General features: G+C 37.9%; 1 protein-coding gene across 1 annotated transcript; it reads left to right on the top strand.

Annotated features, from left to right (window-relative positions):
- The first annotated feature begins 73,202 nt into the window (after nt 1-73,202).
- SPIN4 (spindlin family member 4) lies at nt 73,203-77,554 on the top strand. The gene has a single exon (XM_025453382.3). It carries the CDS (start codon nt 73,882-73,884, stop codon nt 74,629-74,631), a length of 750 nt encoding a protein of 249 aa, XP_025309167.1. The 5' UTR covers nt 73,203-73,881; the 3' UTR covers nt 74,632-77,554.
- Nucleotides 77,555-144,179: the final 66,625 nt, after the last annotated feature.

Here is a 144,179-nt window from a genome sequence, read left to right as displayed (position 1 = left end):
ACACAAGAGTCCAGGGCCAGATGGCTTCCCAGGGGAATTCTATCAAACGTTTAAAGAAGAAACCATACCTATTCTCCTAAAGCTGTTTGGAAAGATAGAAAGAGATGGAGTACTTCCAAATTCGTTCTATGAGGCCAGCATCACCTTAATTCCAAAACGAGACAAAGACCCCACCAAAAAAGAGAATTACAGTCCAATATCCCTGATGAACATGGATGCAAAAATTCTCAACAAGATACTGGCCAATAGGATCCAACGGTACATTAAGAAAATTATTCACCATAACCAAGTAGGATTTATCCCCGTGACACAAGGCTGGTTCAACACTCATAAAACAATCAATGTGATTCATCATATCAGCAAGAGAAAAACCAAGAACCATATGATCCTTTCAATAGATGCAGAGAAAGCATTTGACAAAATACAGCACCCATTCCTGATCAAAACTCTTCAGAGTGTAGGGATAGAGGAAACATTCCTCAACATCTTAAAAGCCATCTACGAAAAGCCCACATCAAATATCATTCTCAATGGGGAAGCACTGGGAGCCTTTCCCTAAGATCAGGAACAAGACAGGGATGTCTACTCTCACCACTGCTATTCAACATAGTACTGGAAGTCCTAGCCTCAGCAATCAGACAACAAAAAGACATTAAAGGCATTCAGATTGGCAAAGAAGAAGTCAAACTCTCCCTCTTCACTGAGGACATGATACTCTACTTAGAAAACGCAAAAGCCTCCACCCCAGGATTGCTAGAACTCATACAGCCATTTGGCAGTGTGGCAGGATACAAAATCAATGCCCAGAAATCAATGGCATTTCTATACACTAACAATGAGTCTGAAGAAAGAGAAATTCAGGAGTCAATCCCATTTACAATTGCACCCAAAGGCATAAGATACCTAAGAATAAACCTAACCAAAGAGGTAAAGCATCTATACCCTCAAAACTATAGAACACTTCTGAAAGAAATTGAGGAAGACACAAAGTGATGGAAAAGTATTCCATACTCATGGATTGGCAGAATTAATGTTGTGAAAATGTCAGTGTTACCCAGGGCAATTTACACGTTTAATGCAATCCCTATCAAAATACCATGGACTTTCTTCAGAGAGTTAGAACAAATTATTTTAAGATTTGTGTGGAATCAGTAAAGACCCCGAATAGCCAGGGGAATTTTAAAAAAGAAAACCATATCTGGGGGCATCACAATGCCAGATTTCAGGTTGTACTACAAAGCCGTGTTCATCAAGACAGTGTGGTACTGGCACTAAAACAGACAGATAGATCAATGGAACAGAATAGAGAATCCTGAAGTGGACCCTTAACTTTATGGCCAACTAATATTCGACAAGGGAGGAAAGACTATCCACTGGAAAAAAGACAGTCTCTTCAAGAAAAGGTGCTGGGAAAATTGGACATCCACATGCAGAGGAATGAAACTACACCACTCTCTTGCACCATACATGAAGAAAAACTCAAAATGGTTGAAGGATCTAAGTGTGAGACAAGATTCCATCAAAATCCTAGAGAAGAACACAGGCAACACCCTTTTTGAACTTGGCCACAGTAACTTCTTGCAAGATACATCCACGAAGGCAAAGGAAACAAAAGCAAAAATGAACTATTGGGACTTTATCAATGAAGCCTCCGCACAGCAAAGGATGCAGTCAACAAAACTGCAGGACAAACTACAGAATGGGATAAGATATTTGTAAATGACGTATCACATAAAGGGCTAATATCCAAGATTTGTAAAGAGCTTATTAAACTCAACAGCAAAGAATCAAACAATCCAATCATGAAATGAGCAAAAGATATGAACATACATCTCACAGAGGAAGGCACAGACATGGCCAACAAGCACAGGAGAAAATGCTCTGCATCACTTGCCATCAGGGAAATACAAATCAAAACCACAATGAGATCCCACCTTACACCAGTGAGAATGGGAAAAATTAACAAGGCAGGAAACCACAAATGTTGGAGAGGATGTGGAGAAAAGGGACCCCTCTTGCACTGTTGGTGGGAATGTGAACTGGTGCAGCCACTCTGGAAAACTGTGGAGGTTTGTCAAAGAGTTAAAAATAGATCTGCCTTACGACCCAGCAATTGCACTATTGGGGATTTACCCGAAAGATACAGATGCAATGAAACGCCGGGACACCTGCACCCCGATGTTTATAGCAGCAATGTCCACAATATCCAAACTGTGGAAGGAGCCTCAGTGTCCATTGAAAGATGAATGGATAAAGAAGCTGTGGTTTATGTATACAATGGAATATTACTCAGCCATTAGAAACAAGATATACCCACCATTTGCTTCGACGTGGATGGAACTGGAGGGTATTATGCTGAGTGAAATAAGTCAATTGGAGAAGGACAAACATTATATGGTCTCATTTCTTTGGGGAATATAAAAAATAGTGAAAGAGAATAAAGGGGACAGGAGAAAAAATGAGTGGGAAACATCAGAAAGGGAGACAGAACATGAGAGACTCCTAACTCTGGGATGCGAACGAGGGATGGTGGAAGGCGAGGGCGGTGGGGGTGGGGTGACTGGGTGCCGGGCACTGAGGTGGGCACTTGATGGGATGAGCACGGGGTGTTATTCTGTATGTTGACAAATTTAGCAGGAATAAAAAATAAATTTAATTTTTGAAAAAGAATTTACTAAACTCAACATCAAAGAAACAAACAATGTAATCCTGAAATGGGCAAAAGACATTTACAGAAATCTTACAGAGGAAGACATAGACATGGCCAACAAGCACATGAGAAAATGTTCCACATCACAGGCCATCAGAGAAATACAAATCAAAACCCCAATGAGATACCACCTCACACCAGTGAGAATGGGGAAAATTAACAAGGCAGGAAACAACAAATGTTGGAGAGGATGTGGAGAAAGGGGAACCCTCTTGCACTGTTTTTGGGAATCTGAACTGGTGCAGCCACTCTGGAAAACTGTGTGGAGGTTCCTCAAACAGCTAAAAAGAGCTCTGCCCTAGACCCAGCAATTGTACTGCTGGGTATTTACCCCAAAGATACAGATGCAGTGAAACCCCGGGAGACCTGCACTCCGATGTTTATAGCAGCAATGTTCACAATAGCCAAACTGTGGAAGGAGCCTCGGTATGCATTGAAAGATGAATGGATAAAGAAGATTGGTTTATGTATACAATGGAATATTACTCAGCCATTAGAAATGACAAATACCCACCATTTGCTTTGACATGGATGGAACTGGAGGGTATTATGCTGAGTGAAATAAGTCAATCAGAGAAGGTCAGAAATTATATGGTCTCATTCCTGTGGGGAATATAAAAAATAGTGAAAGGGAATAAAGGGGAAAGGATAGAAAATGAGTGGGAAATATCAGAAAGGGAGACAGAATAGGAGAGACTCCTAACTCTGGGAAACGAACAAGGGGTGGTGGAAAGGGAAGTTGGCAGGGGGTGTCGGTGACTGGGTGATGGGCACTGAAGGGGGCACTTGATTGGATGAGCACTGGGTGTTATGCTGTAGGTTGGCAAATTGAACTCCAGGAAAAAATAAATAAATAAATAAATAAATTAATTAATTAATAAAAAATATAATAAAGAAAAAATAATATTTATTGTATTAAAGCTGTTTTTAAAGGTAGAAACTGTTGGAATACTTCCAAACTCGTTTTATCAAGCCAGCATTACCTTGATCCCAAAACCCAACAAAGAGTCTACCAAAAAGGAGAATTATAGACCGACATCCCTGATGAATATGGATGCAAAATCTCTGAAGAAGATACTCTCCAATAGGATAGGATCCAACAGTACATTCAGAGAATTATTTACTAAGACCAAATGGGATTTATCCCAGGAATGCAAGAGTGGTTTAATATTTGCAAAACAATCAACATGATAGACCACATCAATAATAGAAAAGACAAGAACCACATGATTCTCTCTATAGATGCAGAGAAATCATTTGACAAAATTCATCATCCATTCTTCAACGTGTAGGGATAATGGGAAAATTCCTCAATATCTTGAAATCCATTTACGAAAACCCCACATTGAATACCATTCTCAATGGGGAAAAACTGAGATCCTTTCCCCTAAGATCAGGAACACGACAGGAATGTCCTCTTTCACCACTGCTATTCAACATAATGCTAGAAGTCCTAACCTCAGTAATCTGACAACAAAAATAAAAGGCTTTCAAATTTGCAAAGAAGACGTCAAACTCTCCCTCTTCTCAGATGACATGATAATGTGTATGACAATCTAAAAGACTCCACCCGAAGATTGTTAGAACTCATACAGCAATTTGGCAATGCGGTAGGATAGAAAATCAATGCCCTGAAATCAGTGGCATTTCTGTACACTAACAATGAGACTGAAGGAGCATAATTTAAGGAGTCAATCCATTACAATTGCAAACAAAAGCTTAAGATACCTAGAAATAAACCTATCCAAAGAGGTAAAAAATCTATACCCTAAAACTTACAGAATAGTTTTGAAAGAAATTGAAGATGTAAAGAGATGGAAAAACATTCCATGCTCATGGATTGAAAGAATAGAGTGTGAAACTGTTTATGCGCTTCAAGGCGATTTACACGTACAATGCAATTCCTATCAAAATACCATAGAATTTTTTTCAAAGAGTTGTAACAAATAATCTTAAGATGTGTATGGAATCAGAAAAGACCCTGAATAGCCAGAGGAATACTGAACAAGAAACCAGTGCTGGGGGCATCAGAATGTCGTATTTCAAGCTGTATTATAAAGCTGTGATCATCATGATAGTACAGTACTGGCACAAAACAGACACATAGATCAATGGAACAGAATAGGGAATCCAGAAATGGACTCTTAACTCTGGTCAACTAATTTTTGACAAAACTGGAAAGACTATCCACTGGAAAAAGGACAGTCTCTTCAATAAATTGTGTTGGGAAAATTGGACATCCACATGCAGAAGAATGAAACTGGACCATTCTCTCACACCATACATAAACATAAACTCAAAATGGATGAAAGATTTAAATGTGAGACAAGAATCCATCAAAATCCTAAAGGAGAAAACAGGCAACACCCTTTTGAACTTGGCCACAGCAACCTCTTGCAAGAAACATCTACGAAGGCAAGGGAAACAAAAGCAAAAATGAACTATTGGGACTTATTCAAAATGAAAAGTTTCTTTACAGCAAGAGACACAGTCAACAAAACTAAAAGACAACCTACACAATGGGAGAAGACAGTTGCAATTCACATATCAGGTAAAGGATTAGTATTCAAGATCAGTGAAGAACTTACCAACTCAACACCAAAGAAACAGTCCAATCATGAAATGGGATGAAGATAGGAATAGAAGTTTCTCCAATGAAGACATACACACAGCCAACAGGCACATGAAAAAATGTTCCATGTCCACTTGCCATCAGGGAAACACAATTCAAAACCACAGTGAGATACTACCTCATTCCAGTTAGAATGTTGAATATTAACAAGACAGGAAACAACAAATATTGGAGAGGATGTGGAGAAAGGGGAACCCTCTTTCACTGTTGGTGGGAATGTGAACTGGCACACCCACTCTGGAAGACAGTGTGCAGATTCCTCAGGAAGTTCAAAATAGAGCTACCCTACAACCCAGCAGTTGCACTACTTGGTATTTTCCCAAAAAATACTTATATAGTGATATACCAGGACCTCTGCACCCCAATATTCATAGCAGCGATATTCACAATATCCAAACTGTTGAACAAGCCATGTTGTCCTTCGACAGATGAATGGAGAAAGAAGATGTGGTATGTATGTATATGTGTGTATATGGCAGTCCTGGTGGCTCAGTGGTTTAGCGCCGCCTTCAGCCCGGGTTGTGATCCTGGAGTCCTGGGATCGAGTCCCATGTCGGGCTCCCTGCGTGGAGCCTGCTTCTCCCTCTGCCTGTGTCTCTGCCTCTCTCTCTTTGTGTCTCGTGAATAAATAAATAAAATCTTAATATATACATATATATATATATATAATGCAATATTACTCAGCCATCAGAAGAGACTAATATGCACTGTTTGCTTCAATATGGATGGAACTGGAGGATATTATGCTGAGTGAAATAAGTCAATTAGAGAAGGACAATCATCATATGGTTTTACTCGTATGTGGAATATAAGAAATAGTGAAAGGGATTATAAGGGAAAGAAGGGGAACTGAGTGTGAAAAATTATAGAGGAAGGCAAACCATAAGAGTCTCCTTGCTACTTTAAATTAGACTTTTTAAGAGATTACATATATAGAAGTGAGATCATATATATATATATATATATATATATATATATATATATATATGATCCTTTCTTAATTGGTCTAGCTAAGGAATTATTTATGTCACTCTTCATAAAACCAACTCTTAGGTTTGTTGATTTTCTTTTATAGTTTTTGTTGTCTATTATATTTATTTTTGCTCCAATCATAATTATATCCTTTCTTCTGATAACTTGGGGCTTATTTTATTGTTCTTCTACATCTTTGTAGTATACATAAAGTTAGGTTATTTGAGAACTTTCTACAGAATAGGAGAAGATATTTTTTAATGTAGCCATTTTTTTTTGCTATGAACTTCTGTTCTATTACTGCCTCTAGTGCACTACATATATTTTGGATTGTTGTATTTATAAATTCAATAGTCTGAAATAGTTTTTTAAAAGAGATTTATCTATTTACTTATTTATGAGAGACAGAGACTGAGACAAAGGCAGAAGGAGAAGCAGGCTTCCTGCAGGGAGCCCAATGTGGGACTCGATCCTGGATCCCAGGATCATGACCCAAGCCGAAGGCAGTCGCCCAGCCTCTGAGCCACCCAGGCATCCCATCTGAGATACTTTTTAATTTCCCTTCAGATTTCTTGTTTGACCCACTGATTGTTCAAGCATGTGTTGTTTAATTTCCACCTACTTGTGAATCTCCCTCTCTTTTGATGTTATTGATTTCCATTTTCATTCCTTTGTGGCTGCAAAAGACTTGGAATTATCTCAATTTTCCTAGATTTGTTGAAACTTTTATTGTGACTTAACATATGATATATTTTGTAATATGTTCCATATGCATTCGATAAGAATGTCTTGTATGTTATTGGGTCTTAACATTTGTATTTTCAGATTCTTATTTTTTTCTGTAATGTTAATATATGCTGTTATTTATACATTTATTAATTCATTCATTTTTAAATTCAGTATAATTAACTAACAGTGTTGTATTAGTTTCAAGTGTACAGTATAGTGATTCAATAATTCTATACATCACTCACTGTTCATTAAGGTAAGATTAAGTACTCTTTATCTTCATCACCTATTTCACACACACCCGCAACAACCTCCCCTCTTGTAGTCGTTACTTTGTTCTCTCTATTTAAGAGGCTGTGTGGGGTTTTCTTGTTTGTGTCTTTTTTTCCCTTTCCTCATTTATTTTGTTTTTTAAATTCCACATACGAACAAAATTATATGCTATTTGTCTTTTTCTTACTGACTTATTGCACTTAGCATTATACCTACTAGACCACCAACATGTTGCAAATGGCAAGATTTCATTTATCCTTATGGCCAGGTAATATCCCATTGTATATATATATATATAACCACATCTTCTTTTTCCATTCATCTATTGATGAAAAGTTGGATTTTTTCAATATCTTGGCTATTGTAAATAATGCTCCAATAAACATAAGGGTCTGTATATCTTTTTAAATTAGTGTTTTCATTTTCTTTCTACAAATACCTTGTAGTAGAATTACTAGATCATATAACTCTTTTTTTATTTTGTGCTGTAAATGCTTGTGTTAAGAAAAATAAGTTCAAATAAACAACTTAACATTAAAACACAAGGAACTAGAAAAAGAAGGAACTTACCTGAAATTTTACAGAGGAAAAAAATAACAAAGAAAAAATTGAAATAAATAAGACATCAGAAGAAACAACATAATATTGAAAATAATGAACAGTTTTTCAAAATTATAAACAAAATTGGAGATACTTTTAACTACCTTAACTAGTTAAAAAAAAGAGAGAAGATTCAAAAATTAAAACAAGAAATTGAAAATAATAGAGCAGAGAAAATTTCCAGAAACAATTACAAAACATTTAATAAAATTGCAAAAAAATATATTATTTACCAATAATTACTCTGATTGTAAATGGACAAAGTGTTCCAATCAAAAGACATATAGTGTCAAAATGGATTTAAAACAAACAAAAAAAAACCACAAGAGCCATATATATGCTAACTACAAGAGGCTTATTGATTGATTGATTGATTAATCTTGTGCACTCAAATTAGTTTTCCATAATTTTCCTGGAATAGTACCTAATAAGACATTGTTTGGGGACATTCTTCATATATTTTTTCAAAATTTTTATTTTATTATTTTTTTAAAGATTTTATTTATGCATGAGAGACACAGAAAGACAGAGAGAGGCAGAGACACAGGCAGAGGGAGAAGCAGGCTCCATGCAGGGAGCCCGATGTGGGACTCCATCCCGGGATTCCAGGATCACTCCCTGAGCCGAAGGCAGGCACTAAACCGCTGAGCCACCCAGGGATCCCCCAAAATTTTAATTTTAATTAAATTAGTTAATATACAATTTAATATTAGTTTCAGATGTCGAATTTAGTGATGCAACTCTTACATACAACAACCTGTGCTCATTACAAGTGCCCTTCAAATCCCTATCACCTATTTAATCTAACACCTCCACTTACCACCAACCGTCTGGTAACCTTCAGTTTTTACTTTATAGTTAAGAGTCTGTTTCTTGGTTTTCCTTTTTTCTCCAACAACTCTGTGTTGTTTTTTTCTGTTTCTTAAATTCCACATATGAGTCAAATCATACTGTATTTGTTTTTCTCTGTCTTATATCACTTAGCATAATATTCTTTAGTTCTATCCACTTTTTTTGCAAATGGCAAGATTTCATTTTTTAAGGCTGTTTTAAAATTCCTAGGTTGCATTGTGTGTATATGTGTGTATAGATATATTCATATATATCTATAGATATAGGTAATACTTCTTTATCCATTCATCGCTTGATGGGCAGTTGGGCTCTTTCTGTAGTTTGGCTTTTGTTGATTATGCTGCTGTAAACATTGCAGTGCATGTATCACTTCAAATATTTATTTTTGCTTCCTTTGAATAAAATACCTAGTAGTGCAATAGCTGGATTGTAGAGTAGTTCTATTTTTATCTTTTGAGGAAACTACATTCTGTTTTTCAGAGCTACTGCTTCAGTTAGCGCTCCTACCAACAGTGTAAGAGGGCTCCCCCTATCTCCAAATTGTCACTAACTCCTGTTGTTGCCTGTGTTCTTAATTCTAGCCATTTTGACTGGTGTGAGGGGATAGTTCATTGTAGTTCTGATTTGTATTTCCCTGAGTGATGTGGAGCATCTTTTCATGTGTCTGTTGCCCATCTGTATGTGTTCCTTGGGAAAAACGATATTCATGTCTTCTGCTCATTTTTAAACTGGATTATTCATTTTATTGGTGTTGAGTTTTAGAAATACTTTATATTTTTTGGATATTAACCCTTTATCAGATATGCCATTTATAAATATCTTCTCCCTTTCTGTAACTTGCCTTTTTAGTTTTGTTGATGGTTTCCTTCATTCTGCAGAAGCTTTTCATTATGATGAAGCCCCAATAGATGCTTTCATTTCCCTTGCCTCAGGAGACATTCCTAGTGAGAATTTGCTATGGCTGATGTCAGAGCAGTTACTGTCCTAGGATTTTGATGGTTTCCTGACTCACATTGAGGTCTTTTACCAATTTTAAGTTTATTTTTGTGTATGGTATAAGAAATTGGTCAAATTTCATTCTTTTGCATGTTGTCCAGTTTTCCCAACAACATTTGTTGGAGAGACATTTTTTTTTTTCCGTTGGATATCCATTCCTGCTTTGTTGAAGATTAATGGTCTACACATTGTGGGTTTATTTCTGGGTTTTCCATTCTATTCCATTGATCTATGTGTCTCTTTTTGTGTCAGTATCATACTGTCCTGATCACTACAACTTTTTAATATAGCTTGAATTCTGAAATTGTGATACCTCCAGCTTTGGTTTTCTTTTTCAGGATTGCTTTGGTTATTCAGAGGCTTTTTGTGGTTCCATACAAAGTTTAGTACTGTTTCTTCCAGCTCTGTGAAGGAAAGGTATTGGAATTGTGATAAGGAATGCATTAAAGGCATAGATTGCTTTGGGCAATAGAGACATTTTAACACTATTTTTTTCTTCTAATCCATGAGCATGGAATAGGTTTCCATGTCTTTGTGTCATATTCATATTCCATGTCTTTGTGTCATAATAAAACAGTTCATCACTGTTTTATAGTTCTCAGAGTACAGGTCTTTCACCACTTTGGTTAGGTTTCTTCCTAATTATCTTATTAGGTTTGGTACAATTATAAATGAGATTGTTTTCTTAATTTCTCTCTCTGCTGTTTCATTTCTCTCGTACAGAAATGCAACAGATGTCTGTATATTGCTTTGTAGACTGCAAGTTTACTGAATATAACTTTTCATAATCTAATTATTTCTATTTCTTTGGTGTTGGTTATTATTTCTCCTCTTTCATTTTTTATTTATTGCAATCTTTTCTATTTTCTTTATGATCAGTCTGGTGAGGGGTTTATCAAGTTTCTTAAATTTTTCAGAGATTCAGTTCTTGGTTTCTTTTATTTGTTGTATTGTTTTTTTTATCACTTCTATATCATTTATTTGTGCTCTAATCGTGATTATTTCCTGTCTTCCACTAGCTTTAGGCTTCACTTGTTGTTCTTTTTATTGCCCCTTTAGGTGTAAGTTGAGGCTTTTTATTTAAGATTTTAATTTTTTTTAATTTTTTTTTTTAATTTTTTTTTTTATTTATTTATGATAGTCACAGAGAGAGAGAGAGGCAGAGACATAGGCAGAGGGAGAAGCAGGCTCCATGCACCGGGAGCCCGATGTGGGATTCGATCCCGGGTCTCCAGGATCGCGCCCTGGGCCAAAGGCAGGCGCCAAACCGCTGCGCCACCCAGGGATCCCTATTTAAGATTTTAAAATACTTGCTTCATAAGGTGGGCATGTATTGCTATATATTTCCCTCTTAGGATAGCTTTTGCTGCACCTCAAGATTCCGCAGATTAGGGAAGTTTTCAGTTATTATTTACTCAAATAAACCTTCTGACCCCTTTACTCTCTCTTCTTCTTTTGGGACTCAAAAAATATGAATGTTATTATGTTTGATGGACTCACTGAGTTCCTTAAGTCTATTCTCATTTTCCATAATTCTTTCTTTTATTCAGCTTCATTATTTTCCATTAATTTGTCTTCTATCTCACTTATTCCTTCCTCTGCTTATTCCATACTTTTGTTCATGGCATCCACACATTTCTAATCTCAGTTATTGCATTTTTCATTCTAACTCACTTTTTTTAACAGAGGGGAGGGGGAAAAAGGAGAGGGAGAAATAGAGTCTTAAGCAGGTTCTATGCTCAGCACAGATCCCAATGCAGAGCTCAGCACAGACCCCAGTGCAGGGCTGGATGCTTCACTGACTGAGCCACCCAGGCACCTCTCTGACTGACACTTTTTAAAATTGCTTTATCCCAGTGATAAGGGCCTCTTTGAAGTCTTCCATTCTTGTCTCAAACCCGATGAGTATCCATATGATTGTTGCTTTAAATTCTCCATCAGGCATGTTACAAATATGTTTTTCATATAGATGTCTAACCATGGTCTTATCCTGTGCTTTCATTTTTGATAAATTCCTCTGTGTTGGCATAAGTTAGCATAAGTCTCTCCCTTCTTCTCTGTGTTAGGAAAGCCCATTGTGTCTCCTGTCCTTAACATAATGACCTTATGAATGTGAGGTCATGTAATGCCTGGGCCCTAGCACTTCAGGGAGTCTGTGCTGCCTGCACTCTGCTGTGGTGTTTTGGCTGCTCTATACTTCAGGGCAGTCGTCCATAGAGGCTCTCCTTGCCTGCAGTTGGCAGTGTTTTGTCCTTGGCCAGAATGTCACAAGTTAACTAGGTGTGCTGTGGTATGCTTTTGAGGTGAGACTTGATGATACTCCTACTAGAACTGGAGATTTGCAGAGACATCTGGGTGGCTCAGTGGTTGCGCATCTACCTTTGGCTCAGGTCGTGATTTGGGGGGTCCTGGAATCTAGTCCTGCATCAGGTTCCCTATAGGAACCTGCTTCTTCCTCTGCCTATGTCTCTGCCTCTCTCTGTGTGTATCTCATGAATAAATAAAATATTTAAAAAATGAACTAGAGATTTGCAGAACCATGGTCAGGAACTGTGGTGTGGGCATGGGTTTTTACTTGTCTTCTGGGAGAAGCCCGCCACACTAGGACTAAGAACATCTGGATGGGCAGAGCACGTAGATGTGGGACCTGTTAGCTGATAGGAAGCCATTGTTGGCACTGTGCTGATGATTACTGAAGGCAGTTTTCTGTTTATGCTAAGAGGTGGGGGAGTGAAATGGTGTTAGCCAGCTCATTTGTCTTCTCAGAGGGGTCTCTTTGCTTGCTGCTTTCAGGAAAGAACTCCAAGAAGAGTAAATAATCTTTCCCCTGTGTATTCCTGTTGTTTTTCAGATCCCTAATTTCATATTGTCTACTTCTGTGTTGTTTGCTTGCCTTCTTACAGAAACACTACCCTCTCATCTCTACCCTTGCCAAGCCTGTTGACTGAAAACTCAAAACTTTAGGGATCTCATGTGAGCAGTGGCCTTTGATGCTTTTCTGAGGGAGGGTCTGGCAGTGCTGGGACTGAGGAAGGTTCAATTAAGAAGGATAGTCATGCCAGTGTCAGGGACAGAAGAAGCAGTCTAGGCAGCCAGTGTCAAGGTTGGCAAATGGCTCTGCTTTTATGCTGAGGAGCGGGGAGGGAAAGGGTGTCTGCTGTCTCCTTTATCCTCATAACAGCATCTTCATGAATGTTATCTCTCATGGACATGCTCCAAGAAGAGCAAACAATCTCCCCACTGCGTTCCCTAGTCATTTCTCATGTCACTCCATCTGCTCCCTTGTTGTTTGCCTGCCTTCTCTCCTTGAGATGTGGGCGATACCGACCATTCTACATGAAACATTGAAGCATACTATTATTTTTCCTGCCAATTTCTTCCTGATATAGATAGATATAGATATAGATATAAAGATAGAGAGACGGACCACATCTTCTTTACCCATTCATCAGTCGAAGGACATCGAGGCTGCTTCCACAGTTTGGCTACTGTGGACATTACTGCTATAAACATTGGGGTGTAGGTGTCCTGACATTTAACTACATCAGCATTTCACTGGATCTGGATCTTTGGGGTAAATCCCCAGTAGCGAAATTGCTGGGTCCTAGGGTAGCTCTATTTTTAACTCTTTCAGGAACCTCCATGCTGAATTCCAGAGTGTCTGTACCAGTTTGCATTCCCACCAACAGCACAAGAGGGTTCCCCTTTCTCCACATCCTCTTCAGAATTTGTCTCATGTCTTGTGAATTTTCACCATTCTGACTGCTGTGAGGTGGTTTCTAATTGTGGTTTTGATTTTCCTTTCCCTGATGGCAAGTGATGCAGGCATTTTCTCATGTGCATGTTGGCCATGTCTATGTCTTCCTCTGTGAGATGTCTGTTCATGTCTTTTGCCCATTTCATAATTGGATTGTTTGTTTCATTGCTGTTGAGTTTAATAAGTTCTTTATAGATCTTGGAAACTAGCCTTTTATCTGATACGTCATTTGCAAATATCTTCTCCCATTCTCTAGGTTGGCTTTGAGTTTTGTTGACGGTATCTTTTACTGTGCAGAAGCTTCTTATCTCGATGAAGTGCCAATAGTTCATTTTTACTTTTGTTTCCCTTGCCTTCATGGATGAATCTTGCAAGAAGTTACTGTGGCCAAGTTCAAAAAGGGTGGTGCCTGTGTTCTCCTTTGATGGAATCTTGTCTCACAGTTGTTTTCTTTTTAAATTTATTTATGATAGACACAGAGAGAGAGAGAGAAAGAGGTAGAGACATAGGCAGAGGGAGAAGCAGGCTCCATGCACTGGGAGCCCGACGTGGGATTCGATCCTGGGTCTCCAGGATTGCACCTTGGGCCAAAGGCAGGCACCAAACCGCTGCGCCACCCAGGGATCCCTTGTCTCATATTTAGATCTTTCATCCATTTTGAGTTTATCTTTGTGTATGGTGCAAGAGAGTGGTCTAGTTTCCTTCTTCTGCATGTGGATGTCCAATTTTCCCAGCACTATTTATTTTTTCCAGTGGTTAGTCTTTCCTCCTTTGTCGAATATTAGTTGGCCATAAAGTTGAGGGTCCACTTCTGGATTCTCTATTCTGTTCCATTGATCTATGTGTCTGTTTCTGTGCCAGTACCCCACTGTCTTGATGACTACAGCTTTGTAGTACAACCTGAAATCTGGCATTGTGATGCCCCCAGATATGGTTTTCTTTTTTAAAGTTCCCCTCGCTATTCGGGGTCTTATCTGATTCCACACAAATCTTAAAATAATTTGTTCTAACTCTCCGAAGACAGTCCATTGTATTTTGATAGGGATTGCATTAAACGTGTAAATTGCCCTGGGTAACATGGACATTTTCACAATATTAATTCTTCCAATCCATGAGCATGGAATATTTTTCCATCACTTTGTGTCTTCCTCAATTTCTTTCAGAAGTGTTCTATAGTTTTGAGGGTATAGATCCTTTACCTCTTTGGTTAGGTTTATTCCTAGGTATCTTATGCTTTTGTAAATAGGATTGACTCCTTAATTTCTCTTTCTTCAGTGTCATTGTTAGTGTATAGAAATGCCACTGACTTCTGGGCATGGATTTTCTATTCTGTCACCCTGCCAAATTGCTGTATGAGTTCTAGCAATCTTAGGGTGAAGTTTTTTGGGTTTTCTATGTAGAGTATCATGTCATCAGTGAAGAGGGAGAGTTTGACTTCTTCTTTGCCAATCTGAATGCCTTTTATGTGTTTTTGTTGTCTGATTGCTGAGGCTAGGACTCCTAGTACTATGTTGAATAGCAGTGGTGAGAGTGGACATCCATGTCTTCTTCTTGATCATAGGGGAAAGGCTCCCAGTGCTTCCCCATTGAGAATGATATTTGCTGTGGGCTTTTCGTAGATGGCTTTTAAGATGGTGAGGAATGTTCCCTCTATCCCTACACTCTGAAGAGTTTTGGTCAGGAATCGATGCTATATTTTGTCAAATGATTTCTCTGCATCTATTGACAGGATCATATGGTTCTTGTTTTTTCTCTTGCTGATATGATGTAGCACATTGATTGTTTTATAAGTGTTGAACCAGCCTTGCATCCCAGGGATAAATCCAACTTGGACATGGTGAATAATCTTCTTAATGTATTGTTATATCCTATTGGCTAGTATGTTGTTGAGAACTTTTGCATCCATGTTCATCAGTCTATAATTCTCCTTTTTGGTGGGGTTTTGTCTGGTTTTGGAATTAAGGTGATGCTGGCCTCACAGAATGAGTTTGCAAGTACTCCATCTCTTTTAATCTTTCTGAACAGCTTTAGTAGAATAGGTATGGTTTCTTCTTCAAACGTTTGATAGAATTCCCCAGGGAAGCCATCTGGTCCTGGACTTTTGTGTCTTGGGAGGTTTTTGATGACTGCTTCAATTTCCTCCTGGTTATTGGCCTCTTCAGGTTTTCTAATTCTTCCAGATCCAGTTTTGGTAGTTTGTGGCTTTCCAGAAATGCATCCATTTCTTCTAGATTGCCTAATTTACTGACGTATAGCTGTTCATAATATGTTTTTAAAATCGTTTGTATTTCCTTGGTGTTGGTAGTGATCTCTCCTTTCTCATTCATGATTTTATTAATTTGAGTCTTCTCTCTCTTCTTTTTAATAAGGCTGGCTAAGGGATAATCTATCTTATTAATTCTTTCAAAGAACCAACTCCTGGATTTGTTGATCTGTTCCACAGTTCTTCTGGTCTCTATTTCATTGAGTTCTGCTCAAATCTTTATTAACTCTCTTCTTCTGCTGGGTGTAGGATCTATTTGCTTTTTTTTCTCTAGATCTTTTAGGTGTAAGGTTAGCTTTTGTATTTGAGTTCTTTCCAGTTTTGGATGGATGCTTGTATTGCGATGTATTTCCCCCTCAGGACTGCTTTTGCTGTATCCCAAAGATTTTGAACGGTTGTATCTTCATTCTCATTAGTTTCCATGAATCTTTTTAATTCTTCCTTAATTTCTTGGTTGACCCTTTCATCTTTTAGCAAGATGGTCGTTAACCTCCATGTGTTTGAGGTCCTTCCAAACTTCTTCTTGTGATTTAATTCTAATTTCAAGGCATTATGGTCTGAGAGTACGCAGACAATCCAATCTTTTGGTATCGGTCCAGACCTGACTTGTGACCCAGTATGTGGTCTATTCTGGAGAAAGTTCTATGTGCACTTGAGAAGAATGTGTATTCAGTTGCGTTTGGATGTAAAGTTTTATAAATATCTGTGAAATCCATCTGGTCCAGTGTATCATTTAAAGCTATTGTTTCTTTGGAGATGTTGTGCTTAGAAGACCTATCAAGTGTAGAAAGCGCTAGCTTGATGTCACCAAGTATAAGTGTATTATTATCTAGGTATGTCTTAACTTTGGTTATTAATTGATATATTTGGCAGCTCCCACATTCGGGGCATACATATTGAGGATTGTTAAGTCCTCTTCTTGGATAGATCCTTTAGTATGATATAATGTCCCTCTTTTCTCTCAGTAAAGTCTTCGGGATAAATTTTAGTTCATCTGATGTAAGGATGGCTACCCCTGCTTTCTTTTGAGGACCATTGGAATGGTACATGGTTCTCCAACCTTTTATTTTCAGGTGGTCAGTTTCCTTATGTCTAAAATGAGTCTCTTGTAGACAGAAAATAAATGTTTCCTGCTTTTTTATCCAGTCTGAAACCCTGTGCCTTTTGATGGGGTCATTAAGCCCATTCACGTTCAGAGTTACCATTGAAAGATATGAGTTTAGTGTCATCATGATACCTATTCAGTCCCTGTTTTGTGGATTGTTCCATTGGAGTTCTTCTTAAAGAGGAATTTTAAGAGTCCCTCTTAAAATTTCTTGCAGAGCTGGTTTGGTGGTCACATATTCTTTCACTTACTGCCTATCTTGGAAGCTCTTTATCTCTCCTTCTATTTTGAATGAGAGCCTTGCTCCATAAAGTATTCTTGGCTGCATGTTCTTCTCATTTAGGACTCTGAATATATCCTGCAGCCCTTTCTGGCCTGCCAGGTCTCTGTGGAGAGGTCTGCTGTTAATCTAATATTTCTCCCCATTAAAGTTAGAGATTTCTTGTCTCTTGCTGCTTTAAGGATTTTCTCTTTATCTTTGGAATTTGCAAGCTTCACTATTAAATGTCGAGGTGTTGAACAGTTTTTATTGATTTTAGGGGGGGATCTCTCTATTTCCTCGATCTGAATGCCTGTTTCCCTTCCCAGGTTAGCAAAGTTTTCAGCTATGATTTGTTCAAATACATAATCTGGCCCTCTGTCCCTTTCTGTGCCCTCGGGAACCCCAATTAAACGTAGATTTTTCTTCCTCAGGCTGTCATTTATTTCTCTTAATCTATCTTCATGATCTTTTAATTGTTTATCTCTTTTTTCCTCATTTTCCCTCTTTGAAATCAACTTGTCTTCTATGTCACTCACTCGTTCTTCCACCTCGTTAACCCTCGTCGTTAGGACCTCTAGTTTGGATTGCATCTCATTTAATTGATTTTTAATTTCTGCCTGATTACATCTAAATTCTGCAGTCATGAAGTCTCTTGAGTCCTTTATGCTTTTTTCTAGAGCCACCAGTAGCTTTATCATTGTGCTTCTGAATTGGCTTTCTGACACTGAATTGTAATCCAAATTTAGTAACTCTGTGGGAGAGAGGACTGTTTCTGATTCTTTCTTTGAGGTGAGGTTTTCCTTCTAGTCATTTTGCTCAGTGCAGAGTGGCCAAAAAGAAGTTGTATTGGGAAAAGGAGAAAAAGAGAGAAGAGAAAGAAGAAAAGAAAAAGAAAAAAAGAAAAAAGGAAGAAAAAAAGGGAAAAAAGAGAAAAGGGGGGAAGCAAAGAGAAATCAAAAAACAAAAAACAAGGGGGAGTATCCTCTGATCTGTATACTGTAACTCCCTCGACTTCCCCTGGAACTTTCCAGTATGCTTGGTCAATAATTTGTTTTTCCCCTGTCGGTTTAGGTGGTCTTCTTGGGGAGGGGCTTGTTGTGTTGATTTTCAGGTGTTAGCACTTCCGGGAGCTGCTCACCCCCTGCCTGGTGCAGGGCTCAGTGAGTGATGTTTAAGCTGCTTATCTGGTGAGGCCTGTTGTGCTGGTTTTCAGGTGTTAGCACTTGGGGGAGCTGCTCTGCCCCCTGCCTGGTGCAGGGCTCAGTGAGTGATGTTTAAGCTGCTTATCCAGTGAGGCCACCGTGAGGCTCAGTGGGGGTTGTTTACCCAGTGAGGCCCCAGGAGGAACAACCACAGTGGTGGCGGCCAGCTCTGGAGCCCTGGATTCAGCTCCCGCAGTATCTATGGAGCTCTCAGTCTGTAGGGGCCTGGATGCTCCGGAGGTGGAGGCCTCTGCTCAGGTTGGGGCCGCCCGGAGGCTGGAGCGTCCTTGCTGTCCTGTGCCCTCTTGGCTTCTGCCTGTCTCAGGGGGGAGCACTGGATCTTGGGCTGTGTCCCGGCGTCCTGTGCTTCCGGGCCTGTGCTGTTGGAATGGAGCTCCCCCCGCGCAGCCCCTTGTGTGGAGCCTCTGACAGAGCAGCTTAGGAGCTGCTCCCGGGACCTCATAGCTCCCTTCCCACAGAGCCTCTGCCAGTGCCACCTCCGAACTGCTCCTGGGCCCGCGGGGTGCACACTGGTTGTCTGTTAGTGCCCCTGGGAGCCTGAGGGCATCCCCACCCCTCTTGGTATCCTGCTCTAACTCCCTGCCAGCACCTTTCTGTCTGGGAAGATTCCCCTGCTTCTCCATGGCGGGCCTTTCCTGTCCTGAGGTCACTCGCCCGGCCTTAGCCGGGCTCCTCGCGGGGCCCCTCCCCCTTGGATGCCTTTTGTTTCTTTATTTCTTTTTTCCCCTGTCTTCCTACCTGATACAAGCCTGAACTCTTCTCACTCTAGCAATCTCTTTAAATCTCAGGCCAAATTCCTAGGTTTTCAAGATGATTTGAAGGTTATCTAGGTAATTTGGTGGGGACAGGTGACTTGGGGACCCTACTCTTCCGCCATCTTGTTCTGCCTCCTATTAATCTACTCTTACAACCCAGGAGTAAATCTCATATGATCATGGTGAATTATTTTTGTTGTATTTTGTTATATTTAGTTTGGTAATGTTTTATTGAACATTTTTGCATCCATGTTCATCAGAGTTATTGGCTTGTATGTAGTTCTCTTTTTTAGTGAACACAATATTATTTTTTTGCATACTCTTTTTTTTTGATGGTCAATTTGCCAACATATAGTATGTAACACCTGGGGCTGATCCTGTCAAATGCACCCCTCAGTGCCCATCAACCAGTCACCCCATCATCCCACCTTCCTCCCCTTCCACTACCCCTTGTTCATTTCCAAGAGTTCAGAGTCTGTCATGTTTTGTCAACTCTCAAATTTTTTCCTACTCATTTTCCATCCTTTTCCTTATAATCCCTTTCACTATTTATATATTCCCCATATGAGTGAAATCATGATTGTCCTTCTCCGAATGACTTAATTCACTCAGCATAATACCCTCCAGTTCCATCCACATTGAAGCAAATGGGGGGTATTTGTCATTTCTAATGGCTGAGTAATATTCCATTGTATACATAAACCACATCTTTATCCATTCATCTTTCGATGGACACCAAGGCTCCTTCCACAGTTTGGCTGTTGTGGACATTGCTGCTATAAACATTGGGTGTAGGTGTTCCGGTGTTTCACTGCATCTGTATCTTTGGGGTAAATCCCCAGCAGTGCAATTGCTGGGTCGTAGGGCAGTTCTATTTTTAACTCTCTGAGGAACCTCCACACGGTTTTCCATAGTGGCTGTCCCAGTTCACATTCCCACCAACAGTGCAAGAGGCTTCCCCTTTCTCCACATCCTCTCCAACATTTGTGGTTTCCTCTCTTGTTAATTTTCCCCATTCTCACTGGTGTGAGGTAGTATCTCATTGTGGTTTTGATTTGTATTTCCTTGATGGCCAGTGATGCGAAACATTTTCTCATGTGCTTGTTGACCATGTCTATGTCTTCTTCTGTGAAATTTTTGTTCGTGTCTTTTGCCCATTTCAGGATTGGATTGTTTCTTTTTTGCTGTTGAGTTTAATAAGTTCTTTATAGATCTTGGATATTAGGCCTTTATCTGATAGGTCATTTGCAAATATCTTCTCCCATTCTGTAGGTTGTCTTTTAGTTTTCTAGACTGCTTCTTTTGCTGTGCAGAAGCATTTAATCTGGATTAAGTCCCAATAATTCATTTTTGCTTTTGTTTTCTTTGCCTCCATGGATGTATCTTGCAAGAAGTTGCTGTGGCCAAGTTCAAAAAGGGTGTTTCCTGTGCTCTCCTCTAGGATTTTGATGGATTCTTGTCTCACATTTAAATCTTTCATCCATTTTGAGTTTCTCTTTGTGTATAGTGTAAGAGAATGATCTAGTTTCATTCTTCTGCATGTGGATGTCCAATTTTCCCAGCACCATCTATTGAAGAGACTCTTTTTCCCAGTGGGTAGTCTTTCCTGCTTTGTCGAATATTAGTTGACCATAGAGTTGAGGGTCCACTTCTGGAATCTATTCTGTTCCATTGATCTATGTGTCTTTTTTTGTGCCAGTACCACACTGTCTTGATGATCACAGCTTTGTAGTACAACCTGAAATCTGGCATTGTGATGCCCCCAGATATGGCTTTCTTTTTTAATATTCCCCTGATGATTCGGGGTCTTTTCTGATTCCACACAAATCTTAAGATGATTTATTCCAACTCTCCTTAGGAAGTCCATGGTATTTTGATAGGGATTGGATTAAATGTGTATATTGCCCTGGGTTGCATTGACATTTTCACAATATTAATTCTTCCAATCCATGAGCATGGAATATTTTTACATCTCTTTGTGTCTTCCTCAATTTCTTTCAGAAGTGTTCTGTATTTTTTAGGGTATAGATCCTTTACCTCTTTTGGTTAGTTTTACTCCTAGTTATCTTATGCTTTTGGGTGCAATTATAAATGGTATTGACTCTTTAATTTCTCTTTTCTCAGTCTCATTGTTAATGCATAGAAATGCCATTGATTCCTGGGCATTGATTTTGTATCCTACCACACTGTCGAATTGCTGTCATATTGCTGAATTGCTGTATAAAGAACTCTTTAAACTCAACACCCAACGAACAAATAATCTGGTCAAGAAATGGGCAGAAGACATGAACAGATATTTCTCCAAAGAAGACATACAAACGTCTAATAGACATGTGAAAGAAAATGCTCAATATCACTTGTCATTCGGGAAATCTGTATCAAAACCATAATGAGATACGACCTCACATCCGTGAGAATGGCTAAAATTAACACGTCAGGAAACAACAAATGTTGGAGAGGATGTGGAGAAAGGGGAACCCTTTGGCCAAAATTTTTGCTGGAATAGCCACTCTGGAAAATAGTGTGGAGATTCCTCAAATAGTTAAAAAATAGAGTTACCCTATGGCCCAGCAATTGCCCTACTGGGTCTTTACCCCAAAGATACAAATGTTGTGATGTGAAGGGGCATCTGCTCCCCAATGTTTATAGTAGCAATGTCCCCAAAGGCCAAACTATATCAAGATCCCAGAGTTCCATCAATCATGAATAGATAAAGAAGAGGTGGTATATATAAAATAGAATATTACTCAGCCACAATACAAATGAAATCTTGCCATTTGCCATGACATGATTGGAACTAGAGGGTATTATGTAAAGCAAAATGAGTCAATTAGAGAAAGACAATATAGGATTTTACTCATATGTGGAATTTAAGAAACCAAACAGAGAGTATAGAGGAAGGTAAGGAAAAATAAATCAAGATGAAATCAGAGAGGGAGACAAACCATAATAGAGTCTTAACCAAAGAAAAGAAACTAAGGGCTGCCAGAAGAGAGGAGGGCTGGGGGATCAAGTATTAAGAAGGTCACTTGATTTGATTAGAAATGGGTGTTATTTTTTATATACAACTGATGAATTACTCAACTCGACCCCTGAAACTAGCAATACATTGTATGTTAATTAATTGAATGTAAATAAAATAAAATTAAATTTTAAAAATATATCTCATTTTTCTTCCCTTCAGTCTTTGTGTTCTAGTAGTCACAGTGTGATTTTTCAGTTTGTATTTATTTAGTAAATTTTAAAATTAATTTTTATTCAGGGTAAAGGGTAATTTTCTTAACACCTTTACCATATTGCTTTAATGTGTGTATGCCTATATATTTATTTGTGATTTGTGTGATTTCACATATTTTCATATTTTTGTTTAGCACATTTTATTTCAACTTTAAATTTCTTTCAGTTATTTCCTCTAGGTCAAGGTCTGGTATTGAAAAAATCTGTCAATTTTATCTGGAAAGACATTATTTCATTTTATTTTCTGATTTAATACAAGTTTTAGAATTTTACTTATAGGATAATACACAGTACAGAAAATTTACCATCAGCTATTTTTAAGTGTACAGATTAGTGATGTTGAGTACATTTATATTTTTGTATAACATACACTACCATTTACCACAAAACCTCATAACTTCTTTTTCCATTTTGTAAAACTGCCAAGTTTCATTAGCAATAACTGTATTCTCCCTTCTAACCAGCTCCTTACAACCACCATTTTGCTTTTTCTCTGCATGATTTTGACTGCTCTAAGTACCTTAATTATATGAGATTGTATATACTTGTTTTTCTGTGACTGGCTTATTTCACTTAGCATAATGTCCTCAAGTTCCATAAATGTTTTAGCTAATTGCAGTATTTCATTTCTTTTTAAGTCTGACAAAAGGAGGTTTTGTCAGACATTTTGCTTATCCATATTTCTGTTGATTAACATTTGATTTGCTTACATGTTTAATCTATTGTGAATAATAACGCTATGAACATGGATGTGCACATACCTTTTCAAAATCCAGATTTTGCTTCTTTTGTGTATATACACAGCAATGGACTTTCAGTATCATGTGTCAATTGCATTTTTAAATTTTTGAGAAACCACCATTCCGTTTTCCATTGTGGCTGTACATCTTACATTCCCCCTAAGTATACATAGGTGCTCAAAGATCTTAATATCCTTGCTGATACTTATTTTCTGTTTTTTTTTCCTTTTATCTTTTTCTCTTATTGTAGCCACCCTAGTGGGTGTGAAGTAGTATCTCATAGTAATTTTGATTTGCATTTTTCTAATGGTTAGTAATATCGAGCATCTTTTTTTGTAATTTTGGCCATTCATTCATATATCTTATTTGGAAAATTTCTATTCAAGTTCCTTGTCCATTTTTTAATCAGGTTGTTTTTGTTGTCAAGTGTTAGGTTTTCTCTTAATGATCTGGATTTTAATGATATATATATATAGATGGATGTAGATATAGATAGATATAGATATATCTATAGATATAGATAGATATAGATAGATATAGATATATAAATATATTTTCTCCCATTCTGTGTGTTGTGTTTTTAGTGTCTATAGTGTTTTTTATTGCATATTTTTCCCATTTTTTTTTGTTCTCTATGCCTTAGGTGTCATATCCAAAAAGATATTCCTAAATCCAAAGTCATGAAGTTTTTATCCTAGTTTTTTTTCTAAGAATTTTGATGAAATAATTCTTCCACTTAAGTACTTTATCCATTTGGAGTTGTTTTTATTAGGCAAATAATGAGGTGTTGGATAAGCGTCCAGCATCATTCTTTTGCTTGTGGAAATAGCTTTTTCCAGCAACAGTAGTTGAAAATACTATCTTGTCTTTACTTAATTTTTTGGAATCTTTGACAAAAATCATTTTATAATATATGCAATGGTTTATATCTGGGATCTTTATTCTGTTCCATTGGTACATATGTCTGCCTTTATGCCAGTGCCACACTATTGATTACTGTAACTCTGTAGTAAATTTTGAAAGTAGTGAGTCCTCCAGGTTTTCTCCTTTTAAAGATTGTTTCTGCTATGCAGAGTTACATGAGATTATATATGAAACTTAGGATGGGTTTTCTTATTTCTATGAAAAAAATCTGATTTTGATAAGGATTATAGTTTAATTTGCATTTCCCTGATGATTAGTGACATTGAGTATATTTTAGTGAATGTTTTGGCCCTTTGTGTGTCTGTGAAACTTCTTTGTAACTAGTATGAATTTATTAGTTTACTCACGGTCAGTTCAAATATAACTGCATATCTTTTAGCCTGCAAGGCATTTTCAATGGATTGATAAACCTAAGAATGACAAAGAACCACTACAATAGGTTAGTATTTGGGAATGAACAGAAACCAGTTTATTTATTGATTTATTTTTTATTTTTAGAAACCAGTTTATATGGGCATTCTGTCCAGGATTCACAAAGATGAAAGTACATGATGTTAAAGCCCCAAAGTCCCAAAGTACAGCCTGATATTTCTGATAATTTACATCAATAGCTGAGGCACATTATTCATTTGAAGGTGTATGATACATGGATCTAATGTATCTCAAAATTGCAATAAGTTCTCTTGTAGGATTTGGCATCTGTAGAATGTTAGAGACTCTGTTATGTGGCTAGTGTGTTTATTTGAGAGGTAACCTTCTGAGAGAATTTCTTGTTTTACTATAATACTTTAATCAATGTGTCTGTAGGATAAAGAAAAGCCAATTATTCCTTTGTCTGAAACATAAATTGGTCATTTTATCAACTCATAGTTCATTGGCAGTTTACTCACTGGATGCTTTTGGACCTAGTGCTCAAACCTGATATAATCCTATGGAGAGAGGGAAGCAAGGAGGAAACACAAGTGCAGTATATAGGCAACTTTGCCCCAGAAACAGCTCCATGTCACTTTTTTCAGTTGAGCTAAGAACAAGGAATTCCTTTCAAAAAGGGCAGTAGCTATGGAAAGCAAAAGTAAATGGGTTGCTTGTTATACCTAGTAAAAATCAACTTCTCCAGTACAGACCACAAAATATGCTAATTAGCCTCGACAGACATATAAAGAAATGTGTTCAAGACTATATATAAAACATATAAAATAAATATTGATCATTAAGTATAGTGTATGGAATTTTATGCAAATATTTACTGCTAACTGTGCAAAGGACACCAATTCAATACTGTGCAGTAAAACAGTTACATAAATCCAGTATCAAACAATAGCATATGGGATAAATCTAAAGCAGAGCACCATGTGCCTTTGAAACTGATTATCACAGAACATAACTTAGTTCAGACAATTCTTAAGAACCCGAAGAGCTCTCTCATTTAATATTTAGTTATCCAGAAGCAACTGCTCTTGGTTTTGTTTTTTATTTTCCAGAAAAAAGTGAAAGTTATTTCAGTTCTGCACGGTTTAGTATGTGTGACATCTGAACCAAAGAAATAGTTTGTATGATTTATTCCTTTTATCAACTGGAACCATCAGGTAATACAAAGTTGACAAGCTGGCTGACAGGAAAATAGCTGAATACAATGAAATTATGCTCAATATGGGGCTAGCTGTACATCCATCTCAATTTCCTTATCCACAACCAAAAGACCAAAGAGATGAAGGAACACTTCATTTCATAAGGTTAAAAAAAACCAGAAAGACATAAAAGAATCAGTCAACCAATTATGAAGTCTCATACTGTGATTAAAGACAATACAGGAAACTGGAGAGAACAGTCTCATTGAAAAACTTATTAGGATTTATTTATTTACTTATTTAAATTTGTGTATTTTTTTATTGGAGTTCCATTTGCCAACATACACTATAAAACGCAGTGCTCATCATATCAAGTGCCGCAGTCAGTGTGCTTCATCCAATCAAGCCATCCCCCTGCCCACATCCTCTACCACGACCTCTTGTTCCTTTCCAGAGTTAGGAGTCTCTCATGTTCTGTCACCCTCTCTGATATTTCCCACTCATTTTCTTTCCTTTCCCCTATGATCCTTTTCACTATTTTATTATATTTCCCATATGAGTGAAACCATATAATAATTGTCCTTCTCCAATTGACTTACTTCACTCAGCCTACTACCCTCCAATTCATCCACGTCAAAGCAAATGGTGGGTATTAGTCAATTCTAATGGCTGAGTAATGTTCCATTGTATACACATACCACATGTTCTTTATCCATTCATCATTCGATGGACACTGAGGTTCCATCCACAGTTTGGCTAATATGGATGCTGCTGCTATAAACATTGGGGTGCAGGTGTCTCAGCTTTTCACTGCATCTGTATCTTTGGGATAAATCCCCAGCAGTGCAATTGCTAGGTCATAGGGTAACTCTATTTTTAACTCTTTGAGGAACCTACACACAGTTTTCCAGAGTGGCTGTGCCAGTTCACATTCCCAAAAACAGTGCAGGAGGATTACCCTTTCTCCACATCCTCTCCAACGTTTGTTGTTTCCTGTCTTGTTAATTTTCACCATTCTCACTGGTGTGGGGTGGTGTCTTATGGTTTTGATTTGTATTTCCCTGATTCAGGGAAACAGTCAACAAAACTCAAAGACAACCTACAGAATGGGAGAAGATATTTGCCATGGACATATCAGATAAAGGGTTAGTATCCAACATCTATAAAACTATTAGCTCAACATGCAAAAAACAAATAAGCCTGTCAAGAAATGGGCAGAAGATATGAAGAGACATTTCACCAAAAAAGACATACACATGGCCAACAAATAGATGAAAAAATTCTCAACATCACTTGGCATCAGGGAAATACAAATCAAAACTGCAATTAGATACCACCTCACACCAATTAGAATGGCTAAAATTAACATGTCAGGAAACAACAAATGTTGGCAAGGGTGTGGATAAAGGGGAATCCTCTTACACCCTTGGTGGGAATGTAAACTGGTGCAGCCACTCTGGAAAACTGTATGGGAGTTCCTCAAAAAGTTAAATATATAGCTACCCTATGACCCAGCAATTTCACTATAGGTATTTAACCCTAAGGATACAATTGTAGTGATTCAAAAGCGTACATGTACCCCAATGTTCATAGCAGCAATGTCCACAATAGCCAAACTATGGAAAGAGCCAAGATATCCATTAACAGATGGTTGATGGTTGGATAAAGAAAAGGTGATATATATATATATATATTATATATATATAATGGAATATTACTCAGCCATCAAAAGGAATGCAATTTTGCCATTTGCAATGACCTGGATAGAGCTAGAGGGTAACATGCTAAGCAAAATCTGTCAGATAGAGGAAGATGAACACCATGTAATTTCAGTTATATATGGAATTTAAGAAACAAATAGATTAACATAGGGGAATGGAAGGAAAAACAAAAGATAGAAACAGAGAGAGAGGTAAACCAGAAAGATCTCTTTAGGAAACTCCCTGAGGTTTACTGGAGGGTAGATGGATAGGAAATGGGGTAATTGGGTGATGGGCATTAAGGAGGGCACTTGATATAATGACCACTAGGTGTTATATGCAACTGATGAATCACTAAGTTATATCCCTGTAACTAGTAAATAACAAAATTTAATTTAAAAATGAATCAGAGAAATGTACATTTGTTTCCTTAATTTATTCAAATATTTCTATTTGAAACTATAAGACATATATGTTTCAAATATAGGCCTCTTACATTTTCTTCCTGCTCTAATTTGTCTCTCCAGGGTAGCTGGAGTAGATGCTAAAGGTGTCCTGAGTTTAAGAAGCCAATTGGATCTTCCCATGATTAGCATACTCTACTATCTGAGGCTTCATCTGTCCCCTTAGAATTTTATTGGCACAGTCTTTAATTACTCATATCTCAGGCTCTAATGATTTAATAAACTTACCATTTTATTGGTTGATTTATGGGAATAGGCATGTCTTCAACTATTTATGATATATCCAGGGAAGTCATAAAATACTCTCCTGATATCTTACAAGAAGCATATTGTTTACTGTCTTAATCTTTTAAAGGAGTAATCTGTTCCTGTCAAAACTTTGTTCTGTTTCTCCAGATGAATAATTTCTTGAGGTCATTTTAGAAGGCTTGACTATCATAATTGTTAATAAAATATTCTAAAGTTGCATGTAACTGTGTATTGGTAAGTATTAAATTTTATTTATGGAATGCCAATTGATTAGAAAAAAATGATGATTAGAAAAAATTTGAGATTATACAGTAACTGCAGGTGTTAGAAATGCTTGGTTACCTGTTAACAAAACATTGCAAGATTTTTGAATTTATTAACATAAACACTTAGGTAAAAATAATTGGCTCACTGCTGCCCTGGCCCCACATCTTTCCTGAAGTGATACAATATAAGTTTTGACTGTGTCGGGATCCCTGGGTGGCGTAGCGGTTTGGCGCCTGCCTTTGGCCCAGGGCGCGATCCTGGAGACCCGGGATCGAATCCCACGTCGGGCTCCCGGTGCATGGAGCCTGTGTCTCTGCCTCTCTCTCTCTCTCTCTGTGACTATCGTAAATAAATAAATAAAAAAAAAATTAAAAAAAAAAAGTTTTGACTGTGTCAATTAAAATAGGGCAATCACTTTAACAGAGCCTTGTGTCCTGAATGCAGTGGTGCGTGACTTACTTATGAATTCCAGCTGTTGGAGCCTTGTTCTCTCTGGCTGGGAAACAGATGGTCCAGAGATTAGAAGCATTCCCCTTATTCTCCACTTACTGTGCCAAATTTGTGTCTCTTTATCCTGCTAAAATTCCCAACCTCTTTTTTTTTGCGGGGGGGAATCTGGAAATTAGGGGTGGTGATTACTGGAAGAAAATAGTGTATTTGTCTAAGTGCCCATTCAGAATTTAATACAGAGAAAATTTACTCTTCACATATTTCTTTTGTGCATATCTCTAATTATCTTCCTTTTAGTTGACACTGGCATTTATTTACTGACAAGAAGTGGACACATATGCAACTTAAAAAGGATTTAGTAAGGAATCAAATGACACAGGAAAGCTTCAGGGGAACATAGTATAAAGTAAAATTTGAACTTCCATTATGGGTAGCATCTCCTATTATAGAAAGAAAATATTGGGTTTTTTTAAATTATTTACTTACAATAGTCAGAGACACAGGCAGAGGGAGAAGCAGGCTCCATGCACCGGGAGCCCAATGTGGGATTCGATCCCGGGACTCCAGGATCGCGCCCTGAGCCAAAGGCAGGCGCCAAACTGCTGCGCCACCCAGGGATCCCAGAAACAAGGTATTGTTGAGAGGGTACTGATACGGTAGCATAACATCATTTATGAAATAAACTTTTTAGATTAACCGTGATCCTGAATGCTCTAAGTAAAAGTAATGCAGTCTTAAAGGAGAATGTTTCTTAACTGTTCTTGGGTAAAAGCTGCTGACATTAAGGCCAAGAATAGACAAAACAATAATACCTAAGTGTAGTGACGTATGTTACCCTATCCCTTCCTAGTCTGGCTTCATGATTGTGAGATACATGGATCTTTTGAAAGTAACATGATGAAGTAAATAAAGAATTGTTATGAGAGCATATATTTATTGCCTAAAACAGTTGCCAGTCTTGCCGATATCGATATCTAAAATGATCTTTACGGTGCCTGGGTGGCTCAGTGGTTGAGCATCTGCCTTTGGCGCAGGTCATGATCCCGATGTTGTGGGATCGAGTTCTACATCAGGCTCTCTGCAGGGAGCCTGCTTCTCCCACTGCCTAAGTCTCTGTGTCTCTCGTGAATAAATATATACAATCTTTTAAAAAAATGATCTTTACTTAATTCAAGTATGGGAAAGAACTCAACTGGAATTTGCTAGAAATTGAGCAGTGTTGGAGAGAGACTAGGGAGATGGGATTAAAAGGGAGAGAAAAGGTTCTGTGCAATTCCAATACTAGCTGAAAAAGTTTTAGCATGGATGAAAGCTTCTACATGATGTGATTATGCCATCATTTGCTCCCAGTGAAGTTGCCTTTGGAAAGGTTCTTTTCTTACTCTTGTTTTGCATACATAGAAAAACAAAACAAACAAAACAAATCAGGGCTCCATTTTCTTTTTACCTTGACTGCCCAGGATAGTTTACGCTGCATTTTAAAGTTCTCTTGTTGAAGTTGCTTGTAATTAGATTTCGTCTTCTGAAGTATTGGCAACTATACCCAATTTCCTGTCACCTATAATTTAATTAATAGTTCTGTAATGCACTTTGTTACAAAAACAAAGAAACTTGATCTTCTTGGAATTGAGTCACTGTTTTTGTACAGATTTATGATCTAGACATCTAAAAGTAATAGATTAAAAACCACTCATCATTAAGTAAATCTGGATTAAATCTTTGCTTTGTTCTAAACTTGGAGTTAATATTAATGAAGCTGTTAATCCTTTCAATATTCTTATGATCAATTCCAACTACATTTATTTTTGCTTTACTCACTTTCTAATTAGAGGCTAGCCTTCAAATGAGCATGTACTTAAGTGAGTATAACCATGGTTATAAATAATGAGGGAAATTACTTTTTTTCTTAACTTTTATAGTAATAAGATCTACTTTCTTAACAGTATAGAAATCTATACTTGGTCTAGAAAACATTGTCAAACACATTGTTGGCTTAAATTAAGCTCTAATGAGTTCTACTTTGTTTCATATCTCTTTTCCTATATTTAACAAAACATAGTATCCCATTTACATTTTAGCTTGCATTTCTTTGACTACCATACAAGTTAAATATTTTCTGGCAACTACCTTCCTTCAGGAAATCATAACTTGTGTTGCAGTCAAGCTGACCTTCTTTTTCACCCCTTCACTAGCAGCCCTATTGTTTAACTCTGCTCCCTGATATTTAGGAGTTCTGTTATCCTAGTCCTTTTTAAGGAGCATCCCATGGTATGATATAATTAGTGAAAATGTTTCCTCAAAGTTATAATTGTCACTTTAAAAAAATAAACTGAGGGGACACCTAGGTGGCTCAATGGCTGAGTGTCTGCCTTCCGCTCAGGGTGTGATCCCAGAGTCCTGGGGTTGAGTTCTGCATCCGGCTCCTTGCATGGAGCCTGCTTGTCCTCCCTCTGCCTATGTCTCTGCCTCTCTCTCTTTCTATCATGAATAAATGAATAAAATCTTTAAAAAGATAAAAATAAAAAAATAAAATAAACCGAAGCTCCAGTTTATAAAACAGCTTTGAGACTGAAGTTTGCATAAATAATTCATTAAGACTTAATCAGAATAGTTTAAACTGAAACAAAAAAATATTTTTAACTGCAAATCTGAGGACAAAATTCAGGGGTTAAAGCAGCAGTGAAGTCACATTTTCAGTTACTCAGTTAAATTTTACTTATCTTGAGCCACTGTATTCTGTACCCACTATATGTTTAATATTGCTAAGTACTGAGGGTGCTCTAGAAATGCAGATCTTCTGCTTCAGAAAATTTATATTTTAATTAAGGAGTTTAAGCAGTTTGAGATGGCATATAATTAAATGTTAAATTGTGTAATAAGTAAGGGTTGTAGAAATTTAGAGAAAGGGTAACATTCCACTTGGACTTAAAAAATAATATGTGCTCACTTTATGTTTATAAAAATTGAAGCCTAGAACTGGTAAAAAAAAAAAAAAAAAAAAAAAAAAGACTTGGCCAGAGTCACATAGTATTTAGCTTCACAACTGGTACTATAATCCCTATCTTTAGAATCATTCTAAGCTTCTTTCCACTAAAGGACATTCTCAGTTTGGGTCCCAGTTAATTCTTGGATAATGATTTCAAGAGAAAACTTGGGCCAGATTCTTTAAAAACAATACAAAACTTATTTATTTCTTTATTAGAGGGGGGGATCATGGGGGGAGCAGAGGAAGAAGGAGTGAGAATCGGAAACAGACTCCCTGCTGAACACAGAGGTGGGAAGCTTCAATCCCATGACCTTGAGATCACGACTTGAGCTGAAATCAAGAGTTGGACGCTGAACCATCCAGGTGCCCCTAGGCCAGATTATTATTTCCCAGAGATTTACATAATATTTTGGCATCACATTAATAGATACATATTGAATATTATAAATTAACAAAATCAATAATAAAAATAAATGAAAAGTAAATAAAATAATTATATCCATTTATAAATTATGTTAACTATATAAGATTAATTAAGATAGAATAGCTGAATATAAATGTTCTTTTTAAGGAAATGTACTGAAAAGCTGGATTCACTTAGATTCTTAAATAATAGTCCAAAGAAATTGGGATAAAATATGCCCTCTTTCTTTTTTCTTTTTTTGGTCTGGTAAATACCTCTGAAACAATTCATCATTGTTCCAAGAATGATTGAACTAAATTCAAAATTAGGGTTTTCTGTTTTGAAAATTTTTCATGTCATTTTATATGCATTCATATTTCTGAAGAAGTTTTAGTGTCATGTATTTGGAAAGAGGCAGTTTCAAAGCAATGTCTTCTTTTCTGATCTATTGCTCTTTCATTTCAACAAAAACAGCTGAGTCATTTCAGTTATAGACAGGCTTATCAGTGATGGTAATTGATATAATGAGGAGGGATTTGGGCTTTAGTGTTGGCATCAAAACAGTTCTTAGGCAGTCTAATAGAAATTTTGGCCACAAGTGAGGGAACACAAGTCAAGATATTTTACATCAGGAATTTTCTATATACTTTACTGAATATGAGGGTTGAAGAAGAGGCTAAAAAAAGGGAAGTACTGTGTGTTGGGCAGAAATGGGCAAGTGAAAAGGAAATTCTGCTGCTGATGATAAAAATAAACATGCATGTTTGTATTGATGCCTGCAGGGATAGTAAAGATCCTTGAATGACGATCTGGTGCCCTTTGGTTGATGTTATTCCTTATTACACCCTATCATGAGCCCACATATGTCACTCATCCCATCTCATCATATATTGTTTTGTGCTCTCTAGAGAAAGCTTTGTTTTGTTTTATTCTGTTTTTTTTTGAAAATGAAACTTGCAATTATTTCTTATGAAAACTATTCCTGAAAAGTTCACTGCAAGGGAGAATTGAAAAACCAAACAATCCTTGGTACCTGTGAGATTCTAGGAGACAGTGTTTCTGAGACACAATGTTTCTGAAACACCTATGTAGGCAGGAGCAAATTGAAAAGTAGCTAGTGGGCAGGGGTCATGCAAAGAGTATTTACATTTATTGTTATTGTGTGTGATTTTTTTTCCTCTCAATTTCTATTTTCATGCCAACTTTCTCTACTGTGAGTATGGAGCTTGAACATATTTTCCCAACTGGAGCACACATATTCCAGAGTATCACAATACAGCTTGCTAAAAGCTTTCACTCCATCTGCCTTACTCCCTTTCTGCGATAATATGAGCTCTTTGAAGGATGTTTATTTCTTACTGTGTCCTAAGGAGTCCCTAAGATTGACTCTTAGATAAAGTCTGGGCATCAATCAGCCTTTGTTGAAATTATTTACATGTTTTCCTTCCATACACATAAAGCAGAGTATGAGGAAATTAAGGGAGGAAGTATGATATAGAGAAAGAAAGAGGACAAACACCAAAGAAAAAAGGGCATGTGAATGAGGTCTTTCTTGAGAGAGTTTAAATGGTAAAAGATTAGAGAAAATATCCAAAGGGAAGAAAGATAGTGGGAACTAAAGTGACATCAGGTTGGAGAAGGGCTGTGAGAGTAAGAATTCATTTTTTTGTATGTGCTATCTAATTTCTGCTTTTCTTATTTTATTTTTAAAAATTGTAATCAAAATGCAATATTAAATATTCATGGGATACTTAACTATATATTTTAACACATTTGAAAGCATTTTTCAAATCCAGATTGTAGGAGAAAATAAATATTTTTCTCCACAAAAAGAATAGGCAGATTGCAGTTATCAGCTTTTAAAAATTTGAAAGACTATTCAAAATTCACTTATGTTCAGAGGTAGAGTGTGTCCTTAAATTTTTTTGTATGAGGTTCAGAAATCATTTCATAGCTTGAGGTATGCTGAATAATGTCCTCCAATGATACCAAGTCCGAATCCCTGGAAATTAGGAACGATGACATTTAAGATGGAGCAAATGTCAGTAAATAAAAGAACTTGAGATATTGCATTATATGCAATTACAAGTGTTATAAGAGAGAAGTAAAGGGAGATTTGACCCAGAGAAAACAGTGTGACCTCTGAAGCAAGATGCTATGCTACTGGTTTTGAAGACAGAAGAGATCACAAGCCAAAAAAAAAAAAAAATGTAAGGGATGCAGCTCTAGAACTGGGAAAGAAAATTAAATTGATTCTTCCCTAAAGCCTCCAGAGGGTTTGTAGCCAAGTCCATATTTTGATTTCATATCAGTGAAGCTTATTTCAGTATTCTGACATACAGAACTGTAAGAGAATAAATGTGTGCCGTTTTAAGCCACTGAATTTTGGTGATTTCTTAGAGTAACCATAGAAAACTAATACATAACTCTTTTTGTTACTAATGAAATTATCTTAGAATCTAAGATATTCTTTGGGCATGACTGTACTACAGGAATATAGTATTTACTTAAAATATGCTGTTAAAATCCTTGAGAAATCAAAATACAATCTTCAAAAATGCTGCAGCCTTCCTTTTTTATAGTTAGTTGTATAATCACTTTAGAAACAAAGATTATTTTTCTGAATATTTTCACATCTTAAATGTGTAATAATTTTTATTAGTGAATTTATTACATTTTCACCACATTTTGAAATGCTTCAGAAAAATCCAAATATAAAAGATTTTGTATAATAAAATGTATGTAAACCTAAATTATGTAAATACCATTATCTAACCTGAAATTCCTACTCATTATCTCTGATTTGTCTTACAGAATGGAACCAAGTTAAAGGAAAAGGAAAAAAAATAAAGTGCTATCATTGTGTTAACTATTGATTTTTTTATGTAAGATACTGTGGTAGAGAAAAAGAAAATATAATGGGGATAAATAGGAAAGATGTTAAAATTGATGTAGATTTTCTAAAAGAATTTTTATCTTTTTTATTAAAGTATAATTAATATACAGTGTTTTATTAGTTTCAGTTGTATAACATAATGGTTCAACAATTTTTACATACTACTCAGTGCTCATCACAATAACTATAGTCACCAGCTATCACCAAACAACATTATTACCGTATTATTGATTATATTCCCTATGCTATACTTACCATCTCTCTGACTTATTTATTTCATAACTGGAAGTTTGTACCTCTTAATCCCCTTTATATCACCAATTCTCCTACCTACCTCTCCTCTGATAATCACCACTCTGTTCTCTGTATTTGTGAGTCTGTTTTTGTTTTGTGTTGTCTTTTCCCTTCTGTTTCTTAAATTACACATTTGAATGAAATAATGTGGTATTTATCCTTCTCTGCCTAAATTATGTCACTTAGCATTATACCTTCTAGGTCCATCCATATTGTCACAGGTGGCATGATCTCATTCTTTTTTGTTTTATTTTTTTTTAAGATTTTATTTATTCATTCATGAGAGACAGAGAGAGACAGACAGACAGACAGAGAGACATAGGCAGAGGGAAAAGCAGGTTCCCTGTGGGGAGCCTGGTGTAGGACTTGATCCCACAACCCCAGGATCATGACCTGAGCCAAAGGCAGACGCTCAACCATTGAGCCATCCAGGCTCCCCTATTTGGATTCTTTTTTCCCCTTTTGATAAACCTGGCTAGGAATTTATCAATTTAATTAATATTTTTCAAAGATCCACCTCCCCCAGTACCCCACAATCATGACGTGAGCCAAACGCAGAAACTCAACCACGGAGCCACTCAGGTGCCCCCTTTCTTGTTTGTTTTAATATAGATATTTGCAGCTTTAAATCTAGTGTCATCTTAGTGTTGCTTAGGCTACATCTTCTGTTTTGGTGTCATAATTTTTATTTATACCAAAGTATTTTTTTAGTTTCCACATAATTTCTTTTTTGATCAATTATTCATAGAATGTGTTTAATATATACACATTTGTGATCCAAATTTTCTTCTGTTATTAATTTCTAATGTCATTGCATTATGTGTGTACTGTTTGTGCTTATTATGATTTCATTAAAAAATAATTGTGGGAATTCGGCCTGAGAATTAAAGAGAGAACACCTGGAATGCTACAGTGAGAAGAGTTTGCGCTTCTATCAAGGTAGGAAGATGGGGAAAAAAGAAATAAAGAAACAAAGGCCTCCAAGGGGGAGGGGCCCCGCGAGGAGCCAGGCTGAGGCCGCGGCGAGTGTCCCCAGGACAGGAGAGCCCCGTCCCGGAGAAGCAGGAGCTGCACCAACCTTCCCGGGCGGAAAGGGGCTCGCAGGGAGTTGGAGCAGGACCCAGAAGGGCGAGGATGCCCTCGGGCTCCCCGGGACAGTAACAGAGCAACTGCGCGCCCAGGAGAGTGCGCCGAGCTCCCTAAGGGCTGCAGCGCGCACCGCGGGACCCGGCGGGACCCGGAGCAGCTCGGAGTGGCTCGGGCGGCGGCTCCGCAGAGGGGGCTGCGCGGCCCCGGGAGCAGCTCGGAGGCTTGGGCAGAGGAAGAGGCTCCATGCGGAGGGGGCTGTGGGGCGGGAGCAGCTCGGAGGGGCTCGGGCGGCGGCTCCGCGGAGGAAGCTGTGGCCCGGTAGCGCGAATCCAACAGCACAGGCTCCGGAGCACAGGGCGCCGGGACACAGCCCAGGATCCCGCCTCCCCCGGGACAGGCAGAGGCCGGGAGGGCCCAGGACAGCAAGGACGCTCCTGCCCCAGCTGAGCAGATCAGCGGCCCCGCCCCGGAGCGTCCAGGCCCTGCAGACGGAGACCTCCGGAGTTCCTGCGGGGGCTGAATCCAGGTTTCCAGAGCTGGCCCCGCCACTAGGGCTGTTGCTCCTGGGGCCTCACGGGGTGAACAACCCCCACTGAGCCCTGCACCAGGCAGGGGCAGAGCAGCTCCCCCAACTGCTAACACCTGAAAATCAGCACAGCAGGCCCCTCCCCCAGAAGACCAGCTAGACTGACTGACAACTTCCAGGGGAAGCCAAGGGACTTAAAGTACACAGAATCAGAAGATACTCCCCCGTGGTTCTTTTTTTTTTTTTTTCTTTTCGATTTGTTTCCTTCCCCCACCCCCCTTTTTCTCCTTTCTTTCTTTTTCTTTCTCTTTTTCTTCTCTTTTTTCTTTTTTTTCTTCCTTTTTTTTCTCTTTTCTTTCCTTCTTTCTCTCCTCTCTTTTTCTCCTTTTCCCAAAACAACTTGCTTTTGGCCACTCTGCACTGAGCAAAATGACTAGAAGGAAAACCTCACCTCAAAAGAAAGAATCAGAAACAATCTTCTCTCCCACAGAGTTACAAAATCTGGATTACAATTAAATGTCAGAAAGCCAATTCAGAAGCACTATTATACAGCTACTGGTGGCTCTAGAAAAAAGCATAAAGGACTCAAGAGACTTCATGACTGCAGAATTTAGATCTACTCAGGCAGAAATTAAAAATCAATTGTATGAGATGCAATCCAAACTAGAAGTCCTAACGACGAGGGTTAACGAGGTGGAAGAACGAGTGAGTGACATAGAAGACAAGTTGATAGCAAAGAGGGAAACTGAGGGAAAAAAAAACAAACAATTAAAAGACCATGAAGATAGATTAAGGGAAATAAACGACAGCCTGAGGAAGAAAAACCTACGTTTAATTGGTGTTCCCGAGGGTGCCCAAAGGGACAGAGGGCCAGAATATGTATTTGAACAAATTCTAGCTGAAAACTGTCCTAATCTGGGAAGGGAAAGAGGCATTTAGATCCAGGAAATAGAGAGATCCCCCCCTAAAATCAATAAAAACCATTCAACACCTCGACATTTAATAGTGAAGCTTGCAAATTCCAAAGATAAAGAGAAGATCCTTAAAGCAGCAAGAGACAAGAAATCCCTGACTTTTATGGGGAGGAGTATTAGGGTAACAGCAGACCTCTCCACAGAGACCTGGCAGGCCAGAAAGGGCTGGCAGGATATATTCAGGGTCCTAAATGAGAAGAACATGCAACCAAGAATCCTTTATCCAGCAAGGCTCTCATTCAAAATGGAAGGAGAGATAAAGAGCTTCCAAGACAGGCAGCAACTAAAAGAATATGTGACCTCCAAACCAGCTCTGCAAGAAATTTTAAGGGGGACTCTTAAAATTCCCCTTTAAGAAGAAGTTCAGTGGAACATTCCACAAAAACAAGGACTGAATAGTTATCATGATGACACTAAATTCATATCTCTCAATAGTAACTCTGAATGTGAACGGGCTTAATGACCCCATCAAAAGGCGCAGGGTTTCAGACTGGATAAAAAAGCAGGACCCATCTATTTGCTGTCTACAAGAGACTCATTTTAGACAGAAGGACACCTACAGCCTGAAAATAAAAGGTTGGAGAACCATTTACCATTCGAATGGTCCTCAAAAGAAAGCAGGGGTAGCCATCCTTATATCAGATAAACTAAAATTTACCCCAAAGACTGTAGTGAGAGATGAAGAGGGACACTATATCATACTTAAAGGATCTATTCAACAAAAGGACTTAACAATCCTCAATATATATGCCCCGAATGTGGGAGCTGCCAAATATATAAATCAATTATTAACCAAAGTGAAGAAATACTTAGATAATAATACACTTATACTTGGTGACTTCAATCTAGCTCTTTCTATACTCGATAGGTCTTCTAAGCACAACATCTCCAAAGAAACGAAAGCTTTAAATGATACACTGGACCAGATGGATTTCACAGATATCTACAGAACTTTACATGCAAACTCAACTGAATACACATTCTTCTCAAGGGCACACGGAACTTTCTCCAGAATAGACCACATATTGGGTCACAAATCGGGTCTGAACCGATACCAAAAGATTGGGATTGTCCCCTGCATATTCTCGGACCATAATGCCTTGAAATTAGAACTAAATCACGACAAGAAGTTTGGAAGGACCTCAAACACATGGAGGTTAAGGACCATCCTGCTAAAAGATAAAAGGGTCAACCAGGAAATTAAGGAAGAATTAAAAAGATTCATGGAAACTAATGAGAATGAAGATACAACCGTTCAAAATCTTTGGGATGCAGCAAAAGCAGTCCTAAGGGGGAAATACATCGCAATACAAGCATCCATTCAAAAACTGGAAAGAACTCAAATACAAAAGCTAACCTTACACATAAAGGAGCTAGAGAAAAAACAGCAAATAGATCCTACACCCAAGAGAAGAAGGGAGTTAATAAAGATTCGAGCAGAACTCAACGAAATCGAGACCAGAAGAACTGTGGAACAGATCAACAGAACCAGGAGTTGGTTCTTTGAAAGAATTAATAAGATAGATAAACCATTAGCCAGCCTTATTAAAAAGAAGAGAGAGAAGACTCAAATTAATAAAATCATGAATGAGAAAGGAGAGATCACTACCAACACCAAGGAAATACAAACGATTTTAAAAACATATTATGAACAGCTATACGCCAATAAATTAGGCAATCTAGAAGAAATGGACGCATTCCTGGAAAGCCACAAACTACCAAAACTGGAACAGGAAGAAATAGAAAACCTGAACAGGCCAATAACCAGGGAGGAAATTGAAGCAGTCATCAAAAACCTCCCAAGACACAAGAGTCCAGGGCCAGATGGCTTCCCAGGAGAATTTTATCAAACGTTTAAAGAAGAAATCATACCTATTCTCCTAAAGCTGTTTGGAAAGATAGAAAGAGATGGAGTACTTCCAAATTCGTTCTATGAAGCCAGCATCACCTTAATTCCAAAAGCCAGACAAAGACCCCGCCAAAAAGGAGAATTACAGACCAATATCCCTGATGAACATGGATGCAAAAATTCTCAACAAGATACTGGCCAATAGGATCCAACAGTACATTAAGAAAATTATTCACCATGACCAAGTAGGATTTATCCCTGGGACACAAGGCTGGTTCAACACCCGTAAAACAATCAATGTGATTCATCATATCAGCAAGAGAAAAACCAAGAACCATATGATCCTCTCATTGGATGCAGAGAAAGCATTTGACAAAATACAGCATCCATTCCTGATTAAAACTCTTCAGAGTGTAGGGATAGAGGGAATATTCCTCGACATCTTAAAAGCCATCTATGAAAAGCCCACAGCAAATATCATTCTCAATGGGGAAGCACTGGGAGCCTTTCCCCTAAGATCAGGAACAAGACAGGGATGTCCACTCTCACCACTGCTATTCAACATAGTACTGGAAGTCCTAGCCTCAGCAATCAGACAACAAAAAGACATTAAAGGCATTCAAATTGGCAAAGAAGAAGTCAAACTCTCTCTCTTCGCCGATGACATGATACTCTACATAGAAAACCCAAAAGTCTCCACCCCAAGATTGCTAGAACTCATACAGCAATTCGGTAGCGTGGCAGGATACAAAATCAATGCCCAGAAGTCAGTGGCATTTCTATACACTAACAATGAGACTGAAGAAAGAGAAATTAAGGAGTCAATCCCATTTACAATTGCACCCAAAAGCATAAGATACCTAGGAATAAACCTCACCAAAGATGTAAAGGATCTATACCCTCAAAACTATAGAACACTTCTGAAAGAAATTGAGGAAGACACAAAGAGATGGAAAAATATTCCATGCTCATGGATTGGCAGAATTAATATTGTGAAAATGTCAATGTTACCCAGGGCAATATACACGTTTAATGCAATCCCTATCAAAATACCATGGACTTTCTTCAGAGAGTTAGAACAAATTATTTTAAGATTTGTGTGGAATCAGAAAAGACCCCGAATAGCCAGGGGAATTTTAAAAAAGAAAACCATATCTGGGGGCATCACAATGCCAGATTTCAGGTTGTACTACAAAGCTGTGGTCATCAAGACAGTGTGGTACTGGCACAAAAACAGACACATAGATCAGTGGAACAGAATAGAGAATCCAGAAGTGGACCTTGAACTTTATGGGCAACTAATATTCGATAAAGGAGGAAAGACTATCCATTGGAAGAAAGACAGTCTCTGTAATAAATGGTGCTGGGAAAATTGGACATCCACATGCAGAAGAATGAAACTAGACCACTCTCTTTCACCATACACAAAGATAAACTCAAAATGGATGAAAGATCTAAATGTGAGACAAGATTCCATCAAAATCCTAGAGAAGAACACAGGCAACACCCTTTTTGAACTCGGCCATAGTAACTTCTTGCAAGATACATCCACAAAGGCAAAAGAAACAAAAGCAAAAATGAACTATTGGGACTTCATCAAGATAAGAAGCTTTTGTACAGCAAAGGATACAGTCAACAAAACTCAAAGACAACCTACAGAATGGGAGAAGATATTTGCAAATGACATATCAGATAAAGGGCTAGTTTCCAAGATCTATAAAGAACTTATTAAACTCAACACCAAAGAAACAAACAATCCAATCATGAAATGGGCAAAAGACATGAACAGAAATCTCACAGAGGAAGACATAGACATGGCCAACATGCATATGAGAAAATGCTCTGCATCACTTGCCATCAGGGAAATACAAATCAAAACTACAATGAGATACCACCTCACACCAGGGAGAATGGGGAAAATTAACAAGGCAGGAAACAACAAATGTTGGAGAGGATGCGGAGAAAAGGGAACCCTCTTACACTGTTGGTGGGAATGTGAACTGGTGCAGCCACTCTGGAAAAGTGTGTGGAGGTTCCTCAAACAGTTAAAAATATACCTGCCCTACGACCCAGCAATTGCACTGTTGGGGATTTACCCCAAACATACAAATGCAATGAAACGCCGGGACACCTGCACCCCGATGTTTCTAGCAGCAATGGCCACTATAGCCAAACTGTGGAAGGAGCCTCGGTGTCCAACGAAAGATGAATGGATAAAGAAGATGTGGTTTATGTATACAATGGAATATTACTCAGCTATTAGAAATGACAAATACCCACCATTTGCTTCAACGTGGATGGAACTGGAGGGTATTATGCTGAGTGAAGTAAGTCAGTCGGAGAAGGACAAACATTATATGTTCTCATTCATTTGGGGAATATAAATAATAGTGAAAGGGAAAATAAGGGAAGGGAGAAGAAATGTGTGGGAAATATCAGAAAGGGAGACAGAACGTAAAGACTGCTAACTCTGGGAAACGAACTAGGGGTGGTAGAAGGGGAGGAGGGCGGGGGGTGGGAGTGAACGGGTGACGGGCACTGGGTATTATTCTGTATGTTAGTAAATTGAACACCAATAAAAAAAAATAAAAAAAAAAAGGTACAAACCACCATTATAAAATAAAGAAGTCGGAGAGATCTACTGTAAAAAAAAAAAAAAAAAAAAAAAGACTGTAGTGAGAGATGAAGAGGGACACTATATCATACTTAAAGGATCTATTCAACAAAAGGACTTAACAATCCTCAATATATATGCCCCTAATGTGGGAGCTGCCAAATATATAAATCAATTATTAACCAAAGTGAAGAAATACTTAGATAATAATACACTTATACTTGGTGACTTCAATCTAGCTCTTTCTATACTCGATAGGTCTTCTAAGCACAACATCTCCAAAGAAACGAAAGCTTTAAATGATACACTAGACCAGATGGATTTCACAGATATCTACAGAACTTTACATGCAAACTCAACTGAATACACATTCTTCTCAAGGGCACATGGAACTTTCTCCAGAATAGACCACATATTGGGTCACAAATCGGGTATGAACCGATACCAAAAGATTGGGATCGTCCCTGCATATTCTCAGACCATAATGCCTTGAAATTAGAACTAAATCACAACAAGAAATTTGGAAGGACCTCAAACACGTGGAGGTTAAGGACCATTCTGCTAAAAGATGAAAGAGTCAACCAGGAAATTAAGGAAGAATTAAAAAGATTCATGGAAACTAATGAGAATGAAGATACAACCATCCAAAATCTTTGGGATGCAGCAAAAGCAGTCCTAAGGGGGAAATACATCGCAATACAAGCATCCATTCAAAAACTGGAAAGAACTCAAATACAAAAGCTAACCTTAAACCTAAAGGAGCTACAGAAAAAACAGCAAATAGATCCTACACCCAAGAGAAGAAGGGAGTTAATAAAGATTCGAGCAGAACTCAACGAAATCGAGACCAGAAGAACTGTGGAACAGATCAACAGAACCAGGAGTTGGTTCTTTGAAAGAATTAATAAGATAGATAAACCATTAGCCAGCCTTATTAAAAAGAAGAGAGAGAAGACTCAAATTAATAAAATCATGAATGAGAAAGGAGAGATCACTACCAACACCAAGGAAATACAAACGATTTTAAAAACATATTATGAACAGCTATACGCCAATAAATTAGGCAATCTAGGAGAAATGGACGCATTCCTGGAAAGCCACAAACTACCAAAACTGGAACAGGAAGAAATAGAAAACCTGAACAGGCCAATAACCAGGGAGGAAATTGAAGCAGTCATCAAAAACCTCCCAAGACACAAGAGTCCAGGGCCAGATGGCTTCCCAGGGGAATTTTATCAAACGTTTAAAGAAGAAACCATACCTATTCTCCTAAAGCTGTTTGGAAAGATAGAAAGAGATGGAGTACTTCCAAATTTGTTCTATGAGGCCAGCATCACCTTAATTCCAAAACCAGACAAAGACCCCACCCAAAAGGAGAATTACAGACCAATATCGCTGATGAACATGGATGCAAAAATTCTCAACAAGATACTGGCCAATAGGATCCAACGGTACATTAAGAAAGTTATTCACCATGACCAAGTAGGATTTATCCCTGGGACACAAGGCTGGTTCAACACCCGTAAAACAATCAATGTGATTCATCATATCAGCAAGAGAAAAACCAAGAAACACATGATCCTCTCATTAGATGCAGAGAAAGCATTTGACAAAATACAGCATCCATTTCTGATCAAAACTCTTCAGAGTGTAGGGATAGAGGGAATATTCCTCGACATCTTAAAAGCCATCTATGAAAAGCCCACAGCAAATATCATTCTCAATGGGGAAGCACTGGGAGCCTTTCCCCTAAGATCAGGAACAAGACAGGGATGTCCACTCTCACCACTGCTGTTCAACATAGTACTGGAAGTCCTAGCCTCAGCAATCAGACAACAAAAAGACATTAAAGGCATTCAAATTGGCAAAGAAGAAGTCAAACTCTCCCTCTTCGCCGATGACATGATACTCTACATAGAAAACCCAAAAGCCTCCACCCCAAGATTGCTAGAACTCATACAGCAATTTGGTAGCGTGGCAGGATACAAAATCAATCCCCAGAAATCAGTGGCATTTCTATACACTAACAATGAGACTGAAGAAAGAGAAATTAAGGAGTCAATCCCATTTACAATTGCACCCAAAAGCATAAGATACCTAGGAATAAACCTCACCAAAGATGTAAAGGATCTATACCCTCAAAACTATAGAACACTTCTGAAAGAAATTGAGGAAGACACAAAGAGATGGAAAAATATTCCATGCTCATGGATTGGCAGAATTAATATTGTGAAAATGTCAATGTTACCCAAGGCAATATACACGTTTAATGCAATCCCTATCAAAATACCATGGACTTTCTTCAGAGAGTTAGAACAAATTATTTTAAGATTTGTGTGGAATCAGAAAAGACCCCGAATAGCCAGGGGAATTTTAAAAAAGAAAACCATATCTGGGGGCATCACAATGCAAGATTTCAGGTTCTACTACAAAGCTGTGGTCATCAGGACAGCGTGATACTGGCACAAAAACAGACACATAGATCAGTGGAACAGAATAGAGAATCCAGAAGTGGACCCTGAACTTTATGGTCAACTAATATTCGATAAAGGAGGAAAGACTATCCATTGGAAGAAAGACAGTCTCTTCAATAAATGGTGCTGGGAAAATTGGACATCCACATGCAGAAGAATGAAACTAGACCACTCTCTTTCACCATACACAAAGATAAACTCAAAATGGATGAAAATCTAAATGTGAGACAAGATTCCATCAAAATCCTAGAGAAGAACACAGGCAACACCCTTTTTGAACTTGGCCATAGTAACTTCTTGCAAAATACATCCACGAAGGCAAAAGAAACAAAAGCAAAAATGAACTATTGGGACTTCATCAAGATAAGAAGCTTTTGCACAGCAAAGGATACAGTCAACAAAACTCAAAGACAACCTACAGAATGGGAGAAGATATTTGCAAATGACATATCAGATAAAGGGCTAGTATCCAAGATCTATAAAGAACTTATTAAACTCAACACCAAAGAAACAAACAATCCAATCATGAAATGGGCAAAAGACATGAACAGAAATCTCACAGAGGAAGACATAGACATGGCCAACATGCATATGAGAAAATGCTCTGCATCACTTGCCATCAGGGAAATACAAATCAAAACCACAATGAGATACCACCTCACACCAGGGAGAATGGGGAAAATTAACAAGGCAAGAAACAACAAATGTTGGAGAGGATGCGGAGAAAAGGGAACCCTCTTACACTGTTGGTGGGAATGTGAACTGGTGCAGCCACTCTGGAAAACTGTGTGGAGGTTCCTCAAACAGTTAAAAATATACCTGCCCTACGACCCAGCAATTGCACTGTTGGGGATTTACCCCAAAGGTACAAATGCAATGAAACGCCGGGACACCTGCACCCCGATGTTTATAGCAGCAATGGCCACGATAGCCAAACTGTGGAAGGAGCCTCGGTGTCCAACGAAAGATGAATGGATAAAGAAGATGTGGTTTATGTATACAATGGAATATTACTCAGCCATTAGAAATGACAAATACCCACCATTTGCTTCAACGTGGATGGAACTGGAGGGTATTATGCTGAGTGAAGTAAGTCAGTCGGAGAAGGACAAACATTATATGTTCTCATTCATTTGGGGAATATAAATAGTAGTGAAAGGGAATATAAGGGAAGGGAGAAGAAATGTGTGGGAAATATCAGAAAGGGAGACAGAACGTAAAGACTACTAACTCTGGGAAACGAACTAGGGGTGGTAGAAGGGGAGGAGGGCGGGGGGTGGGAGTGAATGGGTGACTGGCACTGGGGTTTATTCTGTATGTTAGTAAATTGAACACCAATAAAAAATAAATTTAAAAAAATTAAAAATTATTTATTTATATATATTTATATATATTTATAATAATAATTATAATTATTATTAAAAAATAAGAAATGACAAATACCCACCGTTTGCTTCAACGTGGATGGAACTGGAGGTTATTATGCTGAGTGAAATGAGTGCTAACTCTGGGAAACGAACTAGGGGTGGTAGAAGGGGAGAATGGCGAGGGGTGGGAGTGAATGGGTGACGGGCACTGGGGGTTATTTTGTATGTTAGTAAATTGAACACCAATAAAAAATAAATTAAAAAAATAATTGTGGCTTATTTTATATTCTAGCATGTTATATCCCCCCAAAATCATATCCTAAATTCTTAACCTTCAGAAACTTAGAATGTGACTATGTTTGAAGATAAAGCATTAAAAAGGTAATTAAAATTAAATGAGGGCATATGGATGGGCCCTAATCCAATATGGCTGGTGTCCTAATAAGGAGAAGAAAGGACACCAGGGTTCTACATGCACAGAGGAAAGGAAATGAGGACATAGTGTAAAAAATGCTCATATGCAAACCACCAAGAGAGGCCTCAAAGAAAATAAACCTGTTAAAACAACAACTTTAATTTCTAGACTGCAAAACTGTGCAAAAAATGAAGTTTTGGTATTTAAGCCCCCCAACTTATGGTATTTTGCTGTGGCAGCTCTAGCAAATTAATAATACTCTTGATCTATCACGAAGAACATTTCATACACACAAAAAATAATGTACATTGTACTGTTGTTGGCTCGATTGATCTAAGGTTAGGTCTAATTTGCTTATTTAATTATTCAAATCTTCTGTTTCTTCTTTGATCTTCTACCTAGTTCTAATCATTCTTTTATTTTTTAACTTCAAGTTTTTATTTAAATTCTAGTCAGTTAACATATAGTGTAATATTTGTTTCAGGAATAGAATTTAGTGATCCATCACTTACATATAACACCCAGTGCTCATCACAATAAGCGCTCTCCTTAACACCCATCATCCGTTTAGCCCATCCCTGCCCGCCTCCCCTCCAGCAACCTTCAGTTTGTTCTCTATAGTTAATAGTCTCTTATGGTTTGCCTCCCTCTCTCTCTTTTTTCTCCCTTCTCTTAATCTTTAATTAATGTTTTGTCTTAAATGCCTCATGAGTTAAATCATATAAAAATTGTCTTTCTTTGACTTATTTTGCTTAACATGATACATTCCAGGTCCATTTACATCAATACAAATGGCATAATTTCATTCTTTTGTTTGACTAATATTCCATTGAATATATACACCATATCTCTATCAATTCATCAGCTGATGGATATTTGGTCTCTAACCAAAAATTGGTTATTGTTGATAATGCTACTATAAACATTGGGGTGTGTGCATCCCTTTGAATTAGTATTTTTGTATTCTTTGGGTAGATACCTAGCAGTGCAATTACTGGATCATAGGGTAGTTGCATTTTTAACTTTTTGAGGAACCTCCATACTGCTTTCCAGAGTGACTGCACCACATCACATTCCCACCAAAATTGTAAGATATTTCCCCCTTTTCCGCTTTCTCACCAACACCTGTAGTTTTGATTTGTATTTTAATTATGATGAGTGACTTTGAACATATTTTCATGTATCTGTTGGCCATCTGTAAGTCTTCTTTGGAGAAATTGCTATTCATTTATTTTAAGCAATTTTGAACTGGATTATTCATTTTTTCAGTGTTGGGTTTTATAAGTTTTTTGTATATTTTGTGCACTAACACCTTATCAGATATGTTATTTGCCGATATATTCTCCTATTCCATAAGTTGTCTTTGGTTTTGTTGACTTCACTATGCAGAAACATTTTTTTAAAAATAAACTCCCAATAATTTATTTTTGTTTTTGTTTCCCTTAACTCAGGAAGTATATCTATGGCTGAGGTCAAAGAAGTTTCTACCTTTGTTTTCCTCCAGGATTTTGATAGATTCCTATCTTGCATTTAGGTCTTTCATCCTCTTTGAATTTATCTTTGTGTATGGTGTAAGGAAGTGGTCCACTTTCATTCTTTCAAATGTTGCTGTCCAGTTTTCCCAACACCATTTGTTGAAGAAAGTATCATTTCTCCATTAGATAGTCTTTCCTTCTTTGTTGAAGATTAGTTGACCATATAGTTATAAGTTTGTTTCTGGGTTTTCTATTCTGTGTAATATATGTCAGTACCATACTCTCTTGATTGCTATAGCTTTGTAATAAATACAACTTGAAGTATACAATTGTGATGCCTCCAGCTTTGCTTTTTTCTTTTTAAGGATAGTTTGGCTATGTGGTTCCATACAAATTTGATGGTTGTTTGCTCTAGCTCTGTAAAAAATGTTGTTGGTATTTTGATAGAGATTCCATAAAATGTGCTGTGGGTAGTGGGTAGTATAGGCATTTATATTATATATATTCTTCCTATCCATGAGCATGGACTATCTTTCCTTTTTGTTATGTCATCTTCAGTTTCTTTCATCAGTATTTTACAGTTTTCAGAGTACAGAAACCTTTGGTTTCTTCCTAGATATCTTATGGTATTGGTGCAAGTATAAATGAGATTCTTTTGTTCAGTACTCTTTCTGCTGCTTCATTATTGGTGTATAGAAATACAACAGATTTCTGTATATTGATTTTGTATCTCATCACTTCACTGAATTTATTAGTTTTAGCAGTTTTTTTTGTTTTTTGTTTTTTTTGGTGGAGTCTCTAGGGCTTTCCTTATAGAGTATCATATCATCTGGAAATAGTGAAAGTTTTACTTTTTCCTTGCTGATTTGGACATATTTCATTTTTTTGTTGTCCAATTGTTGTGTCTTGGACTTACAGAATTATGCTAAGTAAAAGTGGTGAGAGTGGACATTCTTGTCTTGTTCCTCACCTTAGGGTGAAAGCTCTCAGTTTTTCTGACTTTTGTATGATGTTAGCTGTGTGTGTGTGAGTGTGTGTGTGCGTGTTTTATGTATCATCTTTATGTTTAGGCATGTTCCCTCTAAACTTACTTTGTTGAGTGTTTTGATCATGAGTGGATGCTGTACTTTGTCAACTGCTTTTTCTACATCTATTGAAATGTTCATATGGGTCTTATCATTTCTCTTATTGATGTGTTATATCAAATTATTGATTTGTAAATATTGAACCACCCTTGCATACCAGGAATAAATGCCACTTGACCATGGTGAATAATTTTTTCAATGTATTGTTGGATTCTATTTGCAAATATTTTCTTGAGGATGTTTGTGTCTATATTGATGAGAGATACTGACTTGTAGTTCTCTTTTTAGTGAAGTCTATATCTGTTTTTTTTAACTGGATGATACTGGTCTCATAGAATGAATTTAGAAGTTTTCTTTTTTAAAAATATTTTTTGTAATAGTTTGAGAATAATAGGTATTAACACTTCTATAAAATTTTTGGTGGAATTCACCTGTGAAGCTGTCTGGTCCTGGACTTTTGTTTTCTAGTAGTATTTTGATTACTCAGTCTCCTTTCTGGTAATCAGTATATTGAAGTTTTCTATCTCCCTGCTTCAGTTTTGGCAGTTTATACGTTTTTAGGAATTTATCCATTTTTTCTAGGTTGTCTCATTTTTGGCACATATTTTTTTTCAAAATATTTTCTTTTTTTAATATTTTATTTATTTATTCATGAGAGACACAGAGAGAGAGAGAAAGAGCCAGAGACACAGGCAGAGGGAGAAGCAGGCTCCAACATGGGACTCGATCCTGGGTCTCCAGTATCACACCCTGGGCTGAAGGGGGCACTAAACCACAGAGCCACCAGGGCTGCCCCAAATATTTTCTTATAGTTACTTGTATTTCTGTGGTGTTGATTATTTCTTCTCTCTCATTTTTGATTTTATATACTTGAGTGTTTTTCTCCTTTTTTTATGAGTCTACCTGGCTAAAGGTTTACGAATTTTCTTTATCTTCTCAAAGAACAAGCTCCTGGTTTCATTTATCTCTTCTGTTATTTTAGTTTCTATATCACTTATTTCCACTTTAATCTTTATTAATTCCTTCCTTCTGCTGTTTTGGGTTTTTCTTTATTATTTTTTTCTAGCTCCTACGTGTAAGGTTAGGTTGTTTATTTGAGATTTTTCTCGCTTCCTGAGTTAGGCCTGTACTATAAACTTCCCTCTTTGAATAGCTTTTGCTGCATCTCAAAGATTTTGGATCATTATGTTTTCATTTTCATCTGTTTCCATGTACTTTTGGATTTTTTCTTTGATTTCTTGGTTAGTCCATTCATTGTTTAGTAGAATGATGTTTAACCTTCATGTATTTGTGGTCTTTCCATATTTTTTCTTGTGGTTGTTATCCAGTTTCATAGCATTCTTGTTAGAAAAGATAGATGTATGACTTTGATCTTTTTGAAGTTGTTGAGACTTGCTTTCTGGCCTATTTTTGGCATATTCAGGGGAATGTTCATATGCACTTGAAAATAATGTGTATTCTGCTGTTTTAAGATGAAATGTTATTAAATATATTTGTTAAATCCACGATTCAACGTGTCATTCAAGGTCATTGTTTCCTTGTTGATTTTATGATTAGATGATCTGTCCAGTGAGGTTAGCAGAGTGTTAATAATGCCCCCCTACTAGTATTGTATTACTATTGATTAGTTTTTGTATGTATTTTAACTGTTTTATGTATTTGTATGCTCCCATTATGGGTGGATAAGTGTTTACAATTGTTTTAGATTCATGTTGGATTATCTCCTTTATTATTATATATTATTTGTCTTTTATTACAGTCCTTTTTTAAATATTTTATTTATTCATGAGAGACACACAGAGAGACAGGCAGAGATGCAGGCAGAGGGAGAAACAGGCTCCATGCAGGAGCCCAGTGTGGGACTCAATTCCTAATTCCATTAGGATCATGGCCTGAGCCAAAGGCAGATGCTCAACTGCTGAGTCACCCAGGAGTCCCTTTTATTACAATCCTTAAAGTCTATTTTTCTCTGATGTAAATATTGCTACACAGGTTTCTTTTAACATCCATTTGCATGAGAAACATTTCTCTATCCTCTTAGTTTCAATCTGTAGGTGTCTTTAGGGCTAAAAGGAGTCTCCTGTAGGCAGCATATATATGTGTTTCATATATATGTTTTTTTATATGTGTGTTTGTGTTTTTAATCCGTTTTGTCACCCTTGGTCTTCTGAGTGGAGCATTTATTACATTGCATTCAAAAAATCATGATTGATATATATTGACATATATTGATTGATATATATTGACACTTTATTATTTGTCACTTTTTCTGACCTTTTTTCCTATCCTTCCTTCTCTTTCTCTTTCATGATTTCCAAGCTTTCTGAATGATATATTTGAATTTATTCTTTTTATGCTTTGCATAACTATGAGTGATTCAGATATGTTATTACCATTAGGTTTGTATATAACATCTTCTGCATATAGCATTTATATTACGATGATAGTTGTTTAATACTGAATCCATTGTTTACTCCTATATTCCCTATGTCTTAGGTATATGGTGTCATATTTTACATCCTTTCATTTGGTGAGTTCCTGGACTAAACTTTTACAGAAATATTAACTTTTACTGCATTTCTGTTTCCTATTTTCATACTGCTGTGTAGTTTTCTTTCCACTCAAAATTTTCCCTTTAATATAACCTATAGGGCTACTTTAGTGATTATGAACACTTTTAGTTTTTGTTTGCCCTGGAAACTTTTTTATCGCTCTTATTTTGGATGATAGAATATTATTGGCTGCAGACCCATGCAGCACATTAAACATATAATACCACTCCTTTCTGGCCTAGAATGTCTGCTGAAAAATCTACTGATAGCTTTATGGGTTTTCCTTGTATGTAACTGTTTTCTTTTTTTCTTCCTTCTTTTAACTTTTTTTCTTTATCACTATATTTAGCCATTTTAATTACTATGTAACTTGATGTGTATCTGCTTTTGTTGATTTTGTTGGGGGTTCCCTGCATCCCTCGGATGTGGATATCTGTTTCCTTCCCCAGAGTAGGGATATTTTCAGCTATTATTTCTTTAGATAAATTTTCTGCCCTCTTTTCTGTCTCTTCTTCCTCTAGGATGCTTATAAAGCAAATACATTTGACAGATTTGCTGAGTTCTCTAAACCTATTTTCTTTTTGCATAATTCTTTTTACTCTCTTTTGTTTAGCTTGATTACTATCCATTACTCTACCTTCTTGGTCATTAATTTATTCCTCTGCTTTTTCCTGCCTGTCATGAATTCTATCAAGCATGCTTCTATTTGTTCATTGAGCATATTATTTCTATTATGTTGTTCCTTATCTGCCTGTTAGGGGTCTCACTGATGCCTTCCACTCTTTTCTCAAGTCCAGCATCTTTATGATAATTTATTTGAATTTTTAACCTGTCATTTTTAATTTATAGCTGTCTTACTTAGAGCCGGGGCCTTATCCTGTTATTTCATTTGGGTTAAATTTTTCTGTTATCTCACTTTTCCAATCTCTGTAACTGTTTTGCTGTTTAAGGGGTCAGCTATGTCTCCTGTTCTTGAAGTTAATGGCCTTAAGAAGAAGAGATCCTGTAGTGCCTGCTGTGTAGTGATTCCACTTCTGCAAGGCATTGTGTTTTATTATATAAATAGAGATTTGCCAACATATACTATAACACCAGTGCTCATCCCATCAAGTGCCCTCCTCACAGCCTGACACCCAGTCACCCCATCCCCCTGCATGCCTCCGTTTCCACTACCCCTTGTTCCTTTCCCAGAGTTAGGACTCTAGTGTTTTGTCAACCTCTCTAATTTTTCCCACTCACTTTCTCTCCTTTCCCCTATAATCCCTTTCACTATTTATTATAGTCTCCATATGAGTGAAACCATATAATGATTGTCCTCTGATTGACTTATTTAACTCAGCATAATACCTTCCAGGTCCATCCACATCAAAGAAAATGGCGGGTATTCATCAATTCTAATGGCAGAGTAATATTCCAATGTAAATCTATACCACATCTTCTTTATCTATTTATCCTTTTATGTACACTGAGGTTCCTTCCACAGATTGGCAATTGGGGACGTTGATGTTATAAACAATGGGTGCAGGTGTCCTGGTGTTTCATTGCATCTCTATCATTGGGGTAAATACCACTAGTGCAATTGCTGGGTCGTAGGGTAGCTGTATTTTTAACTCTTTGAGGAACAGGCCGATAACCAGAGGGGAAATTGAAGCAGTCATCAAAAACCTCCCCAGACACAAAAGTCCAGGGCCAGGTGGCTTCCCAGGGGATTCCTATCAACTGTTTAAAGTAGAAAGAATACCTATTCTACTAAAGTGTTCCAAAAGATTGAAAGGGATGGAATACTTCCAAACTCCTTCTATGAGGCCAGCATCACCTTAAGTCCAAAACCAGACAAAGACCCCACCAAAAAGGAGAATTATAGACCAATATCCTTGATGAGCACAGATGCAAAAATTATCAACAAATTACTAGCCAATAGGATTCAACACTACATTAAGAACATTATTCACCATGACCAAGTAGGATTTATTCCCGGGACACAAGGCTAGTTCAACACTCGTAAAACAATCAATGTGATTCATCATATCAGCAAGAGAAAAACCAAGAACCATATGATCCTCTCAATAGATGCAGAGAAAGCATTTGACAAAATACAGCATCCATTCCTGATCAAAAATTTTCAGAGTGTAGGGACAGAGGGAACATTCCTCAGCACCTTAAAAGCCATCTACAAAAAGCTCAAAGCAAATATCATTCAAATGGAGAAACACTAAGAGGCTTCTTTCCCCTAAGGTCAGGAACAAGACGGGGATGTCCACTCTCACTACTGCTGTTCAACATAGTACTAGAAATCCTAGCCTCAGCAATCAGGCAACAAAAAGAAATAAAAGGCATTCAAATTGGCAAAGAAGAAGTCAAACTCTCCCTCTTCGCAGATGACATGATACTCTACATAGAAAACCCAAGCCTCCACCCCAAGATTGCTAGAACTCATACAGCAATTCTGCAGAGTGGCAGGATACAAAATCAATGCCCAGAAGTCAGTGGCATTTCTATACCCTAACAATGAGAATTAAGAAAGAGAAATTAAGGAATCAATCCCATTAACAATTGCACCCCAAAGCATAAGATACCTAGGAATAAACCCAACCAAAGAGGTAAAGGATCTATACCCTAAAAGCTACAGAACAGTTCTGAAAGAAATTGAGGAAGACACAAAGAGATGGAAAAATATTTCATACTAATGGATTGCAAGAATTAATATTGTGAAAATGTCAATGCTACCCAGGGCAATTTACACATTTAATGCAATCCTTATCAAAGTACCCTGGACTTTCTTCAGAGAGTTGGAATAAATCATCTTAAGATTTGTGTGGAATCAAAAAAGACCCCAATTAGCCAGGGGAATATTGAAAAAGAAAACTAGAGCTGGGGGCATTACAATGCCAGATTTAAGGTTGTACTACAAAGCTGTGGTCATCATGGCAGTGTGGCACTGGCACAAAAGCAGACACATAGTTCAATGGAACAGAATAGAGAATCCAGTAGTGGATCCCCAACTGTAAGTTCAACTAATATTCAACAAAGCAGGAAAGACTATCCACTGGAAAAAGGACAGTCTCTTCAATAAATGGTGCTGGGAATATTGGACAGCCACATACAGAAGAATGAAACTAGACCATTCTCTTACACCATACACAAAGATAAACTCAAAATGGATGAAATATCTCAATGTGAGAAAAGATTCCATCAAAATCCTAGAGGAGAAAACTTGGCCACAGCAACTTCTTGCAAGGTACATCCATGAAGGCAAGAGAAACAAAAGCAAAAATGAATTATTGGGATTTCATCAAGATAAGAAGCTTCTGCACCACAAAAGAAACAGTCAACAAAATTAAAAGACAACCTACAGAATGGGAGAAGATATTGCAAATGACCTATCAGATAAAGGGCTAGTATCCAAGATCTATAAAGAACTTATTAAAATCAACATCAAAGAAACAAACAATCCAATCCTGAAATGGGTAAAAAACATGCACAGAAATTTCACAGAGTAAGACATAGACCTGGCCAACAAGCACATGAGAAAGTGCTCCTCATCACTGGCCATCAGGAAAATACAAATCAAAACCACAATGAGATACCACCTCACACCAGTGAGAATGGGGAAAATTAACAAAGCAGGAAACCACAAATGTTGGAGAGGATGCGGAGAAAGGACCTTTTTACACTGTTGGTGGGAATGTGAACTGGTGCAGCCACTCTGGAAAACTGTGTGGAGGTTCCTCATAGAGTTAAAAATAGAAGTGCCCTGCCACCCAGCAGTTGCACTGCTGGGGATTTACCCCAAAGATACAGATGCAGTGAAACGCCGGGAGACCTGCACTCCGATGTTTATAGCAGCAATGTCTACAATAGCCAAACTGTGGAAGGAGCCTCGGTGTCCAACGAAAGATGAATGGATAAAGAAGATGTGGTATATTAGTACAATGGAATATTACTCAGCCATCAGAAACGAGAAATACCCACCATTTGCTTCGACGTGGATGGAACTGGAGGGTGTTATGCTGAGTGAAATAAGTCAATCAGAGAAGCACAAACATTATATGGTCTCATTCATTTGGGGAGTATAAAAAATAGTGAAAGAGAATAAAAGAGAAAGGAGAGAAAATGAGTGAAATTATCATTGAGTGTTATAAAAAATGAGAGACACCTAACTCTGGGAAATGATCAAGGGGTAGTGGAAGGGGAGGTGGGCGGGGGTTTGGGGTGACTGGGTGAGGGGCATTAGGGGGGCACTTGGTGGGATGAGCACTGGGTGTTATGCTATATGTTGGCAAACTGAATTCCAATAAATAAGATAAGAAACAAACAAACAAAAAAAGATATAGTGCCGAATACCATAAGGGAATGGAGGGAAAAATGAATGGGAAAAAAGTCATAAAAGGAGAGAATCCATGAGAGACTCTTAATTCTGAGAAACAACCTGAGGATTGTTGAAGGGGATGTGGGTTTGTTGTTGGAATAAGTGGGTGATGGTCATTAAGGAGGGCACATAATGTGATGAACATTGGGTTTTATATGCAATTGATGCATTATTGAAAACTACATCTGAAATTAATGACATACTATATGTTGGCTAATTGAATTTAAATAAAAATATAGAGAAATATTTTACTGAAAGAAAAAGATAAAAAGTAATTGAGGGGATAGAAAGTAATTTATCAAGCAAATGGACAACAAAAGAAACCAGAGAGGTAATACCTATATTGGACAAACTGGACTTTAAACCAAAGACTAACAAGAGATTAAGAAACTCACCATATCTTAATACTGAGTACAATCCACCAAAAAGATCTAATAATTGTAGACAATCGTGCACAAAACTTGGGAGTGTATAACAAAAAAGAAGTCATTGATAATATAATAAGAGTAAGGGAATTTAACATCCCAATTACATTAAAGTACAGATAATATAAGCACGGAATGAACAAGGAAACAATGGCTTGGAGTCACACACTGGACATGATGTACTAAACAGATATATTCAGAATATTATTACCCTAATGCATCTGGATTCTTATTATTTTTCAGTGCACATGTGACATTATCCAAAATAGATCACATACAAGTTCACAAATCAGGCCTCAACAGAACAAAAATTGAGATCATACCATGCATATTATCAGACCATAACAACATGAAATTTAGTCAATCACAAGAAAAAGATTGGAAAGACCACAAATATATGGAGGTTAATCAACATGCTGTTTGACAATGAATGTATCAACCAGGAAAACAAGAAGAAATTAAAAAGTACATGGAAACAAAAGAAAATGAAGACACAATGGTCCAAAACTATTGGGATGCAGCAAAATCAGTCATAAGAGGGAAGTATATAGCAATACAGGCCTAACTCAAGAAACAAGAAGACTCATACAGTCTAACCTTTACACCTAAAGAAGCTAGAAAAAGAACAACAAATGAAAGCAAATATCAGGAGAATAAGAGAAATAATAAATATTAGAGCAGAAATAAATTATATCAAAACTTAAAAACAGTAGAAAAGGTTGATGAAACTTTGATCTAGTGATTGAAAAAAATTAAGAAAATTGATAAACCCCTAGTCATACTCATCAAAAAACAATGAGAAAGGACCCAAATACATAAAAGCACAAATGAGAGAGAAGGAATAACAAACAATACCACAGATATGAAAAAAAATGCAAGAAACAATTATGGAAAACTATATGCCAACAGATTGGATGACCATGAAGAAATTGATAAATTTCTAGAAACATATATATATATAACTGCCAAAATTGAAACAGGAAGAATTAGAAAAATTGAACAGACAAATAACCTGCAAATACATTGAATCATTAATCAAAAATCCTCCAACAAGCAAAAGTCCAGGACCAGATGGCTTTACAGGGTAATTTCTTTTAATTTAAATTCAATTTCATTAACATACAGTTTATTATTAGTTTCAGAGGTAGAATTTAGTGATTCATCAGTTGCATATAATACCCAGTGCTCCTTACATCAAGTGCCCTCCTTAATACCCATCACAGTTACCCAAACCCCCCCCATCCACCTCCCTTCCAGCAAACCTCAATTTGTTTTCTATAGTTAGTACTCTCTTATGGTTGGTTTCCCTCTCTGATTTTGTCTCATTTTATTTTTCCTTCCCTACCCTTATGTTCATCTGTTTTGTTTCTTAAATTCCATATATAAAAGAAATCAAATATTTGTCTTTCTCTGACTAATGTATATTGCTTAGCATTATACCCTCTAGTTCCATCCACATCATTGCAAAGGGCAAGATTTCATTCTATTACATGGCTGAATAATATTTATATATATATATATATATATATATATATATATATATATAAAATCAACCACTTCTTTATCCTTTCTTCTGTCGATGGACACCTGGGCCCTTTCCATATTTTGGCTATTGTGGACATTGCTGCTATAAACATTGGGGTCCATGTGCCCCTGTGAATCACTGTTTGTATCCTTTGGGGGTTTTTTGTTTGTTTGTTTTTCTTTTAAAGATTTTATTTATTTATTCATGTGAGACACAGAGACATAGTCAGAGGGAGAAGCAGGCTCCATGCAGGGAGCCCCATGTGGGACTGGATCCTGGGTTTCTGGGATCATACCCAGAGCTGAAGGCAGATGCTTAACTGCTAAGCCACTCAGACGTCCCCAAAATCTGAACTTTTAGAAGTCTGCTACCATGGGGGATGTGCCTGGCTTTAAGGTGCTTGGGTAATGAAGCAGGGAGGAATCTCAGGAGGGACAGGAGAGTCTGAGGACACTCTTGATTTAAAGAACAGGAGGTGCCAACCTGCTGCATTGTTCTCAGGCATAGGAGCAGGGAAGCCAGCTCAGAACAGCGGGTCTCGAGATCCCTGGGTGGCACAGCGGTTTAGCGCCTGCCTTTGGCCCAGGGCGCGATCCTGGAGACCCGGGATCGAATCCCACGTCGGGCTCCCGGTGCATGGAGCCTGCTTCTCCCTCTGCCTGTGTCTCTGCCTCTCTCTCTCTCTCTCTGTGGCTATCATAAATAAATAAAAATTAAGAAAAAAGAACAGTGGGTCTCGATGCCAGTTTTGTGCTTTGTTTTACCATAATCTGCAAAGTGCTGCATGGTCATGCGACCACTTTCATGGGACTAGTTAGCAAATGGCAAAAGGGAGGTAACAGCCTCCCCAGAGAAACAGCACAAATACACACCAGAATGACTAAAATCTGGAGTTTTGAAACTCAGTCGCACACCTGAGTTAAAGCTTGGACACAGGGAGGGTGAAAACAGGGTTCAGACAGAGACTGGGGACCCACAAAATTGTGATCGCTATTCCCTGAAGACTCACTGAAGTGTGGGGATTTGAAATTTTCTGCTCCAAGGGTAGAGAACTAGGAGCCAACATTTTCATCCCGCCCATCAGTGTTGAAACACTTCCGGGAGGAAAACAATGCCACCTAGTGGAGACTAAAGCAGCATACGCCAGCCCCACCCCTTGCACTCAGGAAAGTGCACTTCCAAGGAAACAAGTCGGCTTGAGATTTGGTCCAGCAAGCACCTTCCCCAGAAGATCAGCACAAACACTAGCACACACCAGGTCTACAAATCAAATAGTGCTGCAAAGCTGCAGTTCTAGGGGAAACAGTATCTAGGTTCCTTTAAAATTTTATTCTTTGTTTCTTATTATTTTTTCATTTATTTTATTTTTTCAATTCCTTTTTTTAAATAAAAATTTTATTTATTTATTTATTTACTTATTTATTTATTTATTCCTGAGAGACGAGAGAGAGAGAAAGAGAGAGAGAGAGGAAGAGACATACGTGGAGAGAGAAGCAGGCTCCCTCTAGGGAGCCTGATACAGGACTCTATCCCAGGACCCGGGATCATGGCCTGAGCCAAAGGCAGACACTCAACAGAGCCACCAGGTGCCCCTTATTTAAATTATTTTTAGCTAATATAGAGTACATCATTAGTCTCAGATGTAGTGTTTAACAATTTCTCAGTTGTGTATAACAAATGTATAACACCCCGTGCTCATCACATCACATGAACTCAATGCTCACCATCCAGTTACCCCATTCCCCTACCCACCTCCCCTCCAGCAACCCTCAGTTTGTTTCCTATAGTTAAGAGTCTCTCATGGTTTTTGGACCTTTGATGACTTTCCATTCAGTTTTCCCTCCCTTTCTCTATGATCTTCTGTGCTGTTTCCTATATTCCACATATGAGTGAAGCCATAAAATAATTCTTTCTTTGATTGACTTATTTCCCTCCAGTTACATTCATGTCAGTTCAAATAGTAAGTAATCATCCCTTCTGATGGCTGAGTAATATACATATAATATATACATCATATATTATATATATAATCTCAATCTACTTTTGTTCAAAGATATTTATTTATTTATTTATTTATTTATTTATTTATTTATTTGAGAGAGACAGAGATTGAGAAAGATAGAGCACACAAGCAGGAGGTAGAAGCAAAGGGAGAGGGAGAAACAGGGAGCCTGATGCAGGACTTGATCCCAGGACCCTGGGATCATGACCTGAGCCAAAGATAGATGCTTAACTAACTGAGCCACCCAGACACCCATACCACATCATGGATTGAGAGAACAAACATTGTTAAAATGTTTATAGTGCCCAAAGCAATCTACACATTTAATGCAGTCCTTTTCAAAATATCGCCAACATTTTCCACAAAGCTAGAACAAATGATATTCAAATTTCTATGGGACCACAAAGGCCCCAGAATAGCAAAAGAAATGAAAAAAAGAATTGGAGGCATTAGAATTCCAGATTTCAATCTATATTACAAAGCTGGAACCCTCAAGACAGCATGGTACTAGCAAGGAAACCAACACATAGATAATTGGAACAGAATAGAAAACCCAGAAATGGGCCAAAAACTATATGGTTAACTATTCTTCAACAAAGGAAGAAAGAATATCCAATGGAAAAAAGACGGTCTCTCCAACAAATGATGTTGGGAAATTGGATAGCAACATGCATAATAATGAAACTACACCACTTTCTTACACCATACAAAAAATAAATTCAAAATGGATGAAAGACCTAAATGTGAGACAGGAAACCATCAAAATCCTAGAGGAGAATACAGGCAGCAACCTCTCTGACCTCAGCTATAGCCACTTCTTACTAGACACTTTGCCAGAGGCAAGGGAAACAAAAGCAAAAATGAACTACTGGGAGTTCATCAAGATAGAAAGCAATGAAGAAAATGTACAATGAAGAAAAACAATCAACAAAACTAAAAGAAACTCTACAGCATAGGGGAGACATTTGCAAATGATATTTATTTATTTATTTATTTATTTATTTATTTATTTATTTATTTATTTTTGCAAATGATATATCTGATAAAGGGTTAGTATCCCAGATCTATAATAAAATTATAAATCTCAACCCCCAAAATAAAACAATCCAGTTAAGAAATGGGCAAAAGACATGAATAGACACTTTTCCAAAGAAGGCATACAGAGGGCTAACAAACACATGAAAAGATGGTCAACATTACTCATTATCAGGGAAATATAAATGAAGACCACCTGAATGAGCCTGCACCTCACACCTGTCAGAATGTCTAAAACTAACAAACACACAAAAAAACAAGAGGTGTAGGTGGGGCAAAACAGGAACTCTCTTGCACTGTTGATGGGAATACAAATTGCTAAAGCCACTCTGGAGAACAGTATGGAGGCTCCTCAAGAGGTTCACAATAGACCTACCACACAATCCAGCAATTGCTCTACTCTGTATAGGTATTGATCCAAAGGATACAAAAATATAGATTTTTAAGGGGTACATGCATCCCAATATTTATAACAGCATAAGCAACATATAGCCAAACTATGGAGAGAGCCTAAATGACCATATATTAAATGGATAAAGAAGAAGTGGTATATATACACAATGGAATACTGCTGAGCCATCAAAAATGAAATCTTGCCATTACAGAATGTGGATGGAGCTAGAGTTTGTTAAACTAAGTGAAGTGTGTTAGTCAGAGAAAGACAAATACCATATGATCTCATTCATATGTGGACTTTAAGAAAGAAAACAAATTAACATATGGGAAGGCAGAATAAAAAAAGGAGGGAGGGAAATAAGCCATAAGAGACTATTACTAAGAGAGAATAGGATATACTGAGGGTTGAGTGAAGGAGGTGGGTGGAGGATGGGCTAATAGGTGGTAAGTATTTGAGGGCATTTGTTGTGATGAGCACTGGGTATGTGAGTGAGAGTCACTGAATTCTACTCCAGAAACCAATATTGCACTGTATGTTAAGTAACTAAAAGTTAAATAGAGTTCACTAAAGAAGAGAACTGCAGGCCAATATCCTTTATAAACATTGATGTGAATATCCTCTCCAAAATACTAGCAAGGTGAATCCAACAGTACATTAAAAGAATCATTCACCATGAAGAGGTGGGATTTATTCCTGGGCTGCAAGAGTATTTTGATATTCACAAATCAATCAGCGTGATACACTACATTGAAAAAAGACAGGGTAAAAAACATATGATCCTCTGAATAGATGGAGAAAAAGCTTTTGACAAAGTACAACATGCATTCATGCTAAAAGCCCTCAGCAAAGTAGGGTTAGAGGGAACATACCTCAACATCATAAAGACCATATATGAAACACTCACAGCTAATAGTATCCTGAATGTAGAGAAACTGAGAGCTTTTACTATATGACCAGGAACAAGACAAAGATATCTAGTCTAACCACTATCATTTAACATAGTACTGGAAGTACTTGCCACAGTCATCAGAAAACAAAAAGTTATAAAAAGCATCCAATTTGGCAAGGAGGAAGTGAAAATTTTACTTTTTGCAGATGACTTGATACTCTCTATAGGGAACCCAAAAGATTCCACCAAAAATTTGCTAGAATTGATACACGAATTCAGTAAAGTTGCAGGATACAAAATCAATGTATAGAAATCTGTTGTACTTCTATGCACCAATAATTAATGATCAGAAAGAGAAAACAAGTAAACAATATCATTTACAATTGCATCAAAACCATATGATATCTAGGAATAAACCTGACCAAAGCAGTTTTTTTATATGCAATCTAAAAACTGTAAACTGAAAATTTATTTTATAAATGACAAAAAATGGAGATACCTTACAAATTCATGGATTGGAAGAACAATTATTGTTAAAATGCCCATAGCAAGAAGGAAAAACATTATATGGTCTCATTCATTTGGGGAATATAAAAAATAGTGAAAGGGAATAAAGGGGAAAGGAGAAAAAATAAGTGGGAAATATCAAAAAGGGAGACAGAACATGAAAGACTCCTAACTCTGGGAAACGAACTAGGGGTGGTGGAAGGGGAGGAGGGCGAGGGTGGGGGTGACCGGGTGGCGGGCACTGAGGGGGGCACTTGACGGGATGAGCACTGGGTGTTATTCTGTATGTTGACAAATTGAACACCAATAAAAAATAAATTTATTTTTAAAAATGCCCATAGTATCCAAAGCAATCTACATATTCAATACAATCTCTATTAAAATACCACTGGTATTTTACACAGAGCTAGAAAAATCCCATCATTTTTATCAAACCACAAAAGACCCTAAATAGCCAAAGCAACCTGAAAAAGAAAAGCAAAATTGGAAGCATCAGAATTCTGGACTTCAGGTTATATTACAAACTATAATGATCAAAACAGTATGGTACTGGCACAAAGGTGGATAGATACATGGATTGATCAATAGCAACAACAACAGCAACAAAAACCCAGAAATGAACCCACAACTATATGGTCAATTAATTTTTAACAAAGCATGAAAGAATATTTTTTTTAATAATAAATTTATTTTTTATTGGTGTTCAATTTGCCAACATACAGAATAACACCCAGCGCTCATCCCATCAAGTGCCCCCCTCAGTGCCCGCCACCCAGTCACCCCCACCCCCCGCCCTCCTCCCCTTCCACCACCCATAGTTCGTTTCCCAGAGTTAGGAGTCTTTCATGTTCTGTCCCCCTTTCTGATATTTCCTACCCATGAAAGAATATCTTATGGAGAAAAGATAGTCTCTTCAACAGATGGTGTTTGGATACCTGGATAGCAACATGCAAAAGAATGAAACTGGACCACTCTCTTACACCATACAAAAAAGTAAATTCAAAATGAATTAAAAACGTGAGACAGGAAACCGTGAAAATCCTAGAGGAGAACACAGGCAGTAATCTCTGTGACATCAGCCCCAGAAACTTCTTACTAGATATGTCTCCTAAGACAAGGGAGAAAAAAAAAATTCAGACCATCAGAATGAAAATCTTCTGAACAGCAAAGGAAACAATGAATAATGCTAAAAGGTAACCTTAAGAATGTGAAATATATTTGTAAATTATATATCTGATTAAGAATTAGTATTCAAAATCTATAAAGAATTTATTAAACTCAACATTTCCCCAAGTAATCCATTTTAAAAATGGAAAACATGAATAGACATTTATCCAAAGGCATACAGATGGCTGATAGACACATGAGAGGGTGCTCAACATGACACTTATCATCAGAGAAAATACAAATCAAAACTGAAATGTGATATCACCTTATACCAGTAAGAATGGCTGAAATAACAACACAGGAAATAACATGTGTTGTCGAGTATGCAGAGAAAGGTGAACACTCTTACACTGTTGGTGGTAATTCAAACTGGTGTAACTCTGGAAAACAGTATGGAGGTTCCTCAAAAAGTTAAAAATAGACCTAGGTTATGACCTAGCAATTGCATTACTAGGTATTTTTCTTAAGACTTACATAAATCCACAATTTTACTTAGTATAAAGATTTATTGATAATGTTAAGGACATAAGCAATTGCAAATCACTGGCACAGCAGTATAGTTCTTGGTTCTCCAACACACTCCTCAGATCCTTTCTTGCTGCAGCATGATGCACTCTTGGTGCCAAATATATAGTATCATATGCAAAAGGATTTATTTTCATCTGGAAATATCTCCATTTATTGTTCTATAATTGCATATCTTTCCTGCCATTTCTCAGGGAGCCACACCCCATAAATCTGTAGATTCCATGTTTTTTACTTATAAGCCATCCTGGATAAATAAGGTATATACAGTTTAAAGCATTCCAAAGATAAAGACTCTCCAGCAAAAACCATTATTGTGTTTGCCAGAGTTGACATCTCTCTCCCTTGATGCCTCCTCCCTCTGCTGAAGAGAAAATACAGATTGCAGACCAGCATGTTAACCATTTTCTTCCCAGATGTCTCTGATGAGTCTCCATCTTGTACATCCAGATCTTTAATAAATAATATGTGAGATGTATGTAGTAACAGTCCTTGGTTTAACCAGAGTTCAGTGGGAAAGTCTGAAGGAGGTAACCAGGCTCACTTTTCTTGATGTGATCTAGAATTAGCATCATACTTACTACCTCCCTTTCAAGAACAGTTGATATAAAGTGCTTATGGATATAAGCTAGGAAAATTAATACCTTCTGGTCATTAGTAGGGGTTAGAGAAGTGTTTAATGCTGCTGCCCCTTTTGGCTACTTGATGGGCCATCTACTTGAACTGTGGCTTATGTCAACTCTTTGAGATGAACAAAACTATCATCCCTTTGTCTGTGGAGTCAGCAGAAAATGTGTCATGCGTATGAGAAATAAATGCTGAGCAGTCCTATACTAGACTGTATCTATATATCTTGCTATAGATGCTTTTTTATGTATTCTATAGTTAAAACCTAAAGTGTATTCCACTTTTCTTTTACCCTTTTATTTTGCAATAAATTTTTAATGCACCTATGAACCAAAAAAGTGCATTTTCAACTAAAAAAATATGGAATTTTCAATTCTAAAAGAAAGTTGCTAATGAATATGTAATTTTCCTCAACTCTTTGTCATCAATTAATACATTTAACATATACAAAAGAGTGGGGAGGCATACTGGTATTACAGATCAGATGAAGACAAAAATTACCAAAGAAGTTTTAGTGGCTAATTGAAAAGTTAAATATTTTAAGATTATTTCTAAAGGTAAGATTTTAATTACAGCTGCAGATTTCATGTTTTTATTTTCAAAATTTTATTTAAATTGGTTGGTTAACATAAAGTGTCATATTGTTCTCAGGAGTAGAATTTAGTGAATCATCACTTACATATAACACGCAGTACTCAACAGGGCAAGTGACCTCCTTAATACCTATCACCCATTTAGCCCATCTCCCACTTACCTCCCTCCATAAATGATAGTTTGTTCTGTATCATTGAGTCTCTTATGGTTTGTTTCTCTCTCTCTCTCTTTTACCTCCTTCCCATAAGTTCATCTGTTTTGTTCTTTAAACTCCACATATGCATGAGATCATGTTGTATTTGTCTTTCTCTGACTAACTTATTTTGTTTAGCATAACACAGTCTAGTTCCATCCATATTATTACAAATAGCAAGAGGTCATTAATTTTGATAGCTGAATAATATTCCTATATAGGAATATTATTATATTATATACATTATATATGTGATATATATATAGCACATCTTTATCCATTCATTAATTGATTGTCATTTGGGCTTTTTCCATATTTTGGCATTGTTGATAATGCAGCTATAAACACTGGGGTACATGTACCCCTTCAAATTTGTATTTTTGTATTCTTTGGATGTATACCTACTAGTGCAATTGCTGGGTCATAGGGGAGTTCTATTTTTAACTTTTTGAGAAATTTTCATACTGTTTTCCAGAATGGCTGCATCAGTTTGCATTCTCACCAACAGTGCAAGAGGGTTCCCCTTTCTCTGCATCCTTACCAACATCTGTTGTTTCTTGTGTTAATTGTAGCCATTCTGACAGGTGTGAAGTGGGTATTTATTCATATATATATACATATACATACATGTATACAAACATCACTCAGCCCTAAAAAAGAATTTCTTTCAATTTGTTGTGACATGGATAACTAGAAGTAAACCTTATCAAAGAGGCAAAGGATCTGTACTCAGGAGATTATAGAACACTCATGAAAGAGATTGAGGAAGACACAAAGAAATGGAAAAAGACTATGCTCATGAATTGGAAGAACAAATATTGTTAAAATCCTTATACTTCCCAAAGCAATCTTTACATTCAACACAATCCCTATGAAAATACCATCAACATTTTTCACAGAGCTGTAACAATCCTGAAATTTGTATTGAACTAAGACTCTGAATAGTTAAAGTAACATTGAAACAGAAAAGCAAAGCTGGAGGCATCAGGATTCCAGACTTGAAGTTGTATTACAAAGCTATAACCATCAAGACAGTATGGCACTGGCACAAAAGCAGACACATAGATCGATGGAACAGAATAAAGAACCCAGAAATAGACCCACAGCTATATGGTCAACTAATCTTCAACAAGTAAGTAAAGAATATCCAGTGGAAAAAAAGATGGTCCCATCAATAAATGATGTTGGGAAAATTGGATAGCTACATGCAGAATAATGAAACTAGACCATTTTCTTGCACCATACACATAATAAATTCAAAGTAGATGAAAGACCTAAATGTGAGCCAGGAATCCATCAAAATCCTAGAAAAGAACATAAGCAGCAACCTCCTTGAGATCAGCTATAGGAAGTTCTTGCTAGACTGGCAAGAGACTAGGCTAGACTCCAAAGGCAAGAGAATCTTAGCAGAAATGAACTATTGGGACTTTATCAGGATAAAATTTTTTTTGCACAGCAAACAGCAAACAAAACTAAAAGGCAACCTACAGAATGGGAGAAGATATTTGCAAATGTCTTATCAGATAAAATCTAATATCCAAATCTATAAAGAACCTAACAAATTCAACACCCCAAAAATAAAATTCCAGTGAAGAAATGGGCAGAAGACCTGAACAGATATTTCTCCAAAGAAGACATCCAAATGGCCAACAGACACAGGAAGAGATGCTCAACATCACTCATTATTGGGGAAATGCAAATTAAAGCTGCAATATTACTTCATATTTGTCTGAATGACCAAAATAAAAAACACAAGAAACATTGATTGTTGCTGAAGATTGAAAAAAGGAGCCCTCTTGCACTGTAGGTGGGAATGCAATCTGGTGTAGCCACTCTGGGAAAGAGTATGGCATGTCCTCAGAAAGTTAGAAATAAAACTGCTCTATAATCCAGTAATTGTTCTAATGGGTACTTACCCTAAAAATACAAAAACACTAATTCAAGGAGATACATGCATCCCTATGTTTATAGCAGCATTATTTATAATAGCCAAATTATGGAAGCACCCCACATGTACACTGACAAATGAATGGATAAAAAAAGATGGAGTAGGGATGCCTGGGTGGCTCAGCAGTTAAGCTTCTGCCTTTGGCTCAGGGCGTGATCCTGGAGTCCCCGGATCGAGTCCCACATCGGGCTCCCTGCATGGAGCCTGCTTCTCTGCCTGTGTCTCTGCCTCTCTCTCTCTCTCTGTCTCTCTCATGAATAAATAAATAAAAATCTTAAAAAAAGATGGAGTACTTATATACAATAGAATATTATTTGGCCATAATCAGGAATTAAATCTTGCTGTTTGCAGTGACATGGATGTAGCTAGAGTATAATGTCAAGTGAAATAATTCAGTCAGAGAAAGTCAAATACCATATGATTTCATTCATATGTGGAATTCATGAAACAAAACAAATGAGCAAAGGGGGTGGAGGATAAAAAGAGAGTAAGAGAAAGAGAGATAGAGAGAGAGAGAAGCCAAAAAAACACTCTTAATTATAAAGAACAAATTGATGGTTACCAGAGGGGCAGTGAATGGGCAGATGAGAGACATAGGTAATGTGGATTAAGGAGTGCACTTGTCATAATAAGTACTTTGGTGATGTATTGAATTGTTGAATCACTACATTGCATACTTGATACTGATATAACAATGTAGAGACGCCTAGGTTGGTTCAGTCAGTTAAGTGTCAAACTCTTGTATTCATCTCAGGTCATGATCTCATGGTCATGATATCAAGCATTCCAGCAGCTCCATGCTCAGCTCAGAACCAGCTTGAGATTCTCTCTCTCCCTCCTCCACTTCCCCTTCCCCCCACTCTTTCTCTCACTCACTTTCTCGAATAAATAAATAAGTCTTTAAAAATGTATATTGACTATACTGGAAAACATTTTTAAAAATTGTTCCAATCCCAGGAGATCTTTATTTTTATTTTATTGTCTATTCTAAAGTTTCTGTTTGGCTCTTTTTTTATACCTTCCATTATTTGCTGAGGTTTTCTCTTTTTCCATTTGTTTCGAGATAATTAATATTTGCTTATTGAAGCATTTTTGTGATAGCTGCTTTAGAATCTGTTTCAGATAATTTCAATGCTTGATTTATCTCAGTCTTGACATCTATTAATTGTCTTCCACCATTCAAGTTGTGATTTCCCTCGATCTTTGTATGACTTGTCATTTTCATCACATTCTTGTCATTTTTGATATTATAATACGAGGCTCTGTAATCTAACCTTTGTTTTTTAAATCAGAGAGTATCTCTGTTGTGATGTAGCTGGATGCTCAGGTGCGTGTACATGTCAACTTCTAGTGAGATTTCCTGACACCCTCCTTTGCAAAAGTAGAACACTGACTTACACTGCCTCATTGCACATGTGTGAAATAGAAGTTTAGCTCCCTTGTCTGATCTGCCATGGTGAAAGTTGGGTACTGACTCATACCATCTCACTGCCTCCAAGTGGATGTAGATGCTTATCTGACCAGTGGACCTCACCAACACCAAAGGTAGAGGGAAAGTTGAGTACCATCTCGTCCCATCTTATTCTCCTGATTCAGTCTCATTGATGATAGATAGGGAAGTACTTTCAGCTCCTCACTGGCTTTCACTAACACCAAGATTGTTGGAAATTGGAGTGCTGACTAGCCCTGCCATGTTCTGTTATTCATAGTTCCATTGCTGTTGTGTTGATATGGGGGCAGGGTGAGAAGAGGCTATAGAATAGAGGTCACTAGGAACAACATATCATTGAACCTCACTGATACTACACAAGGAAATCAGAACACCATATTGCTTGCTTCTGCTGAGTGGGGGATGGAAGATCAGTTCTGTGCTCAGCACCACTTATAGTAACTACTGTGACAGGGAAGCACTGCCATCTTAGGGAATCACTGCCTGCTTCTACCAGATAGGTCATGGAAAATCAGCTCACTAGTTGGTCCTGCCAACACTACAGTATCAGAGGAATTGGAACATCTTCTGCTTCCACTTAACAGTGGATAGAAGATCAAATTCCTCCACAGTGGATGGAAGATGAATTACCTGCATTTGAGGCTGTTAACTAAGCTTGTTTCCCACCACAAACCACATACCTTGTTTCTTAGTCTAGCATACTCAGTGCTCCAGCTACCAGCTTCTGACCGGCTTTTCATATATCCTATGCCCATGCATCCCTCTGTGCCTTTCCTTCAGCCGTTTTATACTTAGACTGAAAAGGCCTCAATATTCTACCACCTTCGAAATGTCTTCCTTTTGTTTTATTGCTCTTTCAAGTTGTCTTTTCCAATCTCCCCATCCTAACAAATCACTACCTCCTTTGGGTCCCCAGTGCTTAATTTGTACCTGTCATAGTATGTATTATAATCTGGCTTATACAATGGAATTAACAACATTTATGCCTATCTCCACCAGCCATCTAATTATAATTATCACTGTATCTCCCAAATTTATTTTCAATAATATTTTAATTTATCCAGAATTTGGGCTTCCAGAAAATTACAGCATTTGAAAGATTGCTCTGAAACTGGCTATAAGGGACAAAATCCTGCCATAATCCCTTCTTGATTTATGCTCAGGTTCTGAGCAAAATGTTCTGAGTGTGAAATGGAGCAAAGGTTTAGAGGTGGGACATGAGCCAGGTGGTTTATAGACAGATCTGGTAAGAAAAAGGGCTTATTTTAGGGGATGACTGGTTAGGAGATCACAAGTACTTACCATGAGTGGTTTATGTGCTAAGAAATGTACTTTTATTTATTTTATTTAATCTTTACAGCTATCCTTTGAGATAAATGTTATTATTATCCACATATTGTTGGTTGATGGCACTCTTAATCATTTTCAGATTTCTGGGGGTTTTGAAGAGGTAAATAAAGCTGCTGTGAGAGATTTTGAGTCACTAGGACTTTACAGAGACTGTGTAAGAGTACTTGTTTCATTAGAGAGGATTTCTTTGGATTGGAGCAAGGCAGCTAAAACCACTTATTTATTTATTCAATAAATATTTATTGAGTTCCTACTCTGTGTAAGATACTTGACATGCAAGATAAAAGTTCTTTCTTGAATGGTTTTATAGTCAAGTAAGCAGATATACAAAATACACATTACATCACAGTGTGGTAAGGTCCACTGAACCTGAATTTGTAACATTGGATAACGATTTAACATTAGAATCATAGTTCTAGAGAAGAAATGATACTAGAAATTGCCTTTTCAGGCTGCTTTGCAGAATTCCCATGAAGTATATAACCAAAGGGCCTGAGTGAATTGTCTGCCCTCCATTTGTGTGACCTGGTAGTCTTCTTCTCCTACCTGTCAACTGCTTTTTTAAGCAAAAAGAGCTTGGCATTTCTTGGTATGGGAAATTACTTGGGACACGGTCTTTGTGGAACATAATGGCATGACATTTACACATGCTTTCTTTTACTCACTGTGTAAGTTGTACATATATGTGAATATGTATACACCACTATGTCATTCTAAAGAGTATAGAAGTACCTCTTAGTGCATGTAGTTTTCTTGCTTCCTTAGAGTTACTTTCTCAATGTGTAGTATTGGAGAATTATCCCATATTCAAAGTCTTTGGCCTGGGAAACATGGAGAATTGGGGGATCCAGGATATTCTGCCCTTTTAGCTATTAAATGGTACAAGGGGATCACTGGGTGGCTCAGCAGTTTGGCACCTGCCTTTGGCCCAGGGAGTGATCCTGGAGTCCTGGGATCAAGTCCCACATGAGGCTTCCTGAATGGAGCCTGCTTCTCCCTCTGCCTGTGTCTCTGCCTCTCTTTCTTTCTGTGCCTCTCATGAATAAATAAATAAAATCTTTAAAAAAAATAAATGGTACAAAGACTAGGTTTTCCCGTCCCAGCCTTGGAAGGTATGAAATGTGGAGGCAGCCTGTATTGTCATCTTGCAACTCTCTCCCCTACCTTTCTACATTTCTAGATAAATTAATGGCCTTTATTTTATCTGTGATGACATAAGGTTATTCTCTTCTCACCAGTGAAGGGTGGAGGAATGAGAATTAGGGGGATAGACTTCCCTGGTTTTAATTGCCATCTTGTAAAGTAGGATACAAGGCTAAAAGCTTTACAGACATTCTCATTTAATCTTCATAACAGGGGATCCCTGGGTGGCTCAGAGGTTTAGAGCCTGCCTTGGGCCCAGGGTGTGATCCTAGAGTCCCAGGATTGAGTCCCACATCGGGCTTACTGCATGGAGCCTGCTTCTCCCTCTGCCTGTGTCTCTGCCTCTCTCTCTCTCTGTGGCTCTTGTGAATAAATGAATAAAATCTTTAAAAAATAATCTTCATAACAGTCCTGTGACTTGAGGTAGGTGAAATTATAGACACTTTCTTTTCTATCTTTCAGATTTTCCATATGAGGATGCAGTAGTTCTATAAGCAGAAAAACAGCAAATATATACAACAAAAATCCATTCATTTCTCTCTCTACAAAATTTGTTTTCCCACAATATTTTCTCAATAGCTTGCTTTTTCACAGACCGTTCTTATCTCATATGTGGATTTCCGTGACATTAAATATTATTTGTAAGTATGGTTTATACTAGCTCAATAAATCCATGTGTGAAGGTAAATTAACTTCATTGTTTCTTTTGTCATAGGTCATTTAACATAAATAATGGGCCATCCATACAAAGAAACATGAGGCAATTAAAAAATCCTGCTTTCAGGGTATTTAATAAGCTTGGAAAATACTCTTGATATATATGGGAAAAATTAAGCAATAAACGTATGAAATATCCCAATTTTGTAAAATATAAGCATAGACTTATTAATGAGGAAGAAATCATACCTAACATTTTACTGTATGTCTAGATAGTAAGATTAAAGTTAGTTTTGTCTTTTATTTCGCTGAATTTCAGGAATTCTCCACAATGTCAGTACATTTCTTTTACATTCAGAAAAGATCATTAAAAAAGGCATGACTGGGAGAGATCAGGTAGAAGAAATAAAGGGGAGTTTGGATCGAGATGGTGGGCTGTGCACAGGCTTTTTCTTCACTGCTCTCATATTCCTTAAACTGAAAGAAAATAATTTGTACATACAAATTATGTTTGTGTATGAGTGTACTGTACTGAATATAATTTTAAAGGCTTTGTAAGGAATTCCTGTAAGATAGAAAGCAGATGGCGTGGCTGTGGAGAAGGCTGACGGACGAGAGGGGGCCAGAAAGAAGGACCAGGGGAGCCGGCCTGTCTGGCTCCAGTTTGAGGAAAGCGATCGGAAGTGCGTGAGGAAATGGAGCGAGAGCCCGTGACTGTGTGTTTTGAAAGCGGGTGCGCGCACTGACCCGCCCTGCAGCTGCAAGCCAAGCGGAAGACCGAATGGCAGGGGGCGGGGCCGAGGCGCAGGCGGGCTCAGAGGAGTCGGATTCCTGAAGCAGCAAAAACCCTGGCGCCAGAGCTAGGCCAAGCAGAGCAGCGCTGCAAAGCCGAGGCCGCGCGGACTTGTCAGAGACCCACCGCTGCCTGCGCCTTTGCTGCTGCAGTCATCTCTCTTATCCCTTGCCTACCTTTCGTGTCGCCTCCTCAATCACCGTTTTGCAGCTGCAGCACCATCGATAACAGCTAAGTGGTCAATTCTGGGACTCAGGGTTGGGAGTTGGGGCGGGTGCAAGGCGTAGGCAGTACAAGCTAGCCCGCCATCTCCTGCGGCTACCGCCACTGCTGCAGACACTTCTCCTGGGCGGGAAAGAACCCTGTCAAAAGGCCCACGCTGTCCCAGTGCCCACGGTCAGAGGATTTCTGTCAAGCCTTGGTGAGAGCCTTGCGCTTGGGGAAGGGAGGACGGACACGGAGATCACGAAAAAAGATCTCATATTGGATAGTGTTGACATTTTGTCAGCTTAATTGAGCAAGTGGCAGCTTTGCTTGAGCCTCCTTAAACCCTGAGCCATGTCACCCCCAACTGTGCCCCCGATGGGTGTCGATGGCGTCTCTGCATACTTGATGAAGAAAAGGCACACCCACAGGAAGCAGAGGCGCAAGCCCACTTTCCTCACGCGTAGGAACATCGTGGGCTGCCGCATTCAACACGGCTGGAAGGAAGGCAATGAGCCCGTGGAGCAGTGGAAGGGTACAGTGCTTGAGCAGGTTTCCGTGAAGCCCACTCTCTACATCATCAAATATGATGGCAAAGATAGTGTGTATGGACTAGAGCTGCACCGAGATAAGAGAGTTTTAGCGCTAGAAATCCTTCCTGAAAGAGTGCCAACTCCTCGCATTGATTCGCGTCTGGCAGATTCCCTGATTGGCAAAGCAGTGGGGCATGTATTTGAGGGTGAACACGGTACGAAAGATGAATGGAAGGGCATGGTCCTGGCGCGAGCCCCTGTGATGGACACTTGGTTTTACATCACTTATGAGAAAGATCCTGTCCTTTATATGTACACACTGCTGGATGACTACAAAGATGGTGACCTGCGCATCATTCCAGATTCCAACTACTATTTTCCTACAGCAGAAAGGGAGCCCGGAGAAGTGGTCGACAGTCTTGTGGGCAAGCAAGTAGAACACGCCAAAGATGACGGGTCCAAGAGAACCGGCATTTTTATCCATCAAGTGGTGGCCAAGCCATCCGTCTACTTCATTAAGTTTGATGATGATATTCACATTTATGTCTATGGCTTGGTAAAAACCCCCTAAATTCATTTTTTTTTTTTTTGCAAAAGTCGTGGAACTATTAGATGTAAAATATGTCATGTTCTTGTAATTGTGAATTTTTGAGAACAATGTTGGTGTCAGAGATTCAGGAATTTATTAGTTGTTACTTATTGTGCCTCCAAATTTTACATGGACTAGTCCCACGGTTTTGTCCCAAGCCTATGTTGGTACTTTTGATAATTGCCTTGTTCTGTAATTGAAGATTAAATTTGGGGGTTAATAGAAAATCGAAAAGTATTCATGACCATTGGAACAATGAAAAACTAAGAAAAATTATTGGTGTAACCCCACTCCAGATCCTTTCCCCTACTTTATCTCCCCTCTTCTTCCCATGTAACATGTATTAAGAACATGATATATAATCTTCCACGTTTTCCCCATCCACTTACAGAAAGTTTGTTGCAGTCTCTTCTGTAAAAATGAAAAGCCACATCATTTCTCTGTAATTGCTTTTCACATTTGGAATATCCATGGTATCTTTTCTAATCATTAGTTGCAAGTTTCTCTCCTTCCCTCTCCCCTTTCCCTCCTCTCCTCTCCCAGTCCCCCTATGCCTCTGGAATTTATTTTTGTAAATGGTATAACATAGAGATCTAATTACACATTTTGTTCATATCAGGTACTGATTATGCCATCACATTTGTTAAATAAATCACCCATTTCTCTTCTTCTCTCTCTCCTTCCCTCTAGCAGCTGCATATACAATATATTTATAAACCAAAAAGGAATTCAACCATTTTATTATTGATGGTCACTTAAATTATTTCCCTCCCTTTTTTCATCATAACACTGCTGCTATAAATACTGGTGCTTTTATTTCTTTTGGGTAGATCCCCAGAAATGGGATTGCTAGGTAGGAGGTATATTTAATTCTAAAGGATATTACAAAATTATGATACAAAATGAAAGTGCTCATTTCCCAGTATCCTCTCCAGCACTCTTTCAAGTTTGCAAATCTGGAGGGTGAAAAATTACATAATATTTTTAATTGACAAATTCAAGGAGGTTTGTTTGTTTGACTATTTGGATTTTTCGTTTTTGTGATTTGCCAGTACTTATCCTTTGCTCATTTGTTTATTGAAGTTTTGTTCTTATAAATTTGTAGGAGTTCTTATTACATTTCTCTAGGGTACATATTAATCATTTGTAGCACATTTGTATTTTTCACATTCTGTCATTGATCTTAACTGTATTGATGGTATCTTTTACTTTACAATTGTTGCTGTCATTTTTAATTTTTAGGTAGACTACTACCTACTTTTTGGCTTTTGAGTTTACTGTCTTTTTCAGATGAATGTCATGCAAATATTCACCTACATTTTTTTTTCTAAAATTTTCATTAATTTTAAGGCTTTAACTCCATCTGGAGTTTATTTTGTATATGGTATAAGACGAAGGTTCAGATATACATTTTGTTCACATTGGATTCCTGATTACACTATCATTTATTAAATAAACCACCCATTTTCAAGTTTGTGAGTCAGTATTCTAATCATTTAACTCTAGTGGCTTGACCATAAATTTTGAACTCTGGTAAAGCAAGTTTCCTTTCATGAGGTATTTTGTTTTGTTTTCCATTTCTTCTTTTATATAAATTGTTCTAGCCATTCATTCTTTCTATAAAAATTGAAAGCATTCTTTCCACATTTTAAAAATCCTAATATCTTAGAGTTGTGTTACATTTCTACATTTCTATTTGTTTTTTCCTACATTTCTATTTAGAGGACAATTTTAATGGTATTAACCCTTAAGGCTCCAGAGTTGTGGTACATCATTAAAATCTTTTGGTTTTGGTTTTGTTATGTTCTTCATAAGGATCCATTATATCTGATTAAATTTATTTCTAAATATTTTTACAGATATTGTCACATTTTGACATTTTGAATTGGGTGTTTTTTCCTCCTCATTTGTAACTTTTTATTTTTAACAATATAGACAAACCACAGATCATTTAAAAAAAATTTACCTTATATTGAATCAGCTTACTAAAGTCTCTTATTACACTTAAAAAATGGAATATTTAGAATATTTTCAGTCTTGTAGGTATATAGTCATTTCATCTGCAAATGAAGATAATTTTATTTATTCAAAGTAATGTTAACTAATGATTATGACAGATATGCTTCTCTGGTATTAATTTTCACAGAATTGTCTTTAGTGCTATTAATATGACATTTGCTATTGGTTATTGGCAAATAGTCACTAGCCGTTAGAATGTTTAAGGAGTTTATTTTATTCCATTTTTTAAAAAATTCCTGTTTAAAAAAATTTTTTTTAATTTAAATAAATAAAAAATTCCTGTTTCCATTAGGGGGCTTACTAAAAATGGCTCCTGAAAATTATCTAATGTCTTTCAGCATCCATTGACAAAATCATATGATTTTGTTTTCCTTTAATTTGTTGATATAATGAATTAGAGGAGTAAGTATTTGATGTTGAACCAAACTTGTGTTTCTGGAATAAATCCTACTTGGTCATGTTGTAATAATCATTTGATATATTGCTGAGTTTTATTTGCTAATATTTTATTTAGAATTATTGCATTTATAATTCAAACTGAAATTGTATTTTTTTCTTTCTTACACTGTCTTTATCAAGTTTTATTTTTAAAATCGTGCTAGTTTTAAAAATGAATTGTTGACTTTTCAGTCATTTTTGTGGTCTGAAATAACTTAAAAAGCATTGGAATTGTTTTTCTTTTTTAAAATTTTTCTATTTCAAATTCCAGGTTTTTTTTAATTAGCTAGTACTAAGCTATAAAACAATTTAATCCTGGTAACAATTTTGATGGTAGATCCTTAGTCAGCCTTCTTATCTCTCCAATGGTAATTGGTTTATTTACGCTTTCTATTAAAAAGGAATGTATAGTTTCTGTAAAAAATAAAATTTAAAATTTTCTCTATTATCAAGCTTCTTGATTGTATTTTTCAGATGCTTTATGATCTTGCATATTGCATATGCATATTTCCTAAATATGTTCAATAGTGAAAACATTATAATAAATCAGTTATAATGGTGTTTTAAAGAGTTATAAAACCTCTTTATATTTTATTTATTTTGAAAAATTAAAACATAATATGGAAAGTATGTGAAATATGACATTTGTTTACTTTTGCCCCAAATCAACAATGTCAATATTTTTTTAACAATGTCAATATTTAAGTAATTAAATTTATCAACATTTTGGCATATTTGCTTTAGATATAGATTTATGTATTTTTTAAAGTCAGAACATTACATATAATAAATCCTTTTCCCAATACTTCCTCTTCTACTTTGCTTCCTCTGCTGAAGGAAACACTAATATGAATTTAGTGTGAATCTTGGCTATGTCTTACACATTTATTTCAGATATAACCATAATTGATGATAGCATTGGTTTTTGTGCTTTTAAAAATTTTGACATAAATGGGAAACTTTAAGTCATGTGGAATTTATTTTCTTTTTTATTATAGAAAAAAAATTTTTTCTATTCTTTTACCACTTTTGACACTCAGGAATGCTTGGCCCTAGCCACAGCACTGGCTACTGACTAAAAAAAAAAAATTTCATTTCTCATAGAATTTGTATCTTGGTCGTAGCTGAGATAGATATCTACTACCAAACCTGACCTCAAGACCAGAAACAGGACTTACATTTTCCCGTGATAATACTGGGGCCACCTGACATTCAGACAGACACTCAGAGGAAAGTTGGCCCTAATTCTGGTACTGTTTTAAGAGTTTGGGATGTAGCAGTAAAAAACAAAACAAAACAACCCTTCCTTTCTTAACACATGGTCTTTTATCCTTTTAAAAAAGATTTTATTTATTTATTCATGAGAGACACAGAGAGAGAGGCAGAGACACAGGCAGAGGGAGAAACAGGTTCCGCCCTGCCTGTTGTGGGGATCCCTGGATCCCAGGTTCACACCCTGAGCAGACTCTCAACCCCTGAGCGACCCAGGCATTCCTGTCTTTTATCCTTTAAGTAGTCTTCAGTCCAATAATGAAGATATAAGGTGAATATAAAACATCACAGAATAATAAAAAACAAGATATAAATAACGGGTTAAAGTATATGTTAGATACAAAAAATAGAAATGCATATCCTTTTCAGATATATAATAATGCTTTTTAGCCCCTGTTCTCCCACTAGGCCCCAAGTCCTGAACCAAGTATTATATTGTTTCATGATGGCATTAGGTTATTAATACATAATCAGATAGAGGCTCAGCCCTGCCCTAGGACCTGAGGATTGAATGGCAAACAATCTAGGCAAAGTTCTTGATGTCGTAGAGCATATATCTTAGTGGGGGAAGGAAGACAGTCATCACTACCCTTATACCTCTGGCCCATAGGACTTATATTATTTTACAGGGATTTGGGGATATCCACAGCTTGTTAATCAGAGAAAGATTTCATCATACTTCTGATTCTGTTTTATATATTGAATATACAGCAGTGAGCAAAATATGAAACTATGTTTAGTGGGAGGAAGACAGAAAAAAAATCAATGTACTGTGTTCACCTACTATGATTTACCCCCTTATTTTTTTTATAACTTTTTAATTGGAGTTAAATTTGCCAACATATAGATTAACACCCAGTGCTCATCCTGCCAAGTGCCCCTCTCAGTGCCCATCACCCAGTCACCCCAACCCCCCGCCCACCTTCCCTTCCATTGCCCCTTGTTCATTTCCCAGAGTCAGGAGTCTCTCATGGTCTGTCACCCTCACCGATATTTTTCACTTATTTTCTCTCCTTTCCATTTATTCCCTTTCACTAATTTTTATATTGCCCAAATGAGTGAGACCACATAATGTATGTCCTTTTCCGATTGACTTATTTCATTCAGCATAATACCCTCCAGGTCCCTCCACGTAGAGATGAAAGGTGGGTATTTGTCCCTTCTAATGACTGAATAATATTCCATTGTATACATATACCACATCTTCTTTGTCCATTCATCTTTCGACGGACACTGAGGCTCCTTCCACAGTTTGGCTATTGTGGACATTGCTGCTATAAATATCAGGGTGCAGGTGTCCTGGCGTTTCACTGCATCTGTATTTTTCAGGGTAAATCCCCAGCAGTGCAATTCCTGGTTGTAGGGCAGATCTATTTTTAACTCTGTGGAACTCCACACAGTTTTCCAGAGTGGCTGCACAAGTTCACATTCCCACCAACAGTGCAAGAGGGTTCCCCTTTCTCCACATCCATCCAACATTAGTTTTTTCCTGCCTTGTTAATTTTCCCCATTCACACTGGTGTGAGGTGGTATCTCATTGTGGTTTTGATTTGTATTTCCCTGATGGCCAGTGATGCGGAGCATTTTCTCACGTGCTTGTTGGCCATGTCTATGTCTTCCTCTGTGAAATTTCTGTGCATGTCGTTTACCCATTTCAGGATTGGATTGTTTGTTTCTTTGCTGTTGAGTTTAAAAGTTCTTTATAGATCTTGGATACCAGCCCTTTATCTGATACGTCATTTGCGAATATCTTCTCCCATTCTTTAGGGTGTCTTAGTTTTGTTGACTGTATCCTTTGCTGTGCAAAAGCTTCTTATCTTGATGAAGTCCCAATAGTTCATTTTTGCTTTTGTTTCTTTTGCCTTCGTGGATGTATCTTGCAAGAAGGTACTGTGGCCAAGCTCAAAAAGGGTGTTGCATGTGTTCTCCTCTAGGATTTTGATGGAATCCTGTCTCACATTTAGATCTTTCATCCATTTTGAGTTTATCTTTGTGTATGGTGAATGAGAGTGGTTTAGTTTCATTCTTCTGCATGTGGATGTCCAATTTTCCCAGCACCATTTATTGAAGAGACTGTCTTTTCTCCAGTGGATACTCTTTCCTCCTTTGTCGAAAATTAGTTGACCATAAAGTTCAAGGTCCACTTCTGGGTTTTCTATTCTGTTCCATTGATCTATGTGTCTGCTTTTGTGCCAGTACCACACTGTCTTGATGACCACAGCTTTGTAGTACAACCTGAAATCTGGCATTGTGATGCCCCCAGCTATGGTTTTCTTTTTTAAAATTCCCCTGGCTATTCGGGGTCTTTTCTGATTCCATACAAATCTTAAAATAATTTGTTCTAACTCTCTGAAGAAAGTCCATGGTATTTTGATAGGGATTGCATTAAACCTGTAAATTGCCCTGGGTAACCTTGACATTTTCACAATATTAATTCTTCCAATCCATGAGCATGGAATATTTTTCCATCTCTTTGTGTCTTCCTCAATTTCTTTCAGAAGTGTTCTATAGTTTTTAGGGTTATAGATCCTTTACCTCTTTGGTGAGGTTTATTCCTAGGTATCTTCTGATTTGGGGTGCAATTGTTAATGGGATTGATTCCTTAATTTCTCTTTCTTCATTCTCATTGTTAGGGTATAGAAATGCCATTGATTTCTGGGCATTGATTTTGTATCCTGCCACACTGCCAAATGGCTGTATGAGTTCTAGCAATCCTGGGGTGGAGGCTTTTGGGTTTTCTATGTACACTATCATGTCATCTGCGAAGAGGGAGAGTTTGACTTCCTTTTTGCCAATTTGAATGCCTTTAATGTCTTTTTGTTGCCTGATTGCTGAGGCTAGGACTTCTAATACTATGTCGAATAACACTGGTGAGAGTGAACATCCCTGTCTTGTTCCTTATCTTAGGGGAAAGGCTCCCAGTGTTTCCCCATTGAGAATGATATTTGCTGTGGGCTTTTCATAGATGGCTTTTAAGATGTTGAGGAATGTTCCCTCTGTCTCTACACTCTGAAGAGTTTTGATCAGGAATGGATGCTGTATTTTGTCAGATGCTTTCTCTGCATCTATTGAGAGGATCATATGGTTCTTGGTTTTTCTCCTGCTGATATGATGAATCACATTGAATGTTTTACGAGTGTTGAACCAGCCTTGCATCCCGGAGATAAATCCCACTTCGTCATGGTGAATAAAATTAATGTAATGTTGGATTCGATTGGCTAGTATCTTCTGAGAATTGTTGCATCTGTGTTCATCAGGGATACTGGTCTATAATTCTCCTTTTTGGTGGGGTCTTTGTCTGGTTTTGGAATTAAGGTGATGCTGGCCTCATAGAACAAGTTTGGAAGTACTCCACCTCTTTCTATCTTTCTGAACAGCTTTAGTAGATAGGCATGGTTTCTTCTTTACACGTTTGATAGAATTCCCTTGGGAAGCCATCTGGCCCTGGACTATTGTGTCCTGGGACGTTTTTAATGACTGCTTCAATTTCCTCCCTCCATAATGGCCTGCTCAGCTTTTCTACTTTTCCAGTTCCAGTTTTGGTAGTTTGTGGTTTTCCAGAAATGGGTCCATTTCTTATAGCTTGTCTAATTTATTGGCGTATAGCTGCTCATTATAAGCTTTTAAAATCATTTTTATTTCCTTGGTATTGGTAGTGATCTCTCCTTTCTCATTCATGATTTTATTAATTTGAGTCTTTTCTCTCTTCTTTTTAATAATTATGGCTAATGGTTTATCATCTTATTAATTGTTTCAAAGAACTAACTCCTGGTTTTGTTGATCTGTTCCACAGTTCTTCTGGTCTCTATTTCATTGAGTTCTGCTCGAATCTTTATTAATTCTCTTCTTCTGCTGTGTGTAGGATCTATTTTCTGTCTAGCTCCTTTAGGTGTAAGGTTAGCTTTTGTATTTGAGTTCTTTCCAGTTTTCAGATGGATGCTTGTATTGCGATGTATTTCCCCCTCAGGACTGCTTTTGCTGCATCCCAAAGATTTTGAACGGTTGTATCTTCATTCTCATTAGTTTCCAGGAATCTTTTTAATTCTTCCTTAATTTCCTGGTTGACCTTTTCATCTTTTAGCAAGATTGTCCTTAACCTCCACGTGTTTGTCTAATTTCAAGGCGTTATGGTCTGAGAATACCCAGGGGACGATCCCAATCTTTTGGTATCGGTTAAGACCTGATTTCTGACCCAGTATGTGGTCTATTCTGGAGAAAGTTCCATGTGCACTTGAGAAGAATGTGTATTCAGTTGAATTTGGATGTAAAGTTATGTAGATATCTGTGAAATCCATCTGGTCCAGTGTATAATTTAAAGCTCTTGTTTCTTTGAAGATGTTGTGTTTAGAAGATGTATCAAGTGTAGAAAGCGCTAGATTGAAGTCACCAAGTATAAGTGTATTATTATCTAAGTATGCCTTAACTTTGGTTATTAATTGATTGATATATTTGGCAGTTCCTACATTCGGGGCATATATATTGAGGATTGTTAAGTCCTCTTTTTGGATCGATCCTTTAAGTATGATATAGTGCCCCTCTTCATCTCTCACTACAGTCTTCGGGGTAAATTTTAGTTTATCTGATATAAGGATGGTGACCCTTGCTTTCTTTTTTTTTTAAAGATTTATTTATTTATTTATGATATCGATGGAGACACAGAGAGAGAGGCAGAGACACAGGAGGAGGGAGAAGCAGGCTCCATGCAGGGAGCCCAATGTGGGACTCGATCCGGGACTCCAGGATTGTGCCCTGGGCCAAAGGCTGGCACTAAACCGCTGAGCCACCCAGGGATCCCCTCTTGCTTTCTTTTGAGGACCATTTGAGTGGTAAATGGTACTCCAACCTTTTATTTTCAGGCTGTCGGTTTCCTTATGTCTAAAATGAGTCTCTTGTAGATAGCAAATAGATGAGTCCTGCTTTTTTATCCAGTCTGACAACCTGCGCCTTTTGATGGGGTCATTAAGCCCATTCACATTCAGAGTTACTATTGAAAGATATGAGTTTAGTGTCATCATGATATCTGTTCAGTCCTTGTTTTTGTGGATTGTTCCATTGGACTTCTTCTTAAAGAGGAATTTTCAGAGTCCCCCTTAAAATTTCTTGCAGACCTTACTTGGAGGTCACATATTCTTTCAGTTCTTGCCTGTCTTGGAAGCTCTTTATCTCTCCTTCCATTTTGAATGAGAGCCTTGCTCGATAAAGTATTCTTGGTTGCATGTTCTTCTCATTTAGGACCCCGAATATATCCTGCCAGCCCTTTCTGGCCTGCCAGGTCTCTGTGGAGAGGTCTGCTGTTACCCTAATATTCCTCCCCATAAAAGTCAGGGATTTCTTGTCTCTTGCTGCTTTAAGGATCTTCTCTTTATCTTTGGAATTTGCAAGCTTCACTATAAAATGTCGAGGTGTTGAATGATTTTTATTGATTTTAGGGGGGGATCTCTCTATTTCCTGGATCTGAATGCCTGTTTCCCTTCCCAGATTAGGAAAGTTTTCAGCTATGATTTGTTCAAATACATATTCTGGCCCTCTGTCCCTTTCAGCGCCCTTGGGAACCCCAGTTAAATGTAGGTTTTTCTTCCTCAGGCTGTCGTTTATTTCCCTTAATCTATCCTCATGGTCTTTTAATTGTTTGTCCCTTTTTTCCTCAGTTTCCCTCTTTGCTATCAACTTGTCTTCTATGTCACTCACTCGTTCTTCCACCTCGTTAACCCTCGTCGTTAGGACCTCTAGTTTGGATTGCATCTCATTCAATTGATTTTTAATTTCTGCCTGATTGGATCTAAATTCTGCAGTCATGAAGTCTCTTGAGTCCTTTCTGCTTTTTTCTAGAGCCACCAGTAGGTGTATAATAGTGCTTCTGAATTGGCTTTCTGACATTGAATTGTAATCCAGATTTTGTAACTCTGTGGGAGAGAGAACTGTTTCTGATTCTTTCTTTTGAGGTGAGGTTTTCCTTCTAGACATTTTGCTCAGTGCAGAGTGGTCAAAAACAACTTGTATTGGGAAAAGGAGAAAAAGAGAGAAGAGAAAGAAGGGAAAAAAGAAAAAAGAAAAAAGGAAAAATGGAGAAAAAAAGGAAAAAAACAGACGAAAAAGAGAAAAAAAAGAAATAAAGGAAAAAAAGGGGTGGGGGGAAGCAAACAGAAATCAAAAAGCAAATAAAATAAATTAAATAAAATAAATAAAATAATATAAAGCAAGGGGGAGTATCCTGATTCTGTATACTGTAAGTCCCTTGACTTCCCCTGGAACTTTCCAGTGCTGCTTGGTCAATAATTTGTTTTTCCCCTGTCCATCTAGCTGGTCTTCTGGGGGAGGGGCCTGTTGTGCTGGTTTTCAGGTGTTAGCACTTGGGGGAGCTGCTCTGCCCCCTGCCTGGTGCAGGGCTCAGTGAGTGATGTTTAAGCTGCTTATCCAGTGAGGCCACCGTGAGGCTCAGTGGGGGTTGTTTACCCTGTGAGGCCCCGGGAGGAACAACCACAGTGGTGGCGGCCAGCTCTGGAGCCCTGGATTCAGCTCCCGCAGTAACGGAGCTCTCAGTCTGCAGGGGCCTGGATGCTCCGGGGGCGGGGCCGCTGATCTGCTCAGCTTGGGGCAGGAGGGTCCTTGCTGTCCTGTGCCTTCCTGGCCTCTGCCTGTCCCGGGGAGAGGCCAGATCCTGGGCTGTGTCCCCAGCGCCCTGTCCTCCTGGGCCTGCGCTGTTGGATTCACGCTCCGGCCGGCCGGGCAGCCCCCTCTCCATGGAGCCTCCGCCTGAGCCCCTCAGAGCTGCTCCCAGGTCCAGCCCTGCGCGCTGCAGCGGTTTAGGGAGCTCGGCGCACTCTCCCGGGGTGCAGGTGTCTGTTAGTGTCCCAGGGAGCCTGAGGGCATCCCCGCCCCTCCTGGGGTCCTGCTCTAACTCCCTGCGAGCGCCTTTCCGCCCGGGAAGATTGGTGAACCTCCTGCTTTTCTGGGACGGTGCTTTCCTGTCCTGGGGGCACTCGCCCCAGCCTTAGCCTGGCTCCTTGCAGGGCCCCTCCCCCTTGGATGCCTTTTGTTTCTTTATTTCTTTTTTCCCCCGTCTTCCTACCTTGATAGAAGCGTGAACTCTTCTCACTGTAGCATTCCAGCTGTTCTCTCTTTAAATCTCAGGCCGAATTCGTAGATTTTCAGGATGATTTGAAGGTTATCTAGGTAATTTGGTGGGGACAGGTGACTTGGGTACCCTACTCTTCCGCTATCTTGCCCCTCCCCTCCATCTAGCCCATAGTTTTTAAATCAAATGTCTTATGCACCTTATTAATGACCCCTTGGCCATTAGTAACCTCTTCAATGGGAAAAATTAACTGATATTCTGGTTCAGAAAAAGGATTACCTGCTGAATTGGCAATAGCTTGCTGAAATGAAGTTTGACCCTCAAAGGAGGGGATAGGTTTGGTAAGAAAAATTTTCTCCTCAGGTTCTACAAAAGGGTTACAGGGAGGTAAAGGGAATGGGGCTAGAGGTGCCCAATATTCATGCTTTGATTTTGTTTTCTCCCCTTCCAACACTGTTTTAACCTAAGCCCAGGCAGTGAAGACCAAATTTGGAACATTCAAACTCTGTCTGTATTGTTGCTGTAAAGTTTTCCCTATTTGATCCCATGTTTCTACATCTAGTATAATTTCTTCTGGAAACCAAGCACAACAGCATGTTATATATTGGACCAGTTCCTGCAAATGTTCAGTGCTACGTGTGCCTCAGCTTGTTGGAGCAAATATTTTAGAAAGAAAACATAATGCGTTAGACTAAATGAATTCTGCCCCATTGTTACCTTACCTGAAGGATACAACACAATCCTCTGCCTTGTTACATGACCCAAGTTACAGAGTATCACGCTGTAGTACTCATGATTATCAACTTCAGGTCCCTGTTCAGGCAGGCACCACTTGCTACAGATCCAGGATAGTCAGAGGCAACCTTATGAAGACTCAGAATCTCACTGAATTTTAATCTGGGGGGCAGGCAGACCAAGACTCCAACTCGGACTCAAACCGGAGGCTTTGTCTCCTCCAGTTTTCTCTAAGAGAACTAACAGATTAGCTATAGGAATGCTTAACTTTGGGAAGCAGAGAAAAACATGTTTACTTCAAAAGGTAAAAGAATAGGCTATTGGCTCAAGGAGAGGGGAGCAGAGGAGCTGTATCTGGAGAACAATGTGGTTTAGTCAGTGTGCTGACTCAGGACCTCCCATATCCCCAGTGTGCCAGGACTACGAGATTCACTTTTCAGATAGGCTCTGCAGCTGTTTCCCCAGAGCTTGCTAACTCTGGTTCTTGGCTTTCTTCAGATAAGAAGAATGAAGCGTGATGATGTCAAAATGAGTATCATATTTCCGTAGCTCCAGGAATCCAGAACTCCTAAATGATGTCATGAAAATGTCAAGACAGGGACAAATAATCATAGCTGGGGGTTGTAGTAGCAATTCACAGGAATTTGTGAGCTAATAACTTTAGAAAGGAATATTGAGGTTCATTGTGAAGAGAAATTAATATTGAGGCTGATTAACTCTGTAAGGAAAGATTTCTGGGATTATGAATTATCTGTACAGATCAGAGAGTTAATGTGTGGGATTGGGGAAGTTTTGAGAGAGTGAATTTAAAGGAAAGGACACAAATAAAAGCTATAGTAAAAATAGGTGTAAAATTATCTTTCTTCCCCCTTCATTTTAGTCTATATCTGCACAGGCTCAAAACAAGTGAATGAGGAGCAAAATGTATGTTTTCTGTTGTTTGAACAAAATCTCTTTTATAAAGATAGATAAAAGTTTGTTATCACTAAATTTGCCAAATATTTTAGTGAGCTAATTAATTCTAAATGTGTTTTGGATTTACCCATGACTGCCTAAACTATATTCAAGGTTTTTGAAAATGGAAGGAATCAATATTTTCATTCCTTTGCACATTTTCCACATCCATCCTTCATTTTCTCATTAAGCACTCAGATCATAAAGGATATAGACTCATTTTTAAAAAACCTCTTCTATGTAATCCCCCAAAAAACAACATAAGACTTTTTCATAAATCAGGCTTGCTGCTGTTATTACTTTAATTTACTTTAATTTTTTATTTAAATTCAATTTGCCAACATATAGCATTACACCCAGTGGTCATCCCATCAAGTGCCCTCGTTAGTGCCCATCACACAGTTACCCCATCTCTCTACCCACCTCCCCTTTTGAAACCTTTTGTTTGTTTCCCAGAGTTAGGAGTCTCTCATGGTTTGTCTCCCTCTTCAATTTTTCCCACTCATTTCCCCTCCTTTCCTTTATAATCCCTTTCACTATTTCTTATATTCCATGTATGAGTGAAACCATGCTGAGTGATGTTGTTTCTTTGATTCATACTTCTTTATCATTCATTCATTCATTCATTTAGAGGATGAAACAAAATGTACAAGACCTTTTTCTAGAGGCTGAAATACCAAGACAAATAACACTCTTTATGCTTTATGTAGCCTTCAGACCATTGACAAAGATATGATGTGGGTATGAAACACTACAAAACAAAGTAAAAATAATGTGATAAATATCATTAAATGGTTAAGAGGGTGCATATGTACTATGTGAATTCATATGAGAGAGGTAAAGAGAGAGATAGAAACAGGGATAGAGAGAGAGATCATTCCATTTGAGGTTGACCTTCATTATGCAAAGCAATTGTATTATTCAGGGTTCACCAAAGGAACAAAACTATAGAATTAAATCATTCATTCGTTGTGGGAATTGTCTCATGCAAATATGGAAGCCAAGAAGTCAATCGGAGAAAGACAAACATTATATGGTCTCATTCATTTGGGGAATATGGATAATAGTGAAAGGGAATAGAGGGGAAGGGAGAAGAAATGGGTAGGAAATATCAGAAAGGGATACAGAACATGGAAGACTCCTAACTTTGGGAAATGAACTAGGGGTTGTGAAAGGGGAGGAGGGCGGGGGGTGTGGGTGACTGGGTGGCGGGCACTGAGGGGGGCACTTGACGTGATGAGCACTGGGTGTTATTCTGTATGTTGGCAAATTGAACACCAATAAAAAATAAATTTATTATTACAAAAAAAAGAAAAAAGAAAAATTTGGATAGTAATAAAACCAGAGGCTTGAAACGTTAAAAAAAAAAAAAAAAGAAGTCCCATGACTTCTTTCCTGGTTAGAGGAGGTCCAGATCCTTCACTTACCCTTCACTTTAGAAGGGATATCATGACATATTCTATACCACTGAAGGTAGAAGTCCCCTGAATTTCTGTTGGATTTATTTCCCACTCTCTGACATGCAAATAAATGCTTTACCAACAAGTCTAGAGGAGTTATTACTTTTTATCACTATCAGTGCAATATCTTGTGGAATAAAAGTGATTAAAGCCTTTATGAAAAAAAATGACTTAGGGTTGGAAAATTGATATACCCCTGAGGTAGGAATATGAGAGTGTGTTACTGGAATTGTCAGCTGAAAGGAAACTATATCTGGTGGGCCTTATGCACAAGGATGGAGAAAAAAACATTAACAAGATCAATAGCTGCATACTGGGTACTAGGGAATGTGTTAATTTGCCCAAGCAATAAAACCACATCTGGTACATTGGCTTCAATTGCAGTCACCATCTTTTTTTTTTTTTTTTTTTTTTTTTTTTTTTGCAGTCACCAACTTCTTAATGTATTAATAATCCACTGACATTTTCAAGGTCTGTCTTCCACACTGGCCAAGTAGGAGTTGAATGGGTTGTGGTGAGAATCACTACTCCTGCACCTTTCAAGTCCTTGCTGGCACTAATCTTTGCAACCCCTCTAGAAATACAATATTCCTATTAATTTACTAGTTTCCTAGGTAGAGGCAATTCTAATCTTTTCCCCTTATCCTTTCTCACCTTTACATTTTTCACTGCACAGGTCAGGGAGTCTCTCTGGGGATTCTGCCAACTGCTAAATATGCCTAATTCAATTATGCATTCCAGAACTGTGGAAGTAAACCATGGAATGAGTTCAGGGAACCAGACTAAAACTCCATAGGTCACCAGACCTCCATAAACCCCTACTCCAGTGATGTTTGGGTCTTCTAAAATCACTATTGGTTCAGAGCCAGTATCCAGTAGTCTCTAAAGGTTTGATTACTTCCTTTCCTTCAATGTACAGTTACCCTGACAAAAAGCCAGAGGTTCCTATGAGGAAGTTCCTTTGGGTAAAACTAACAGTATAAATAAATATTCCATACTGTATTGGGGTCCTTCTATAAGGGAAAATGGCCTCCCCTGAATTCAAAAAATTCTGTGTATGGAAATAGGCTCAATTCTGAAAGTTGTTTGAGGGCCCATGACTCTCTATCTTTATGATTCAAGTTATATTTTTGTTCACATAACTAGGACCTTTCTGCTTATAAAGACCAAGTAAGGGGACGCCTGGGTGGTTCAGCAGTTAAATGTCTGCCTTCAGCCCATGGCGTGATCCTGGAGTCCGGGGATTGAGTCCCACATCAGGCTCCCTGCATTGAGCCTATTTATATCTCTGCCTATGTCTCTTTCTTTCTCTCTCTGTGTCTCTCATGAATAAGTAAATAAAATCTTTTAAAAAAAAAACCCAAGTAAGAATTTAGTAAGCTGCTTATTTATTTCACTTCTAGGAGCATCCTGCTTAATTAGCCCATGCCATAAGTAAGCATGAGCCGAACTCTTGATTGCTGCTTTGACTCTTCTGTCCATTATGGTAATCACATCTATGTTGCCTTTGGTGGTTGAGTGTCACCACTTGGCTCATGACACCCCAATTCAGTTATCTCAATTTCCAAAGTGGCTGTGTTTTCCACTGTAAGGTCAGGCCTACAGAGAATTTTGATTACAAAGTTCTTCAAGGAAAAACAAAACAAAACAAAAACAAAAACAAAAAAACAAAGTTCTTCAAGGATGTTGGGGCTCCCCTCACAGATTTATTTCTCAAAGCATGGAGAAAAGGTATGCCTCCTGTACTTTCAATGTATGTGAGTAGGTCTTAAATCACAAATCCACTCAAACATTCTAATCTCCATATGCCTCTGAATCCTTTACATTAAACCAAGAGAAGTTGGTCATTTCCAATCAAAGTATTGCAGGCTCTCTTAGTCCATGTTTCAGCCAACCAACCAAACTGTTAGAGACCTTTTTTATTTTTTTATTTATTTTTATTTATTTTAAAGATTTTATTTATTTATTCATGAGACACACACACACACACACACACACAGAGAGAGAGAGAGAGAGAGAGAGAGGCAGAGACACAGGCAGAGGGAGAAGCAGGCACCATGCAGAGAGCCCGACCTGGGACTCAATCCTGGGTCCCCAGGATCATGCCCTGGGCTAAAGGTGGTGCTAAACTGCTGAGCCACTCAGGCTGCCCCTAGGGACCTTTTTTAGAGAGTACTCTAACCTTCAACATTAAATGCCTGGGGTCATCTGGGCAGCTCTGTGGTTGAGCATTTGCCTTTGGCTCAGGTCATGATCCCAGGGCCCAGGGATCGAGTCCCACATCAGGCTTCTTGCAGGGAACCTGCTTCTCCCCCTGCCTATGTCTCTGCCCCTCTCTGTGTCTCTCACGAATAAATAGATAAAATCTTTTTTTAAAAAAAGAAAATAAAGAAGTCATCTTTTAAAAAAACATTAAATGCCTAATCTTTGCTTAATAAACCCATCAACACATTTGGCCTGATCCAATTTTATTTTCTTTCTACCATTATCCCACACACATTCCCAAATATGTTCTCAGAATTTCCACTTGTATAAATTAGAAAATTCAAGTGGTTCACTTAGAATATAACACCCTTCCTCATGGGTCACAATCTATACTTTGTTTTTTAGGATAATCTACTCGTAGGTCTAGAAGCAAAAGAGGGTAGTAGAGGTGGGTCCTGAGGAAAATAAGCATTGTCTTGTATGGCAACTAACTCAAGGAAGGCCATTGTCATTTCCTCAGGCAATTCAGGGTTAATCCCCTCAGACAGAGGTGGAAATGCTGATACCAATGTTGGTGGGAAGGTCAATATAACTTGGGATATTGATGCACCTGCTGTTGGGTGTCAAGAGGTGATGTCCATGGAAGTTATTGAAACCACTTGTGCTGGAGGTGGAAAGGCCACTTTCACTGGAAGGAAAGAACTCTTCCACTGGCATTAAAAACTCATCAGGATTTAGGGACTCAATATCCCCAACTCCATCCGTATTGCCCCATATATTATTATCCCAACTTACAGGATACCATTATTTTCTAATACATGTTCACACTAACAGGAAACATCTTGCAGGGCTGGGAGTTCAATTTGCATTGTAATTCAACCAGTACAGAATTAGGATCTGCATATGATTTTTCTCAATTTCAGTCCTGTAGCTACAGGAGATATAGGATGCTTTCAGGGCATTCAGAGTAGCTCTTTGCTCATTTTGCACCTATTGAGCTGATATTCACATTTCTGAGTTCATCTTTTTCTTTCACCACATCATCCAGCAACACTGGGAGCAACCGGTTTTCTAAAAATGTGACATAAAGTGTCATATACAGAGTTACTTAGCCTCTGGCTTCAGATTAGTGATTGATTAGAAGTATCCAATCCAGATATTTTACATATCTCTGCAAACAAATTATGCCATAAAGTAGGAATACTCTCTTTACTACAGAAAATAAAGTCAATAGATTTAGTTAGCTAATTTGTACTTTAATTCCACTTAGTTAACATACAGTGATGTATTTGTTTCAGGGGTACAATATAGTGATTCAACAATTACATACATCACTCAGTTCTCATCACAAGTGCACTCCTTAATTGCCAACAGATATTCAACCCATTTCCAGCCCCTCCCCTCTGATAACCATTAGATTACTCTCTGTGATTAAGAGTCTCTTTCTTTGTTTCTCTCTATTTTCCCCTTTCCTCATTTGTTTGGAATCTTAAATTCCACATATGACTGAACTCATATGGTATTTGTTTTTCTCTGACTGATGTATTTCCTTAGCATCATACTCTACCACTGTCTATGTCATTGCAATTAGCAAAATTTCATTTTTTTAAATGGCTGAATAATATCTCAACTCTTCTTTATGCACTCATCTGAGGAAGGATACCTTGGCTCCATCCACACTTTGGCTATTGTGGACATTGCTGCTATAAACATGGGGTCAGGTGTCCGATCGTTTCACTACATCTGTAATGTTGGGGTAAGTGCCCATTAGTGCAATTCCTGGCTCATAAAGTAGCTCTATTTTTAACTTCTTGAGGAATACCCACACTGCTTTCTGGAGTGGCTGCACCAGCTTACATTACCACCAACAGTGTGAGAGTGTTCCCTTTTCTCCATATCTTCACCAAAATTTGTTCTTTCCTGTCATGTTAGTTTTAGCCATTCAAACCAGGGTAAAGTGGTATTTCATTGTGGTTGTGAATTGTATTTGCTTCATGGTAAGTGATGTGGAGCACTTATTCATATTCTTTTTAATTTCCATATGATTTATTGTTGTTCCTTGTACATAAGAAACAGTAATATACAACTTACACTGTTTTAGAATGTAAAATGGATAAAAATGTGTACAAAAAAAAGCACATTCCTAGAAAAAGGTATTGGCAAATAGTAAAAACTGGGGAGAAGGGGTAACAAGCAAAAAACAAATCAAAAAACAAAAACTTTTTTTTAAGGGCAAATCATTCATTTATTGTTTAAAGATCGCAAGACAACATCTGGATTTCTGTAGCACAATTTAAATGTTTTACTTTTTTGATAAAGCAGAGTATAATAGAAAAAACAATTAGTTTCCAGTAATATCTATATCTCTATTCAGAATTAAGTCTTCCACAGACATGTTACCTGGAAACAAAAGCCTATTACAATAGAGAACTCTGGCCTGTCTAAAACACTGAGTGAGAACAAGATTATGTGTAGCACTCTGCAAAGAGAAAAAGAGAGGTTGGAAAAAGAAAATGATCTTTTGAAGAGGGAGAACAGCAGATTGCTGAGTTACATGGGTCTGGATTTTGACTCTTTGCCATATCAAGCACCTACTTTAGATCAAGGAGGTGCAGGACAAAACCCAGCACTTGTCTATGGAAACCCATATTCTGGTATCCAGGAAAGTTCAGCCCCAAGCCTGCGCACCATGAAGAGATGCCCCACCTGCAAATCAGACTTGGCTGACGACATTTTTGGTCCCACCTTGGAGCAGCAGCACATGGAGGCTCTTTGTTTGAATTGTCCAATTGTGACAAGACCTTCCCAGCAAGAGAGAAGCAGATCTTCGAAGACCATGTGTTTTGCCACACTCTCTGAGTGTCCCAGCCTCGGGTCTATACCGTACTCGGGTTTTCATAGAGTAGAACCTATAGCTTCTACTTAGGAGTTACGACCCATGATCCTGCCTAACATGAAATTATTAGGGATTTAACTCAGTCCTGCTGCCCTAAGGATGGAGTCACGTCGATTATCTGAAGAATAGTGGTGAGCTCTTACTTCCATCCTTGTGAGTTACTACCTTTTAGATCACACAACTAGCTGGGTCATCCTCACCTCTGGTGCCCAGTCTTCTGAGGGCCTCCGGTGTAAGGGCCCTGGGCTGGAACTGAGCGGGCCCTTCATTCACAACAGGCTTGACTTGAGTACGAAGGGATTCCTTTTCTGAGTTGGCCCAGTGCCCATCAAGGTCAGCCCTTGAGTATATTTGCAGTCAGCTCTCAGTCCTAACCTTGTGGCTGGTGATTGAGCAGAGATTGATAATTTCTTCCTCCTCCTCCTCCTCCTCCTCCTCCTCCTCCTCCTCCACCTTCACCTCCTCGTCCCCAGGTCTCTTTCTCCCACTGATTGAATTAAAGTAGCCAAAAAGGACACCACAGACAACTCCAACATCCAATTGCAATACCAAAGGTTTCTCATCTTGATTTCTCAGCTCCCAGCAGAAACATCTTATTCCTGAACCATGGACACAAAATATTATTTCAGTCACAGAAAGCCTTCTTTGTCTCTGGATACCTCTGGCATTTTCTACTCTTTGATCTTTCCTATTCACATAATCTTTATTGTAACTCCTTTCCTAATTATTAGTAGGACTTGTTAGAAACTGTCTGGATCTGCCTCTTTCTGAGCAGGTGAGTTTGAATATGGATAAGTCAGAATAATGAGAACTATTGTTAACCTCTTTAATACTAAAAATAAACTTGTCCTCTATTTCGAGGACTTTGGTCATTTAAAAAAAAAAAACTATCCTATCCCTGCTCCACCTTGCTCTCCTGGTCCTGATCTTCATGACCTCCCTGCCCCTGGCTGTGCCTTGGGTGGGGGGAAGTTGGGAAACTCTGCAGGTTTCCAGGCCTCCTCTCGGGTGTTAGTTTCAGGGCATGTAGGATGGCAGAGACCCCCCCCCCTTCTCGGTAAACCAAGGCAGGGCCAAGGGACAGGAGACAGTAGAAGCCGTCAGGATGGTCAAAGTCTGCAGTGGAAGGACGTGACCCTTCCTCCACCTCACCAAGGACATGATCAATAAATTGGATTGATGACACCAAAAAAAAAAAAAAACTGGAGGTATTTTTGGAGAAATGTATGTTCATGTCTTCTGCCCATTTCTTGACTGTACTGTTTGTTTCTTGAGAGTTGAGTTTGATAAGTACTTTATAGATCTTGGATACTAGCCCTTTATCTGATATGTCCTTTGCAAATATCTTCTCCAATTCTGTAGGTTGTGTTTAATTTTGTTGACTGTTTCCTTTGCTGTGCAGAAACTTTTTATCTTGTGGAAGTCCCAATACTCCATTTTTTAGTTTCCCTTGCCTTCTTAGATGTGTCTTGCAAGAAGTTGCAGTGGCAAAGTTCAAAAAGGTTGTTTCCTGTATTCTCCTCAAGGATTTTAATGGATTCTTTTTTTTTTTAATTTTTTATTTATTTATGATAGTCATACAGAGAGAAAGAGAGAGAGCCAGAGACACAGGCAGAGGGAGAAGCAGGCTCCATGCACCGGGAGCCCGACGTGGGATTCGATCCCGGTCTCCAGGATCACGCCCTGGGCCAAAGGCAGGCGCCAAACCGCTGGGCCACCCAGGGATCCCATTTTAATGGATTCTTGTCTCACATTTAGATCTTTCAAATATTTTGAGTTTATCGTTGTACATGGTATAAGAAAATAGTCCAGTTTCATTCTTCTGCATGTGGCTGTCCAATTTTCCCAACACAATTTATCAAAAAAGAATGTTTTTTTTTCCATTGGATATTCGTTTCTGATTTGTCGAAGATGAGTTGACCATACAGTTGACAGTCCATTTCTGAATTCTCTATTCTGATCCATTGATCTACGTGTCTGTTTTTGTGCCAGTACAATACTGTCTTGATGATCACGGCTTTGTGATACAGCTTGAAGTCACGCATTGTGGTGATCCCTTCTGTGGTTTTCTTTTTCAACATGGTTCTGCCTGCTTGGGGTTGTTTCTGGTTCTGGTTTCTGGTTCTATACACAGCTTAGGATTAATTGTTCCAACTCTGTGAAGAAAGTCCATGTATTTTGATAGGGATTGCAATGAATATGTAAATTGTCCTGGGTAGCATAGACATTTCCACAATATTCATTATTCCCATCCATGAGCATGGAATGCTTGTCCATCTCTTTGTGTCTGCCTCGATTGCTTTCACAAGTGCTCTGCAGTTTTTAGAGTATAGACCCTTCACATCTTTGGTTAGATTTATTCCTAGGTACCTTGTGGTTTGGATGCAATTGAAAATATGATTGATTCTTTAAGTTCTCTTTCTTCACTCTCATTCTTAGTGTATAGGAATGCAACTGATAACTGTGCATTAATTTTGTGTCCTGCCACATTGCTAGATTGCTCTATGAGTTCCAAAATTTTGGGCTGGAACATTTTGGACTTTCTATATAGAATATCATGTCAATGCAAAGATGGAGAGTTTGACTTCTTCTTTGCCAATATGAATGCCTTTTATATAGTTGTATTATCTGATTGCTGAGCCTAAGACTTCTAGTCCTATGTGAAACAAAAGTGATGAGAGTGGGCATCCCGTTCATGTTCCTGACCTTAGGGGAAAAGATCTCAGTTTTTTTTTTAATGAAAATGATATTCACTGGGGGCATTTCATAGATATTTTTTATAATATTGGGGAATGTTCCCTCTATCCCTACACTTTGAAGAGTTTTAATCAGGAATGTTTGCTGTATTTTGACAAATACTTTCACTGCATCTATTTTTTAAAAATATTTTATTTATTTATTCATGAGAGATACAGAGAGAGGCAGAAGGAGAAGCAGGCTCTCTGCAAGGAGCCTGATATGGGACTCAATCCCAGACTCTGGGATCATGCCCTGAGCTGAAGGCAGACAGTCAGTTGCTGAGCCACCCAGGCATCCCTCACTGCATCTATTGAGAGGATCATATGGTTCTTGTCTTTTCTTTTATTGATTTGACTATCATGGGGATTATTTTATGAATGTTGAACCACTCTAGTATGCCAGGGATAAGTCCCACCTGGAAGTGGTGAATATATCTCTTAATGTACCATTGGATCCCATTGGTTAGTAACTTGGTGAGAATTTTTGTATCCATGTTCATCAGGGATATTGGTCAGTAATTCTCCGTTTTGGTGGGGTTATCGTCTAGTTTTGTGAACAATGTAATTCTGCTCTCATACAATGCATTTGGAAGTATTCCTTCCATTTCTATCCTTTGAAACCGCTTTAGTAGAATAAGTATTATTTCTTCTTTGAATGTTTGGTAGAATTATCCTGGGAAGTGATTTGGCCCTGGACTTTTGTGTCTTGGGAGGTTTTTGATGACTGCTACAATTTCCTCACTGGTAATTGGCGTGTTCAGGTTTTCTATTTCTCCCTGTTCAAGTTTGGGTAATTTGTGATTTTCCTGAAATCTATCCATTTCTTCCAGATTGCCTAATTTATTGGCATATAGCTGCTCATAATACGTTTTTAAAATCGTTTATATTTCCTTGGTATTGGTTGTGATCTCTCTTCTTTCATTAGTGATTTTATTAATTTGACTCTTTTTTCTTTTTAATAAGGCTGGTTAATGGTTTGTCTATCTCATTAATTCTTTCAAAGAACCAACTCCTGGTTTTGTTGATCTATAGTGGAGTTTTTCTGGTCTCTATTTCATTGAGTTCTGCTCGAATCTTTATTATCTCTCTTCTTCTGCTTGGTGTAGGTTTTATTTGCTGTTCTTTTTCCAGTTCCTTTAGGTGAGAGGTTAGCTTGTGCATTTGAGTGTTTTCCAGTTTTTTGAGGGAGGCTTGGATTGTGATGTATTTCCCTCTTAGGAACATTTATGCTGTATCCCAAAGATTTTGAATGGTTATATCTTCATTTTAATTAGTTTCCATGAATCTTTTTAAACATTTCTCTAATTTCCTCGTTGGCCAATTCCTCTTTTAGTAGGAAGCTCTTTAAACTCCATGTGTTTGAGCTTCTTCCAATTTTCTTCTTGTGATTGAGTTCTAGTTTCAAAGCATTGCAGTCTGAAAATATTCAGCGAATAATATAAATCTATTAGTAATTGTAGAGTCATGATTTGTGATCCACTATGTGGTCTATTCTGGAGAAAGTTCCATATGCACTTGAGAAGAATGTGTATTATGTTGCATTAGAATGAAATGTTCTGTATATATCTATGAAATCCATTTGGTGATTGTGTCATTCAAAGCCCTTTTTCTTTGGTGATTTTCTGCTTAGAAGATCTGTCCTATGCTGAGAATGCAATATAGAAATTTCCTACTGTTAATGTATTATTATCTATGTATATCTTTCCTTTGGTTATTAATTGATTGATACACTTGGTTGCTCCCTCATTAGATGCATAAATATGCATAATTGTTAGTTCTTCTTGCTGGATAGACCCTTTATGTATGATATAGTGTCACTCTTCATCTTTTATTACAGACTTTGTATAAACTCTAATTTACTTGATATGAGGATTGTTCCCCCAGCTTTCTTTTAATGACCATTTTAATGATAAATCGTTCTCCACCCCTTCCTTTTCAGTCTGGAGGTGTCCTTAGGTCTAAAATGAATCTCTTTTTTTAAATTATTTATGATAGTCACAGAGAGAGAGAGAGAGAGAGAGAGAGAGAGAGAGGCAGAGACACAGGCAGAGGGAGAAGCAGGCTCCATGCACTGGGAACCCGACGTGGGATTCGATCCTGGGTCTCCAGGATCACACCCTGGGCCAAAGGCAGGCGCTCCCAACTGCTGCGCCACCCAGGGATCCCCTAAAATGAATCTCTTATAGATAGCAAATAGATGGATCTTATTTTTTTATCCAATTGGATATCATTTAGTCCATTCACATTCAGAGTAGTTATTGAAAAATATGAATTTATTGTCATAGTATTACCTACACAGTCCCTGTTTCTGTGGATTCTTTCTTTGTCTCCCTATTTCTTTTACAAGGTCCCCCTTGATATTTCTTGCAGAGCTGGTTTGATGGTCACATATTATTTCAGTTTCTGTCTATCTTGGAAGCTCTTTATCTCTCCTTCTATTCTGAATGACAGTCTTGCTCAATAAAGTATTCTTGGTTGCATATATCATGAATATATCATGCCAGCCCTTTCTGGCTTGCCAGGTCTCTATGGATAGGTCTGCTGTTAATCTGATATTTCTTCCTTTATGAGTTAAGAATCTCTTGTCTTGAGCTGCTTTAAGAATTTTCTCTTTATCTTTGAAATTTGCCAGTTTCACTATTGAATGTCAAGGTGTTGAACAGTTTTTGTTTACTTGGGAGAGGTCCTCTGTAACTCTTGGATATGAATGCCTGTTTCTTTTAGGGCAGTTCTCAGCTATAACTTGTTTAAATATACTTTGTGGTCCTCTCTCTCTCTCTCTCTCTCTCTCTCAGCCTCTTCTGGAATCCCAAATATTATTACTTTTCAAGCTATCATTTATTTCCCGAAGCCTTTCCTCATGGGTTCTTAAGTGTTTTTCTCTTTTTCCCAAGCTTCCTTCCTTTCCATCAACTTGTCTTCTATGTCACTCACTCTCTCTTCCACCTTATTAACCTTAGCAGTTAGGACATCCAGTTTGGATTGCATCTCATTTAATCTATTTTTAATTTCGGCCTGATTGGATCTCAATTCTGCAGTGACAAAGTCTCTAAAGTCCTTTATGCTTTTTTTCCAGAGACAACAGTAACTTTATAATTGTACTTCTGAATTGTATTTCTGACATGGTATTTGAATCGACGTCTAGGAAATCTGTGGTAGAGAGTATTACTTCCAGTTTTTTCTTTTGTGGTGAATTCTTCCATCTAGTCATTTTGTCCAGTGGAGAATGGCTGTATGAGCGAGCAGAGTCAAAAATATCAACCATGACTTAAGTAAAATACACTCTAGATGATTCCAAAGAGTTCAGAGACCAGAAAATAAAAGAAAAAGAACAACAGAACAAAATAAATTAAAACGACCACCAAAATGAAAAATGAATTTAAAAAATAACAGAATTAAAAAAAAGAAAAACAAACAGAAAAAAAACACAAAAAAGCAGAAAAGGAAAAAAAGGGGGGGTTAGGATGTGGTGGTGGAGAGAGAATATAAACAGTCCACAGAGGGGGCCTAGAGTGTGATCCTCTTGATTCTATTTTGTTCTGTATGTTAGAAGATGCTAAATTCCAAATTCATATAAACCAGCAAATCTTATATAGAGACCCAGTATTGACCATAAAAACAGAAACAAAAGAGTGGGGCAGAATGGGAAGGAAGAGAGAATATAGTCTCACAGAATATACCAACATTGTCTTCCACTTGGTTCTGGGTGTATTTTGGTCTGTGTGTTACAAGGTACTAACTTCCACCATTATATAACAAAAGAAGACACAAAACCCCCCAAAAACCTGTAACTCGTATATCTACCCAAATTAAATTAACTACATTGCAGGGAATCCAAAAATGGAGAATATATCTAAGTCATGTAATTGTAGAAATTTGAAAGTCAAAGGAGAAAAAGCTTAAAAATGAAGAGTTTGTAAAATATTGTAGTTAAGGCAAAAAGGGTAGATATTGGAATTTTTAATCTGAAAAAGAAATGAATCGTAATGGAAAAAAAATCTCTAGTTCTATATACTATTTTCCCTCAGTCCTGGAGCTTTCCAGTGCTGCTTTGTGAGTAAACTGGCTCTTCTCTTGTTCTTCTAGCAGTTCTTCTGGGGGTGGGGTCCGCTAATCTGATTCTCAGACGTCTGTGCCTTGGTGCAGATGCCCCGTCCTTTGCCAGTGGCAGAGCTTATTGTGAAGCTGTTTATCCTGTGAGGTATTTGTTCCCTAGAGGCTGCACCTCTCCTAGGCTAGAGACGAAATGAAGAAAGAAATAAAAAATCATGGCAGCCATATCTCTAGCTCTGGAGCCAAGAGCTTCAGGAGAGTACCAAATCAGTCTCCCAGTGCACACTGGCCTAGATAATTCTAGGAGCAGGCATGGGGGCACTGATCTGCACAAATTGAAGGGTGCCCAGCAGCAGGAGAGTTCTTGCTGTCCTGTGCCCTCCCTGGGGTCTGCCTCTCCTGAAGGAAATGGAGGATAGCCACCTCTGTTGCCAGGTTCTCAGGTAAAGGGAACTCCAGCAATCGCCCAGGTAACCGGCCGGCTTCTCCCACATGCCCCAGAAGGTTTCGGCATTCCAGCCCTTTAATTAGATCAGAATGTGGTTTCTGGTGAGCTTTCTCCTGGGCCTGCCTATTCTTATTGTGTCTCTGGGAATATTGAGGCTTCACTGTCCCACCTGTGATTCTGCCCTATTTCCCTGCTGAGCACTTTTCAGGCAGGGAAGACTCTTTCAGGAATAGATTTCTAAGGGATCCAATTGTACACCCTAGTTCTGTACAGCTTTCCAGCAGCAAGCTTACAAAGGCTCTCCTCCCCTGCCTTATTTTTTTCTCCCCTGCCTTTTATCTTCTGATATATCCCTTCCATTTCTCTTCTCCTCACTCCTACCTTGTAAGAAGTGATCACTTTTCTCTATAAAGTGTTCCAGCTATTCTTTCTTTATGTATCAGGTTGAATTCATAGGTTTTTAAGATGGTTTGAAAGTTATCTAGCTAAATTTGGGGGACCAGATGAAACAAGGGCCCCAACTCTTCTGCCATCTTGCCTCCAGTCCTCAGTTTGTTTCCTATAGTTAAGTATCTCTCATGGTTTGTCTCCCTCTCTCATCTGCACCAAGGCACAGACATCTGAGAATCAGATTAGCGGACCCCTCCCCAAGAAAAACTGCTAGAAGAACAAGAGAAGAGCCAGTTTACTCACAAAGCAGCACTGGAAAGCTCCAGGACTGAGGGAAAATAGTATATAGAACTAGAGATTTTTTTTCATTACGATTCATTTCTTTTTCAGATTAAAAATTCCAATATCTACCCTTTTTGCCTTAACTACAATATTTTACAAACTCTTCATTTTTAAGCTTTTTCTCCTTTGACTTTCAAATTTCTACAATTACATGACTTAGATATATTCTTCATTTTTGGATTCCCTGCAATGTAGTTAATTTAATTTGGGTAGATATACGAGTTACAGGTTTTTGGGGGGTCTTCTTTTGCTGTATAATGGTAGAAGTTAGTACCTTGTAACATACAGACCAAAATACACCCAGAACCAAATGGAAGACAACTGGATTTCTTTCCAGTTTTCCCTCTCTTCACCTATAATCCTCTGCACTGTTTCTTATATTCCACATAAGAGTGAGACAATATGATAGTTATCTTTCTCCGATTGACCTATTTTGCTCAGCATAATACCCTCCAGTTCCATCCATGTGGCACATCTTCTTTATCCACTCAATTTTCTTTTTTTTAAGATTTTATTTATTTATTCATGAGAGACACACAGAGAGAGAGGCAGAGACAGAGGCAGAGGAAGAAGCAGGCTCAACACAGGAGCCCAATGTGGGACTTGATCCCAGGACTGTGGGATCAACCCGAAGGCAGATGCTCAACCGCTGAGCCACCCAGGGGATCCCCCCTATCCATTCAATTTTCAATGGACTTCTGGGCTACTTCCATAGTTTGGTTATTGTGCACATTGCTGCTATACACATTGGGTTCAGGTGCCCCTTTAGATCACTACATTTGTATCACTGGGGTAAATACATAGTGCAATTGCTGGGTCATAGGGTTGCTCTATTTTAACTTTTGAGAAATCCCAATATTATTTTCCAGAATGACTATACCAGGTTGCACTCACATCAACAGTGTAAGAGGGTTCCCCTTTCTCCACATCCTCACCAACACTTGTTGTTTCCTGTCTTGTTACTTTTAGTCTTTCTGACTGTTGTGAGGTGGTGTCTCTGTGTGGTTTTGATTTCTATTTCCCTGATGCCAAATGATGTGGGGTATTTTTTCATGTGTCTGTTTGCCATTTGTGTGTCTTCTTTAGGGAAGTGTCTGTTCATGTCTTCTGCCCATTTTTTAAAATATTTTGTATGGTGTGAGGAAATTGTCCGTTTTCATTCTTCTGCATGTGACTGTCCAATTTACAAGCACCATTTATTGAAGAGACTATGATTATTTTTGTTATCTGATAGCTATGGCTAGGATTTCCAATACCAAGTCAAATAAAAGTAGTGAGAATAGACATTCTAGTCTTGTTCCCGACTTTAGAGGAAAAACTAAGAGTTTTTATGTTAGCTATGGGATTATTTTATATTGCCTTTATAAAATTGACATATATTCCCTCTAAATCTACTTTGTTGAAGTTTTTTAAAATCATGAATGGATATTGGTTTCAAATTATTTTTCTGAGTCTATTGAAATGATATGGCTCTTATACTTTGTTTTATTGGTATGACGTATCATTTTGAATTATTTGCAAATATTGAATCAACCTTACAACGCACAAATAAATCCCATTAGATTTTGGTGAATTTTTAAAAAAATTTTAATGTATTGTTGGATTCTGCATGTTAGTACTTTAAAGTATTCTGTATATATATTCATCCAAGTTATTGGTCTGTAGTTCTTTTTTGTTGTGGTGCCTTTAACAAGATTGGTCTTATTATCAGGGCAATATTGTCCTCATATAATAAAGTTAGTTTTCCTTCCTTTTCTATTTATGAAATAGTTTGAGAAGAATAGGTATTCTTTAATACGTTTAATACCAACTCTTTAAATGTTTGGTTAGAGGGGCACCTCCTGGTTGGCTCAGTCAGGTAAGAATCCAACTCTTGATTTCCGTTCAGGTCATGATCTCAGGATCATGGAATTGACCTCTACATAGGACTCCACACTCAGCAGGGAGCCTATTTGGTATTCTCTCTCTCCCTCAGCCACTTCCCCTGTGCTCTCTGTCTCTTAAATAAATAAATAAACATTTTTTAAAAAATAAAATAAAAATAATGTTTGGTAGAATTTACTTGTGAAACCTTCTGGTCCTGGTCTTTTGTTTGTTGAGCATTTTTTTTCTTTTTTTCTTTCCGTTGTGAATTTTTTGATTACTGATTCAATTTCTTTGTTGGCCATCAGTCTGTTCAAATTTTCTATTTGTTTCTGCTTCTGTCTTGGTAGTTTATATGTTTCTTTTTTAAAGATTTGTTTATTTATTTGAGAGAAAGAGAGTGCAAGCAGGGGGAGGGGCAGAGGGAGTGGGAGAGAGAAAGAATTTCAAGCAGACTCCATGCTGAGTATGGAGTCTGATGCAGGGCTTGATCCCACAACCTCCAGATCATGACCTGAGCCAAAAATCAAGAGTCAGTTTAACCACCTAAGCAACCCAGGCACCCCAAGGCATTTATACGTTTCTAATAATTTATCCATTTTTTCTAGTTTGTCCAATTTGTTGGCATATATTTATTTCACAATATTCTCTTATAATTGTTTGTATTTTTTAGTGTTGGTTGGTATTTTTCCTCTTTTTTATTTTTTATTTAAAGACTGTCATTTTTTATAAGTCTACCTAGATGTTTATTATTTCTTTTAATGATCTCAAAGAAACAGCTACCATTTTCATTTATCTCTTCTACTGTTTTTTAGTTCCTATATTATTTATGTCTGCTCTAATCTGTATTATTTCCATCATTTTGCTGGTTTTAGATTTAGTTTGTTCTTTCTCTCCATCCTTGAGGTGTAAGGTTTGGTTGATTATCTGAACTTTTTCTAGCTTTCTAAGCATGCTTATATTGCTATAAACTTTCCTTTTGTTTGCATTTCTTGGGTTTTTAAAAATATTTTACTTTTATTTGTTCAAGAGAGAGACAGAGACATAGGCAGAGGGAGAAGCAGGCTCCCTGTGGGAGCCTGATGTAGGACTCAATCCCAGGACCCTGGGATCATGATCCTAGCCAAAGGGAGATGTTGTACCACTGAGCCACCCAGGTACCCCTAAACTTCCCTTTTGGAACTCTTTTGCTGTATCTCAAAAGTTTTCAACCACTGTGTTTTCATATTTATTTGTTTTTATGTACTTTTTATTTCTCTTGATTTTATTGTTGACCCTTTCATTGTTCGGTAGTACACTATTTAACCTCCATATATTTGTGATCTTTCCAGATTTTTAGTTGTGGTTTTATCCACTTTCACAACATTGTTTTCAGAAAAGATGCATGACATGACTTCAATCTAGAATTTGCTGAGACTTGTTTGGTGACCTAATATGTGATCTATTCTGGAGACTATTCCATGTGCCCTTAAAAGAATGTATATTCTTCTGTATTAGGATAGAATATGTTCTGAATATGTCATTAAAATTCATCTGTTCCAGTGGGTTATTAAAAGCCACTGTTTCCTTGTTGACTTTTGTTTAGATGATCTGTCCATTAATGCAAGTAGGGTTTTAAAGTCCTCTGCTACAATTACATTATTATTGATTAGTTCCTTTATGTTTGTTATTAAGAGTTTTCTGTAGTTTGGTGCTTCCATGTTGAGTGCTTAAATATTTACAATTATATCTTCCTCTTTGAATGTTCTCTTTATTATTATATGATGTCCTTCTTTGTTTTTTATTGCAGTGTTTTTAAAATGTCTATTTTGCCAATACAACATCCATTCATGATAAAAACCTTCAACAAAACAGTTTTAGAGGGAACAGATCTCAGCATAATAAAGACAATATATGACAATTACTCAGCTAGTATCATCCTCAATGGGGGAAAAAACTGAGAGCATTTCCTTTGCAGTCAGGTATAAGATAGGGATGTCCACTCCAACCATAGTATTGGAAGTTCTAGCCACAGCAATTAGACAATATAATAAATAAAAGGGACCCAAATCAGCACTGAAGAAGTCAAACTTTCACTATGTCCACACAACATGATTCTGTATACAGAAAAGGCAAAGGATTCCACAAAAACTTGCTAGAATAGATACCCAAATTTAGTAAAGTCACAGCATACAAAATTTATGTGCAGAAATCTATTGCATTTCTATATAAGAATAATGAAGGAGCAGAAAGAGAAAATAGCAATCAGTCTCATTTATAGGAATCAATCTCATTTACAATTGCACCAATTGGAATGAGATTCCTAGGAAGAAACCTAACCAAAGGGACTTCTACTCTGAAAACTGTAAATCACTAATGAAAGAAAATAAAGATGACACAAAGAAATGGAAAGATAAAAAAGGAAATATATTCCATGCTCATGGATCAGAAGAACATATATTGTTAAATTGTCTATACTATCCAAAGCAATCTAGACATATGATGAAATCCCTATCAAAGTAGCAACAGCATTTTTTACTCAGATGGAACAAACAATACTAAAATTTGAATGGAACCACAAAACATTCCAAATAGCCAAGGCAACCTTGAAAAATAAAAGAAAACTTGGAGGCATTGCAATTCCACACTGCAAGTTATATTACAAAGCTATAGTGATACAGTATGGTACCAAACAAACAGCAACAACAACAAAACCCTAGATCAATGGAACAGAATATGAAACACAGAAATGAACCCACAGTTATTTGGTCAACTAATCTTCAACAAAGCAGAAGGAATATCCAATGGGATAAAGACAGTCTCTTCAACAAATGTTGTGGGAAAACTGGATAGAAACATGCAAATTAATTAAACTGGACCACTTTCTTACACCACACATAAAATAAATTCAAAATGGATTAAATACCTAAATGTGAGTTCTGATAACATTAAAATCTTAGAGGAGAACATAAGCAGTAATCTCGTTGACATTGACTGCAAAAACCTGCTCCTAGATATGTCTCCTGAGGCATGGAAAACAAAGCAAAAATAAACATTTGTGACTTCATAAAAAAGTCCACACAAGGAAGAAAACAATCAATAAATCCAAAAGGAAACACATGGAGTGTGGAAAGATATATGCAAATGACATATCTGGTAAAGGATTAGCATCCAAAATATATAAAGATCTTTAAAAAATTAAATGCAAAAAAATGAATAATCTAATTTCAAATGGGCAGGAAAACATGAACTGATATTTTCCCCAAAAAGACATACAGATGGTCAACAGACACAAGAAAGGGTGCTCAACATCACTGATCATCAGGAAAATACAAGTCAAAACTATAGTGAGATATCACCTCACAACCATCAGAATGGATAAAATTAAGAACACAAGAAAAAAACAGGTGTTGGCAAGGATATGCCACCCTCCAGCACTATTGGTGGTAATGAAACTGGTGCAGCCACTCTGGAAAACAGTATGGACATTTCTCATGAAGTTATAAATAGAACTACCCTATGATTCAGCAATGGCACTACTGTGTTTTTTACAAACAAATACAAAAATGTTAATTGGAAGGAATACAGGCATCTCAGTGTTTATAGTAGCATTATATACAATAGCCAAATTATGGAAAGATGCCCAATGTCCATGAAGTGATGAAGAGATAAATAAGAGGTGGCATTAAGAAAAGAATATGAGATGGTATATATATATATTTTTTTCCCTTCAATCATAAAAATGAAATCTTTCCCTTTGTGGATGGAGCTAAAAGTATTATAAGTTTGCTTAAGTAGTCAGAGAAAGACAAATACCATATAATTTCAGTCATGCGCAATTTAATAAACAAAACAAAGGTGCATGGGGAAAAAAGAGAAGGGTAAACCAAAACTCTTTTTAAAAAGATTTTTTAGGGACGCCTAGGTGGCTCAGTGGTTGAGCGTCTGCCTTCGACTCAGGGCCTGATCTCAGAGTCCTGGGACCGAATCCCACATCAGGCTCCCTGCATGGAGCCTGCTTCTCCCTCTGTCTGTACCTCTGCCTCTCTCTCTGTCTCTCATGAATAAATAAAATCTTTAATAAAATAAAAATAAAAATATTTTTTAAAAATTTATTTATTTGAGTACAGGGAGAGTATGAGCAAGGTGAGGGGCACAGGGAGAAGCAGCCTCTGAGCTAAACAAGGAGTCTGTTGTGGTGCTTGATCTCAGCACCATAGGATCATGGCATGAGCTGAAGGCAGAGGATTAACTGACTGAGCCACCCAGGTACCCCTTGAAACAACCTCTTAACTATGGGGAACAACTTGATGGTGTCCAGGGGGAGGTGGTTAAGGAGATGGGTTAAATAGGTGATGGGGATTAAGGAGTGCACTTGTTGTGATGAGAACCGGATATTGTATAGAAGTGTTGAATCACTAAATTATACACATGAAATTATATTACACATTAACTGGAATTTATATTGAAACATAAAAAGTAAAGTACATTTTGCAAATAAAGTATTGTAACTCTTTCTTTTGACACCCATTTCTACAATACATGTTTTTCAATCCCCTCATATTCATCCTACAGCCATATTATGTCTAAAATGAAGATGTTGTAATCAGCATATAGATGGATCTTGTCATTTTTATCCATTCTATCACCTGATATCTTTTGATGGAGCATTTTAGTGCATTTACATTCAGAGTGATTATTGATAGTGCCATTGTATTACTTTTAAATTAATTTCTGGAGATTTTCTCTGTTCCTGTCTAGTCTTTGTCACTTTTGGTCTTTTACACTCAAAGAGTTCTCCTTAATATTTCTTGCAGGGCTGTTTTAGTTGTCTCAAACTCCTTTAGTTTTTATTTGGGAAACTTTATCTCTCCTTTTATTCAGAATGACAGCCCTACTGGATAAAATATTCTTGACTGCGTATTTTCCCCCTTCATTACATTAAATATATCATGCCACTCCCATCTAACCTGCCAAGTTTCTATAGATAGTGGAGATAGGCTGATAACCTTATTTGTCTTCCTTTGTAAGTTAGGGATTTATTTTCCCTTGCTGCTTTTCAGATTTTTCTTTATGTATGTATTTTGCAAATTTTACTATGATATATCTTGGTGTTGGCCGGCTTCTGTTGATTTGAAAGAAGTTCCATGTGCCTCCTCCATTTGGATGTCTATTTACGTTCCCAGATTAGGGAAGATTTCAACTATAATTTGCTCAAATAAACCTTCTGTCCCTTTTCCCCCCTCTCTTCTTGTGGGACTCCTATGATATTCTTTATGGAGTCGCTCAGTTCCCTAAGTCTACATTTATGATCCAATATCTGAAATTCCAGTCTTTGACAACACTGGTTGCAATTTGGCCTCTCATTATCCCAGCCAATGACTTTATGGAAGAGTTCTCTGTGTGTTTATACGTGCACTTCTCTCTCTCTCTCTCTCTCTCTCTCTCTCAATTCTCTATGACCAGGTGTTCTCCCCTCTGCAGGATCTGGGATCCATTTTCCCCCCAAACTTCATTTCTGCACTTCGTATCTTCCTCAAGGTGTCCTCTTCACTCCCTCTAGTTGAGCAATTTGTTCTATTTGTCCTCATGATGATTTATTGAGTATTCGGAGTGAATTGATAGTTATCTTGCTGTTTTTAAGGGATGAGGGAAGCCTAGGGTCCTCCTACTACACTGCCATCTTAGCTTCCCTTAGTTCATTTGGTTTAAATGTCTGATTCTATGCCAATAACATAGTGCATTGACTGTTATAGCTTTGCAGTATTGTTTGAAACCAGGAAGTATGATGCCTCTGGCTTTGCTCTCCCTATTCAAGTTTGTTTTGGCTAGTTTCAGTCCATTGAAATTACATATGATTTTTAAGATGGTTTTCCTTTTTCTGCAAAAAGTCATTCAGATTTTGATAGAAATTACATTAAATCTGTAGATTCCTTTTTGTAGTATTGCACTTTAATGGAATTGTTTCATAATTTCCTTCTCATATTGTTTATGTTGAGAAATGTAACTGATTTTTGCATGTCAAATTTTACCTTGCTTCTTTGCTCAAATGAATTATTAATTTTAACAACTTTTTAGTGATGTATTTAGCATTTTCGACACATAATATCATATCATCTATAGAGATAATTTAGGTTCTTCCTTTCTAATTTGGATGTCTTTCACTAATTTTTCATGCGTTATTACTCTGACTTGAGCATCCAGTACTATGTTGAACACAAATATTGAAAATAAATATCCTTGGAGTATTCCTAACCTAAAGGAAATAGCTTTCATCTTCTTACCATTGAGTAGGATATTAGCCGTGGGTTTTTCCATATATGGCTTTTATTATGTTCAGGTAGTTTCTCTCTAAGCTCAATTTGTTCAGCTTATTATATCATTAAAGTTTGTTGAATTTAGTCAAGTGCTTTTCCAACATCAATTTAGGAAATTATGTGTTTTCTCTCTACTCGGTTAATGTGGTATACCACATTATATATACATTGATTTTACATTATATATTACATTGATTTTCATATATTGAACCATCTTTGAATTCCAGGAATAATTCTTATTTTGTCAGGGTCATGTTGTATAATTCCTTTTATAAGCTGATTTATTTTGTTTTCCAAATTCTTTATGAGCTTTCCTTCCTATTTTATAAGGGATATTAGTCAACAGATTTTGTTTTGTTTATATATATATATATATATATAGATGTTTCTATATATATATGTTTTGTTTCTATATATATATATATATATATATATATATATATATTTAGGTATCAGTGTACTACACCTCACATATGATGAGTTATAAAATGTTTCATATTCATACGTTTTTAGAAAAAATGGAAAAGGCTTGGTATTCATCCTTAAATATTTGGTAGACTACATTTACTTAAGCCATAAGTTCTAGGCCTTTCAAATTTTGAGGCAATTTTTTATTGCTAATTCAATTGTTTTTGCTGGATATGGTCCTTTTCAGATATTCAATTTTTCATGCTTTAGACCTGGTAGGTGTTTTTGCCTCTAGGAATGTGTCCATTTACATAGGTTATCTAAACTGTTATTGTAAGATAATTCATAGTACTCTCATAATCCTTTTATAATCTGTGACTAGGGAGGGCAGGGCAAGATGGCAGAGGAGTAGGGTCCCCAAGTCACCTGTCCCCACCAACTTACCTACATAACTTTCAAATCATCCAAAAAACCTACAAATTTGACCTGAGATTTAAAAAGAGAACAGCTGGAAGTCTACAGAGAGAAGAGTATGCACTTCTAACAAGACTCTGCACTGAGCAAAATGACTAGAAGAAGAACTCACCACAAAAGAAAGAATCAGAAACAGTACTCTCTGCTAAAGAGGTAAACAATTTGGATTACAATTCAATGTCGATGTCAGAAAGCCAATTCAGAAGCACAATTATACAGCTACTAATGGCTCTGGAAAACAGAAAAAAGGATTGGAGAGACTTCATGACTGCAGAATTTAGATCCAATCAGGCAGAAATTAAAAATCAATTAAATGAGATTCAATCGAAACTGGTGGTCCTAATGATGAGAGCTAATGAGGTAGAAGAAATAGTGAGTGACATAGAAGACAGGTTCATGGCAAGGAAGGAACCTGAGGAAAAAAGAGAAAAACAATGAAAAGAGCACGAGGAAACATTAGGGGAAACAAATGACAGCCTCAGAAGTATAAATCTATGTTTAATTGGGGTTCCAGAGGGCGCTGAAAGTGACAAAGGTCCAGAAACTGTATTTGAACAAATCATAGCAGAGAACTTCCCTAACTTGGGAAGGAAAAAAGCATTCAGATCCAGGAGATAGAGAGATCCGCCCTAAAATCAATAAACACTGCTCAACACCTCGACATTTAAGAGTAAAACCTGCAAATTCCAAAGATAAAAAGAAAATCCTCAAAGCAACAAGATACAAGAGATGGTTAAATTAAAAGGGGAGATATTAGATTAACAGTAGATCTCTCCACATAGACCTGGCAGGCCAGAAAAGGCTGGCAGGATATATTCAGGGTCCTAAACAACAAGAACATGCAGCCAAGAATACTTTATCCAGCAACGCTCTCATTCAAAATAGGAGAGATAACGAGCTTCCAAGATAGGCAGAAACTGAAAGAATATGTGACTACCACCCATCTCTGCAATAAATATTAAGGGGGACCCTGTTAAACAAAGAGGATGCCCAAAGAAATAATCCACAAAAACGGGGACTGAATAGGTATATTGATGGCACTAAATTCATATCTTTTAATAGTAACTCTGAACGTGAATGGGTTTAATGATCCCATCAAAAGGAGCACGGTTTCACACTAGATAAAAAATCAAACCTAATCTATTTGTTGTCTACAAGAGACTCATTTGAGACCCAAGGACAACTCCAGCCTGAAAATGAAAGATTGGAGAACCATTTACCATTCAAATTGTCCTGAAAAGAAAGCAAGAGTAGCAATCTCCATATCAGATAAACTAAACTTTATCCCAAACAATTTAGTAAGTAAGAGATGAAGAGGGACACTATATCATACTTAAAGGATCTATCCAACAAGGGGACTTAACAATCATGAATATTTATCCCCTGAATGTGGGAGCTGCCAAGTATATCAATAAACTAATAAGGAAGTAAAGAGATACTTAGATAATAATCCACTTATACTTGGTGACTTCCTTGTTGAAATTATTCAGCATGACCAAGTAGGATATATTCCCGGGACACAAGGCTGGTTCAACACTCGTAAAACAATCAATGTGATTCATCATATCAGCAAGAGAAATATCAAGAACCATGTGATCCTCTCATTGGATGCAGAGAAAGCATCTGACAAAATACAGCATTCATTCCTGATCAAAACTCTTCAGAGTGTAGGGATAGAGGGAACATACCTCAATATCTTAAAGCCATCTACAAAAAGCCCACAGCAAATATCATTCTCAATGGGGAAACACTGGGAGCCTTTCCCTTAAGATCAGGAACAAGACGGGGATGTCCACTCTCACCACTGATATTCAACATAGTACTGGAAGTCCTAGCCTCAGCAATCAGACAACAAAAAGACATTGAAGGCATTCGAATTGGCAAAGAAGAAGTCCAACTCTCCCTCTTCGCTGATGACATAATACTCTACATAAAAAACCCAAAAGCCTCCCCCCCAAGATTGCTAGAACTCATACAGCAATGTGGCCGTGTGGCAGGATACAAAATAAATGCCCAGAAGTCAGTGGCATTTCTATACACTAACAATGAGACTGAAGAAAGAGAAATGAAGGAGTCAATCCCCTTTACAATTGCACCCAAAAGCATAAGATACCTAGGAATAAACCTAACCAAAGAGGTAAAGGATCTATACCCTCAAAACTATAGAACACTTCTGAAAGAAATTGAGGAAGACACAAAGAGATGAAAAATATTCCATGCTCATGGATTGGCAGAATTAATATTGTGAAAATGTCAATGTTCCCCAGGGCAATTTACACATTTAATGCAATCCCTATCAAAATACCATGGACTTTCTTCAGAGAGTTAGAACAAATCATTTTAAGATTTGTGTGGAATCAGAAAAGACCCCGAATAGCCAGGGGAATTTTAAAAAAGAAAACCATATCTGGGGGCATCACAATGCCAGATTTCAGGTTGTACTACAAAGCTTTGGTCATCAAGACAGTGTGGTACTGGCACAAAGACACCTAGATCAATGGAACAGAATAGAGAATCCAGAAGCGGACCCTCAACTTTATGGTCAACTAATATTCGATAAAAGAGGAAAGACTATCCACTGGAAGAAAGACAGTCTCTTCAGTAAATGGTGCTTGGAAAATTGGACATCCACATGCAGAAGAATGAAACTAGACCACTCCCTTTCACCATACACAAAGGTAAACTCAAAATGGATGAAAGATCTAAATGTGAGACAAGATTCCATCAAAATCCTAGAGGAGAACACAGGCAACACCCTTTTTGAACTCTGCCACATTATCTTCTTGCAAGATACATCCATGAAGGCAAAAGAAACAAAAGCAAAAATGAACTATTGGGACTTCATCAAGATAAGAAGCTTTTCTAGCAGCAATGGCCACGATAGCCAAACTGTGGAAGGAGCCTCGGTGTCCAACAAAAGATGAATGGATAAAGAAGATGTGGTTTATGTATACAATGGAATATTACTCAGCTATTAGAAATGACAAATACCCACCATTTGCTTCAACGTGGATGGAACTGGAGGGTATTATGCTGAGTGAAGTAAGTCAGTCGGAGAAGGACAAACATTATATGTTCTCATTCATTTGGGGAATATAAATAATAGTGAAAGGGAATATAAGGGAAGGGAGAAGAAATGTGTGGGAAATATCAGAAAGGGAGACAGAACGTAAAGACTGCTAACTCTGGGAAACGAACTAGGGGTGGTAGAAGGGGAGGAGGGCGGGGAGTGGGAGTGAATGGGTGACGGGCACTGGGGGTTATTCTGTATGTTAGTAAATTGAACACCAATAAAAAATTAAAAAAAAAGATAAGAAGCTTTTCCACAGCAAGGATACAGTTAACAAAATTAAAAGACAACCTACAGAATGGGAGAAGATATTTGCAAATGACGTATCAGATAAAGGACTAGTTTCCAAGATGTATAAAGAAGTTATTAAACTTAACACCAAAGAAACAAACAATCCAATCGTGAAATGGGCAAAGGAACAGAAATCTCATAGAGGAAGACATAGACATGGCCAACATGCACATGAGAAAATGCTCTGCATCACTTGCTGTCAGGGAAATACAAATCAAAACCACAATGAGTTACTCCTTCACACCAGTGAAAATGGGGAAAATTTACAAGGCAGGAAATCACAAATGTTGGAGAGGATGCGGAGAAAAGGGAACTTCTTGCACTGTTGGTGGGAATGTGAAATGGTGCAGCCACTCTGGAAAATTGTGTGGAGGTTCCTCAAAGAGTTAAAAATAGACCTGCCCTACGACCCAGCAATTGCATTGCTGGGGATTTACCCCAAAGATTCAGATGCAATGAAACGCCGGGACATCTGCACCCCGATGTTTCTAGCAGCAATGTCCACAATATCCAAGATGTGGACGGAGCCTCGGTGTCCACTGATAGATGAATGGATAAAGAAGATGTGGTTTATATATACAATGGAATATTACTCAGCCATTAGAAATGACAAATACCCACCATTTGCTTCAACGTGGATGGAACTGGAGGGTATTATGCTGAGTGAAATAAGTCAATCGGAGCAGGACAAACATTATATGTTCTCATTCATTTGGGAAATATAAATAATAATGAGAGGGAGTAGAAGGGAAGGGAGAAGAAATGGGTAGGAAATATCAGAAAGGGAGACAACATAAAGACTCCTAACTCTGGGAAACGAACTAGGGGTGGTGGAAGGGGAGGGGGGAGGGGAGTGTGGGTGAATGGGTGACGGGCACTGAGGGGGGTACTTGACGGGATGAGCACTGGGTGTTATTCTGTATGTTGGTAAATTGAACACCAATAAAAAATAAATTTATTATTTAAAAAAGAAAACAAGAGGTGGAAAAAAAAGACACAATTAGTATAGGGATGCCCAGGAGGAAGCTCACCACAAATTGAGGTGGAATAATGGTAAAGGGTTGAAATGCTGCAATCCCCGGGGGGTGGGGCCTGGCAGAATCTAGACGGTTGCACAGGCTGGCACCAGAGCTCTCTTTGCCCTATATCCCAGCAACTGAGAGAGGTGAGCTGTCCTCCATTCTCTTCAGGAGACACAAACCCTGGGACCCTGGATTGAGCTGTGCAGGGCCTTCGAACTGAGAGTGACCCAGCAGATGAAGCTTGCTATCTTCCATTTCCCCTGGTATAGGCAGAACAGGGGAGGGCATGGGACAATGAGAACACTTCTGCCACTGGGCACCCTTCAGTTTGTGCAAATCAGTGCCCCTGCACCTGCCCTTAGGAGGATCTAAGCCACTGTACAGGGGGAGACTATGGTTCAGTACTCTGAGGGAGTTCTTTGACTCCAAGGTTGGGGAGCTGGCTGCCTTCATTTTTTATTTTTGCCTTTTACCTGGGAGAGGTGGGGCCTCTAGGGAACAAAGGCCTCAGAGGATAAACCCCTTCACACTGAGCCCAGCCATCTGGCAAAGTGTGGGACATCTCCAACCAGGCACAGACACCTGAGAATCAGAGCAAGAGACCCTTCCCCCAGAAGAAATGCTGGAAAAACAGGGAAAGAGCAAGTGTACTGACCAAGCAGCACTGGAAAGTTCAAGAACTGAGGGAAAATAGTATATAGAACTCAAAGGGTTTTTTTATATGATTTTTTTTTAATTTCAGGTTAAAATTTATCAATATTTTTCTCTTTTCCTGCCTTAACTACCGTATTTTATCAACTCTTCATTTTTAAGTTTTTTTTTCCTGTTTTGACTTTCATAATACTACAATTACATGTCTTAGATATATTCTTCATTTTTGTATTCCTTTCATCACATTCAAATTAATTTTGGTAGTTATACATGTTATGGGATTTTGTTTTCTGGTTTTTTTTTTTAAGTCTAGATTCATTTTATAATGGTGGAAGTTAGTATCTCCTAATACACGACCAAAATATACCCAGAATGAAGTAGAACACAATGTTGGTTCATGCTGTGAGACTACATTCTCTCCTATTTCCCATTCTGCCCCCTCTCTTTTAACTTGTTTCTGTTTGGGGGAGGGGTCAATGATTGGTCTCTATATAAGTTTTGCTGATTTAAATGAATTTGGAAATTAACATCTTTCTAGAACAAAATACACTCAGAACCAAGAGGATCACCCTCTAGGTCCATTTGGTGAGACTATATTCTCTCTCCACCACCTCATCCTCTCCACCTTTTTTTGAATTCTTATTATTTTTTTTAAATTTTAATTTCCCCTTTCATAATCCTTCTGTTTTATTTTGTTTTGTTTTTCCTTTCCTTTCCTTTTCTGACTTCTGACTTTGGAATTGTTTGAGGAGTATTTTACTTAGGTCGTGGCACATTTTTTTTTACTCTGCTCACTCATACAGCTAATATGCACTGAAAAAAATGAGTAGAAGGAAGAATTCATCACAAAAGAAAGAACTGGAAGTAATACTTTCTGACACAGACCTGCTAGATATGGATTAAAGTATCATGTCAGAGATACAATTCAGAGGTACAATTATAAAATTACTGATGTCTCTGAAAAAAAAGCATAAAGGACTCTAGAGATTCTCTTATTGCAGAATTGAGAACTAATCAGGCTGAAATTAAAAATATTTTTCTGAGAAGCAGTTTAAACTGGATTCTCTAACTTCTAGGGTTAATGAGGTAGAAAAGAGAGTGAGTGACATAGAAGACAAGTTGATGGAAAAGAAGGAAGCTGAGGAAAAAAGGGAAAAGCAATTAAGAACCCATGAGGAAAGGATTAGGGGAATAAATGATAGCTTGAGAAGGAATAATATTGGTTTTATTATGATTCCAGAAGAGGTAGAGAGAGGCAGAGGACCACAGCATATATTTGAACAAATCATAGCTAGAACTTCCCTAATCTGGGGGAAAAAAAGGGCATTGATATACAAGAGATAAAGAGGGACCCCAACAAAATCAACAAAAAACAATCAACACCCCAACATATACTAGTGAAGCTTGCAAAATTCAAAGATAAAGAGAAAATTCTAAAAGCTCTTGAGACAAGAATTCTTAATTTATATGGGGAGAAATATCAGAATAACAGAAGACCTCTCCACAAGCACCTGGCAGACCAGAAAGGGCTGGCATGATATATTCATGATATATGCAGCCAAAAATACTTTATCCAGCAAGGCTGTCATTCAGAATAGAAGGAGAGAGAAAAAGCTTCCAAGATAAGCAGAAACTGAAAGAATATGTGACCATCAAACTAGCTCTGCAAGAAATATTAAGGGGGACACTGTAAAAGAAAGGGAAGACCAAAGAAATAATCCACAAAAACAGGGACTGAATAGGATTACAAGGACACTAAATTCATAACTTTCAATACTTACTCTGAATGCAAATATGCTAAATCATCCCATCAAAAGATGCAGGGTTTCAGACTGGATAAAAAAGCAAGACCCATCTATTTGTTGTCTACAAGAAACTCATTTAAGAACTAAGGACACCTCCAGCCTGAAAATAAAAGGTTGGTGAACCATTTATCATTCAAACGTTCCTGAGAAGAAAGCTGTGGTAGCAGTCCTCATATCAGATAAAGTAGAGTTTATACCAAAACTGTAATAAGAGATGAAGAAGAACACTATATCATACTTAAAGCGTCTATCCAACAAGAAGAACTAACAATTATGAATATTTATTCCCCTAATGTGGGAGCAGCAAACTATATCAATTAATAACCAAAGTAAAGAGATACATAGATAATGATACATTAATCGTAGAAGATTTCAACATGACACTCTCAGAAAAAGACGAATTATCTAATCATAACATCACCAAGGAAACAAGGGCCTTGAAGGATACATTAGACCAAACAGATTTCACAGATATACACAGAACATTCCATCCTAATGCAACTGAATACACATTAATCTCAATTGCACATGGAACTTTCTCCAGAATAGACCGCATGCTGGGTCACAAATAAGGTTTCAACTGATACGAAAAGATTGGGATTATAGCCTGCATATTTTCAGACCATAATTTTTTGAAACTTGAACTCAATCACAAGAAGAAATTTGGAAGAAACTCAAACACGTGGAGGCTAAAGAGCATCCTTCTAAAAGATGAATGGGTCAACCAGGAAATTGGAGAAGAATTAAAAAGATTCATGGAAACTTATGAAAATGAAGATACAACTTTTCAAAATCGTTGGGATACAGCAAAGGCAGTCCTGAGAAGGAAATACATCACAATGCAAGACTCCCTCAAAAAATTGGAAAACACAAATACACAACCTAACCTTGCACCTAAGGGAAATCGAGAAAGAACAACAAATAAAGCCTATACCAAGCAGAAGAGAGATAATAAAGATTCAAGTAGAACTCAATGAAATTGAGACCAGAAGATTTGAAGAACAGACCATTAAAACCAGGAACTGGTTCTTTGAGATAATCAACATCAACAAGATATATAAACCCCTAGCCAATCCTATTTTTTAAAGATTTTTTAAATTATTATTCATGTGAAACAGAGAGAGAGGCTGAGACACAGGCAGCGGAAGAAGCAGGCTTCCTGCAGGGAGCCTGATGCGGGACTTGATCCCTGGACTGTGAATCACTCCCTAAGCTGAAGGCAGAGGCTCAACTGCTGAGCCACCCAGGCATCCCTTTAGCCTGTCTTATTAAAAAGAGAAAAGACTCAAATTAATAAAATCACAATGAAAAGAGGAGAGGCCACAACCAACACCAAGGAAATAGAAATGATTTTTAAAACATATGAGTGATTACATACCAAAAAATTATGCAATCTGGAAGGAATGGATGCATTTCTGGGAATCTACAAATTAGCAAAACTGGAACAGAAAGAAATAGAAACCTGCACAGGCAAATATCCAGTGAGGAAATTGAAGCAGTCATCAAAAACCTCTTGTGTCCCAAGACACAAAAGTCCAAGGCCAGGTGGGAAGCCAAAATGCAAAAATGCAAATAAGAAGTAATATCTATTCTACTAAAGCTGTTTCAAAGGATAGAAATGAGAATACTACCCAATGTATTCTATGAAGCCAGCATTACCTTGATCCCAAAACCAGACAAACACCCCACCAAGAAGGAGAATTATTGACCAATATCCCTGATGAACACAGATGCAAAAATCCTCACCACGATATTAACCAACAGGAGACAACAGAACATTAAGAAGATTATTCACCACGACCTAGTGGGATTTACCACTGGGATGTAAGGGTCGTTCAACACTCGTAAAAGAGTCAATGTGATAGATCACATCAATAAGAGTAAAAAGAAAAAAAATTAAAATTTAAAAAAAATTAAAAATAAGAGAAAAAAGAAGATCCATATAATCCTCTCAATAGATGCAGAGAAAGCATCTGACAAAATACAGCATCCATTCCTGATCAAAACTCTTCAGAGTGTAGGCATAGAGGGAACATTCCTCAGCATCTTAAAAGTCATCTATTAAAAGTCCACAGGAAATTTCATTCTCAATGGGGAAACACTGGGAGCCTTTCCCTTAAGATCAGGAACATGACAGGGATGTACACTCTCACCACTGCCATTCATCATAGTACTAGAAGTCCTAGCCTCAGCAATCAGACAACAAAAAGAAATAAAATGCATTTAAATTGGCAAAGATGAAATCAAACTCTCCCTCTTCTCAGATGATGATACTATATGTAGAAAACCCAAAAGACTCTATGCTAGATTGCTAGAACTCATACAGCAATTCAGCAATGTGGCAGGATACAAAATCAATGCCCAGAAATCAGTGGCATTTCTAAACACTAACAATGAGACAGAAGAAAGAGAAATTAAGTAATTTATGCTATTTAAAATTGCACCAAATTCCATAAGATACCTAGGAATAAACCTAATCAACGACATTGCGATTTGTACTCTATAAACTACAGAATACTCAAGAAAGAAATTGAGAAAGACACAAAGATCTCGAAAAATATTCCATGCTCATTAATTAGAAGAATAAATATTGTTAAAATATCTATGCTACTCAGATCTACCTACACGTTCAATGAAATTTCTATCAAAATAGTATGAACATTTTTTTCAGAGTTGGATCAAATAATTCTAAGATTTTTATGGAACCAGAAAATACCACAAATAGGAAGGTTGAAAAAGAAAACCAAAGTTAAGGACATCACAATAATTTCAAGCTATATTGAAAAGCTGTGTTCATCAAGACACCATGGTACTTGCACAAAAATTGACACATAGATCAATGTAACAGAATAGAGATTCCAGTAATGGACCATCACTTCTATGGCCATCTATTCTTTCACAAAGCAGGAGATACTGTACACTGGGAAAACAACAGTCTCTTCAATAAATGGTGTTGGGAAAATTGGACAGCCATATGCAGAAAATTTCATTCTCTTACACCATAACCAAATATAAACTTAAAATGGATGAAAGACCTAAATGTGAGATAAGTCTCCATCAAAATCCTAGAGAACACAGGCAGCAACATCTTCTCCTCTGCTGCAGGAACTTCTTGTAAGACATATCTATAAAGACAAGGGGAACAAAGTCGAAAATGAACCACTGGGATTCATTATGATTAAAAGCTTTTGCACAGCAAAGGAAATAGTCATTGAAACTTAAAGTCAAACTACAGAACAGGAGAAGATATTTGCAAATGTAATTTCAGATAAAAGGATACTATCTAAGACCTATAAAGAATTTTTCAAAATCAGTACCCAATAAACAAAAAATAAAGTCAAGAAATGGGTAGAAGAAAAGAACAAACATTTCTCCAAGGAGGACATACAAATGGCATCAGACACATGAAAAAATGCCCAAGAACACATCCTCAGGAAAACACAAATCAAAACCACAATGAGATTACGATTACACCAGTTAAAATGGCTAAACTTAACAAGATAGGAAAAAAACAAATTTCATGAGGATGTGGAGGAAGGGGAACCCTTTTACACTGTTGGTGGGAATGCAATCTGGTATAGATACCCTGGAAATCATTATGGATATTCCTCAAGACTTTAAAAATCGAGCTACCCTACAATGCAGCAATTACACTGCTGGCTGTTTACCACAAAGATACAGATGTAGGGAAACAAAGGAGCACCTGCACCCCAATTTTTTAGCAGCAATGTCCATGATAGCCAAAATGTAGAAGGAGTCACAATGACCTTCAACAACTGAATAGAGAAGATATCATGTATATATACAATGGAATATTACTCAGACATCAGAAAGTATGAATACCTACCATTTACAATGTGAATGGAACTCAAGAGTATTATGTTAAGTGAAATATGTCAATAAGAGAATGAAAATTATGATATGGTTTCATTGATATGCAAAATATAAGAAATATTTCAGAAGACCATATGAGAAGGGAGGCAAAAGTGAATTTTAAAAAATCAGAGAGAGGGACGCCTGGGTGACTCAGTGGTTGAGCGTCTGCCTTCGGCTCAGGGCGTGATCCCGGGATCTGGGATTGAGTCCCGCTTCGGGCTCCTTGCAGGGAGCCTGCTTCTCCCTCTGCCTATGTCTCTGCCTCTCTCTCTGTGTCTTTCATGAATGAATGAATGAATGAATTAATTAATTAATTAATATCAGAGAGACAGACCTTCAGTGACTTAACTCTGAGAAACAAACTAACATATATAAAAGAGAAGTGTGGGGTGGGTAGGGTAACTAGGTGATGGCATTAAGAGGGGTACGTGATGTGATGAGCGCTGGGAACTGAAGAATTATTGAAAACTTTATCTGAAACTAATGATGTCCTATATGTTGGCTAATTTAACTTATATTTTAAAAGATTATTTTTTTATTTATTTGAGACAGAGAGAGAAAGAGATCATGCACAAGCAAGGGGGAGGAATAGAGGGAGAAGCAGACTCCCAGCTGAGCAGGAAACCCAAAACGGGGCTCAATCCCAGCACTCTAGTATAAAGACCTGATCAGGAGTCAGGTGCCCAATCAACTGAGCAACCCAGGTGCGCCTGGCTAATTGAATTTAAATTTTAAAAAATGATATATGTTCTTGCTATTTCAAACATTTTAAAAATATATAATATACTTGTCTGTTGTGACCCTTTTTTATTTAAAATATATTTTACCTTATATTAGTATAGGAACTCCTGCTTTCATCTCATAACTACTTAAATGAAAGATGTTTTAAATTTTTTTCAAATATTTTTTTCAAATTTTTATTTAAATTCAAGTTAGTTAACATATAGTTTAATATTGGCTACAGGAGTAGAATTTAGTGATTATTTACATATAACACCCATTGCCTAACACAACAGCTGCCCTCCATAATACACATCACACATTTAGTACATCCATCCAACCACCACCCCTCCTTGAATCATCAGTTTGTCCTCTATAGTTAAGTGTCTCCAGAAATTGATTTCTGTCTTTTTTCTCTTCCCTTATTCCCCCATTTGTTTTGTTTCTTAAATTTCACATATGAGTGAAATCATATAGTATTTGTCTTACTCTGACCAAATTATTTCACTCAGCAAAATGCACACTAGCTGCATCCACTTTCTTGCAAATAGTAGTATTTCATTCCTTTTCATGGCTGAGTAATTATATATATATATATATATATATATATATATATATATATATATATCACTTTTCTTTATCAATTCATCAATTGATGGACATTTGGGCTCTGTCCATAATCTGGCTATTGTTAATAATGCTGTTATACGTAAGGGGTCATGTGCCCCTTCTAACCAGTATTTTTGTATCTTCTGGGTAAACACCTATTAGTGCAAATGATGGGTCATAGATTACCTCTATTTTTAACTTTTTATTTTTAAAAATTTTTAAAGATTTTATTTATTTATTTATTCATGAGAGACAGAGAGACAGACAGAGAGAGAGAGAGAGAGAGAGGCATAGAGACACAGGCAGAGGGAGAAGCCGGTTCCATGCAGGGAGCCTGATGCGAGACTTGATCCCGGGACCCTAGGATCAGGCCGTGGGCTTTAGGTGGTGCTAAACCACTGAGCAACCCAGGCTGCCCTTTTAACTTTTTTTTAAAGATTTATTTATTCATGAGAGTCACAGAAAGAAAGAGGCAGAGACACAGGTAGAGAGAGAAGCAGGCTTCTCACAGGGAGCCTGATGCAGGACTTGATCCTGGATCCCAGGACCATGACCTGAGTCAAAGGGAGGCACCCAACCACTGATCCACCCAGGCATCCTTATTTTTAATTTTTTAAGGAGCTTCTATACATTTTTCCAGAGTGGCTGCTCTAATTTACATTCCCACCAACAGTTGAAGAGGGTTTCCCTTTCTCTGCATCCTCACCAACAGCTGTTGTTTCCTGTATTAATTTTAGCCATTCTGACTGATGTGAGGTGATATCTCATTGTAGTTTTAATTTATATTCCCCGATGATAAGTGATGCTGAGCATCTTCATTTGTCTTCTTTGGAGAAGTGACTATTCATGTCTTCTGCCCATTTTTTAACTGGATTATTTGATGTCAGGGTTTTGTGTCTGGTAAGTTCTTTATAGTTCTTTATACTCACCCTTTATCAGATGTGTCATTTGCGAGTATCTCCTCCCATTCCATAGGCTGTCTTTTAGTTTAACTGATTGCTTACTTGGCTGTGCAGAAGCTTTATACCTTGATGAAGTCCCAGTAGTTCATTTTGGCTTTTGTTTCCCTTGCCTGCAGATATGTATCTAGTAAGAAGTTGCTACAGCCAAGATCCAAGAGCTTGCTTCCTATGATGTCCTCTAGGATTGTAATGGTTTCCTGACTTACATTTTGGTCTTTAGTTCACTTTACATTTATTTTTGTGTGTGGTGTAAGACAGTGACCCAGTTTCATTCTTTTGCTGTCCAATTTCCCCTATGCTGCTTGTTGAAGAGACTCATTTTCCCATTGGATACTCTTTCATGCTTTGTTGAAGATTAGTTGACCATATAGTTGTGGTTCCATTTCTGGATCTTCCATTCTGTTCCATTGATCTGTCTCTGTTTTTGTGTTTATACCATACTGTCTTGATGACTACAGCTTTGTAATATAGCTTGAATTCCCTGAATTGTGATGCTTCCAGTATTGTTTTTCTTTTCTTTTTTTTTAAAGATTTTATTTATTCATGAGAGACACAGAAAGAGGCAGAGACATAGGCAGAGAGAGAAGCAGGCTCCATGCAGGGAGCCTGATGTGGGACTCCATCCAGGGACTCGAGGATCACGCCCTGGGCCAAAGGCAGGTGCTCAACTGCTGATTCAACCAAGTCTCCCTCAGTATTGTTTTTAATTTAAAATTTGCCTTGGCTATTCTGGTTCATTTGTGGTTCCATACAAATTTTAGGATTATTTCCTTCCTCTGTGAAATATGCTCGTGGTATTTCAATAAGGATTCCATTAAATGTGTGGATTGCTTTGGGTAGTGTAAAGATGTTAAAAATACTGGTTTTTCCAATCCTTGAGCATGGAATTTTTCCATTTTTCTTTTTGTTATCTTCAATATCATCCATAAGTTGTCTATTGTTTTCAGAGTACAGAACTTTTATCATTTATTCAGGTTTATTTATAGGTATATTATTGCTTTTGGTGTAATTGTAAAAGGGATCAGTTCTTTGATTTCTATTTCTACTACTTCATTATTGGTGTACAGAAATGCAATAGATTTTTGTACATAGATTTTATATCCTGAGACTTTGTTGTTGTTTTTTTTTCAGTACTAGCAATTATTGGTGATGTCTTTTGGGTTTTCTACATAGAGTATCATGTTGTCTGTAAGTAGCAAAATTTTTGACTTCTCCCTTGATGCTTTGGATGTACTTTATTTCATTTTGTTGTCTCTTGCCAAGACTACTAGTTCCAGTACTATGTTAAATAACAATGTTGAAAATATATATTCTTATCTTATCTCTTATCATACAGGTAAAGCTCTCAATTTGTCCCCATTTAGGGATGATATCAGCTGTTGGTCTTTTGTATATTTCCTTTTTGATGTTGAGATATTTTCCCTCTATCCCTCTTTGTTGATTATTTTCTTATCAAGAATGGATGCTATACTTTGTCAAATGTTTTTTATGCATATTACTCTTATTTTATTAATGATGCTTGTTTTATTAATTTGGTGCATGACGTTGACTGATTTGTGAGTATTGAATCACCCCTGCAGTCTGTGAATAAATCCCACTTGATTGCTGTGAATGTTTCTTTTAATGTACTGTTAGATTCATTTTGATGGAATTTTGTTGAGAATTTTTGCAATCATGTTCATCAGGGATATTTTCCTTTAATTTAAAAAAAATATTTATTTATTTATGTATTTATGCATTTATCTGTCTGTTTGAGAAAGAGCACACAAGTCAGAGGGGCAGGAAGAGAGAGAGAGAATCTCAAACAGACACTGTACTGAGCATGGAACCTGACATATGGCTTCATCTCACCACTCTGAGATCAGGACTGGACCTGAAATCAAGAACCGGATGTTTAACTGACTGTGCCCCCCAGGTGCCCTGTAATTCTTCTTTTTAATGGCGTCTTTTTCTTGTTTTGGAATAGAGATTCTGTTCAATACGTTTGGAAGTTTTCTTTTCATTGCTATTTTTTGGAACATTTTGTGAAGAATTAACTCTGCTTTACATGTCTGGTAGAATTCCTGTGGAAAATCATCTAGCACTGGTATTTGTTGGATTTTTGACTACTGATTCAATTTCTTTGCTAGTTATAGATCTGTTAAATTTTTCTATTTTTTTTCCTGTTTCAGTTTTGGTAGTTTGAATGTTCTAGGAATTTATCCATTTTTTTCAGATTGTCCAGTCTGTTGGCATATAATTTTCCATAATATTCTCTTATTATTGTTTCTGTGGTGTTTCCTGTTATTTCTCCTCTTTCATTCATGAATTTATTTATTTCGGTCATTTCTCTTTTCTTTTTGATAAGTCAGGGTAGGGGTTTATCAAATTTTAATTCTTTCAAATATCCTGCTCTTAGTTTTCTTGAGCTGTTCTACTGGGTTTTTGTTGTTGTTTTTGTTTCTATATAATTGATTGTTGCTCTAATCTTTATTATTTCTCTTCTTCTGGCTTTCTGCTTTATCTGATGCTCTTTTTCCCACTCCTTTAGGTGAAAGGGTAGGATGTGTATTTGAGATTTTCTTGATTCTTGAAGCAGGCTTATATTGCTTTATTCTTCCCTCTTTTTATCATCTTTGCTGCATCCCAAAGGTTCTGGACTATCATGTTTTCCTTTTTATTTGGTAACATGTCATTTATTATTTTTTCTTTAATTTCCCAGTTAGCTCATTCATTCTGTGGAAGGATGTTATTTAAACTCCATGTATTTGAGGTCTTTCTAAATTTTCTCTTGTGGTTAACTTCAGATTTAATTGATTTGTGGTCTGAAAATATGCATGGTATAATCTCAGTCTTATTGCACTTGTTGAAGGCTGATTTGTGACCCAGTATGTGATCTCTTCTGGAGGATGTTCCATGTACTCTAAAAGGATGTGTATTCTGCTACTTAAGGATGAAATGTTCTGAATATAACTGTTAAGTCCATCTGGTTCAGGCTATAATTCAAAAACATTGCTTCCTTGTTGATTTTCGGCTTAGATGATTGGCCCATTGTTGTACATGGGAGTGTTTAGATCACTTACTATTATTTTTTCCCATGACTGTTAGATCTTCTTGTTAGATAAGCCCCTTAATTATAATATAGTGCCCTTCTTCATCTCTTTTTACAGTTCTTGGTTTAAAATCCAGTTTGTCTGATGTAAGTGTGGCGGCTAAGGGTATCTTTTGATGTCCATTAACATGACACATGGTTCTCCATCCCCTCATTTCAATCTACAGGTATCTTTAGGTCTAAAGTGAGTCTCCTGTAGACAGTATATAAATGGGTCTTATAGTTTATCCATGCTGATACCGTGTGTCTTTAGATTGGAGCATTTAGTCCATTTACATTCAGAGTGGTTATTGATCTATATATGAAATTAGTGTCATTGTATTATCTGTAAATTTGTTGTTTCTGGAGATTTTCTCTGCTCCTTTCTAGTCTTTGTTGTGTTTGGTCTTTTTTTCCTTGCTAAAAGCATGCCCTTTAATATTTCTTGGCTGCATACTTTTCCCATTCAATACATTCAATATATCATAACCATTTTTTTGCTAAGTTTCTGTGGATTGTTCTGCTGCTAAACTTATTTTTCTTCCCTTGTAAATTAGAGATTTCTTTTATCATGATGAATTTAGGTTTTCACCCTTAAATCTGTATTTTGCAAATTGTACTATGATAAATCTTGTTTGTCAGCTTTTGTTCATTTTGATGACAGTTCTTTGAGCCTCCTGGATTGGAAGTCTGTTTCCTTCCCCGGATTCAGGTCGTTTTCAGCTATAATTTCCTCAGATAAATCTATTGCTCACTTTTCCCTATCTTATTCTTTTGGGACTGTTAGGAATATTATTATGCTGTATGGAGTCACTGAGTTCCCTATGTCTACATTTATGATCCAAGACTTTCCTTTCTGCTTCTTTTTACCTTCATGATTATTTTCCATTATGGTATCTTCTATACCATTTATTCCTTCCTCTGATTCTTCCATCCTTGTGGTCACTTCATTCAGCTAGGTTTGTATCCATGTACCACTTTTTTATTTAAGCCTGACTATATTTTAGGTATCTTATCATTTCATTAAGGATCTCTCTGGTTTCACCAATGCTTTTTTCTTTTTTTTGTTTCCAAATTTTTATTTTTAATTGTTTTCATTTGTTTTTATTGAAATTAGACTTGCCAACATATAGTATAACACTCAGTGCTCCTGGGTGTTATTCTGTATGTTGGCAAATTGAACACCAATAAAAAATAAATTTATTATAAAAAAAACACTCAGTGCTCATCCCATCAAGTGCCCTCCTCAGTGCCCATCACCCATATCCCCAATCCCCAGAACACCTCCCCTTCTGCAACCCTTTGTTCATTTCTGAGAATTATGAGTCTCTCATAGTTTGTCTCCTTCTCTAATTTTTCCCAGTGAGTTCCCCTTCTTTCCCTTAAAAATCCCTTTCATTAATTCTTATAATCTCGTATGTGTGAAACCATATGATGATTGTCCTCCAATTGACTTACTTCGCTCAGCATAATGCCCTCCAGGTCCATCCACATCAAAGCAAATGGTGGGTATTTGTACTTTCTGATGGCTGAGTAATATTCCATTGTATATACCACATCTTATTTATCCATTCATCTGTTAAAAGATAACGTGATTCCTTCCACAGTTTGGCTACTGTGGACATTGCTATGGTGAACATTGGGGTGCCAGAACCAAGTGGTCTGGCGTTTCACTACATCTGTATATTTGGGGTAAATACCCAGTATGCAATTGCTGGTTTATAGGGTACCTCTGTTTTGAACTTTTTGAGGAACCTCCACACTGTTTTCCACAGTGGCTATACCAGTTTGCATTCCCAACAGTGCAAAAGGGATCCCCTTCTCACATCCTCTCCAACGTTTGTTGTTCCTAGTCTTGTTAATTTTCACCATTCTCACTGGTTTTAGGTGGTATCTCATTGTGATTTTGACTTGTGTTTCCCTGATGACAAGTGATGCAGAGTATTTTATCATGTGCTTGTTGGCCGTGTGTATGTTTTCTTTGGTGAAATTTCTGTTTATGTCTTCTTCCCACTTCATGATTAGATTTTTCATTTCTTTGGTGGTGAGATTAATAAATTCTTTATAGATTTTTGGATACTAGGCCTTTATCTGATACATTGTAAATATCTTCTCCTATTCTGTAGGTTGTCTTTGAGTTTTGTTGACTGTTTCTTTTGCTGTGCAGAGCTTTTTATCTTGATTAAGTCCCAATAGCTCATTACTGCTTTTATTTCCCTTGCCTTCATAAATGTATCTTCCAAGAAGTTACAGTGGCCAAGTTCAAAAAGGTTGTTGCCTGTGTTCTCCTCTAGGATTTTGATGGATTCTTGTGTCACATTTAGATCTTTCAATAATCTTCAGTTTATCTTTATATAGTCTAGTTTCATTCTTCTGCACATGCTGTCCAATTTTCCTAACACCATTTATTAAAGATACTATCCTTTTTCCAGTGGATATTTTATCCTGCTTTGTTGAACACTGGTTGACCATAGAGTTGAGAGTCCATTTCTGGAGTCTCTATTCTGTTCCATTGCTCTGTTTCTCTGTTTTTATGCCAGTACCATACTGTCTTGATGATCACAGCTTTGTAATACAGCTTGAAATCCAACATTGTGACAGCCCCAGCATTCCTTTTTTTTTTTTCAATATTCCCCTGGGTATTCGGGGTCTTTTCTAATTCCATACAGTCTTAACATTATTTGTTCCAACTCTGTGAAGAAAGTCCATAGTATTTAGGCAGGGATTGCATTAAACATGTGAATTACCCTGGTTAGGATAGACATTTTCACAATATTTAGTCTTCTAGTCCCAAACATGTAATATTTTTCCATCTCTTTGTTTCTTCCTCAATTTGCTTGATAAGTATTTTGTAGTTTTTAGAGCATAGATCCTTTATCTCTTGGGTTAGGTTATTTCTAGGTATCTTTTGCTTTTATGTGCAAATGTAAATGGGATTTATTTCTTAATTTCCATTTCTTCAGTCTCAATGTTAGTGTATAGAAATGCCACTGATTTCTGGGCATTGATTTTGTATCCTGCCACATTGCTGAATTGCTGTATGAGTCTGAGCAATTATGAGTTGGAGACTTTGGGGTTTTCTATATTCAGTACCAAGTTATCTGAAAAGAGGGAGAGTTTCACTTCCTCTTTACCAATTTGAATGCCTTTTATTTCTTTTTATTGTCTGATTGCTGAGGCTAGGACTTCTAGTACTATGATAAATAATAGTGGTGAGAGTCGACATCACTGTCATTTTCCTGGTCTTAGAGGAAAGATTTTCAGATTTCCCCATTGAGAATATACCCTGTGGGCTTTTCATAAATGGCTTTTATGATATTTATGAAATGTTCCCTCTATCCCTACAATCTGAAGAGTTTTTCTTTTAGGATTTATTTATGTATTTATGATAGACATAGAGAAAGAGAGAGGCATAGACACAGGAGGAGGGAGAAGCAGGCTCCATGCCGGGAGCCCGACGTGGGACTCGATCCCGGGACTCCAGGATCGCACCCTGGGCCAAAGGCAGGCGCCAAACTGCTGAGCCACCCAGGGATCCCCCTGAAGAGTTTTAATCCAGAATGTGTACTGTATTTTGTCAAATGCTTTATCTTCATCTACTGCGAGGATCATATGGTTCTTGTTTTTGTCTTGATGTGATCTATCACACTGATTGTTTTACGAGTGTTGAACCACCCTTGCATCCCTGGGATAAATCCCACTTGGTCATGGTGAATAATCTTCTTAATGTACTGTTGGATCCTATTGGCTAGTATCTTGGTGAAAATTTTTGCATCCATGTTCATCAGGGAAATTGGTCTATAATTCTCCTTTTTGGTGGGGTCTTTGTCTGGTTTTGGAATTATGATAATGGTGGCCTCATAAAACGAGTTTGGAACTATTCCATCCCTTTCTATCCTTCGGTACAGCTTTAGTAAAATAGGTATTATTTCGTCTTTTAATATTTGGTAGAATTCCACTGGGAAGCCATCTGGCCCTGGACTTTTGTGTCTTGAGCAGTTATTGATGACTGCTTCAATTTCCTCCCTGGTTATCGGCCTGTTCAGGTTTTCTGTTTCTTCCTGTTCCAGTTTTGGTAGTTTGTGGTTTTGCAGAAATGCATCCATTTCTTCTAGATTGCCTAATTTGTTGGCATAGAGCTGCTTGTAATATGTCTTTAAAATACCTTATATTTCCTTGGTATTGGTTGCTATCTCCCCTCTTTCCTTCGTGATTTTATCAATTTGAGTCTTTCTTTTTAATAAGGCTGGCTTGGGTTTGTTTATCTTATTAATTCGTTCAAAGAACCACCTCCTGGTTTTGTTCATCTGTTTCTAATCTCTATTTAATTAAGTTCTGCTCGAATCTTTATTATCCCTCTTCTTCAGCTAGGTGTAGGCTTTACCTGCTTTTCTTTCTGCAATTGCTTTACGTTCGAGGTTAGCTTGTGTATTTGAGTTTTTTCCAATTTTTTGAGGGATGCTTGTATTGCGATGTATTCCCTCTTAGGACTGCTATTGCTATATCCCAAAGATTTTGAATGGTTATATCTTCATTTTCATTAGTTTTCATGAATCTTTTTAATTCTCTCACTTTCTGGTTGACCCATTAATCTCTCAAAGTTTCTTCCGGTTATTGAGTTCTAGTTTCAAAGCACAGTGGTATGAAAATATGCAGGACATAATCCCAATCTTTGATATCAGTTGAGACCTGATTTGTGACCTAGTAAGTACATGGTCAATTCTGGAGAAAGTCCATGTCCACATGAGAAGAATGTGTATTCAGTTGCATCAGATAGAAAGTTCTATATGTATCTCTGAAATCTATTTGGTTCAGTGTACCATTTAAGGCCCTTGTTTCTTTTGACATATTCTGCTTTAAAGTTCTGTCTTTTGCTGAACATGCCTTGTTGAATTCCCCTACTATTAGAATATTATTATCTAAGTATGTCATTACTTTGGTTATTAATTGATTGATATACTTGGCAGATCCCACATTAGGGGCATAAATATTCATGATTGTTAGGTCTTCCTGTTGGATAGACTCTTTAATATGATATAGTTACCACTTCATCTCCCATTACAATCTTTGGTATAAACTCTAATTCATCTGATATGAGGATTGCTACCCCAGCTTTCTTTTGATGAACATTTGAATGGTAAATTATTCTCCATTGTTTCATTTTCAGGCTGGAAGTATCCTTAGGTCTAAAATGAGTCTCTTATAGATAGCATATAGATGGGTCTAGCTTTTTTATGCATTCTGATACCCCGTGTCTTTTGATGGGATCATTTAACCCATTCATGTTCAGATTAACTATTGAAAGATATGAATTTAGTGTCATTGTAATACCTATTCAGTCCCTGTTTTTGTGGATTGTTTCTTTATGCTCCCTCTTTCTTTTACAGCGTCCCCCTTAATAATTCTTTCAGAGCCAATTTGGTGGTCACATATTCTTTCAGTGCCTGCTTATCTTGGAAGCTCTTTATCTCTCCTTCTATTCTGAATGGGAGCCTTGCTGGATAAAGTATTCTTGGCTACATGTTCTTCTCATTTAGGACCCTGAAAATATCCTGCCAGCCCTTTCTGCCTGCCAGGTCTCTGAGAACTCTGCTGTTAATCTAATATTTCTCCCCCACATACATTTAGAATCTCTTGTCTTTAGCTGCTTTAAGAATTTCCCCTTTATCTCTGAAATTTGCAAGTCTCACTATTAAACATGGAGGTGTTGAATGGCTTTTATTGATCTTTGGGGGGTCCTCTCTAACTCTTGGATCTGAATTCCTGTTTCCTTCCCCAGATTTGTGACAGTCTCAGCTATGATTTGTTCAAATATACTTTGTGGTCCCCTCTCGCTCTTAGCTTACTCTGGAATCCCAATTATTTGTAAATTTTTCCTTGTCAAGCTATCATTTATTTTCCTTAATCTTTCCTCATGGCCTTTTAATTGTTTTCTCCTTTTTCCCGCAGCTTCCTTCGTTACCATCAACTTGTCTTATGTGTTACTCACTGTCTCTTCCACCTCATTAACCTCTAGCAGTTGGCACATCCAGTTTGGATTGCATCTCATTTACTCTGTTTGTTAATTTTGGCCTGATTAGATCTCAATTATGCAAGGATAAAGTCTCTAGAGTGTTTTATGCCTTTTACCAGAGCCACCAGTAGCTTTATAATTGTACTTCTGAATTGAATTTCTGACATCATATTGAAATTCAAACTCTGTGGCTGAGAGTACTATTTCTGGTTCTTTCTTTTGTGGCGAATTCTTCCTTCCAATCATTTTTTCCTGTGCAGTGTGGCTGTATGAGTCAAAAATATCAACCACAACCTAAGTAAAAAACAAAACAAAACAACAAAAAAAAACCACTGCATGATTTCGAAGAGGTCAGAGACCAGAAACTAAAACAAAAAGAAGAAATGAACAAAATAAAAAGTCCACTAAAGTGAAAAAAAATTTTAAAACACACTAGTAAAAACAAAAAGACAAAAAACAAAGAAGAAGAAAAAAGAAAAAGAACAAAAAAATAAAAGTAAAGACAAAAGGAAAAAGAGAAAAAAAAGGAGGGCATGGTGGTGATGAAGTTGTAGTGGAGAGAGATTATAGTCTACCTGAGGGGTCCTAAAGGGTTATCCTCTTGGTTCTGAGTGTATTTTGTTCTGTATGTTTGAAGATGCTCTCTCCCAAATTTATATAAACCAGCAATACTTATAAAAAGCCCAATATTGACCACCAAAACACAAACAAGATAAAAGAAGGGGGGCAGAATGGGAAGGAAGAGAGAATATAATGTTACAGAATGAACCAACATGGTTTTCCACTTGGTTCTGGGAGTATGTTGGTGGTGTTTTAGAAGGTACTAACTTCCAACATTGTAAAACAAAACACGGCTGAAAAAACAACAACAACAAAAAACCCCACAAAAACCCATATGTCATATATCTTGAATACGTTGAAAAGAATCCAGAAGTAAAAAATATATCTAAGACATGTAATTGTAGAAATATGAAAGTCAAAAAGGAAAAAAAATTAAAAATGAGGAGCTGGTAAAATATTGTAGTTAATGTGGGGAAGGAGAAAAAGTACTGAAAATTTTAAGTCTGATACAAAAACGAGTCATTGGGGGGAGGGTCAATATGGTGGAGGAGTAGGGTCCCCAAGTCACCTGTCCCCACCAACTTACCTAGATAATTTTCAAATTATCCTGAAAACCTACGAATTCAACCTGAGATTTATTATATTTTTTTAAAAAATATTTTATCTATTTATTCATGATAGAAAGAGAGAGAGAGAGAGGCAGAGACACAGGCAGAGGGAGAAGCAGGTCCCATGCCGGGAGCCCGACAAAGGACTTCATCCTGGGACCCTAGAATCACGCCCGGGGCCAAAGGCAGGAACTGAACCACCGAGCCACCCAGGGATCCCCTTAACCTGAGATTTAAAGAGAGAAAGGCTGGAACGCTGCAGAGAGGAGTTTGCGCTTGAAACAAAGTAGGAAGGCAGGGGGGAAAAATAAAAAAATCAACTGGGGGAGGGGCCTTCTGCAAGGATCCAGGCTAAGAACCGGAGGTGAAAGCCTCCTGGGACAGGAAAGCCCAGTCTGGAGAAGTAGGAAATTTACAAATCCCCAGCGGATTCTTCCCACATGGAAAAGTGCTTAGCAGGGAACTCGGGCAGAACTGCAGGAGGGGCAGTGGAACCTCCAGTCTCCCGGAGTCACTAAGAAAGGAAGTGCAACCTGGGGAAGAGCGCACCACAGACTGTGGGCATATCTGGGTAAAGGGCTGGGGCATGAGCCCGGTGGGGTCTCAGGAGAAGCTCAGTCAGTGGCTAAGGGCAGAGGGGGCTGCACCCTGCTGCCTTCAGGAGCCACACCCTGTGATCGTGCTTCCAGCAACACAGGCCCCGGATTCCAGGGCACCAAGCGGACACAGCCCAGGATCCTGTGCTCTCCCCGGGGTTGGGCGGAGGTGGGGAGGGCACAGGACAGTGAGTACTCTACTGCCACTGGGCACCCCCAAGCTGTGCAGAGCAGCACCCTTAGCCCCGGAGTATCCAAGCCAGTGTGGACTGACAGACTGTGTTAGTTACTGTGGGAGCAGACTCCAGAGCTAGGGAGCTGGCGGCCACCAGTGTTGTTCCCCCTGGTGTCACCTTGAGCCAAGGACAGAGCGAGACCACCAGGGAAGAGGGGCCTCACAGGATAAACAGCTCCGACTGAGCCCTGCAACTGGCAGGGGGCAGAGCAGATCCAACTGAGCCATGCACACACCTGAGAATCAGCACAGTAGGCCTCTCCCCCAGAAGACCAGCTGGAAGGACAGGGGAAGAACAAGTTACTGACTGAGCAGCACTGGAAAGCTCCAGCGGAACTTGAGGGATTGACAGTATATAAAACCAGAGGACACACCTTTTTTTCTTTCTTTTTATTTTATTTTTTCCTTTTTCTAGTAAAACTCGCTTTTACCAAATCTGCACTGAGCAAAATGACTAGAAAGAAGAACGCACCACTAAAGAAATAATCAGAAGCAGTACTCTCTGCCAAAGAGGTACACAACTTGGATTACAATTCGATGTCAGAAAGCCGATTCAGAAGCGCAATTATAAAGCTACTGGTGGCTCTGAAAAAAAGCATAAAGGATTCAAGAGACTTCATGACTGCAGAATTCAGACCTAATCAGGCCGAAATTAAAAATCAATTAAATGAGATGCAATCCAAACTGGAGGTCCTAATGATGAGGGATAATGAAGTAGAAGAAAGAGTGAGTGACATAGAAGACAAGTTGATGGCAAGGAAGGAAACTGAGGAAAAAACAGAAAAACAATTAAAAGGCCATGAGGAAAGGTTAAAGAATATAAATGACAGCCTCAGAAGGAAAAATCTACTTTTAATTGCGGTTCCAGAGGACTGAGAGGGACAGAGGACCAGAAAGTGTATTTGAACAAATCATAGTTGAGAACTTCCCTAATTTAGGGAGGGAAACAGGCATGCACATCCAGGAGATAGAGAGGTTCCCCCCTAAAATCAATAAAAACAGTTCAACACCTCGAAATTTACTAGTGAAACCTGCAAATTCCAAAGATAAAGAGAAACTTCTTAAAGCAGCAAGAGACAAGATATGGCTAATTTATATGGGGAAAAATATTAGATTAATAGCAGTCCTCTCCACAGGGCCTGGCAGTCCAGGAAAGGCTGGCAGGATATATTCAGGGTCCTAAATGAGAAGAACATGCAGCCAAGAATACTTTATCCAGCAAAGCTCCCATTCAGAATAGGAGAGATAAAGAGCTTCCACGATAGGCAGGCACTGAAAGAATATGTGACCACCAAACCAGCTCTACAAGAAATATTAAGTACGCCCAAAGAAATAAGCCACAAAAACAGGGGCTGAATAGGTATCATGATGGCGCTAAATCCATAAGTTTCAATGGTAACTCTGAATGTGAATGGGATTAATGATCCTATCAAAGGACACAGGGTCTGAGACTGCACAAAACAGCAAGACCCATCTATTTCCTGTCTATAAGAGATTCATTTAAGACCAAAGGACACCTACAGCCTGAAAACGAAAGTTTGGAGAACCATTTACCATTCAAATGGTCCTCAAAAGAAAGCAGGGGTAGCAATCCTCATATCAGATACATTAAAGTATATACCAAAGCCTGTAATAAAAGATGAAGAGGGACACTAGATCATACTTAAAGGATCTATCCAGCAAGAGGACCTAACAATCATGAATATTTATGCCCCTAATGTGGGAGCTGCCAAGTATATCAATCAATTAATAACCCCCATAAACACATGCTAAGATAATAATACACTAATACTGGGAGACTTTGGGACACCTGGGTGGCTCAGTGGTTGAGCGTCTGCCTTTGGCCAGGGCATGATCCTGGAGACCCGGGATCAAGTCCCACATCGGGCTCCCTGCATGTAGCCTGCTTCTCCCTCTGCCTGTGTCTCTGCTTCTCTCTCTCTGTGTCTCTCATGAATAAATAAATAAAATCTTAAAAAAATACGGGGAGACTTTAATATGGCACTTTCTGCAAAGACAGATCTTCTAAGCACAACATCTCCAAAGAAACAAGACCTTTAAATCATACACTGGACCAGATGGATTTCACAGATATTTACAGAACTTTAATAGCAAACGCAACTGAATACACATTCTTCGCAAGTGCACATGGAACTTTCTCCAGAATACACCACACACTGGGTCACAAATCAGGTATTAACCGATACCAAAAGATTGGGATTGTCCCCTGCATGTTTTCAAACCATAATGCTTTCAAACTGGAACTAAATCACAAGAAAAAATTTGGAAGAAAATCAAACACGTGGTGGTTAAGGAGCATCTTCCTAAAAGATGAAAAGGTCAACAAGGAAATTAGAGATGGAATAAAAAGATTCAGGGAAACTAATGAAAATGAAGATACAATTGTTCAAACCTTTGGGATACAGCCAAAGCACTCCTAAGAGGCAAATACATCACAATACAAGCATCCCTCAAAAACTTGGAAAAATCTCAAATATACAAGATAACCTTGCACTTAAAGGAAGTGGAAAAAGAACAGCAAATAAAAGCTACACCAAACATAAGAAGAGAACTAATAAAGATTCAAGCAGAGCTCAATGAAATAGAGACCAGAAGGATTGTAGAACAGATCAACAAAACCAGGAGTTGGTTCTTTGAAAGAATTAATAAGATAGAAAAACCATTAGCCAGCCTTATTAAAAACAAAAGAGAAAAGACTCAAATTAATAAAATCATGCATGAGAAAGGAAAGATCACAACCCCTACCAAGGAAATACAAAAGATTTTTAAATATTATGAGCAGCTATATGTCAATAAATTAGGTAATCTAGAAGGAATGGACGCATTTCTGGAAAACCACAAACAACCAAAACTGGAACTGGAAGAAATAGAAAACCTGAACAGGCCAATAACCAGGGAGAAAATTGAAGCAGTCATCAAAAACCTCCCAAGACACAAAAGTCCAGGGCCACATGGCTTCCCAGGGAAATTCTATCAAACCTTTAAAGAAGAAATAATACCTTTTCTACTAAAGCTGTTCCGAAAGTAAGAAAGGGATGGAACACATCCAAACTTGTTTTATGAGGCCAGAGTCACCTTAATTCCAAAACCAGACAAACGTCTCACCAAAAAGGAGAATTATAGACCAATATCCCTGATGCACACAGATGCAAAAATTCTCAACAAGATACTACCCAATAGGATCCAACAGTACATTAAGATTATTCACCACGACCAAGTGGGATTTATCCCTGGGATGCCAAGCTGGTTCAACACTCCTAAACTGATCAACGGGATTGACCATATCAACAAGAGTAAAAACAAGAACCATATGATCCTCTCAATAGATGAAGAGAAAGCATTTGACAAAAGACAGCATCCATTCCTGATCAAAACTCTTCAGAGTGCAGGCATAGAGGGAACGTTCTTCAGCACCTTAAAAGCCATCTACAAAAAGCCCACAGCAAATATCATTCTCAATGGGGAAACACTGGGAGCCTTTCCCCTAAGATCAGGAACAAGACAGTGATGTGCACTCTCACTACTGCTATTCAACATAGTACTATATGTTATAGCTTCAGCAATCAGGCAATGAAAAGAAATAAAAGGCATTCAAATTGGCAAAGAAGGGATCCCTTGGTGGCTCAGCGGTTTAGCGCCTGCCTTTGGCCCAGGGCGCGATCCTGGAGTTCCGGGATCGAGTCCCACATCGGGCTCCCGGCATGGAGCCTGCTTCTCCCTCCTCCTGTGTCTCTCCCTCTCTCTCTCTCTCTCTCTCTCTCTCTCTGTCTATCATAAATAAATAAATCTTTAAAAAAAACAAATTGGCAAAGAAGAAGTCAAACTCTCCCTCTTCGCAGATGACATGATACTGTACATAGAAAACCCAAAGACTCCACCTCAACTCATGCAGCAATTCGGCAGTGTGGCAGGATAGAAAATCAAATCAGTGGCATTTCTATACACTAACAATGAGACTGAGGAAAGAGAAATTAGAGTCAATCCAATTATAATTGCACCCAAAAGTATAAGATACCTAGGGATAAAGCTAACCAAGAGATAAAGGTTCTATACCCTAAAAACTACAGAATACTTCTGAAAGAAATTGAGGACGACACAAAAGCATGGCAAAATATTCCATGCTTATGGATTGGAAGAATTAATATTGTGAATATGTCAATGCTAACCGGGGCAATTTACACATTTAATGTAATCCTATCAAAATCCCATGGAATTTCTTCAGAGAGTTGGAATAAATCATCTTAAGATTTGTATGGAATCAGAAAAGACCCCGAATAGCCAGGGGAATTTTGAGAAAGAAAACCAGAGCCGGGGGCATCACAATGCGCGTGTTCAAGTTGTACTGCAAAGCTGTGATCATCAATACAGTGTGGTACTGGCACAAAACCAGACAATGGAACAGAATAGAGAACCCAGAAATGGGCCCTCAACTCTATGGTCAACTAATATTCAACAAAGCAGGAAAGACTATCCATTGGGAAAAGGACACTCTGTTCAATAAATGGTGCTGCGAAAATTAGACAGCCAAGTGCAGAAGAATGAGACTGGACCATTCTCATACACCATACCCAAAGAGAAACTCAAAATGGATGAAAGATCTAAATGTGAGACAGGAATGCATCAAAATCCTAGAGGAGAGCACAGGCAATACCATTTTTGAACTTTGCCACAGCAACTTTTTGCAAGATACATCTATGAAGGCAAGGAATACAACAGCAAAAATGATCTATTGGGACTTAATCAGGATAAAAACCTTCTGCACAGCAAAAGAAACAGTCAACAAAACTAAAAGACAACCTACAGAATCGGAGAAGATAATTGCAAATGACCTATCAGATAAAGGGCTAGTATCCAAGATCTATAAAGAACTTATTAAACTCAACAGCAAAGAAAAAAATCAATCCAATTATGAAATGAGCAAAAGATATGAATAGAAGTTTCACCTAAGAAGACATAGACATGGTCAATAAGCACATGAGAAAATGCTCCAAATCACTTGCCCTTAGGGAAAGCAAATCAAATCGACAATGAGATACCACCTCACACCAGTGAAAATGGGGAAAATTAACAAGACAGGAAACAACAAATGTTGGAGAGGATGTGGAGAAAGGGGAACCCTCTTGCACTGTTGGTGGGAATATGTACTGGTACAGCCACTCTGGAAAACTGTGTACAGATTCCTCAAAGAGTTAAAAATAGATGTGCCCTACCACCCAGCAGTTGCACTGCTGGGGATTTACCTCAAAGATACAGATGCAGTGAAATGGCAGGACACCTGCACCCCATTGTTGGCAGCAATGTCCACAATAGCCAAACTGTGGAAGGAGCCCCGGTATCCATCGAAAGATGAATGGATAAAGAAGATGTGGTTTATGTATACAATGGAATATTACTCAGCCATTAGAAACGACAAATACCCACCATTTGCTTCAACATGGATGGAATTGGGGGGTATTATGCTGAATGAAGTGAGTCAATCGGAGAAGGACAAACATTATATGGTCTCATTCATTTGGGGAATATAAAAAATAATGAAAGTCAATAAAGGGGAAAGCAGAGAAAATGAGTGGGAAATATCAGTGACAGAACATGAGAGACACCTAACTCTGGGATACTAACAAGGGGTGGTTGAAGGGATGTGGGCAGGTGGTTGGGGTGCCTCGGTGACGGGCACTGAGGGTGCAGTTGACTGGATGCGTACTGAGTGTTATTCTATATTTTGGCACATCGAACTCCAATAAAAAAGTATACAAAAATAAAAGAAAGAAAAAAATGAGTCGTAATAAAAAAAGAAATGGAAAAAAAAAGAAATAATAAAGGATCTCCTTGTCCTATATACTATTTTCTCTCAATCTTTGAGCTTTCCAGTGCTTCTTGGTGAGTAAACTTGATCTTTCCTTGTTCTTCCAGCTGGTCTTCTGCGGGAGGGATCTGCTGTGCTGTTTCTCAGGGGTCTGTGCCTGGGCGGAGATGCCCCACCCCTTGTCAGGTGCCAGTCTCCATGTGAGCTGTTTATCCTGTGATGCCTCTGTTCCCTAGAGCCTCAACCTCTCCCAGACACAAGATGAAACAAAGAGGAAAAACAATGAAGGTGGCCAGATTTCCAGCTCTGGAGTTGATCTCCCTGCAAGTAACTACCTGCAGCTACCAGTCCTCACTGGCCTAGATGCTCCTGGGGGCAGGTGCAAGTGCACTGATCTGCACAGCCTGTGGGGCCCCCAGTAGCAGGAGAGTTCTTGCTCTCCTGTGCTCTCCCCGATTCCGCCTGTCCCAGGGGGAATGTAGAATCACTGGCTTTGTCAGCTTGGAGGCCCTGGGATCCCGGGCCCTGTGCTGCTGGACCCGAGCTCTTGGGGACTGCCTCTCCCAAAGGGAATGGGGCACAGCCACCTCCGCCCAGAGCTGGCCTGCCTAACCAACTGGCTTCTTCCAAATGCCCCAGAGGGCTGTGGTTCTCCAGCCCTTTACCGATATCAGATTGAGGTTTGCAGTGAGCTTTCCCCCACACGCCCCTCTTCTTACAGTGACTCGGGGAATCTTGAGGCTTCACTGCCCTTCCTGTGATTCTGCCCAATTTCCCTGCTAATCACTTTTCTGTCAGGGAAAACTCCAGCGTGGATTTTTAAAGTTCCCACTTGTCCAGAGCTGGGCTCCAGCCCTGGAGACTTTTGCCACTCTGCTTTAGCCTGGCTACTTACGGTTCCCCTCCCCCACTTTATTTATTTATTTAGTTACTTACTTATTTATTTATTTATTTATTTTCCTCCTTCCTCCCTTGTTAGAAGTGAAAGCTTTTCTCTAACTTTCCAGATGCTCTCTCTTTAAATCTCAGGTCAAATTCATAGGTGTTCAGGATATTTTGAAGTTATCTAGGGGGTAATCCCTGGGTGGCTCAGTGGTTTAGCACCTGCCTTTGGCCCAGGGTGTGATCCAGGAGTCCTGGGATCGAGTCCCACATCAGGCTCCCTGCGTGGAGCCTACTTCTCCCTCTGCCTGTGTCTCTGCCTCTCTCTCTCTCTCTCTCTCTTTCTCTCTCTCTGTCTTTCATGAAAAAATAAATAAAATCTTAAAATAAAAAACGAAAGTTATCTAGGTAAGTGTGTAGGGCTAGGTGAGTTGAGGATCCCTACTCTTCAGCCATCTTGCCCCTCCCTCTGTTCTATGCTTTTATCAAGCCCAGCTAGTATCCTTCTGATTGTTGTTTTCAATATCTATTTTGATTAGCCTTCTGGCTGTGACCTCTTCTTGTTCTGTCTTGTGATTTTTTTTCTAGGTCTCTGTTCTTTGTGTGTTGGGAAAGCTTGTTGTTTATCCTATTTTTGCCAGAGCTGAAACTTTGTAGCCCTCTATGATCAATAGACCTGTTGTGTGTGTGTGTGGGGGGGCGGGGTGGGGAAGCAGGTTTATCCTTATCTTCTTATGGAGACACCTACTGCTGCTCTGGCTCTTGATCACACTTGCCCTAAGAAAAAATGTTCCTGCAAAGCGTAAGGGGATAGGGCTTAGTGCAAGCATCCACCATTGTTTGTGCTATGCCACTTGTGATGTTTGTCTGTGCTGATGGGAGTGATGAAAAATGGGGTTAGCCCCTTCTCCTCCTTAAGAAGGGAGTATCCCAGGCTTCAGTTTGATCAATGCCTTCACCCTGTCTTTGTCTGAGCTGACTGCCCACCTGGCAGTGCTGTGCTCCTTGGTTTTATCTGAGGTGCAGCTCTGCATTTCTAACTGCAAACTTTAGGTACTTGGCTTGCAATGGATCTGCACTGATCCCTTAGGGAGGGTCTCTATGTACTGTGGCTGGTCTCACTTTTTCCCAGAAAAGCAGTTGCATGAACTCACAAGTATTTGAATTTTATAGTAATGTGTAGTAAAAAGCCAGCATCCAGGTTAGACACCGCCTTCAGCAGGTGTCTCTCCATGTATGCTATTAAACAGGACACCTAAAAGATGCTTGTTGGCACTTTTTTCCTCTGAGAAACAATGCCACCTCTTCCAAAAGCACTCCAAGGAGGGGAACTTTCTCTCTCTCAGGGAGATCCATGGGATGTTCAGAGCATACTGTCTGTCTGCTTCTGGGCTTCTGCCCTCCTTCTCCACAGGAATACTGCCACACCCTACCAGGTTCCACTCTGACATTGTTGCAGATTTCTACAACTTCAGACTTTTCGGTTGTGCTACTTTTAAACCTTGGTAATAATCAGTCAATTGTTTGGGGGAAATGTTTTTCTTGTACAATGTGTGCTTCTCTCTCTCTCTCTCTCTCTCTCTCTCTCTCTCTCCTCTCTCCATGACCAAGGTTCTCTCCCCTCCACAGAACTCATGATTTTTTTTCTCCCAAATCATATCACCTCATCTATCTTCTACGATGTAGCCTCTTTTCTCCCTCTCATTGTGTAGTAGGTTCTCTGGGTCCTCCGACTGATAATTCTGGTATTTGGAATGATTTGACAATTGTCTAGCTGTGTTGGAGTACTGAAGCAAGCATAACGTCCTCCCAATGCTCAGACATCTTAACTCCTCTCCCACTTTTTTTTCATTTTTTCACTTTTAACCTATTTATGTCTTTTGATCTCAGGTGAGTCATTTGCACATAGCATATAGTTAGATCATGTGGTTTAATCCGTTCTATCTAGCTTTGTCTTTTGCTTGAAAAGTTTAATTATTTTATGTTTTAGGTAATTACTTATATAGAGAAATGTACTTATTTCAAAGATTGTTCTATTTATTTGCTATATTTCTTATAGATTTTTTCTCCCTCATTTCTTGAATCATTGTCACTGATATTTTGTAGTGAAACGTTTGGGTGTCACTGATTTTTTTGTAGTGAAATGTTTGAATTCCTTTTCCATTTCATTTTGTCTGTATTGTATAGATATTTTCCTTCTGGTTACCATGATGATTTCATTTAGCAACCTAAACCTTTAACATTCTTATTTAAATTTATACTAACAACAATTATTTCTCTAAATATCTCTCTGTTCTTTTCTTTCTCACTTCCCTTTCTGGTACTGCCACAATATGTGCATTAATACACTTGATGGTCTTCCACACATTCTCAACACTCTGTTTACTTTTATTCATTTTTTTTCTTTCTGTTCTTCAGACTCAATAATTTCCACTCTTCCAGTTTACAAATTATTTCTTCTTCTTGCTCAAATCTGCTTTAGAATCTCTCTAGTGAATTTTTCATTTCAGATATTATATGTTACTTCAGAGTTCCTTTATTTTTTTTTAGTTTTTGTATCTCTTTACTGTTATTTCCATTTTATTTATATATTGTTTTCTTGACTTTGTCTACACCATCTTTTAGTTGAGAATCTTTAAGACAGTCATTCTCAAATCATTGTTGAGTAT

The sequence above is a fragment of the Canis lupus genome, chromosome X (genome assembly GCF_003254725.2).
Source record: "Canis lupus dingo isolate Sandy chromosome X, ASM325472v2, whole genome shotgun sequence".
NCBI lineage: Eukaryota > Metazoa > Chordata > Mammalia > Carnivora > Canidae > Canis > Canis lupus.
This window is presented reverse-complemented; position numbering and strand designations above follow the sequence as displayed.

What these genes read in the sequence shown, in the direction of transcription:
- SPIN4 (XM_025453382.3), top strand. Translation starts at nt 73,882, where the DNA reads ATGTCACCCCCAACTGTGCCCCCGATGGGTGTCGATGGCGTCTCTGCA.